At 41.1% G+C, this 144,179-nt stretch overlaps 2 protein-coding genes across 2 annotated transcripts; one reads left to right on the top strand and one right to left on the bottom strand.

Annotated features, from left to right (window-relative positions):
* The first annotated feature begins 32,246 nt into the window (after positions 1-32,246).
* On the top strand, positions 32,247-33,389 carry S1PR3 (sphingosine-1-phosphate receptor 3). The gene has a single exon (XM_077816375.1). The coding sequence runs from the start codon at positions 32,247-32,249 to the stop codon at positions 33,387-33,389; it is 1,143 nt and encodes a 380-aa protein (XP_077672501.1).
* A 16,710-nt stretch (positions 33,390-50,099) lies between these two features.
* On the bottom strand, positions 50,100-122,265 carry SHC3 (SHC adaptor protein 3). The gene is made up of 12 exons (XM_077816374.1): positions 121,726-122,265; positions 94,306-94,376; positions 77,786-77,849; positions 74,765-74,884; positions 72,229-72,282; positions 67,752-67,803; positions 63,158-63,284; positions 61,326-61,483; positions 58,321-58,404; positions 55,458-55,652; positions 54,419-54,714; positions 50,100-50,228 (listed from the first exon to the last, which is right to left on the bottom strand). The coding sequence occupies exons 1-12, from the start codon at positions 122,263-122,265 to the stop codon at positions 50,100-50,102; spliced, it is 1,890 nt and encodes a 629-aa protein (XP_077672500.1).
* Between the last annotated feature and the right edge of the window lie 21,914 nt (positions 122,266-144,179).

Genomic DNA, 144,179 nt, shown 5'->3' with positions numbered 1-144,179 from the left:
CTGCACTGTCAAAATTTTTACACCTTATTTCTAGTTTGAATTTGTCTAACTTCAACTTCCAGCCATCGGATTGTGTTATACCTCTCTTTGATAGATTGAAGAACCCATTATTAAATATTTGTTCCCCATGTAGATATTTATAGATTGTAATCAAGTCACCCCTTAACCTTCTCTTTGTTAAGTTAAATTGATTGATCTCTTTGACTCTATCACTATAAGGTATGTTTTCTAATCCTTTAATCATTCTTGTAGCTCTTCTCTGAACACTCTCCAATTTATCAACATCCTTCTTGAATTGTGGGCACCAGAATGGACATTGTATTCCAGGGGTAGTCACATCAGTGCCAAATATAGAGGTAAAGTAACTTCTCTACTCCTACTCAAGGTTCCCCTATTTATTCATCCCAGGATTGCATTAGCTCTTTTTGCCACAGTGTCGCATTGGGAGCTCATGTTCAGCTGATTCCCCAAATCTTTTTCAGAGTCTCTGCTTCCCAGGATAGAGTCCCTCATTCTGTAAGTATGCCCTATGCTCTTTTATTCCTAGATGAATACATTTACTTTTAGTTGTATTAAAACACACACTGTTTGCGTGGTTACTAGGACAGCGGCTGTTTGGTTGGGCCCTGTCTAAAATAGGTCATCTTTAAAAACATGTTAGCTAACTCATTTAAACTAATATGTTTTTAAACACTAGGGTAGACAGGCAGGAGTGGCGGAGGCTTCCTAAAAGTGGAGGGAGCCACCAGCACCTGAACTGTGACCCCCCACCCCCGCACGACCCATTTTTAAAAGTGATGAGGCCATGACCGTGGCTCCCCCTTTTCTGGTAGACAGGGTTCAGCAACTTAAAAATGTGAGAGTCTAAGGTAACTATGACCAGCTAACATGTGTTAAAAGTGTTAAAGAGAACTGCTGTTCTCTTCACTAGTAGTGAAAACATGTTAATTAAAATGCGTTAACCAGCACATTTTTAAACACGACCAATTTTCCTAGTCAAGACATGCCCTTTCTGTAGTATGATCCTGGTGAGTAAAACAAGAGGTGAATTATTTAGGAACTGTGCTGTTTAACATGATTGAAAATATGTCTGAAAGCTGGTGGATACTTGCAAGCTTAAATCCATAATACATTTTAAAATCCATAATACATTAAAAATGTAAAAGAAACTTTTCCATTTGCATTCTTTTACATGTTACTGATCACCACAATCATTTCTTTGTGTATCTCTGAAGACTGAGAGGCAACAGTCCCATCTGTATTTGTTTCAAATCAAATCAATTCCAAATTTTCCCAAATGAATCCCCAAATGGAAAGAAACCTGCTGTGGTTTCATTATATGAGAGCCAGGTCAGCTTACAAAAACATGGAAGGAAATTCTTCTTGCCAGGACTCCCTGGAAGGGGCTGTTGGTGCTTTCCATTAATTTTTTGCTTGCTCATAATGAAGCACATTGCAGTAAGTATTTGAAATGCATAAGGGATTTATATTCTTCTTTGCCATTTATTCCATAGTCCTCATCATACATGAAAACAGCTTTTGAGAGTTATTCAAACCTGTTAGTTCCCATCCAGCACTGAATCTAAGGCAAAGGGTAAATCTCTAACATCTGTGATTCATTGAGAGATCAAATTCCATAAATATTTAACACAAGCACATTCCCAGGAAGAAAGAGGCTCAGACGTAATTGCATTCTGTCTGAAATTTATTGTAGATTGGCATTTATGTAGACATTTGAATGCCTGAGTCCAGAGTTCAGATGAGAAGAGGCATTCTTCCAAACCACATTCCACACACCCTGCAAGAGGGCAAAATTTATCGCCCAAATAACAGAGTTTAAGACATGAAGACTACACCTACTGTTGAATCAAACCTCCCCTTCTTTTGTATTAAAATGAAATCAAGTTCAAAGGTCCATGATTTTGAGGAGTTGTTTCTCTTTATATCTAAGTGTATAAAAATGATCACCAATTCCACAAACAAAAAGTCAGAATTTACAGTTCCCAGGGCAAGACTCTCTCCTGCACCAGAGCTCTGTGCAGATCATTGTGATAAACAACATGGTGCCACCATGTGCCTATTCAGTCATCTCTGCTATTCCAAGGGCAGGTTATGAAGTACACAGAACTGAAGTGCAATTGTTACGCTGAGGAGAACTTTAAAATAACTCATACTTAATTTTATTTATCTTTCACACCTTTTACACATGATGCCACATTTGCTAACTTCTGAATATATTTGTGTTTGAACAAGGCTTTGCTTCCTCACAGTCCATTTCCACATCCTATCTGATCCTGCAGGGAAGTGAAGAGGGCTGGTTGGAAGGGATATCCACGTTAATGTAGATCACTCCTATTTTGGCCAGAAAGGTCGTTCATTGCATGTAGCACCATGCATTTCCTCTGCAAAGACTGAACAAGTTACCTTTATGGCAAGTTCACATCCCCAACAGTTTAAGGACCAGTAAACCAGATCCAAGAACTGAACAAAGGTCTCTCTCATATGGCAGTATGCAGCACTCACCACAGGGTACTAGGCCCACCCCAGAATTGCAATATGCCTAATTCCAATTATTTTTATGGGGCTTCTTGTAATTGTGAAAGATATTCAGACATAGATGTTTATCATTGATTGTGATGGTTTGACTTTGTTTGTATCACTTTTTAAAATCTATGCTATGAGAACTAATGTAAGTTAATTTTTCATGTCATATTATCTTGAAAATTTCTATCACCTCAGCCAACTTGCAAACCAGTATATAAGTCATTTGCTCTAAATAGACCTGAAAGCTCTCACCGGAACTGTCTTTGGCTTTTTTAGTACATAGTAGAAATCTAACAGGCCTATAGGAAACAACAGAAAGGAAATGAAACACTTTGTGACTTTCCAATTGTTTAGCACAAATAACAAAATAGACTGAGGGGAATAAAATCTTCAGACAGTTTTGGCTTTCAGATGAACAATTACGTTGGAACTACAGGTGAATTCAGCCCCCAGTATTCATACACTAACCAGAAGAACTTTAGTGTAAGATGCATTTCAAATCTCTCATGAGATAAAGTGAAATCCTCATCTGGTGTAAATGGCTATAGATTCCCTGAAATCAATTCAGCTACACTGATTTGCACTTGTTAGGATCTGGCTCATAGTGTCTATTTGTCTTGTCCTTTCTGATCTAGATGCTAAACATGCTAATAAACAATAATAATTGAAACTACACTCTATCTCTCTCATTTATACCCTACTTATCATATTATTTTTTATTCAGCATTAGTTTTTCTATTAGATTAGCACCACAAACTCTTCAGGGCAAGAACTGCCTTACTATGTGTATGTAGAATGCCTAACATGAAGGGGCTTTGCATTCAGTTAGAAGCATTCCAGAGCTTCAGCTACAGTACTAATGAATAAGGAAGATCCTAAACAAGAATGAAAGTTTGAACTGGAAAACCAACACAATTCCACAGAACCAGAATAGGTGCAGAGGATAGTGAACCATCTGGAAGGGAGATAAAATCAAAAGACAATTCCCACCAGCAAAGCCTGCTGAGCTTTTTCTGTAAAAGAGTATGCGAAAGGGACAGAAAACATAGGAAAAGACTGCTACAGAATCTCCTCCAAGCACCATGCTTTGAGGCACTCTACTGTCCACCAGACGTATAGAGAGAAAGACAGGTATACATGCCGGCTGGTAGCCCTCTGCAGCACAGTCTCTTTCACCCCATTGTCAACCACCTAAGCCATCCAGTTCCCTCACATCTGTAGTACTCGCAAAAAAAAAACAGCAAAAAGAAAAGGAGTACTTGTGGCACCTTAGAGACTAACCAATTTATTTGAGCATGAGCTTTCGTGAGCTACAGCTCACTTCATCGGATGCTGTAGCTCACGAAAGCTCATGCTCAAATAAATTGGTTAGTCTCTAAGGTGCCAAAAATACTCCTTTTCTTTTTGTGAATACAGACTAACACGGCTGTTACTTTGAAAAAAAAAACAGGAGTACTTGTAGCATCTTAGAGACTAACAAATTTATTAGAGCATAAGCTTTTGTGGGCTACAGCCCACTTCATCGGATGCATTGAATGGAACATAGTAAGAAGATATATATATACAAACAGAGAAGGTGGAATTTGCCATACAAACTGTAAGAGGCTAATTAATTAAGATGAACTATTATCAGTAGGAGAAAAAAAACTTTTGTAGTGATAATCAAGATGGCCCATTTAGACAGTTGACAGGAGGTGTGAGGATACTTAACATGGGGAAATAGATTCAATATATGTAATGACCCAGCCACTCCCAGACTCTATTCAAACCCAAGTTAATGGTATCTAGTTTGCATATTAATTCAAGCTCAGCAGTTTCTCGTTGCAGTCTGTTTTTGAAGCTTTTCTGGTGCAGAATTGCCACCCTTAAGTCTTTTACTGAATGGCCAGAGAGGTTGAAGTGTTCTCCTACCGGTTTTTGAATGTTATGATTCCTGATGTCAGATTTGTGTCCATTTATTCTTTTGCATAGAGACTGTCTGGTTTGGCCAATGTACATGGCAGAGGGGCATTGCTGGCACATGATGGCATATATCACATTGGTAGATGTGCAGGTGAATGAGCCCCTGATGGCGTGGCTAATGTGATCAGGTCTTATGATGGTGTTACTTGAATAAATATGTGGACAGAGTTGTCATCGGGCTTTGTTGCAAGGATAGGTTCCTGGGTTAGTGTTTTTGTTGTGTGGTGTGTGGCTGCTGGAGAGTATTTGCTTCAGCTTGGGGGGGTTTCTGTAAGCGAGGACTGGTCTGTCTCCCAAGATCTGTGACAGTGAGGGATCATTTTTCAGGATAGGTTGCAGATCTTTGATGATGCGCTGGAGATGTTTTAGTTGGGGGCTGAAGGTGACAGCTAGTGGCGTTCTGTTGTTTTCTTTGTTGGGCCTGTCTTGTAGTAGATGACTTCTGGGTACTCTTCTGGCTCTGTCAATCTGTTTCTTCACTTCAGCAGGTGGGTATTGTAGTTTTAAGAATGCTTGATAGAGATCTTGTAGGTGTTTGTCTCTGTCAGAGGGATTGGAGCAAATGCGGTTGTATCGTAGAGCTTGGCTGTAGACAATGGATCATGTGGTGTGTCCTGGATGGAAGGTGGAGGCATGTACGTAAGTATAGCGGTCAGTACGTTTCCGGTATAGGGTGGTGTTTATGTGACCATCGCTTATTAGCACAGTAGTGTCCAGGAAGTGGATCTCTTGTGTGGACTGGTCCAGGCTGAGGTTGATGGTGGGATGGAAATTGTTGAAATCAAGGTGGAATTCCTCAAGGGCCTCCTTCCCTTGGGTCCAGATGATGAAGATGTCATCAGTGTAATGCAAGTAGAGTAGGGGCATTAGGGGACGAGAGCAAAGGAAGCGTTATTCTAAGTCAGCCATAAAAATGTTGGCATACTGTGGGGCCATGCAGGTACCCATAGCAGTGCCACTGACTTGAAGGTATGTATTGTCCCCAAATGTGAAATAGTTGTGGGTGAGGACAAAGTCACAAAGTTCAGCCACCAGGTTTGCCATGACATTATCGGGGATACTGTTCCTGATAGCTTGTAGTCCATCTTTGTGTGGAATGTTGGTGTAGAGGGCTTCTACATCCATAGTGTCCAGGATGGTGTTTTCTGGAAGATCACCGATGGATTGTAGTTTCCTCAGGAAGTCAGTGGTGTCTGGAAGATAGCTAGGAGTTCTGGGAGCGTAGGACTTGAGGAGAGAGTCCACACAGCCAGACAATCCTGCTGTTAGGGTGCCAATGCCTGAGATGATGGGGCATTCAGGATTTCCAGCTTTATGGATATTGGGTAGCAAATAGAATACCCCTGGTTGGGGTTCTAGGCATGTGTCTGCACAGATCTGTTCCTATGCTTTTTCAGGGAGTTTCTTGAGCAGAAGGTGTAGTTTCTCTTGGTAATCCTCAGTGGGATCAGAGGATAAGGGCCTGTAGAATGTGGAGTTAGAGAGCTGCCTAGCAGCCTCTTGTTCATATTCCAACTTATTCATGATGACGACAGCACCTCCTTTGTCAGCCTTTTTGATTATGATGTCAGAGTTGTTCCTGATGTTGTTGATGGCGTTGTGCTCAGCACGGCTGAGGTTATGGGGCAAGTGATGCTGCTTTTCCACAATTTCAGCCCGTGCACATCGGCAGAAGCACTCTATGTAGAAGTCCAGTCTGTTGTTTTGACCTTCAGGAGGAGTCCACCCAGAATCCTTCTTTTTGTAGTGTTGGTAGAAAGGATTCTGTGGGTTAGTATGTTGTTCAGAGGTGTGTTGAAAATATTCTTTGAGTCGGAGACGTCGAAAGTAGGATTCTAGGTCACCACAGAACTGTATCATGTCCGTGAGCCTGGAGGGACCTGTTATTCAGATCATTCTTTTGAGTGATGGTCATTTGACAGATATTCCCTTGTGCATCTTGTAATTATTTCATGATACAGCTACAATTGCGCAGCTTACTGCCTCAGTCCTCCCTCCTCCCTCCTCAAATGGTTCTGTCCTCCCCATGGACACTCTTGTCCTCATTTTACATGCCGCAACAGCCCCATTAGGAGAACGGAGACATTGCATAGGATGGTTTGAAAGGGAATGCTTTGGTAAAATGAAATTGAGTAGGGGAGGTACATTTTCCTAAATCTCCTGGAGGGAAAAATATTTATACCTGAAGTGTAAAGGGATGATACTCCTGCATCTTCACAGCATCTACAGTTCAGCATTCACCTGAACAAAGGTTCAGGCTCATTTTCCTTTAAACAGCTGCTAAATGGATCTATCTGGAGTGGTGCCACATTAAACAGGAGCTTTTAAATCAGTGATCATTTCCTTTTCTTCAGCACTAGCAGATCATTTTTGGTTTTCCATTCAAATACCATGAGAAACTTGATTCAAACAGAACCTATTTTAAGATACACCAAACAAGCATTGCCTACACATTAGAGAGCTTTAACTGATATGATGAGGTCAAAAGTTTAACTGAATGTTCAAGAAATGAGCCTTTACAAACCTCTTATCACTGGGGGAATGTAGAAAGCTTCGCTGCTTGAGTGAACAATTAGCTAGTGGGGGAATAACAATTGTGATCATACAACTCAGCTTTTAAACTACAATAATGAAGGGTTTCAGGGCAGATAACATTAGGCAATTGTGTTGCCCCATCTCGTATATGTCTGTCATTCATTATTATGCATCACTTTCCACTACTTCTCATATGGTATGTCCATCAAGTAAGACCTAAAAGAATCTATTGTAACTTTCCTGGGCAAAGGTCACAAGAGCTGAGGGTGACAGATCCTAAGAAAAACAGTGTATTTTTCTTTTTTTTAAATAAAATATATGGTACAAATCTTCAGCTGATGTAGAAATCCATTGACGTGAATGATGCTAGAGTAAGGACCTACCTAAGTACATAGGCTTATATTTTTACCATGCTAGTTTGCTTTCACAGGAGCACGCACTGCTGCTAAATTCTTAGAGCACTGTTGAGACAGTGGGTTGCTTTTACAGTGTCATAAAAACAATGATCTCACATTTTTAGTGCTGTTCCTGAGTCAGGCAACAGTAGAGCAGTTAGAGTAGTGGGGCTTGGAGCCAGGAACTCCTAGTGCTGCACTCCACTCTTTGTTTGGAAAATCTAAATACCTGGTAGTTCAATCAATTTTAGCTTCCAAATAATTATGTAGCATTCAGAATTTCTTTGTTAGGCAAAAAGCTTTCATGTACAATTCTTTACTTTTACAAGATCTTTCAGAAAATGATTATAAAGGAGAAGTGGACAGGAAGATTTTGCACCATTTCAAACTGCTTTGAAATAACATTAGAGTTGTGACAAGAACCAACAAAGTCAGGAAACTCAAAGTTATGTTCATAGTGCTTGTTAGCTAACACTGATGTGAAGAAAGCAACTTTTGCTCTGATTTTTATGACTTATGCTGAAAAGACCATATAATAATTCAAGTTTCAACTCATAGCAAATTGTAAAACCCTGCAAAACCCTGAAAATTCAGATATGTAATATGAACATTGATGGAGTCTGGACTATAATGTAAAGAGGAAAGAATGTTTTTAATTTGAATCAGACTCATTCCATCCCTGCTCATGTGATATCCTTCTCTTCAAAATAGACTAGTTCCTGGCCACTTTCATTTTGTGTTCCTGGTCCAGTCACTCCTGGGAATAATATGAGAACAGGCTATGATACTATTTTGATGCCAGCCTGTCCATTAGCCAGTAGGAATAGCCACTGTATGAGGAAGGGAGATACAGAGAAGAGATGTACCAATAAAAACCAATATAGTGGCAATATTTCATTAAAAAAAAAATAACATGGACATTTGTAAAACTATGGCCAGAATTCCCATTTAACTAAATATCAGAAACACCAAACAGGGAGCTAAACAACACAGATCTTATAACATTTCCCCCTATGCATGAATGCACAGTGGAAGCTACTGAGGAGATTATATGTGAGAGGAAATGCTATTTTAGCAATATTATCACCTGCTCAGATTTCTTGGAAATCCACATGATCTTAAAGGAGCATGCAGCAGAGAGTATCTTATCTCCTGCCTCAAGCTTACCCACCCCAGGCCTGTCCCTCCAAGATCCATGAAGTCCTGAATATGCAGAGTACTACTACTAATGCTAACATTTAGCTTCCATACAGAACTTTTCATCTATAGCTTTCAAAGCATTTTACTATAGAAAACTCTTATCCCCATTTTACAGGTAGAGAAACTGATGCACACAGAAATTAAGGTCACATCACAGGTCAGCGACAGAGCTAGCTGTAGAACCCAGGTCTCCTGATTCCAAATAGAAATGAAGGTGCATTTGTTGGGCTGGGGGAAAAGGGAAGAATGCTGTCTTGACTATAATTTTGGTCCTTTCCAGGTCCCGAAACAGAGTGAACCTATAATTTGTACACTATAATCAAACCGGTTGGTGAAAAGGAAAACATATCGTGTTCTGTTTCTACAAAGAGAATTTGGAAATTAAACAAAAACCATATACTCATTTCACTGCACAAAACTGGCATTCCAATACATCTAAACAAATCTCCAAAGTACCCAAATACAAAGATCTGATGCAAATTGTTTTCCAGTGTAACTTTGTGCTCCTTTGCAGGAGAAGGAGAACTGTGTCTGGAGATCCACATGATATAATAATGTACGTGCTGAAGCAAAAGAATGGGTATAACCATTTTCTTGCATCTGAAGAGGTAGGGTACTTACCCCCCTCTATGTGCATGTGTAGTTCCCACCAGTAAGGGTAGATAGGTGCATGAACTAAGGATTGAATATACAAAAAAGGGGTGCATTATTGATTTTATTGCTATTTCTGTTTCTTATGAAGGTGGTTCTGTTCTTTTGTTGCTCCTGCCACCCATGGTGTAAGCAAATGCTCAGTAGGAGTTGGTTGGACAAAGATGTGCCATGTGCAAGATCACCAAATACTACTGTTAGGGTTGCAATCCACACCTAAAACTCATGCCAGAAGCACCAAGATTTACAGACCTTTCAGCAAGCCTGGGATGTGTTATTGAGGTCACCTATGCCAATGTAAGAATTCAGTGAAACATGACTTAACTGAGTTGGAGCTTAGGGTTCCGCTGTTTGAGAGATTGCCTCTATGTGTGTTTGTGTGTAGTAATGGGTAATTACAACAGCTGAGGTCATCTGAGCTACTTCAGCCAGCAATATTTTCCTGATGTAAATGTGAGAGAGCTGGTGGCAAGGTATTTTCAGTGAGGGGCCCTTTGCTGTGGCTTTTAATTTCTTCCCTGGTCCACCTGAATCTAAATATGATGGACAGCTGACTGGGAGATAAACATAAAATGTTTGGATTTTAAAACATACTTTTGGTATGTTTTACAGTATTTTGTTTTAGATAAACTGTAATAAAAATAATATCTTTCTTTTTACTGTCTCTTTCTCTCTGTGTCTCTCCAGGGCCCTCTCTGGCCAAGAAAAGAAACTAAGGAAATCACCTTGTAATTGTACCAGTTCCATGGCTACATGGGCTATGTGACTATCAGTGAAGAGACAACTGAAGAGTTTTTCTGTTCCAAAACCACAGATCTCTACATTTAAGCTCAGTTAAGCCTCGACGGGCCTTTTAGACACAGCCTGGAGCAAGGGGTGGGATATAAATTACACTACGCCAAAAGACATTGTGCCCAGAGACATACAATTTCCTCCCTTCTTCCCCTTTGCTTGGGGTAAGGAGCAATAACTTGCTATTTGTTTATGCCAGCAACATATAACACCACCCTTCACACTGGTCAGTGCATGCGGAGGTTGTCAATCTACTCTTTCCCCACTTAACCCCAACTTACTTTTCCCTTCATGCCTGACCCACACAACCCTCCAAGCAGGCCAGTGCTTAATTTATAATGAAAGAGGCCCCAGGGCTCAAGCAATTAGGTGCCAGGGCTCAAGCAATTATATTACACTCATAACTGAGGCAGCAAGCCCAGAGGTGCTAGAGCTATGAACTACCACGCCTAGAGGTGCCCGGGCTCAGCCCTGGCATATATTAAGCGCTGAGCCAGGCCAACAGGGCCACACGTTGAGGGTAAATGCTGCACCTGCCCAAGGCTTGCAGGGCTGGACCTCCTGTGAGGTCACAACTGGCCCATGGGGCCAGGTACCTGCCCCAGGGTTTGTTCAAGTCTCGCACAGAGACCCGGGGGAATTTAACCAGGGCATGGGGTGGCTAATGTGCAGGAGACCCCAGCCAGGGAGGCCTTCGAAGCCATAGCCAGAAATCACCCAGCCTCCAGGGACTCAGGGTGGGGCTTTTCCACACCCACATGTGAGTTTCCTGTTGACTAGCAGCCGGCCTTGCTCGGTCACATGATGTCTCCAGGCCCTCTCCCTGCACGGCAGCTGGCACAGATGAGCCAATCAAGTGACCTTGGAGGCTAGGCGAGCTGTACTGCGAGCTGTGCCCCTCAGGGAGAGGCAGGAGCAACAGCTGGGCACTGCAGAGAGGGGCTACTGCTTTCCGCAAGTGGAGACTGAGGGTAAGGGGGGAGGCTGCCCCTGGGTACGGGGCCAGGACTCAAGCTGTTCAGTGGGCGGCTGAATCTTTAAATTGTAACACCCTTGCTCTCCTTGATTAGTACCTTACCCCATAAGCAATCTCATTGGTTTTAATGGCACTAGTTAGGGAGTACGTTGTTACTAAATGTGGCTAAGGACATCAGAACCTGGCCCATATTATAAGCGGTGTGTTATTTACATGTATTTTTATCATTACATTTTGGCATTAATTTTCCTATAAAATAACAAACATTGCCTAAGTGCTTAGATGTTTTAAAAGATTGATGCACTGAATTGGCAGAAGTTGCTTCACATGAGCATCTTGTTTCTGTGTAATGACAATAAAGAATTTCATGTGTTATGGGAAGAATTTCTCTCTTATATAAAGAAAAACAGATGTGCAAGGTCTCTGGACATGAGTTCACTTAGGAAGTTGTGTAGCAGATCAGGGGGCTGTTTTTTGTACAATGTGTTGGGGTAAAAGTTGGGAAACTGAGTCATAAATCCAGCCAATTTAGGCTTAATCAATTTTGCCTTTATTTGTACAATTTCAGACAGTATTATTTGTCAGCTATAATGTCTGGACATACATTTAGGGCAGACAAATAATAACAGACAAGACAGAATTGGTAAAGGGCCCAAGTTACCATATTCCAAGGCACCTGGAAGTCCTCCTATACTTCTTGACGGTTGTTGTCTGCCCTGATCTCTTTGTCTGATCTTCAGTTCCATCCTTCAGTTTCTGGTCTGGTGTTTCTCCAATTTCTGGTGTTTCTCCAATTTAGGCCCACGTTAACTTAGATCTTTTATTCATTTCTACATTGCAGATTACTTAATTTTTATCCAATTGGATTTTAACTTATCAACCTTTGGGTTTTAGGTAACCCATACATTAGGCATGGGCAAGATTCAGTTATCCAACTTCTGCATTTTGTCTGCTGATTTTGCAGTTTCGGTGTCATGTTGTTTTTTTGTGTCATCCTGCCCTGGGTCTTCTCAGTAAAAAAGGATTCTTGTTACAGATTTGTTTATTTTCACCCATAAACTTCCAGGAAACCATTATCTTTGTTCCATCTGCAATAACACCACTTCAAGCAGATTAGCAATTCTACATAAAAGAAAAATTGGCAAAACCACACGTATGCCAGCAAGACCTTGATCTAAGTGTTACCTCGTCTGTACTCATTCACTATCCATAATTAAAAATATAGATATCAAATCTCTTAATTTTACTATTAACAATTCTTCATTTTATATTTCAGAGCTATAAATCAGTATATGTTATCCCCTTCTACTCTTTAATCTGTTAGAAAGTGAAGGAGAGTTATGAAGACCATGATGATTCTTTAATGTCAACACTTCTTAGCTTCTGTAAACATGGGTTTTTTGTTCAAAGTCCAGTTTTGTTTGTGAATCACTACAAAAAACTTCATTATACATTTTCCTGTGAATGCCTTTTGAGAGTGTGTCTCAGTTTTAGGACCTTGATATTTAGTTGTTTTTAATTGTACTCCAACAGGTGCTTGTTTTGTGTTACTCATGTATGATTTTGAATCAGTATTTTAAAAATCAATAAAGATGCCTAATTTTCAAAGCTGCTGAGCACCCACAACTCCCATTAACTTCACTGAGAATTAGAAAGGCTCAATAGCTCTGAAAATCAGGCCTATACACTTAAAAAAATGTCTTCCTTGATTTTGTTTTTCCTTCTCCTTCCTGTTTCCCTTCCTTCACTGACTTTTTCTTCCTTACACTGTGATTTGGCATAGGAACCACTCCACACAATGTGTCTGTTGGTGCTGCTGAGGAATCAGCAGTAACATATGGTCCTTCAGTCCATGCTAGTACCCATCTCAAAGGCAAATTTCTGGGTGACTGACAGTCTAGTCTAACCCCGATCGTAAATCATTCTGCTCTAAAGAATGAATGAATTCTAAAGAATTACTCTGAAAAATTGAAGTAAATTCCATATTTACTGTCTCAGTGGCTCAAAATCCAGAGCTCAATCATTTAAGGTTCTGAGCACCCTGAACTCTCATTGACTTCAGTGAGAGCTGAGAATGCTCAGCACCTCAAAGGACTGAGCCCCATATTTGCTCAAGTTACAAACAAAGGTATCTCCCCCTACCCTCCGATAACTATCACTAAAATCTTGACCTAGGATCTGAAAGTCAAGCTGTGACCTTTCTGGCTCATGATCATCACTAGTAACTTTATCCCAGCTGAAGATTACCCAGGGTGTAATTGAGTTGTACATCTACCATAACTGTTATGTGGATCACGGTTAATAAGCCCTGAAGAGCACAGCCTAAATTTCAGTTCCCAGGGTAAGCTTGCAATGATGTCAGCTGGAAAAAAAAACATGCTACTTATAAACTGAAAAATGTGTTATGGAGTCACTGAGACACAATAAACATAGACACTAGGATGCCATTGTTACAGCAGAATGTTTCAAAGTATAATGGTAGTAATTTAATACTGTGCTTGCTGGTTTAAACATCATGAGGAAAACATGGTTGTTTAATATTTCAATAAAACATTCATTGTTTAAATATTGCAATACCTTTAATCATTTGTTATGTCAGTATGAAAACAGGAAGGAAACTCTGGTTTCTTGCACCGTGCTTCCTCACTAGCACTAAAGGTTGTCCATTTTTAGCACGAGGGCTTCAAGTAACACTAGGCTCAAGAAATCGCTTGTAACTAAAGAGTGCTTTTCCAATATGGTTCCTGGTTGTTTATACAGAGAAGTGCTTCTTACCACTTGAACTTTCAGGCTACTGAGCTGAACAAAATGGGCCATATCACCTGGTGTAAATCAATGGAGCTTCAGTTAATGAACACTTCAGTGAAGCTATGCCAATTTACACCAGGTGAGGATCTGGTCCTATTTTTATTCTAGGGAAAGAAGTCATGCTTAACTATGATTGTGATGAAATAAAGCAACTGACTTATATAAACATATATTGTGGGATTTCCCCAGAGATCAGGTTTTGGGGAAAATATTAGAAACAAACACATTAATAACAAGAGTCTATCCCATCCATACAGTATGAGAAGTGAATCAAAAGCAAATCCTGGAATCCAAATCCCTTTGAATGTTAGGGGACTCCACTCACCCACAGACCCCAAAGTGAGAGCTCCTAAGGCACTTACCATGCTCCCTTCCCATCTCAGAGCCACATGGAACAGGACAGAGTCTTTACCCCCAGAGGCAAAATGTAGGGGTATGACAAGAATTCAGTGACAATGGGCTGCTGGGGGAGAAATGAAAATGAGAGAAAGGGGAAAAGAAAAGCTAAACATTAAATAGATGAGACTTTCTAGAATTTGTATTTATATTGTTCAACCACAGAACCACACACAAGAAACCTGAATAACCATGTGATGTCTCATTGTACCCTCATCTTTCCCTCTCCATTCCCTTCCCTTTGTTTGTTGCATTATTTTTTGCCTCACGTCTGCTGTGACTGTTGTAAGGTCTTCATGACACCAACTATCACTTAGTATACGTGTTATGGATCCTGTCCAGGCTGGCCAGTAAAAGTTGGAAAGGAGGCTGTGAGTGAGAAAAACCATCTTGAACAAAGACTGTGTCCAAAAGATATGTGTTTCCTCTTTCATTTGCTTGTAACCATCTCTACCTTTATCCCTTTTACTTGGTGTCACTTAATCCATGTTCTTTTGTCAGTAAACTTGTTTTGCTTTCATTGAATCATCAGTGCTGTGTAAATTCACTAACGTGTGTACTTCTAGTATGCTGACAGGTTGGAGTGTTTTACCATTTCTGTGAGGGTCCAGTGGGAGGAACTGGTCTCTGTAGCAGGATGATTTGGGGGACAATCTGGGGCTGGAAGGGTACTAAGTTTAGTCTACAAGGCGTAACTAGCCTGGGCAAAGCCATGGTGAGGGTTCTGGGCTGCTGGCAGTCATTTGGGAGTCAGAGCTCTGGACCAAAACTGCACAGCCACAAGATATCCAGAGTTACAAGGCAAACAGTGAACAAACCCCTTACTGGCCTGGGTGAACCCCAAAATGTCACAATGTGTTTGTACAGTACATAGTACAATGGGGTCTCTACCCTGATTTGACTCTGTGAGTGTTACGAATAATAATAAATACAAAATGCCTGTCTTCTTTAAGAGCACTGAAGGGAAGGGCCGCCGGCACCCTATGCCCCTCCCCAATGCACCTCTGCAGAAGCAGCCATACTTGGGCATAGCTAAGTATGTAACTGAGGTAGACAAATACATATTATGCATATCCTTGAAATGTCAGTACATTCACACAGAATAATAAAAAGGATAACAGAAGCCACAAAAGTCACATGATCTTGCATTTAGCTTTTAAGATAATAGCAGCCTGGCTTGGACATCCTAAATAACAATCTGAAGCACCAGTAATGGCAAAAGATGTAACTGTCATTGAATACTCTATATACAGATTGCTGTAAGAGTATTATCAAAACTTAGATCACTAAAGCAACATTCATATTTTTAAAGTTCTCTAAATCAAAGATATTTATTTCTTTAGAAATCACTAAATAAATACATTCATTGAAAATACATAGTCAGAATGTGAGTTGCTACTATTAATGTTAGCGTTAAGTGGATTTTTTTAAATAAATATGTAGGATTTTGTGGACCTAGGCTGCAATCCTACGTTATTTGCATACTCAAAAATCTCAGGTGAATTTAATGGGAATTTGGGGTATACAGGAATGGAGTTTGGGAGCTCCTGCAAGTAAACTATCAAAGTTAATTGCTTTGTGAAAGAAAAAAATAACACAAAATTTTACAGCAAATGAAGGCTGGCCAGAAGACAGTAAAATTGTGCAAGTGCAAAATAATTGGATACAGATGACAAATGTTAAGGGCTAATCATTTCTGCAATTTGCAAAACGGTCCTTTCTTAAACCTAACCTGTGACAAAAGTTGTTTGGGGCCTCATTGCCTCACTATATTAACCAAATTTATTTTGGTTGTCACACTTTAGGATCTAAAAGAAGTCCTTCATTGAAGCTTTCTGAATTAAACCATGTTGCAGACAGTGTAACATTAAAAGCAAACTGCAGACAATAAGTATAGGCGACATGTTAGAAAAGCATATATGCCACAATAATTCATTATTTAGACAAAACAATGCCTATTATTTATAGTTAAGATTTAAAAGAATAAAATCATTAGCAATGAAAAGTAGTAGAGCACTAAAATATTATTTAATATAGTTTGGTCAATTTCATTCTATTTTGAATTATAATTTAAAAATGACATTATTACTGTTTTGGTTTTCGACTGTTAGGAGTAAAGCCCTGCAGCTGGGCCTGTTAAGTCTTCCTGACAGCCTAATGCTGCCTGACGGACCGCCCTTCCCGATTGGCTGAGGAAAGCTATCAGGATGGTTCTTAAGCCCATCTGCAGCAGTAGTTTGCTCAATCCATGTGTCCAAAGATTCTCTACCTCTCTGTGCTTATCTCTCTTACTAAGCCCTGCTCCTCCACTGCTCCAGCCTAGACTCTGCCTGCACCCAGCGGGTTCCAGTCCTGCCCCAGCCTTGCCCCGGCCTTCCCTGACTCCTGGTAATCTGGTTCTGACCTTTGGCTCTGATTCCTATCTTGATCTTTGGCATTTGGACTCTGACTAGTAGGTCCGACCACCTACAAGCTGTCCCCTGTCATAGACAAGGCTAACCTACTTAAAATTTTTGAGAACACCTCGTGTGCACTGAAAAGTCAGTCAAGAACAAAGACCTATATAATCAATAGATGAAAAGAATCAATGTCAAACCTTTAGAAGCATTTGATTGAATATTGTTAGTCTGAGGAAAATATAACTGAGACACTATTAAGATGCTGATGGTATGAATTTTTAATGTTGGTAGAAGAAAATGAAAAATATGTCAGCATGCCCTAAACAGATTGTGGAAAGAAGGAGCTGTTAATGGATTTAAGGAGGACAGCCTCATATGTGATACATTAGACATAACTAATGTGTGGGGAGGTTAACTGATATCATTAGTCAGCAAGAGCTGTTCTATCTATCATAGGATGTTACTATAAATGTCATCTGAGGATAATTTCATATTAACTACAAACCAGGGCTCCAATTCAGGAAAGCATGTAAGCACTTGTTTAAGCATGTGCTGAAGTCTCATTTCCTTCAAAGGGATCTAAGCACATGCTTAAGTGCTTTGCTGAACAGAGATGCTTTCCTGAATTGTAGCCAAAACACACCTGAAATGAATGCAAGGAGTTCCACTGACTCCAGTGAACATTTTATCGGTCTCTGTATACTCATCCCATTGAAGTCAATGGAAGTTTTGCCGTCATGTATATTGTATATAATACATATTACAGGAAAAACAAAGTAAGGAATGATTTAGAGAGTTTTAAAAAAATGCATTGGGACTATTTTTGTATCCCACTCCATATAAAGTCAGGATCCTACGGTACTATGAGTCCGAGTGTTCAGGGCTCAGGGGAATGCAACAGAAACCTCTAAAAATGACCTGAAATAGCTTTTCTGAATATACAAATGTCCCCAGTCTAAAGTCCAAAATCTCAGGAATTTCCTGATCTAAAAGTGAATGCTGGCTCCTATTGGGAAGCTGGGAATGACCACTAAATGGGAGAAAGCGCCTGTTTCTAATCCTCCAAGGTCCTGAGATCAGTTTAAATTTGTGGTCTGCTTATATAGCAAACCTGCTATTGGTGCCAATGAGAGTTTTGCCTATCCTAGGCAACAAGCCAGTGTAATTCTGAGGAGTGAGACTAAGCCCTAGTCTACACTGCAGGGGTTAGGTCGAATTTAGCCATGTTAGGTCGATTTTAAAATGAATGCATCCACACAACCAACCCTGTTCTGTTGACCTAAAGGGCTTGTCATAAATATAAAGGGAAGGGTAACCACCTTTCTGTATACAGAACTATAAAATCCCTCCTGGCCAGAAGCAAAACCCTTTCACCTGTAAAGTGTTAAGAAGCTAGGATAACCTTGCTGGCACCTGACCAAAATGACCAATGAGGAGACAAGTTACTTTCAAAGCTGGAGGGGGTGGGGGGACAAAGGGTCTGTCTGTCTGTGTGATGCTTTTGCCGGGAACAGAACAGGAATCGCGTATTAGAACTTGTTAGTAAGTAATCTAGCTAGAAATGCGTTAGATTTCCTTTTGTTTAAATGACTGGTAAATCAGCTGTGCTGAATGGAATGTATATTCCTGGTTTTGTCTCTTTCTGTGACTTAAGGTTTTGCCTAGAGAGATTCTCTGTGTTTTGAATCTGATTACCCTGTAAGGTATTTACCATCCTGATTTTACAGAGGTGATTCTTTTACTTTTGCTTTAATTAAAATTCTTCTTTTAAGATCCTGATTGCTTTTTCATTGTTCTTAAGATCCAATGGTTTGGGTCTGTGTTCACCTATGCAAATGGGTGAGGATTTTTATCAAGCCTTCCCCAGGAAAGGGGGTGTAGGGCTTGGGGGGATATTCTGGGGGGGAGACATCTCCAAGTGGGCTCTTTCCCTGTTCTTTGTTTAACATGCTTGGTGGTGGCAGCACAGGGTCAAAGGACAAGGCAAAGTTTGTACCTTGGGGAAGTTTTTAACCTAGGCTGGTAAGAAAAAGCTTAGGGGGTCTTTCATGCAAGTCCCCACATCTGTACCCTAGAGTTCAGAGTGGGGAAGGAACCTTGACAGGGCTCTAAAATCAACTTCTGTAATCCTCCCTGACGAGGGAAGTAGGGCTAAAATCAACCTTGCTGGGTCGAATTTGGGGTAGTGCAGACGCAATTCGACTGTATTGGTCTCTGGGAGCTATCCCAGAGTGCTCCAATGTGACCACTCTGGACAGCACTTTGGACTCGGATGCACTAGCCAGGTGCACAGGAAAAGCCCCGAGAAATTTTGAATTTCATTTCCTGTTTGGTCAGCATGGCGAGCTCAGCAGCACAGGTGACCACGCAGTCCCCACAGAATCGCAAACAAGCTCGAGCATGGAATGAAAGGGAGACACTGGATCTGATTGCTGTATGGGGAGAAGAATCTGTGCAGGCCGAACTCCGATCAAAAAGAAGAAATACTAATATATATGCCCAAATCACACAAGGCATGGTGGAGAGAGGCTACAACAGGGACACACAGCAGTGCCATGTGAAAGTTAAGGAGCTCAGGCAGACCTACCAAAAGACAAAGGAGGCAAATGGTCGCTCCGGGTCACAGCCTCATACATGCCACTTCTATGATCAACTGCATGGCATTCTAGGGGGGGACCCTACCACTACCCCACCACTGTCTGTGGACACCTGCAAGGGGGGAGTCTCATGCAACAGGGAGGACGATTTTGTGGATGAGGAAGAGGAGGAGAAGGAGGAGGAGAATGCGCAGCAGGCAAGCAGTAAATCTGTTCTCCCCGGCAGCCAGGACCTTTTAATCAGCCTTGAGCCAATACCCTCCCAAGGTGAGATCCCCAACCCTGAAGCTGGAGAAGGCACTTCTGGTGAGTGCACATTTGTAAGTACAGTACAGGGTTTAAAAGCAATAGTGTTTAATGTTTGATTTGCCCTGATGATTTGGGATGCATTTGTGGCCAATACAGCTACTGGAAAAGTCTGTTAACGTGCCTGGGGATGGAGTGGGAATCCTCCAGGGACATCTCCATGAAGCTCTCCTGGAGGTGCTCTGAAAGCCTTTGCAGAAGGTTTCTGGGGAGGGCTGCCTTATTTCACCCTCCACTGTAGGACACTTTACCATGCCAAGCCAGTAGCAAGTAGTCTGGAATCACTGAAGCACAAAGCATGGCAGTGAATGGTCCTGGGTTTTGGTCACATTCAAGCAACATTTGGTCTATATCTTTCTGTGTTAGCCTCAGGAGAGTGATATCATTCATGGTCACCTGGTTGAAATAGGGAAATTTCTGTAAGGGAACAGTAAAAGGACACCGTTCATGCTGGGCTGTTTGCACTTGGCTAAAAGGAATCATCCTAGAGAATAGCCACACAGTGGGGTGGAAGGAGGTGTGTGCTGCACATCCACCCAAAAACCGCAGCCCCTCCTTTTAAATGTGAAACCCAACTGGCATTGCTTGCCATGGGAAAGGAGGGTGCTGCAGTTTGAAACCATTCCCACATGTTATGAAGGCATAAGAAGCCAAGCCCACGTACCATTTGGCTGCCTGGAAACTGAATTCTGTTGCCCAGCTGTGTGTGATGTGTCACCATACCAGCAGGCACTCAACATAAAAGGCAAAATGTGACCTTGTACCTAAAGCACATGTGCTGTCTGCTGTGATTGCTTGATTCACTTGATTGAATTGCTTGATTCACTGTGAAAGAGTCTCACTCTTGTTCTCAGAAATGTATCATCTTAAATTTTACTCTCCCTTTTTATCTCCCCCCAGGTGCAAATGTTTCTATGCTCCCCCTATCATCTCCATCCTTGAGGTTACCACAGATTAGAAGGCAAAAAAAAAACGCACTTGCGATGACATGTTTTCCGAGCTCATGCAGTCCTCCCACACTGATAGGGCACAGTTTAATGCATGGAGGCATTCAATGGCAGAGGCCAGGGAAGCATTAAGTGACTGCGATGAGCAGAGTCAGGAGGCGATGCTGTGGCTAATGGGGGAGCAAACTGACATGATGAGGCATCTGGTGGAGCTGCAGGAAAGACATCAAGAGCACAGACCCCCGCTGCTTCCATTGTATAACCTCCTGCTCTCCTCCCCAAGTTCCATATCCTCCTCACCCAGATGCCCAAGAATGCGTTGGGGGGGGAGGGAAGAGGCTCTGGGCACCCAGCCACTCCACTCCAGAGGATGGCCCAAGCAACAGAAAGCTGTCATTCAAACAGTTTTGATTTGTAGTGTGGCTACAATAAGCAATGTGCCTTGTCCTTCCCTCCTCCACCACCCCACCCAGGCTACCTTGTCAGTTATCTCACTTTTTTTTTAATTAATAGAGAAAAATGCATGCTTTCAAAACAATGGTTACTTTATTTCCTATTCCAGCTGCGATCGAAGGGGGGAGGGTGGTTGGCTTACAGGGAATTAAAATCAACAAAGGGGGTGGGTTTGCAGCAAGGAGAAACACACACAACTGTCATACCGTAGCCTGGCCAGTCATGAAACTGGTTTTCAAAGCTTCTCTGATGCATAGCATGCCTAGCTGTGCTCTTCTAATTGCCCTGCTCAAAATCATCCACCAGGCAATTTGCCTCAACATCCCACCCCACCATAAACATCTCCCCTTACTCTCACAGATATTATGGAGCACACAGCAAGCAGCAATAACAATGGCAATATTAGTTGCGCTGAGGTCTAACCTAGTCAGCAAACAGCACCAGCGAACTTTTAACCGTCCAAAGGCACATTCTACCTCCATTCTACAATTGCTCAGCCTACAGTTGAACTGCTCCTTACTACTGTCCAGGCTGCCTGTGTACAGTTTCATGAGCCATGGGAGCAAGGAGTAGGTTGGGTCCCCAAGGATAACTATTGGCATTTCAACATCCCCAATGGTAATTTTCTGGTCTGGGACGTAAGTCCCTTCTTGCAGCTGCTTGAACAGCGCAGAGTTCCTAAAGATGCGAGTGTCATGCACCTTTCCCGACCATCCCACGTTGATGCACCAGTGCTTGCAGCACCATTGAGAAGTACCCCTTGCGGTTTATGTACTGGTTGGCAAGGTGGTCCAGTGCCAAGACAGGGATATGCATTCCATCTATCCCCCCATCACAGTTAGGGAACCCCATTGCAGCAAAGCCATCCAGTATGACCTGCATATTTCCCAGAGTCACTACCCTTGATAACAGAATGTCAGTGATTGCATTGGCTACTTGGATCACAGCAGTCCCCACAGTAGATTTGCCCACTCTAAATTGATTCCCGACTAACAGGTAGCAGTCAGGCGTTGCACAGGGCTATCGCCACTCATGTCTCAACTGTCAGGGCAGCTCTCACCTTGGTATTCCTGTGCTTCAGGGCAGGGAAAACAACTCACAAAGTTCAAGGAAAGTGAAATTACGCATGCAAAAGTTTTGCAGCCACAGTGAATCATCCCATACTTGCAACACTGTGCGGACCCACTAGTCTGTGTTTGTTTGCCGGGCCCAGAATCGGCATTCCACTGTATCAGCCAGCCCCACTGCCACCATGATGGCCCAATAGCCACAGCCCGTGCTTTCAGGAACATCTGTGTCCATGTCCTCCTCACAATTGTCCTCGTGCTGGCTTCTCTTAGCCTGGTTCTGCACATGCTGCAAGATAATGCGCAAGGTGTTTACAATACTCACAACAGCAGTGGTGAGCTGAGTGGGCTCCATGCTTGCCATGCTATCGTGTCTGCACAGGTAATCCAGGACAAAAGGCATGAAACAATTGTCTGCCATTGCTTTAACAGAGGGAGGGAGGGGAGCCTGACGACATGTACCCAAAACCACGCACAACAATGCTTTTGCCCATCAGGCAATTTATTTTGCTCAATTTATTGAGAGGTCAGTCACTGACTGGCTGTGAGTGTGGGAGTGGCAAAAAGACGAAAATAAGAATGAACTACCATTGGCCCCATAAAAATGACCAAAAGATTGGTTGACAGAGAGGAAGGATAGGTAGGATTTTCACTGCAGCAATGAAATCCCCAGTCTAGCAAGTGACAATATGATGTGGACCCCTGCACCTCCACAGAGCCCTATGAAATCAGTGAGGCTCCACAAAAAGTATAAGGTGTTGCCCACATGAAGTCAGGTGCTGGATCAGAGCCTAAGTTTGTAATGTTCTGTTTGGAGGCAGGGTAAGGCCTTAAGAAACAATGACTAAGTAATAGGCCATCATGTGAGGAACAAATATTGTTTCAATTTTGTGTAATGTGAACAAATGAGCCCAAATATAAGTACAGCTGTATAGTCCCATTACCCCCAAAGGGTTATTATGCCTAGTGTTAGAGGAAAGTTATATTTGTCATATTTTTTTATGAATTTAGAAAATAAAAATCAGACTTTGAAAAGGCCATTTGTTCTGCCACTCCATCCCTGTTTGTGCTTCTAGCTTTCTCAATGCTTGAAAATTATTCTGTTTTCCAGGATTTGCTTTTCTACTTTCTCAGTAACAAAACTGCAGACAACACGACAGACCTAAGTATTGCATGGCTGAGCATGTGGCACAAATCCCAGCGTGGCTTTGCTCAACTCCAGGGAGGAGACTCCCAAGAAAATTACTGAGTTACTGTAGCTGAGACGAGTTGGCAACCTTACAGGACTGTCTGCACTTAGCAATGGACCTGTTACAGGGAAATTGATTGATGGAAGTGGTTTGTTGCATCACTCATTCTTACAAGTTCAGCACCTCTACCTAACAATGCTGTCTTTGGGAGAACAGTTTTGATGCATCCACAGACTCCTTACAAGCATGTTTGTACTTTTTGGAACTCCTGATACATTAAAGTACTCAGGACCTCTTGACCAGATGTTTGCATATTTTCAAAAGCAGCTGCTTCCACATATTGTAATAGAGCCATCTAGAAGTTATGTGGCTATGAATTGTTCTCCTTAACCCCTGAGGATAGGACAAAAAGTAATGGTCCTAAATTACAGCAAGGGAGATTTCAGTTGGACATTAGGAAAAACTTCTTAGCTGTAAGGGTAGTTAAGCACTAGAACAAATTACCTAGAGAGGTTGTGGAATCTCCATCATTGGAGATTTTTAAGAGCAGGTTAGACAAACACCTGTCAGGGATGGTCTAGATAATTCTTAATCCTGCCTCATTGCAGCGGACTGGACTAGATAACCTACTAAAGTCCCTTCCAGTCCTTCTTTTCTGTGATCCCAGAACTCCCTTTTCTCAGTCAGTATCCCTGCCATTGTCAGTGTGGCCTCGTGTAAGAACCTATTCTAGAGGAAGTTAGAGGTGGACAGTGTAGTAACCTTGCTGTGAGCCTCCTTAGAGAAGAGCAGTTCCTCACATTATGTTCGTGTTGCTCCTATTGGCTCCAGTAGGTGCTGCTCTAATACAAATAACATAGTGACATAGACAGGCTGAGCAAAGGAGAGTATGGCTCTGACTCAAGAATGCCAAAAGCTCCAATATCGTAAGGACTATCCAATATTTTTGGAAAATATTAGCATTTTTTTTGCTCCAAACTGTTTGATTCCAATGCAGTTCACTGCTTCAAGGCTCTCCTCTGCCACCCTCCTTTACACCTGTTTTTCCCATTCCTGTCACTACCTTTCCCTGGCAGGCATTGTCCCATCAGACACTGGTAGTGACAGCAGTAAGACCGTAGGGACAGCAGCCAGCCAGCCTCAGTCCTCACCACAAGAGCACAATATTGAGACAAACCTGAGAAAAGGTCTAGAAATGGGACTTGGAAGGAAACGGGGGAGGGGAAAGGTGAAGGAAAGAGGAGAGGAAGGGCAGGGGAGGAAAACTGAGAGGGAGAAAGGAGTGGAGGGCAGGGTGGGAGGAAATGGGAAATGAGAATGAAAAGACCCGCCTAGGAAGAAAGAGTCAAGGGACAAGGCTAGGCTCAGGGAATGAAGGGCTGGCAGAAAGAGAAAGAGGAGGGACAAGGTGGAGTGGAAAAGAGGAGAGGCAGGGATGGCGGGAGGATGGGGAATAGAATATTGGCAAGAGGTGGAAGGCCCAGGTAGGAGTGGGCCACAGGACGTAGAAGGAGCAGAGAGGAGGGGGATGGACAGCGGCTGAGAGAGACAAAGGGGAGTGGAAGGACCAGAGAGCTGGGAATGGGAGGAGGGCGACACAGAGGGGAGGCGCTGTGAAGCGGGGCGGTGTGCAGCGGCTCCTCCCAGGCAGCCCGAGAAGTTTGCTGAGCATCCCCGAGACACCGCAAAGCTCTGACTCGCTGCAGGGGAGAGTCACATGGGGCGGCTGGGGGGAAGTTCAGCTGGACTTGACGCGTTTGCTGGCTGGTCCCTGCTTGGCCCGGTACAGAGTCGGAGAGTGGAGAAAGCAGGAAGCCGGAAAGAAGCGGCTTCGGGGGCATTTGCCTGAGACCAGTGTAGTTACTGCCGCGCTAGACCCGTCATCCCCACCCAGAGGACTAGGAGGACACCCACGGAGACACCCCATCTTCTCCAGGATGCTGGGTACCCGAATGCCCCCAAGCGGCAGAGGCGATCTGGGAGCGTGCAGGCAATAGCTCGGGTGTAGAACGTGAGTACAAACAAAGCTAAACCGCGGATCTCCACACCTTTAAACTACAGGAAACTCTCTTTAGAAACCTGGCTACGCTCAACTGCCCGCTGCAGGGGCTGTGAGTCAGGAGGTGTCTATAATAATAACAACAGGACTCACAATCAGAGTCACGATCGTCTTTAATTGCCCGGCTATAGGTCCGTAGTGAAGTATCTGTTGGCTGGTTGGATTATTTGGCGCTGGTTCGGGGAGGGGTGTTTTTAAAAAGGGGGGGGGAGGGATGTCATGCTTGATTCCTGCCTGGAATTCAGCCCCGCACATCCCCGCACCCGGCTTTGTGAGTCCATTCAGTCCTCCCCTTGCGGAGAGCCGGCTGCAGAGTTTGGGAAAGTTTTGGAGTCTCCGATTGGCTTTTCCTGGAAACTCGCGGCTCGCCTGGCGCTTTTCTAACGGGTCTCACTTCTCCTTGCAAACCCTGCAGGCGGCGGGGTGCGAGCTGGCTGGTTTCTAGCCTGTGTCGGTTTCTAACGAATGCACAAGAGTGAGCTCTGGCGAGCGGTCCAGCTCCCGACCGCGGGACCCACCTCCCTCGCTGTCGCTCTCGAGTCACCTGGTCCCTCGCGTTCCGGAATCCGAACGTTCAGGTCTGTTGCTCCAGCTGGAGGCGGACGCGACGCGGGGTAGATTCTAGTCAGACAAAGGGCAGGGGATCCAGAGCGGGGGTTTAAAGCGGAGCGTGCTATTTTGACGGGTAGAAGCAGAAAACAGGACTCTGAGGAGGCACTTATGTATAAAGTGGTGCTTACAGAAATAAACACCTACCTAGACATTATAAAAAGAAAAGGAGGACTTGTGGCACCTTAGAGACTAACAAATTTATCTGAGCATAAGCTTTCGTGAGCTACAGCCGATGAAGTGAGCTGTAGCTCACGAAAGCTTATGCTCAAATAAAATGGTTAGTCTCTAAGGTGCCACAAGTCCTCCTTTTCTTTTTGCGAATACAGACTAACACGGCTGCTACTCTGAAACTAGACATTATAGACAATTACAGAGGTGGGGCCAACAACTACACATTGCATGCCACCTCTTCTTCACTGGAGTCTCACTCTTCTGAGCTAGCTGGAGTTAGCGGTGCAGAGGCGTACCAAGTACTTTATCCTGAACCTGAATGCCAGGGGCTGACCTTTACGCCATGGTGGGTGTACTGTGTCGGAAGGACATTGAGGTAGCGTTGCTATTTATGGGCTCAGGTCACTTGCACTAGTCTGATGGCTGCGATATGCTTTGCGAGGAAAGGATTTTGTGTGTGTGTGTGTGTGTGTGTGTGTGTGAGAGAGAGAGAGAGAGAGAGAGAGAGAGAGAGAGAGAGAGAGATCGGCTAATTTGGGCAGATCCAGACGTATTTGTTTAGTCTATTTGTTTAGTCTTGATTTTTAGACCAATTTGCATTTAAACGTTTCAACTAAAGTCAGAGGGCTGGAATTGTGGTACAACGAGTCCCTCACTTTTGCTAGTCCCAGTTATAAGACGTCATATTATTTGTCCTATTTCTATGTTGATTAATTATCACGAATTTCACCTGAAGAAGTAGTCAAGCCCCAGCCAGCCTTACCTCCATTGTGCTAAGAACACAATTTAAGAGGGCTGTGTGATAGGGCAGTTCCAGTGAACAGTCCTGAAGGAGCTAGTACAGTATCAAGGTTGGTGAGCAAGTTCTGAAACTGAAAATATCATTACAGCCCAAGAGCTTGTAATATTGGAGTCAATTACAAATGTGGATCTCCACCTACAGCTGGTTGTTACATTGGCTTGGGCAAAGTTATATGCTGCGGGAACGCTGCATTTCTCTGGTCATTTCATTAAAAGTTATTTAATTTTGTTCTTGCAAATTTTAGTACCTGTCATATTTCATTCCTCAATACTCTCATGTGGTGATCAGTCTTTGAGGCTTTTTTAAAGTTATAAAACTCCCTTGTCAGCTTTTATAATCAATTCTTTGTCCTATGTACTAAACTTAATGTAATTTCTAAGGTTTCCTTATACTGTACTAGATAACCTGGAAAAAAAGTATATGTTGGTGCCACTTGCTGCTTTTTTAGATTTATCTGTTGCCACTTTATTTGGAAAGATCCTTGAAAGGAAATTAGTTTGATATATAAAGTGAAGGCTCACTGTCACACTGATTGAATTTTCGGGAGAGTGGTTAAACAGGTAAAGTTATGAGAGTTGTTCCCGATTAGAAAATTACTTCCTGTTTAGAAAAGTGACTCCCTGCATACCTTTAGTTCTTTGTTTAGAAAAGAAAGATCTTTGACCCAAAGTGAGTGAAAGTCGGGGTCACTGCAACCTTTTAGAATCTGGAAACTGAACAGTGGATGCTTTCCAAGGAGGGAGGGCAGCTAGAGGGAGTGAGGAGGAGAAAAGAGTAAAGATAACTTCTGCCAATATGCTTAAAGCCAAGTTTCAAAACACCCAGAGCTCCTATATGAGAGTTGCACGCTTGCTACTTGGAAGAATTACTAATGCAAAATGCTGTTGTCTAAAAACTAGAAGCCAAGAAAAATAACTCTTTATTAAAGGTTTTGGCCAAAGCCATAAAACTGCCAGCACATTTATTTAAAAAAACTTTTAAATTTCTCATTTGTTTGTGCTTTCCAAGAAATATTGTTCTGACTGCTGATGTTTGTTGTCTAAATCCCATTTGCAGCTAGAGCCATTCAATTGCAAACTGGGAATGTAGATTAAAATTCACCTATGTTCCCAGAAAGCTTTTTGTATTCTTAAATTTAATGCCCCCAGGGCGTGCCTGACAAACTACACACATTTACTCATCATCTGGAAAAGCTTTAAAAATAAATAAAATAGAAGAAACTTTGGCGTCGTACACATATTCTTTTCTGTTCCTTCTCCTTTCTTAAAATTGTCATTTGTGGGTAAAGCAAATGGCTACATATGGAGAAGGATGGAGACCTGGAATGTGTGGAGTGTCTCTCCAGTCCCTTTATTCAAGAGGGTTTTTTGTTGCTGCTTGGAATGTAGGAAAAGGTCAATTCCAGTGGTGTACTGGATAGAGATATAATTCAGTTATCAATGTGACTGTGTAATATAATATGTCCTTGTATAGACAAAAGTAAGAGTGAGAACACAAAAACAATGAGCCAAACTCTTTTCTCCTTTATACCCATAAAACTTCTTTGCCTTCAGGGTGGGTGTAACAGAAAGCAAAGTCGTTCTGTTGTTGTTCCAGACAATATAACTCCTAGATGACTATTTCTTCAGTCTACTGCAAGTTGCTGAGTGTCTATTTTGTGGTGCTGAGAGCCCTCAGTTCCCAATGGGAGTCTTGCAGGTGTTGCTTAGCACTTTGCAAGATAGAACAACACATTACTTATGTGTAATGGACCAGCTCCTGCTCCATTGATTTCAGTGGTGCAAGACCGGAACCAACAGTGTTGGAGCAGATCTTTGGCTTCCATACAGTCCCATGAACCACTCCAGCAGCACACTGAGACCACAAAGTGTATTAATTGGGCAGTTAGGTATTTCCCTGACTTGGGAAAATCCCCAGCTACCACAGCCACATTACTGACTCTATGCTACTTCCTCTGTTCTCAACACAGAGAGTATATGGGCAACCCTGATGTGCTTTGGGATCCCAGGCCAATTTAGTGGGTGCTGGGGAGCCATTTCTGCTGGTGTGAGTTAGAGCAGCAAAGGAGGCTGCTATACTTTGTATATAGGGACAAACTGGCCCCCAGCAGCACTGGTGTTTGGGGGAGAAAGTGAGGTGTAAAGGTGGTATACATCCATCTTTGCCCCCTGCCTTGAGGTCTGTACTGAGAACAGCTGAATCAGACATGTAGATGAAGCTTTGATATTTAAGTGTTCTCAGTGAGACTTTCACATGAATCTCCAGACACAGTTTTTCAAGGTGAGTGGATATCACATTGTTGTGAATATGATGGGAGAGAGAGAAGTTTCACAGCTTTCCTGCTGTTATTGTTTAGCTGGAAACAAGTTTCTGCTAGGGCAATTTAAAGGAGACCTGGAAATATATTAGGGCTTTGTGATTTTTTTGTTTCTTTAATTTATGATGTATGAAGAAGACTTGAATGGCTTTTGTTTTATTTAGAGGAAGTGAGAGTGGGAAAGTCCTGTTTCTTTGTTACATTAGAAGTTGGTCTCATCTACCCTATTTTACTTGGAACATTCTATGGACAACAGGAGAAATAGAAGGATTAGTAAGCAGTGACCAGTCATTTGTATGTAACTGACATTAAGACATTTTGTAAAATGTCTATATCTGTAGTGCTATGTTGACAAAGAAGTGTCCTGTAAAATGTTCTATCTGACAATGTCTTCTTATAGTAATATTCAACTAACTATTAAAAAAAATTAGCAGGCCATATTATGCCATTGATTTTTAAGCAGAAAAACAGGAAGTTCCGCTTAAAAATCAATAGCATAATATGGTCCAAAACATTACTTTTAAATGTTGCTTCCAGATTAAATTTTAATTTTCAAGCATTTTCCTAAATTATTTATTGCATTATTATTAATATAAATATTGAAAAGGTTCATCAGTGAGATTTATTTTCTGTAGGTCCTAACTGGTAATACTGCTTACTTTAGATCATGTTGATAAAAGCCATCGTTCAGCAGGAAACTCTATTGTTGATTGTCCAATACACTGTCCAAAGCAAGCAAAGATTTACGTTGATTGTGATACTGCATATGATCATAATTTTAACAATAGGTAGTTAAGAACAATGGAAGATATCCTGTGTCTTTTTTGTTGATTAAATATATAGTCCATGTCCTCAGGTGGTGTAAATTGGTGTAGCTAATACTGGCTTTAATAGAGCTGTGCTGATTTACACCAGCTGAGGTTCTGGTTGATAAAGTTTAATATTTCATTGGTCACACAGGGGACAGAAAGCAACATATTTGTTCTTCTACATAACAAAATGATGGCTCTACTCACAAAATAGTTACTACTGAAATATTTATTTTGTTGCCTGTGATACTGTAAGTAGGTTTCCATTATATCATATATTTAAACATCAACTAATCATTTTGTTGTGTGCCCAGTGATGAATATCTTTGCTTGATCTAACTATCGAATTATGGCTAGCTGATTTCTTCTGTGGTCACACATAAAAATGTATTATAGTGGGAAGGCATTTACAGTGAATGTGGACAATGTGAAATGACTTTTATAGTGAAGGAGAAACATCCAAAAAGTTTCAGTGCAATACAGTGTGCAGATTGTAAATTATTTATGATAGTCAGCCTCTGCTAAGAATAAAGTTGTTTTGTTTAAAAGGTTCAGATTTATAGGGCCTCAGAAAAACTGTTGGCAACCTAATGGTCCAATCCTATTCCAGTGACATCAGTGGGAGTTTTGCCTCCCATCTTCAGTGGGAAAAGGATCAGGTCCAAGTTATAACAGTGTTATTGAACAATGTATGTATTTTTTATAGTACCTAATAACTAAGTGCTGGTACCAGTCTGACCATGCAGTATCTAAGTTCTAACAATTCCTGCAAAATCGTAAGGCTGAAGCACCACCATACTTACATCATCACATATTATTTTTGCATAGTCATGTAGTCCTTTTGCAGTATTTGTATGCCATAATAAAAAAATATGAGCCTCGGGTCCTCTATTGTGAATTTATATTATATCAAAGTTCATGGAAAAAACTAGTGATGATTCAAAGCCATGACAGAGAAAGAAAAATCAAAGCTGTTTTTAAAAGTATTAGTAAAATATTAAGTCTGATTAATCTTTCACGTATAATTAAATCGAGAAACTAATGTAGTTCTGAAGTTACATGCTATGAACTACTGATTTCTTTTCATTAGATGGCACAAATAAAGGTTGGACTTAATTTGTATATAAAGTAATGATACTGAAAAGTTACCTAATGCAACCAATTAGTAGAATTGTCTTTGAGCTCGTGGGTTTTCAGACACCAGCTTAACTATAAATAGTATAATTTTGCCATGTTAAGAGAGAGAAACTATTTTAGACATTTATAACACATCTATTACAGTAGCAGCTGGGGCCTGGGTACCTGACAAGTTGAGCACAAGTGGCTAAAATCCACCTTTATACCTTTTCTAATCCTAGGGCTGCCAGGGACCAAAACAGCTCCCACAGCCACTTTTAACAGTCACAGGGATGTTCCACTGGTTTGACAACAGCAGAGCACATAGCATTCAAGCACCGCTGCCTAGACCCTGTCACATTCCTGATCTGCCCCAGAATATCTCCACCCTATCCCAAACTGCCTCATCATCACCTCTGGATTCTCCCATGCTCATCAACACTTTAGAGATGGTGCAAAGTCACTTTGTACCTCTTCAGTGGCCCAGGGAGCATAACAGGAGCTGAGGATCTGATCTGTTATCTTAAAAACTGTGTTGGCTTTGGAGGATTTCAAGTAAAACTACTTACAATTATTCCTGTTTAGAGTCAAAATTAGGTAGTTACTAAACTCCCTGAGATTGGTTGGGTGTTTGTGCTAAACCTTCCTCCCTACTCCTCAGTTCCACGTAAAATACTTTGTTTACTCAGCAATAGTTATTTTGGATCCGACAACACAGGGAGTCAATACCCGCCATTTCCCTCTTTTTTCATCAGTAGAATTATAATCAAATTATATGACTAAAGTTTTAGTTAGTAGGTGGTTGGCTTTCAGATTCCAAATGATCAAACCCACTGTAACATCAATCCTTGGTATATATTTAATGTTCCCCACAAATTTAATGTTCCTTTAAATTATTATAAGGCATATACATAGGATTTGCTTTATATAAAGACAGTGATATTGACTCTACTTACTTTTTTTCTCCCCCAGGTTCTTGGTTTCACTGCCACTGCTGGATGTTGACATGCAACAACTACTGAAGCCTGGGGCATCCTCAAACGACTCAGAGAACTGCTTTGGGGAATGTGACTTGAGTTCCCTCTTGTGGAAAGATATTGGAATTAGACTTTCATGATTTTAAAAAACAAAACAAACAAATTATGGCGACAGTTACTATGCCATTTGTTGCTACGTTCACCACTCCAGGAAATGAAGAATCTGACTCTGTAATTGTGCTACATTATAATTATACAGGAAAACTTATTCTAAGAGAAAAGGCGACTGATCGCATAGGGTTAACAACTGTTTCATTTCTGATCATATGTAGTTTCATAGTCCTGGAAAACTTGATGGTGTTGATTGCCATATGGAAAAATAACAAATTTCACAACCGTATGTACTTTTTTATTGGCAATCTAGCTCTCTGTGATCTGTTGGCTGGAATTGTTTACAAAGTAAACATTCTTATGTCTGGAAAAAGAACTCTGAGCCTGTCCTACACAATTTGGTTTATTAGGGAAGGAAGTATGTTTGTTGCCCTAGGAGCTTCCACTTTAAGCTTATTAGCCATAGCCATTGAGAGACATTTAACTATGATCAAAATGAGGCCTTATGATGCAAATAAAAAGTACAGGGTCTTCCTTCTTATTGGAACATGTTGGCTTATCTCGGTTTCCCTCGGTGCCTTACCAATCCTTGGCTGGAACTGTATCAGCAATTTACCAGACTGCTCAACAATTTTGCCTCTTTATTCCAAGAAATATGTTGTATTTTGCATAAGTATCTTCATAGCCATTTTGGTGGCAATTGTTATCCTTTATGCACGTATTTACATACTGGTAAAATCCAGTAGCCGTAACGTCACTAATCATAGTAACTCAGAGAGATCTATGGCACTGCTTAGGACAGTTGTTATTGTAGTTGGTGTTTTCATTGCTTGTTGGTCTCCATTATTTATTCTGTTGCTTATAGATGTAGCCTGCAGAGTAAAAGAATGTGCCATTTTATACAAGGCTGACTGGTTCATTGCTTTGGCTGTCCTCAATTCTGCGATGAATCCCATCATCTACACTTTAGCCAGCAAGGAAATGCGTCGGGCTTTCTTTCGCCTTGTTTGTGGCTGTCTAGTGAAGACCAATGTGGCCAGATCTTTGCCTATTCAGCCCACTCCAGATCAAAGCAGAAGTAAGTCTAGCAGCAGCAATGCACAGAAACCAAAGGATGATTTCCCACAGATTAGTGTTCCCTCAAGTATAAATGAAAAAGATAAATCATCATTTCAGAATGGAAACTTGTGCAAATGAAGGACTCTGCAAGTCAAGGACTCATCTATGGCTTTGTAGGATTCAATTACAAGCTTTCCATTTTCATGCACTTAAATTGTAACTTAAATCAAGGGGAAGATACTAACCACTTAGTTAACTGAGTGTCTATTTATCACATGACTTGTTTTGCTTTGGGTTTTAATTCTGTAAAAGATCTGACTCAGGAAAGCTTTTTCTACTACCCAACAGTCTGCACAAAATCCTTGTGTCATGATGACATGTATGACATCAGTGTATTTGGTAAAGTCTGATCTTACAGTACATCTACATCACCTATAAGAAACATCAGCTATTATACGTATCCCACTATCCTGTTTATTGTTAATTGGGAGAAAGGTTACTTACATTATACAAAGTGCATTATATTTCTCTATACATATTTTGCTGTTATGTTAATAGCCTTACATGTATGTGGTATAAATAACTGTATATTTGTACATTTCTTTATTAAATAGTAATTGTATGGCAAAAGTTTGTATTATGCTATGCATAGTATTACAGTATATAATGCAATAATACAGATTATACAAGTATGTAGAAGTTTCAAATTGTATGTTTGAAAATGTATGAAGTAGTAATCCTGAACTGAGCAGATAAAGATGCTATGTCTACTCAGTAGTTTTTCTTGCAACCAGTAATCACAGATTGCTCATGTTTACATAGTAACAGTATGATCACTAGGGCCGTGGCCAAATTTTTTCAGTTTATTTTATGCAAACTGTATCGAATAACCACTAAAAGTAAGTATATATGTTTTTTATTCAAGGTAGTTAAAATATGATCTAACAATTCACACATATATCAAGGGTAGGTACTTTTCCAATGCATGTATTTTTACTTACATTTTTAAATATATTGCAAACAGTATGTCAAACCTGTGAAAGTCTCTACAAAGTGGCATTCTTCCACAGTTAAAACAGGCTTCCTTTAAAAAGGCAATGGACCATGACAAAATCCTTGCACAACTTCTGGAGTCCCATCCAGGAGCTAGTACAGCGTGGAGCTGTATTAACATCTTCTAGGGACAGATCCAGCTGATGCAGAACTGTTCATTTGGAGTCATGCTGCACAAGAGAAGGGATATTACAGTTTGTTCCTCTGGATGTGGAATGGCTCCCCGTGAGTCCACTGGGGACCTGGCCCTCTGCACCCATGTTGGCACCCCAAATCTATCCCCTGTGAGGACTTTGTGGACTTTTCCTGCCCCGCAATCCCCTTCCAAATGTGTTATCCCAAGAGGAGGTAGTCTGGTCCATTGTGATTAACAGCTCATAAATACATGGGGCCAGAGCCTCAGCTGGTCTAAAGCAGCATAGCTTGCTTGAAGTCAGTGCAGCATGCCTAATTTACACACAAGTATAAAGAAGTTGTGCTTTAAGGCTGGGATTTTTTCAAAAGGACCTATGTGAATCAGGTGCTCAAATTAGCTCTCATTGACTTTCAATAGCAGTTGAGCACCTAACTCCCTTGGACCCATTTGAAAAGACCAGCCTAAATGAATCAAACCAAGCATTAGAGTCATAGAGTTTAAGACCAGAAGGGACCACCAGATCATCTAGTCTCAGTGTATATCACAGTCCCCCACCCCACCTAGCACCCACACATTAAATCCAACAACCAAAATTAGACCAAAGTATTACAGCCCACAGGAGACTAGACTATTATGTGCCGTAGGGAAAAAAGGGGCACACCACTGCCTGAAGCCCCTGCAATGGCAGGGAAATCACTAAGTAAGGTATCGTAATCCTCAAAAAATCATAACTCTTCTTAATTCACAACTTACAAAAACTGGTGCTTAGTTTTCTTTCTCTTAATTAAAGCAGCTGTGTTTAAAGAATATGTCCAAATATGTACAGTGCATAAACCCTGTAATGTATGTAGCAAAAGCCTTTCGACATATACCGTTTTGCCTTTTCATTGTCAAGTGCAAGGTAAGAGTCTATGTGTAAAAATGTCAGTAGTCTTCTGACAGCTGTAAAAAGAAAGAGGCTGATTTTGCAGCAACTGTGAAGATACCAATAAATATGAAATGACTTGTATAAAACAGAGACTTCCCAATGCAGTGAGTTACAATTTATAAGCCACTTGAAAGAAAATCTTGGCAAAGAGTGGCAAGAAAACAAGTGTACTGACATAGGAAACTGAACTGTGGCTATGAAGTGAATCAAAGCTGTAGGATTTGTATGTGTATTTGTTATAAACTGAACTGTGGCTATATTGTAGTTTCATGGTTTATCTCTTTACATCTTGGAGTGATGTGTGGTTATACTCTCCAGTCTTGGACAGCTCTCTTGACAGGAGTGTCATTAAAAATGTTTGCTAAAGTCCTTCTGTTACCTGTTCTTCTAAATGTTTGATTTGTTTAAATGACCAGTCTTCCCCTAACCCAAAAGCTTCATTCTCAGCTATTGTAAACAGGAAGGGCTTGAGCAACTCAACTCCCATTAGTGTGAGGGAAAGCAGTGTGGCTGTTGTCTGGCTAGGCCGAAAGAATGACAGGAGACATTAGATATGGGTTTAATCAGGCCGCTACTTTATTAGTAGATGTCTGGGAGTAACCCAGCAGATAAAATGTGCAGTGCAGGAGAAAACCCCCACAATTCACTGGCGGGTGGTGTTAGCCGATGGCCAAGGATGTTTGGTGAGGTGCCAGCGATGCCCGTTTTATACCATCCGTGACTTTAACCGCTAGGACGCACTGTCCCTTCGCGGCGGGCAGCCCGGGCTAGGCTGACGGATGCCCCAAGGTCCTAAACACCCGTGACTTTAACTGCTAGAGCTCAGAGCTCCTTCGCAGTGGGCAGTCAACACTGACTGACAGGTGCCCCAATGGCAGCACTAAGAGCCTCTCCACACCCGTGACTTTAACTGCTAGAGCTCAGAGCTCCTTCGCAGTGGGCAGTCAGGATTGACTGACAGGCGCCCCAAGAGTTTGCCCCGTGGAGGCGGCACAACTTAACGCTAGGCTCTTAGTACTCTCACCTAATGGCCAGGCTTTATAGCCAAAACGGCTGAGGTTCTTTAATTGTGTTGGCTGCTTTACAGTAAACCAGAGAAACAAGTCAGGCTTATGCACAAATGGTTACCAAAATTTATTAAGCTAGATTCTAATCATGTGGTTACAAAATTGCTAGTGCCTACTTACTTAAATGTAGAGATGTTACACACACAAACAAGTTACAAAACTGAAGCCACAATCCCAAAGAAAGAAAATAAAGTATAGAGCTCTATTTCAAAATATGTGTACACTAAAGATAGGAGATCAGGTGTAGGTGCTTCTTACCCTCCTTGCATCTCTCGATTCCAGCGGTGCCAAGCCAGGATCGATCACTCAATTCTGCGGAAAGACGAATAAGGGACAAGGCTTAGGGACCCTCTTAGCTGCAGAAGCCTTGGGAGGCAGTCACTTATCTGACCAGCAGATAGATAGTGAAAAGCACTCAAAAATCATGGTGCTGTAGGTCCCATACTTATACCTCTGTACTCCTTTATTCTCTTTCTCCTTTCTTATGCCAAATTGGGGCTGGTCTGTCTGGGAGACGCCAGCTCTCGCAAAAGTAGTTTACACTTGCAAGGGAGAGAAACAATAAGTGTCGACTACTGGACATTCCTTTCATCAGGGTAAATATTTTCCCACCTAGGATGTTGGGGTGTGTGCATCACGCTATTTAGTAGGGGCTAAGAGCCATGTCTGTCACAGCTTCTCTGTCTGCTGTGAGCCTAATCGTTGTATATGTTCCCAGAGGCACATTGGAGCAGCACACCTGGGCTTCTCACAGCTTCAAAGGCTGTGCTGGAATTTATGTTAAGTGCCCTGTTGTTTTGGCTCCCTTGTGTTCCCAGCAATGCTTGTCTGAGAGGGGGGGCTGGCTGTCTGGCTACAGGTGGGGAGTGCTTTTTTCAAGCACTCCCCCCCCCCACAAACACACACACTTTTCTGTTCATGTCCCTCCAGCAGATCCACTGCGGGGAACCGCCAATACCGGGGCGGGGAGCTTCCACCAGCTCCCCCCTTCCCTTTTCATCCAGGTCCCTCCAGCAATTCCCTTGCTGGTACCTTTCCGACCACCACCACCCCCCCCCCGGTTAAGGTGGACGCTAATGATGGGGGGTTTGGCTCCCGGCTTTACCAATCAGAGGAGTCCCCAACTGCCCCCAGCTTGCTCAGTTACCAAGCACCTCTTCTTAATTCCTTTTCCAAGCCATTTATCCGTTCTTTTGTGCCTTAAATTATGGAGTTCCTGAACTGAAGATCCGCTATACACTTAAATAAAGAGTTGTGACATATGGCCTACCGCCCATCATGCTGTGCATGAACAGAGCCCACTGAACCTGCTGCGAGGAAGGCAAAAAATCCCCACTGTACCTGGCCATTATGTTGGTGAGGGAAAAATTCCTTCCCAGCCCCCCTTAACAGGGCAGCTAGCGTAATGCCCACAGCAGATATAGCTAATTACCTGGCATATTTCTGACCTAAATAGGGAGGGAGGATGGGTGCTACCTAGCCTGTTCGGAGTGATGAGGGGAGTCCAGGCCCAGGCTGACCTTTTTAAACCCCTCATTCCTAGGTGGTGAGTCATCCAGCACACGGACTGCTTTTCCAGCAGTTTTACATCTCCCCTCCTCCCCAGAAGCCAGAAAGCATTGCTCTCTTCTCACAGCCAGCCAGACATGCTCCCCCTTGCTTAAAGCGCAGGGCAGTGAAACTCACCCCATGCCTCAAGTTAAGAATGGTATGTGTGTGTCTCCATACTTAGATCTGAAATAAGAATGAAAATACGTGCAGTAGAACCTCAGTTACAAACACCTCGGGAATGGAGATTGTTAGTAAGTCTGAAATGTTTGTAACTCTGAACAAAACATTACGGTTGTTCTTTCAAAAGTTTACAACTGAACATTGACTTAATACAGCTTTGAAACTTTACCATGCAGAAGAAAAATGCTGCTTTCCCTTTATTTTTCTTAGTAGTTTACATTTAAACACAGAACTATACTGTATTTGCTTCTTCTTTTTTTTTTTGGCTCTGCTACTGCCTGATTGTGTACTTCAGGTTCCAAATGAGGTGTGTGGTTGACTGGTCAATTTGTAACCCTAGTATTCATAACTCTGAGGTTCTACTGTCATAGCCAAAGCCCACATACATGTCCATAAGCCTGAGCTTAAATGCCCCATTCCATTCTAAGAAACTATTTGAGTTAGCCCAATTTACAAGCTATGTGAGCCATTCAACTGTTTGGGGCCTCATGGTTCTGGGTTGACATGGCAACCTTCCACGCAACCCTGATCTCTCCGCTTCATTCTGGCAGTGGATTCCAATGAAGAGGAAACTCATCATTCGAATTCACTTCCTGCAGCTCAGCACTGTGCTCATTTTAAAGCTAGCTACTCAGCTTGTGCATGCCTATGCAATAGCCAATATTACAATATATGAGGCAGTTATACACAAATGGATAAATCTAGCTCTGTTCTTCATGGGAACTCAGAGCACTGCCCACTGCAGAACCAGCATGGCTCTACTGTAGAAAGGGGAGCCTGGATTTAGAAAGCCCACCTGGCAGTGCAAACACAATGGGGATTGAGGGGCAGGGAAACTAGGGGATTGACAGTGATGATGGGACTACAGGTGCTGTGGAGGGTATCCATCCTTGATTCTTTCACCACAAACACCAAAGAATATCTTAGAATGCAGCCCAAATAACTGGTTCTGCACTGGGCCAAAAGTTGCACTTATGTGGGATCAGAATCAGACCCTCAGTCTAGCTGATTTGTTGTACATAGAGGAAAAGCCACAAAAGAAATACACGCTTCACACTCATTATTTCAGAGCCTTTATTTTTGTTCCAGACTACAAAAGAAACCACCTAAGGAAAAGAGCTTTCACAAGAGTTTTTATTGCCAACAGTCTTACAGCGTTACAGTATTTTAAAATCATTAAGTACCATAAACTTTTTAGAAAACTTTTTTTGAAATCTCAAACCTTTGAACCAAAGTTATGATGTAGCAGTCACCTTTCAAAGAAATGGAACAAGCGTGTGTGTTTGTGTAGAAAACTTAGTTAAATTATAAAAGTCATGTCTGAAAGCACTGTATCTACACAAATACAATGTCAACCAAATATGACAGGCTCTGACTCTGTTGCAGTCAAAGGGAGTTTGGCCTCTGATTTCAGTGGGAACAAGCTCAGATCCTTAGTAATTAAGTTAAATGCTCTAAGGGTTTGCTACACAAGCAGAATTATGCTATTTCATAATAAAGGCACATTTCCCAGTAACCAATTGTAATTAGAAGTGAAGCATTGCCTGAAAGTTCATTATTTTCACCTGCCATAATAATAAAAATTAAAACAAATAATGTTCACGCAACTCCATCTGCTATCATAAAATCCACAAAGCTATGAAATCCTGAGAGGGGTTGATCAACTCTCACTGGACCATATTCTTTGGGCTGAATTCCACCAGTGCAAACCTGGTGTAGCATCACTTAATTTAATGGACTACATGGGATTTACACTGATGTAATCAGAGCACAATTTCATCCATTGACTTCAGCTGGAGCTGTAGGTTCAGCCTCTCTCAGGAGCCTGGACAGTCCTTTCCAGTGGTAAACCCCATGGAAGCAGGTTAAATTGGAAGAGAACTCAAAGGAGAGTTTTCTCTGAGTTTTGCCAGTACCGTTTGCCCAGTCACAGAATGAGCTGAGCTGTGGGGCCTGCCCACAAACCTAAGGATTCCCCTAGCATCTACATTAGTGCTGCCTCCACTGTTTGTAAAGCTCCAGTTCCCCATCCACACTCCTTAGTGGCTATGGCAGCAAGGAGCATCCCTGGCCACAGCTACTTCTGACCTCCCCTTAAAGAGGGAAATTCTACAAGGAAGCTAATACAAGGTACTGCCTTTCTCAAGTAATCTGTGGGATAAGAGGGAGGCTGGGTTGATGCGCATCAGCCCAGCCTCCCACTGATCCAACATGGGGCTGCCCACTCCCCACCCCACAAGCACACCCAATCAGTGCCCTTCCTCCTCCATGAATGCCAACCCTCAGAGTGCTGTCCACCGTGTCCAAGGACGGAACAGGATGTTACTGTAGAGTTGGCTAACCCACCAACTCCATCCTTTTGCAGACGAGAGAGGAAAATCTCGGCACACAGACCAGGATATTATCTGGCCCAGAATCAGGACATATAGCAGCAATTATTTGTGTTATGAAAATGGTAATTGGCAAAATCTTATTAATGGGGTTTGTTTCAGTTCTCACATGGATTCTTGTAGATCAACAATAACTCTGTTGGAGCAAATGGAACTACTCCAGTGTAACTGCGGCCAACTCATAACACATTATTTGGCCCTAACTGTCATTTTATTTCCCTAGCATGTTGTAATCTAAAATAATTGGGGTCAAACTCCACCTACTCTGCTGACATGAGCAGTTCATTGACATCACTCACCTCCTCAGTGAAATAAGCCCTGTAGAATTTGGCCATGGTTCACACTGGGTCTGATTCTGATCTCACTGTTTCTGCTCTAAATCAGGAATGACTTCAATGAAGTAAAAAATGACTTAAACTAGTGAGTGGAAAACCTGGATAAGGGGGATAAGAATCAGGCCCACTGCCTACATTTAGAGTTTGTCTGTATGCCGTGGCCAAGTTCTCCAGAGGGGTGTGATTTGTAGAGTGGTCTAATCGTCTGTGCTCTTACTACCCCATATAGGTTGTGCTGGCACAAACTGAAAGGCACCTAGTTAATCAGCTACCTTTTAGTTCATGCCAGAAGAGTCTACATGGGGCAGTTAGAGAGCCACATGTTACAGCACTCCACTATTCGCTGTTCCTCTCTAGAGTGCTTTGTTGTGCCATGTAGACAAGTCCTTAGATCTGATAAAAGTAGTGGTGAGTTCATTACTTCCTGCACAAGCTGGAAAATCAAAAATGGGCTAAGTGACTAAATTCCGTGGCTGAAGGATTTCCTAAGAGTCGATTCAGCTCTAAAAACAAAGTGGACACTAGCAGTGGACTAGCAAAAATCTTGGGACATAGTAGAACATTTCATAATAGATTTCATTTTGAACTCACAAAAGTTTCAGGGACAATAAACAACCACAGTATTTCCACACACCACTCATCTTCACAGAGAGACCAGTTTGTACAATTCTCAATCAAAAATGTTTCTAAAAAGTAATAAATTTTGAAAGTACTTTTGAAAAAAAAATTACTGCAGTAAGTTTTTTTTAAAAAAATTCATGACTGAAAGGAACATATTCATCTTCCAAAAAAACTCAGCTTGTGCCAGGGTTTAAGTTATGTTTGGACTAGAGAACTTCACTTGGAACAGAAGACATTACTACACAAATCTAGTCACACGGGAAAAAAATCTATTTCCCATACCAACTATATTCATTATTTTTTGTTAGTTTATAATGTATTTTCATTGGTTTATAATGAATATTTTCTGGGTGTTGTTTTTTTTTATAACCTCACTGAAGATAGAGGAGGAACTGGGGGAGAAAGTTGTAGAATAGATCTTCATGTTAGGCATGAACACATTTCAAATTTACCCATTGTATTTCTTAATTTTGAGGTATCACAAGTGTGAGAGTCAAATATATGATTTAGTGAACAGTTCCCCCTACTTTGATCAGCAGCAAGGTAAGTAACCTTCACAAAACTCTAACTGGAAAAATATGTGAAGTAAAAACTCAATATTGTTGGTAAGTGTTTGAGGTGAGCTCTTTTATTTTGTATTCCTGGTGTAGGATTTTCAAAAGCTTTGAGCATTGGCCTAACTCTGCTCCCAGTAAAATCAATGGGAGTTTGACTTTAGTGACAGCAGAGTTGGGTGAAGGCTGCACATGTTTGAAAATTCCACCTTAGTGTACAGCATTGTTTATATATATTTACACTTACTGTACATATTTGGTTCTATTCGCTGCATCAAGTAGACAGTGGAGTCCAGATCCTTAAAGGTATTTAAGTGTGTAACTAGTTGGACAGCTAAATACCTTTGAGGGTCTCTGCCTTGATGCCCTGGACAAAAGTTTGGAACATGGATTTGTAACTAAATGTTATTAAACAGTCACAAGTTGCAAAGTCCTGATATAAAGCTGCAAATTGCCTGGACGCTGCAAAAATGTGCCAGCTTTAAAATGGGGCATTTATTACTTACAAATATATAAATATGTATAAATTCCATTACGAATAAATTGAAGCTAGCATCTGGCATTTTGTCTGCCAGCAATAATTGTACAAGGGTATAAATATTTATTAATTCTCCTCTCCTAACTGCATAGCAGGGAACCTGGAGACTATCATGCTAAGAAATAGGAGACTACCATTCCATGAGGGGAATAAATAATAAACCCCAGACACAGAACATATAAAACTGGCAGGTCATACCTGCCAGATTTCTAGTACATACCTACATCTTCTTCGTGCACTGCTTTATTTTCTATTCATACCTTGTAGCCCTTGTTCAGTCCTAAATTGCAATCTCCCATAGAAAACCGATATGAGAGGGCCACGCAACCCCCTGATAGGACACTTATGGAGTTTCCTTCTAATACTCTCCTCAGAGAGGAAAGGTCTGGGGGCTGTAGAGAGGCAAAAGTCATGGGCCTCCAAACCTACAGGCTGATTCCATTGATTTCAATGGGCTTTGGCTCAGCCATCCCAGGAAAAATGGCACCATTGGCTGTTTCCCATGCAGCTCCTTAACACAAACCGTAGGACAGATGCTGTAGAAGTTAGTGCTGCTTGGGACAGCATTAACTCCCATTGGTGGTATCTGTGTGGTCTGCAGGACAGCATGCTGTGGAATTCTGATGGTCTCCGCCCCCTCCTGTGCCACACACCATCACCTGATCTACAAAGTTTCAGCTCTGCTGAGGGTCTTCCCCAGGCAAGGAGACAGAATGCCGTGGAAGCTGGGTCTCCCTCTGTGCTCTCCACCCAGATATGGCCAGCCTAGCTCTCCCATGCTTCCATTATTGAAGATGAGCACAGGAGTACTTTTTTGGGCAGAACACCCATTGAAGTCAGGAGCTAATGGTATTTTTTTCTTTGTGCCATCTACATGATTGAAATTTCTGCAGCAACCAAAATGTCTGATTGAAACTTCGGAAACAAGGCTGAAATTCAGCTGCCAGAACTAATAAGGGCAACTTCACTGAAAATTTTGCATTGATTTCAACCAAATAACGACTCTTGCACACCTACAGTAAAATTAATGTGAAACATTTGGTTTACTTAAGAGTTAGTAACGTGGCCCTAAGGCATGTCTATTGCACATGGTTCGCACAATTGTAACATAAATGAAAACCAAACTGATGGGCAGATTCTAGCTGTCCTCACACATAATTTGGAATGCGTCTAGACAATAGGCCTGCTACTGCAAGGTACCCGTAGCTTCCTACATAGTTCTGAACATCCTCAACTACCCCTTAGGAAGAAACTGAGGACACTCCAGTGTTGCAATACTCATGGTTTTGTCATGTGTCTCACAAATTTGGCTCTCTTTTGTTTGTTTGTTTTTGTTTTTGTAAAATCCCAGCTCCTTGAATCATGGGATGATGTGCTAATCTCATCTTTCATTCTAAAAAGTTGCCTTTTTAGAGGGGGGGGGGGGAGCTTGAAAACATAAAACCTAAAGCCTGAGACACCAGAAAGAAAATAAAACCCCACAATTATGATTTTTTAAAAATCTCATAATTTTAAGCCCATATCCTGATTTTTTGGGCCTGACTCATAATTTTTGAATGTTTGGGGTTGGAAACACTTCACAGGATTGAACTCTCCCCATCATGAAGGGTTTAATCGTGCCTCCCTCCACAGAAGTCATGAGCAAACTGCTCGCTGATTTTAATGAGAGCAGGACTGGGCCCTGCATTCATCTATTTATATCCTTATTCTGTTATTTTCACATACAGGACCAAATCCAATGAGCAGCAACAAGAGCAGGTGATGGATCACACAAGGATCCATTCCAGCAGCTGGGAATCACCATAGCTCAGGCCCCCCTTTTCTCTAGTAATTCTCCCTACCCCAGTACTACCTCACCAAGGGAAATTGTGAGCTGCGCAGATTTGCCAAGTTTCCAGCTTCTTCATGCCACTAAAGCTGCTCAAAGTAGCTTAATTATAGTGGAAGATGTAGCCCATGAAACATTCTTGAGAATTCAGTAAAAGCACCCCATCATTCTGTGTCTCCTTGCCACCTATCTGAAGGCTGATTTTCAAAGCATGTGTTAAAGCTTTCAGAGGGCCTATTTACAATTTCAGAAAATAAAGTAAAGGTTGTGTTCGTGTGCAATTACAATTACATGGTTACAATATTCCTGCAAATCTCTCATGTTTTCACTGTACCCATTTGATCTAAAAAACGGTAAGTTAGGAAAAGGGTCTGTTACATACAGCTGATTGATTGCCAGTTTATGAAGACTACAACTGGGACAACGCAAAAGATTCTTTTACAAGTTTATTTTAATACGTTTAAAATGCTTTCATTCATGCACCATCTCCTGTCACTTTATTCTGTGGGCCAAATTTCCAAAGGTATTTAGGTAGCTAAGGATGCAGATAGACACCTAATGGGATTTTCAAAATCACCTAAGCAGGTGCCTAGCTCTGCAATCATGCATGCTTTTAAGTACCACGGAAGCCACTCTTCTCCCTGTGTTGTAGCACGCTAAAAGTCTCCTGTGAGATGGCTGGAAGTAGGTGGGGCCTGATTCTCCTTAGCCTTACAACTTTTGCAATCATCTTACACTTGTGCAAAGTACCAAGTGCAAAGTGTTGCGGTTTCATGCAAAGTCCTTAAGACCTAAAGAAGGAAGTGTTGAGACACCGGTGCATTTTAAATAAAGTGAAATAAATGTGTAAAAATCTTTTAGTGTCCCAGCTGTAGTAATAATAAACAAACATGTAAAAATGGATTGCTATTCAGTTGTTTTGAGGGAAAAGACTGTTTTTAAAAAAGCTAAATAAACTAGAAATCTGAACTTCAAACATTTACTCAGATGATTAGTGTTCGTTTATGCAAGTAGTCTCCATGCATTATCTCCTGTGTGCTACTGACATAACTAAGGGCAAGTCTACACTACAGTGCTACATCAGTGCGGCTGCACTGATGCTGTAGTGTGTCTGGTGAAGATGCACTATGCTGACAGTAGAGCGCTCTCCCGTCAGCATAATTACTGCACCTCGGCAAGAAGCTATGTCGGCAGGAGAGCATCTCCCGCTGACATAGTGCTGCTGTGGACAGTGCAAAACTTGCATCGCTTGGGGGTGAGAGGGCTTTTTCACACCCCTGAGCGATGTAAATTAGATCAACTTAAGCCAGGGGTTCTCAATCTTCATTGCACCCTTCTGACAACAGAAATTACTCACGACCCCAGGACCAAAGCCTGAGCCCAAACAAGCCCCACCGCCCTGGTGGGGAGGGGGGCTGCAACCTGAACTCTGCTGCCCAGGACTGAAGTCCTAGGGCTTTGGCTTCAGCCCTGGGCAGTGGGCTTGGGCTTCAGCAAGTCTAAGCCAGCCCTGGCGATCCCATTCAAAGGGAATGACAACCCACTTTGGGGTCCCGACCTGCAGTTTGGGAACCGCTGACTTAAGTGGTATTGTAGACCTGCCCTAAAAGTTTGCAGGATTGGGGTCCATGTTTTTCCTTTCAAATTGTGTACAAACAACTTTAGTTTTGATAGTTAGTTACACTCTGTTATAGCAGAATAAGCCAAACAGAATTGCTAGCTAAATTCTAACTAAATCCCTCAGGAAATTTTGACATTTCACAATAAGTTTCCATTCTGCATCAAACGGAAAGTCAAAATAGCAAAAAGTGTCATGGAACAAAAATTTTTGAAAAGATTTGAATTGGAAATGTTGAAACAGAGAATTTCGACACTTTAATATAAATGAAACAAATCAACATTTGAAATGGCATTTTTAGTTTCAAACCAACATTTCATTCTGACACGTCAACTCAAAGTGAATTTTTTTCCCTTTGATTCCTCCAATCATAAATTCAAAAAAACTGTCTAAATCTACATTTTTCTGCAGAAATTTAGACAAAACCACATTTTCTGACAGGAGAATTTTCATCGAGAAAGTTTCAACCATTCTCACTGTTGAATCTTTCCTACGCACGGTGATGCACAGACCAGAAAGAATCCAGTTTGACTTTCAATCTCAGTTAGAGATTTCAGGGCCACAAATTAGAGACAACATTGTTTTACTAATGAACTCATAAATGTGATATGGAATTATTGAAAGATGATAAAAATAGAACCACAGGCTGTGCCAGATTAAAGCATAGGTACTATCAGGGTCATGTCCCACCTCCTAGAGTGACACAAGGAAGTCAGAATCTCAGCTTTCATTTGATTTTAAAAATAGCCCTCATGAACACTAAGAAAAGCTTGAAATTGTGACCCAAAGGTAACCAGTGCCTGTCTGAGTCTATACAGAGCCTGAAACAATAACTCTCAGAGGTGTGCTTGTTCCATACGTCTTCACTCTGACACTTGCTGCTACCCCAAAGAGGGAACCCATTGGAGGGTGTGTGCGTGGGGCCTTGGATTGCCTTAATTTAGCCCTAACCACAAGATGCAAATTTTACAGAGTCACTTTGCACAGTATAATCACAGAAAAAGCAAAACAAGACTTTTCTTTCCTAAAATCATGGTCACGGCTACCAGATAGGGTGCTACTTAAGTACCTCCATATTTCAGCATTCCGTGTTCCTGCATGGAATAGGGCAGACCTAAGCTGAAGATCTCCATCCATGCCAGTGGGGAGTGTTCTGATGCATCTGACTCCTTTCCTGTGCTCTCTGCTCTCACCCAAACCTACTGTTCTGTGCAGAGGAGATGGGAACTGAAGCAAACAGCTATATCATCACAGCAAGGAGGAGAAGGAAAAGATGCTGCCATAATTCCCTGCCTACTACGAGGCATAAAGAAGAACTGATTCCTCCCACAGATAGGGAAGGGGTGAGGAAAGAAAATTTGGGTGTGGTCTGATGCAGAGAAGCTGCAACAACAGCTGCACGGGGAAGTGCTTGTGATAATCAGCCTCTGCGGCCTAGATGTAAAGATGTGTCAGGAAGTGATTAGTGGGGATCCAAGAGAGAAGCCAGATGAGTAACTTAGTGTGAGACACCAGCTAGGGTGCGTCTTGAATGGCTGAAAGAGTTCCAGGAAGGGATCAACATAGGCTGGGAAGTTTCAGGTAGACAGCATGGGTGAAAGTAACTAAAAGGACTTACCGGTACTCCGGATTCCTGAGCAGGGGGGCGTGGCCTCAACTGGAAGAGGCATGGCCTCAACCGGAAGAGGCAGGGCCTTTAAATACCCGGGCCCTTTAAATCAAGATTTAAAGGCCCCAGGGCTCCAGCTGCGGCTGGAAGCCCCCAGGCCTTTAAATCACCCCCGGAGCTCCCAGCTGCAGAAGCAGCTGGGAGCCCCAGGGCTCAGGGGCGATTTAAAGGGCCCCGGGCTCCGGCCACCACTACCGCAGCAGAGCTCCGGGCCCTTTAAATCACCACTGGAGCCCTGCTGCTGCTACCCTGGGGCTCCAGCAGCAGGGTTCAGGCAGTGCTCTAAAGGGCCCAGGGCTCCAGTCACTGCGGGGAGCCCTGGGCCCTTTAAAGAGCCAGCCTGGTGAAGCCGGTCCAGTCCGGCACGGCGTACTGGCTCTTGCCAGTATGTCATACTGGACCGTACGGGATTATTTTCACCTCTGGTAGACAGGGAAATAGGGGCTAGTTGTGGGAATGCATTGGGAAGTGAAACATGCTGAGATGGGGAGATTAGAGGTGAAAATGTAATTTTAAATTCTCAAAAATCTTTGAAAGTCAGTTCTTCCTCTGATAGCTCTTTTCAGGTAGTGAGCTCTAAACCAGCTGTGGGATTCCTTTTCGAAATTAGAGATTAATCCTAAACAAACTTGCAAAGTAATGTCCTTTGCGTAGTCCATGGCACAAGGAGGACATTATTTGGGAGTTTTAAAACAGCCATCCTAGGAATGGATTCTAAAGCAAATCCTGAAGTCAACTTGGCCCCATTTCAGCAAAATACTTAGGCACATGTCTAACTTTAAGGACATGACAGGTCCTATTGACTTCAACTGAACTAATATACTTGAGGGTAGACATACGTGTAAGTACCTTCCTTAATCAGGGCCTTTATTAATCAAATCCTGAAACTTGGTTTGAATTTCTGACTTAGAAATACTGAAGTTTAAATTTTGCTCTCAGTTACAGCGGTGCAACCTTCACTGAAGTCTATGGGAGTTGCATCCATTAAACAGAGAGCTGAATTTGGCCCTCAGTTAGATATGTATAACTGAAAGACAAAGTCCATTCCAAAAGAAAGGCAAATTAATGAAGTGTGTGTGTGTTGGACAGAATGCACTTTTCAATGTACACACCCCAATACCAAATGTTAATGAAATACCTGCTAAAAAAGCAACTTAATGTATATCAGTTTTTTTCCACACTGCTCATTAGAGACAACCAATACATCTATAAAAACAATCACTTGCTAAAGGTTAACTTGAAGCTGTACCTTAGGGAGAGACACACAAAAACTAAGTGAATCCAAGTTAGATCATTTAAATGGACTAACATTCTAGGTATTCATTTTTGTCATTGTTCTATGAGAAAAATTTTTTTTCAGCCGTGTCTTTGACCAAAGCATCTTGCACCAAATATATTTAAAAAAGCAACCAGTTTGAACCCTTTTAGTCAATGTATACATCTCATTGGTGACTGGCAGTCAAAAACAATTAATTCTTTAGCACAAGAAGTGAACTATTTGTAAATAATCTTAGTGTTGAATTTAATAAATCAAAGCTGCAGAATATTAGTGCAATAATATTATGGTTAGAAAAATCAAATGCATACACCTTGTACACAGAGATCACACCAAATCATTGTCAAAGCAAGTTACAAATATCTTGAGTAGCATCATATAAGAATTCAAACTGGACATCAGAAAGAGAAAATGCTTTTGAACTCAGTGACACTGAATAATACTTTTAAAAATTGTTTCAAGCTAAATTTCCTATGTTAGAATACTAGCTGCTGAATTTAATCCCCTCGACTGGTATTTAACCAATGTAATCCGCCTGTGTTCTCACCATAATTGTGCTTATTAGATAAAACTACAAATAAGACTTCTAATATTGTATTCTCAAGGAAATGAGACTGTTGAATTCTATTTTTATCTGAACAATCACAATGGGCATCTTTTTCAGTTAAAAACACATGGCACAGAACATTAGTTCCATACCTTCAACAGACTGACTTGAAAAATATAAATATATTACTGTATTTATATATAATGTATGTATATACAGGGTCAATATTCACATTACAGAATCAGAATAATTTTATTGAAATTATATTTTAAGAAATCTGTCTGTGTTTTTAATCAGACTTCATGTCTGCATATAGCAGTAAGAAATTTCAAATGGTACTGTATGGGATGGGGCTTTTTAAAGCTCAAGAAAACATATTGGTGATAGATAGATAGATAGATAGATAGATAGATAGATAGATAGATAGATAGATAGATAGATAGATAGATAGATAGATAGATAGATAGATGTGTGTATTTTTTAATGTACATGTTTCCAGGTTTGCAGTGTCCACTGCAGTGGTTATAGCTTACAAATGCTGAACATGTCACCATGGGTCACTGTTTCCTCTCAGCTGGCTGCTGGAGGCAGAGTTCACTTCCAGCAGAAACTATTGGCAAATTGTTCTCAAGATGATGGTTGATGAGATGGCTTATGCTGTCAAATACACGATCCTTTGTACGAACCTTAAAAGAAGAGCATGGAAAAGTAAAAGCTAAATACAGACCAATCTTTCCTTTACCATTAAATGAAAGTTAACTGAAAATAAGACAAAATATTTTCCTTTTATATCTGTTTACACACACACACACACACACACACATTTTTAAGGGTCTGAGCCTCCTCCCATTAGAGTCAATGGAGGTTTTTCATCTACAAATTAGTTGTTTTGTCTCCTGCTCCCTCACTTCTCTCCAAACTTCTGTTTTGTCTGCTCTCTTATTGGTCACATTTCCTCACACTGAATAGGCCTTGTTGAAGATTTTCCATCACAACTTACAACATTGACTTTCTGATCAAATTAAACAGTTTGGAGATAGTGTCTGCTCTCTGCAAACATTTTCAATTTTTTGTTGAAAAATTGAAACCAAAACATTTCAAACAAAATCCAAACCTCCTGGGGATAGGCAATTTTTGGCCCAAATTTTTTCATTTGGTGTTGCCAAAAATCTGAAAAATATTTGGGGTTTGGTTTTTCATCAAAAAGTTAAACATGTCTGCTGAAAATGTAGGCAATATTAATGAAATATTTTGGTGTTTGTCAACCAAAAAAAATATTTTTCTGACCAACTGCATTCTGAGTAGACCCCAAGTTGTCTATTACCACATGAGAAGTCTCACTGATTTAAATGAGGTTAATCCCAAAGTAAGGTGTCCCGAGCCCCGCTGCTGGAGCCCCTGGCAGCCAGGACCCCCCCGGGGGCTCCATCGGCGATTTAAAGGGCCTGGAGCTCTGCTGTGGTAGCAGCGGCCAGAGCCCCGGGTCCTTTAAATCGCCGTCGGAGCCCCGGGGTAGCAACAGTGGCCGGGAGCCCCGGGGCTCCCAACTGCCTTCGCAGCTGGTAGCTCTGGCAATGATTTAAAGGGCCTGGGGCTCCCAGATGCCACTACCACAGCTGCAGCCCTGGGCCCTTTAAATCTCGATTTAAAGGGCCCGGGGATTTAAAGGCCTCGCCCCTTCCGGTTGAGGCCTCGCCCCCTACTCAGGCATACCAGTAAGTCCTTTAAATTACTTTCACCCCTGAAGTAGCCACTTCAGCCCCTTCTAGCTAGAGTCTGTCTCTTGCTCTTCCCAGAAGGAAGCTTCCAGTCTTCCTATCTGTAGTCCTTTCTTCCCCAGGAGAGGGTCCAGCACTCTCTCAGCACGCTCTATTCTCCAGCTTGGGAGGTCAGCAGGCAAACCCCTCTACTACTCCCCTGGTCCTCAACTTTCTTCAGCCCTCTGCCTCTGGCTTCTAGGCTCAAGCCCTCCCCCATGGTCAAGGTTCTGCTGCAGGAACCTCCTGCTCACTGCCACTCTCTTACCACCTGCAACTCTGCAGTTGCCTCTCACTTTCTATCAAGCAACAATTCCAGGGCCTCCCACTTGGGGAGTCAAGTTTGAAAAGACCCATCTCTGGCTCAGGGAATCTCCTCCCCAGCCAGCAAGCAGCCACTGGCTTTCCTCCTTTTAAACCTCACACTCAGCATAAGTACAACGGAGTGGGGCTAACTGAACAGAGCTGGCTGACCCAAGCCCTCCTGGCCCTTAAAGAGGCAGGCTACCCTGTTACAGAAATCAGAACCTCCTTCCATCCCTGCACAGGTTACATGGATCTTGAACCCAAATGGGTAGCAGATACCAGGTAAGACATCTCAACTACTCCTCACCTGCAGGAGGTATCTTGGGAAGGGATCCTTGGATCTTCCATCACTTCTTGCTGGCTGGCACTAAGCACAGGGGTGGGACTGGGGGTGAGTGCTGTAATTTGCTAAGTATTCATATAGACCACCAGTAAATTACTACTCCCCCCAGCCCCAGAGCAAGGAGGAAGCAGCATAGCCATTGTGACTCAGAGATGTATTACAAATGGACTCAAGTGAGAGAGGTGATGCAAGGAGATCTTCATGCAGGGAGGGGAGCAGACTCATGTTGCCTTAAGAGGAAGGAGTGGAGGGATGTGAGGCCAATATCCTGGTCATGCACAGAAGGGAATATATGGTGCACCCCTGTGTAGCAATGGCCCCATGCTCCCTGCCTACCAGAACTCCAACCAGGACACTGCGTCTCTGCACCAGCCATATTGCAGGCTTGTGCATTAAAGGTATGATAGGACCCTACTACTTAATCCTCATGGCATCCCACTTGAAAGGTAGCTATTTGTATGATAAACCAAAAGGCCCTTCTGCAGGAGTCACAAAACACTGGTAAACTTTCAGTCAGTGAGTCAAAGAGGTTCATATCTCAGAGATTCAGCACTCATTTCCGCTGGCTTGTCGAGGCTGACACAAGCACATGTAACCTCAGGAGTAATCCAGTTATAATGGAAAACATCTTAATAATATTCTTTGACTGCCCTCCTGTGGCAAATACAATGACAGCACGTACAGCAGCCTTCTCTAGTCAAAGCTTTTGTGAATCAAACCCTGCTGGCCTTATGCAAGTTTCTCTGTTGAAGTCAGTAGAAGTAAGGCCCAGTAGGATTGGTCCTTCTGTATGTATACCATATACACTATTTTGTCAGGAACCTGTTGCTCTGATTCTTATTATTTAAACTAGCATTTTACACAGGAATAGAAAGTATTGTATTAAGTGCCAGACGGGTAAGCCACTCAGAACAGGGAACTGAAATATGTTGCTTTCCACCCTCCCATATCAGGTGGAGCCCCTTCACAAACTCACAGATGCATAGATTCCAAAGCCAGAAAGGACCATTGTGATCATCTGTCTGACCTCCTGTGGAACACAGGCCAGAGAACTTCCCCAAAATAATTCCTAGAGCAGATTTTTTAGAAAAACATCCAATCTTGATCTAAAAATTGTCAGTGATGGAGAATCCACCATGACCTTTGGTAAATTGTTCCATTGGTTAATAACTCTCACCTGTTAAAAATGTGCACCTTACTTCCCAGTGAATTTGTCTAGCTTCAACTTCCAGACACTGGATCATGTTATATTTTTCTCTGCCAGACTGAGGAACTCATTATTAAATATTTGCTCCCCATGAAGAGAGTTTTAGCCTGCACCCATGTCACCCCTTAACTGTCTTTTTGTTAAGCTAAATAGATTTTGCTCCTTAAGTCTATCATTGTAAGGCATGTTTTCTAATCCTTTAATCATTCTTGAATCTGTTCGCTGAACCCTCTCTTATTTACCAACATCCTTCTTGAATTGTGGACAGCAGAACTGGACACAGTATTCCAGCAGCAGTCGCACCAGTGCCAAATATAACCTTTCTACTCCTTTTTGAGATTCCCTGGTTTATGCATCCAACGATAGCATTAGATCTTTTGCCCCTAGCATTACGTTAGGAGTTCATGTTCAGTTGATTATCCACCACAACCCCAAAATCTTTTTCAGAGTCACTGCTTCCCAGAATATAGTCCCCCATTTTATAGGTATGGCCTTCATTCTTTGTTCCTAGATAGATATAGAAATAGATATAGATTTAAGTTTAGCTGTATTAAAACATATTATTTCCTTGCACCCAGTTTACCAAGTGATCCAGATCTCTGAATCAATGACCTGTCCTCTTCATTATTTTCCACTCCCCCTATTTTTGTGTCATCTGCTTACTTTTTCAGTGATGGGCAGCTACAAAAATACCAAGGACCAGTTTTCATACCCAGCTCTGGCTACTTTATATTGCTCTGCTGCTAGAAAGCCAATTTAACCTGCTAAGGGAATCCTCAGGTAGCAGAGAGACAGAGTATGCCATTTCTCTCCCAAGCCTGCGTCAGAACCTAGTCCCAGAGAAGGAAGTCACGCCCCTACTCTCTGGAGATCACTTTTATCAGAACAACTGATTGGGGCCTCAGGCAGCTGGGTGGAAATAAGAGCAGTGCAAAGGCTGTTCTAACTAATGCAAGGGACCAGACTGCTCCCCAGACAGCCAAGGGATCTGGGGGCCACAAAAGGAACTTAATACCTTTGACCGCCCCTGTACTGCACTGAGGACTAGACTAGAGGAAGTGGTGTCAGAGCTACCTATCCATGTAGAAATGCTGCAGCAGTTCTTCAGCTAAGCATCGTGAGTTGAGATTTAAGTTAGGTGATGGGAACCTTACAAATGCCTGTAATAACAAATAAGTGTTATAAATAGGGTTCATTTTCTGGCTTACGGAAAATATATAGAGTCGGACACTTTTTTACTGTCATCCAGGAGTCAATACTTACAGTTCCTTCCGGATCCACTAAAAGAAGGTGTTTGGCTTGTCTATTGTGCATACCAGTCAGCACATAGGAGCCTGGATTTGTGGTGCTTTTCCTGACCAGGAAGTCTCCACATTTCTTTAACAGCTGTTCTGCTTCTTTCCTACTCATCTCTCCTTGATACCAAGGCTCTGTATGCAGTTCATCCATTATAGCGCAGTTAGCTGCTCTGGGTAACGGAGGACTAGTACACTCGACCGAGGTAGCCTTATTCAGCGCAGGCCCAGTGGCCTGGTTCTTGAGAGCATCTTCAAAAGGTTCTGGTTACAGGTACAGAAACAAGTGCAAGATCAGTCACAGGTAAACTGCATTACAAAAAAATACAATTCCAGTCTTTTTAACCCTGGTTTATTTTCTTGTAATAGCTACTTCCATTTATCCTTAAGAAGAACAAACACAGTATGGTGTATTACTAGTTTATATAATATATTAAGAACTTAGAGAACGTTGTTTGTAAACAAATATATTAAAATCAGAGACAATTTTGACATTTTTGGAGTAATTGCTAATGGTCATATATTTGTAGGTAGCTGGTATTTGTATGTTCTGGACAGGACCAGATCTCTCTTATTGTCTGGCCAGTTAGTTAGGAGGAATTCATTTTAAATGAACTGCATAATCTGCATAGTCACTTATATTACACAGATATCTGCTCTCTTTTCAAAACAGAGTATTAATTTAACAAAGATCCCTGATGTTTAATTACATACTATGATAAGACCATGAGTCTACATCCTAAATTAGGAAAAGAGGTCTAGGTTAGATCAGTGTGATCTAGGTTAGAGCCCAGCCTTCTTCCTAGGGTAGATGCAGGTTAACACCTTTTACCTTGGTTTAGCTTCAAAACTATAAGAACCCATCATTTCAAACTCAGAAAGATATGGATCATGTTCATTAATTCAACCCGTTTTAGGAATGAATAAATGGCAATTCTATTGGTCCAAAATAAAAGACTAATTATGTAAGATCTGTTATTAGAGGTGAGAGTTAAAAGGGAACTCACTCATATCAAACAGATCTTTTCTTGGACTGCTGTCTTTGGTACACTCTTTTGTTCCACTGAATGCACTTTCAGCATCTGCCTGAAGTGCAAGTAGAGCTTCCATGTTTATATGTTGGGTGTTCACATAAGCTGGCACCTCTCCCGTTGGGGTTACCTGAGGCTTCCCTTCTGGCACGCTGTAAATGTCCAAGGACCCTGGAAAATTCAAAAGACTTATTTCCCCTCCCTCTCTTTAACATCGCATTTGGAAGGATAAAGCAGCATTGTTTAGAACAAACATAGGAGGTGCCACTAACCAAAGTGCAGACTCAACAGTCTCTGGAAAGAGAGATGAAAAGACAAACAACAAACAACATGCCTGTCTATTAGAGCTTGGCACATTGGAAAAATCGTTCTCGAATAGTCATTCAAATTCAAAACTGATTTTGATTTGACTGCGTTCATGGTCCTTTTGTCTTCACTTTCTGCCTATTGTTTACTAGCACAAATACAGGAGGAAAGTGAATTTTAAGCCTGACTACTGGCTGTATTTGATTGGAATATTCAAAACTGGGACAGCATTGGTTAGTTACTCATGTCATGCAATCAGAGAACCAACCAACACAGCATCAGTTTTGAAATTTAAATATCAAATATCTGAAACAATACTGCAAACTAGTCAAATGAGGGGAAAATTTCATGAAGACGTGCATAAAAATTCTGAATAATGAATATATTTCAGAATATTATGATTTGTTCATGACATTCACAAAAAGCAAAACAGGAAAATTTTAGAAATCAATTATTTGTTACAAATAATTTGCTCAACTCAGCTCATACATGCACATATGTGCAAGCACAGACACTGTGATGGTCTGTACCCCTGTATTCACCCTTTGACCATTATTGTAATAATCTTTGTACAAAGTATGCCTTGTAAGGTATAATTTAAAAACTCATAATTTACTGGCCAATAATTGTCCTGAACAACATTGTACATAAAGTTATAAAATTCCACTGTACAGTTCCATGTTCCAAACCACAGCCCTGCCCAAACAGAAAATGGCAAACAGGTCTGTCTAAAACAAAAGAATGTGTGCTCTGCTTAATCTGCATTTAAGCGGAAAACAAAGGGAGTTCCAACGGGTGGGAAAACCAGCAGGAGATATAATACCCTTAGAGTTTTTGTCTCCTGACTCTCAGCTGGAAACATTTCTAAGAGGGGGACTGACTATAAAAATGACACCCCTCCTCCTCCTCTCTTACTCTCTGTCCATTGATTGACTGTGAAGGAACAAAGGAAGCAGCCATTACACAGAAGATGAGAGCCCTGGTCTAGAAATTTGGCCAGCAAGACTACTGAGAGCATGTGATGACAGAAACTTTGCTTTGAATATAACATAGTTTGTTAAGTTAGGCATTTTATCTTTATTTCTCTTGTAACCATTTTATGCCTCATTACTTGAATTCACTTAAAATCCTATATCTTTGTAGTTAATAAACTTGTTTGATTGTTTTATATAGACCAGTGTGTTTGAATTGAAGTGTTTGGGAAACTCCATTTGAGATAACAGGATATGTGTATATCATTTCTATTAATAAAATAGCAGACTTTATATTAGCTTGTATTGTCCAGGAGAGGAGTGAGCAGTAGAAGATGTACAGTTCTGGGGAAAAGTCTGGGACCAGAGGTGTGCTGTGGTCACCTTCCAGTGTAAATCAGGTTAGTGAAAGCCTGTGACCAGCAGGTTGCAAGTGCACACAGACATAGCTGGGAGTGACTTACATGCTAGAGCAGTGGTTCTCAAGCTTTTTTTACTGGTGAACCCTTTCACATAGCTAGCCTCTGAGTGCAACCCCCCTTATAAATTAAAAACACTTTTTTATATATCTAACACCATTATAAATGCTGGATGCAAAGCGGGGTTTAGGGTGGAGGCTGGCTGTTTGTGAGCAGTCCAGGAGTGGAGGCAACAGCAAAGTAGTGTAAAGGTTAGAAAGCATGGGTGTCACAGCTATTCACCAGTCCAGAGTGTATCCTGGGTATAAACACACACACACACACCCCTACATTGTCAGAAGTAACTACTGATTTTGGTTGCCTGATTTGATTTGTAGGACACGACTGGAGACACCTTCAAAAGGTCAGATTTTCAGAAAGTGCTGACCACCCACCTCCTGAAAATGAGGCCCCTTAAAGGTGTGTCAAGTTGGGCAGCCAAAGATTAAGGCATCCAAAATCACTGATTAAATAAACAGCTCTGGGAACTGAAATCCAATGTATATTCTGAAACACACACACACAGGCGTGTGTGTGTGTTTGTTTTTCAGGATATACATTGGATTTCAGTTCCCAGAGCTGTTTATCCAATACCTATCACAAACACTGACGCTAAAATTCACTTTAAGGGAGGAGAGAAACTATCAATTAACTATAGTGTCTTGCTGCAATATTTTCATGTATCAGACTTTCACCTTATGGCCCCAATCCACCCAATCAAGTCAAACTCTATGATTGGGGCCTACATAATGTCTACACTAAAAAATAAAACAAAACACCTCAGTGAGTTTCAGAGCCTGTGTCAACTGACTTGGGCTCACGGGCTTGCACTGTGGGATTAAAGACAGCAGTATCGACAGTTCCTGCTCGGGATGGAGTCCAGGCTCTGAAATCCTCCCCACTTGCCAGATTTCAGAGCCCAGGCTCCAGCCCTGGCAGGAACATCTACACTGCCATTTTTAGCCCTGTAGTGCAAGCCCCATAATCCTGAGTCAGTTGACCCAGCCTGTGATACTCTCAAAAAAAAAACAACAAAAAAAAACAACGCAGCAGCAGTGCAGACATACCCTTTGAGAAGTATAATTACTTTAAAGTTTAACTCACCTTGTTTAACAGGAGCAGGCTGCCAATCTTCGCTGAATTTGTCTCCAAAGTGTCGACTCTGGTAGTATGTTTGTTCTCTTCCTGCTGCTGTTGCAGACTACAGTGGACATACAAACAACAATTCTTCAACTACTCCTTCCTTTAAAACACTGTGATGCAGTGTGCATCTTTGAGGCTTTTTTTGGTTCTGTTCTACTTAAACCTAGTCTTCTTTTCATTCCTTATGCATGACACTATGATTGAGTATTCTGTCTTGACTGTAAAAAGAACAGGAGGACTTGTGGTACCTTAGAGACTAACAAATTTATTTGAGCATAAGCTTTCGTGAGCTAGAGCTCATGATAGTGTGAGTGACCTTCATGAAAATCTCACTCCTTCCTGCTTTTATTCACCCTTGTAAACCTCAATGACAACATCAGGTGTGTCTATAAAATATTCTCATCCAGTGCAGCCTTCTTTATTGGCAAACCCTGACCACCTATTGAGGATGCTCTGCAGGAAACAGATGCTGGAATACAAGAATGAGTAAGCGTCTTCAAAAGGATTAACAGAAAGATTCACTCTCTGGAAACTACTGACTGTATGGTGGGAGGGGGTTCTCATCAGACAAGGCATCTCTGGGAATTAAATACAGATGTGCCACCAACATTATGATCTTTGGCTCAGATGTTGAGTGCTGTTCCACTCAGACCGGCAGAGCCACACTGATTTCAGTAGGGTCAATATGGGCAGCGTCTTATAGTTGCTCATCCCCACTGAAGTCAGTGGGACTCCATATAGGTGCAGGGACCTGCCTTCATGAATCAGCTTGAAGGAGCACACACTTTGAGCCCAATCCTTGTATTTTTGCCTGAATGAGAACAGTAGGATTGGCCTGTAAGAATCATAGAGTATCAGGGTTGGAAGGGACCTCAGGAGGTCATCTAGTCCAACCCGCTCTCAAAGCAGGACCAATCCCCAACTAAATCATCCCAGCCAGGGCTTTGCCAAGCCTGACCTTAAAAACCTCAAAGGAAGGAGATTCTACCACCTCCCTAGATAACGCATTCCAGTGCTTCATTACCCTTCTAGTGAAAAAGTTTTTACTAACATCCAACCTAAACCTCTCCCACTGCAACTTGAGACCATTACTCCTTGTTCTGTCATCTGGTACCACTGAAAAGAGGTCTAGATCCATCCTCTTTGGAACCCCCCCTTCAGGTAGTTGAAAGCAGCCCTGTTGAAGTGCCCTGTTCTTAACCCAGCACACAAACAACTGGATGGCATCCAAATTACCCTTTCCTGGGGTTTCCTTTACTGTTAACTTAAGGGGGCACCACCAGGTTGAAATATTAGTCAATTAAAAAACTAGCTAAAAGTAGTTTCAGGTGCTACCCCTGCCCATGAGTCCCTCTGCCAATTGATTCGGTTAGAATCAAAGTATCCTGTTTCAAAAAATGTTTCTCTCCCCTATTGTGGCGGGAAAGAGTCATACATACAGCAGGGGATAGTGACTATACAGGAGAAATAGCCAAGTTTGTCTATACGAAAAATAAGTTGCACAAAGCAAGCAAATGGAAGAATGTGTAAAAAAGTCCCCTCCCTAGACATGTTCAGTTATAGCATTCTCAGGTGTTCCATGTAATAATAACGGGGGGGATGGGGGGTGGAATGTGATTTATAAGGCAATGGTACCTCTTTAAATAAACTTTCTATCAGGACATGTACTTGAGCTCGGCTATTTCTGGATTTGCTGCTGCCGGCGCCTCATACAGAGGTTCAACCTTTTTTATGTCCTGGGTTAGAGCTAACAGGATCCACCTGATCCAGCTGCCTAGGTCAGCCAAGAGAATAGCTCTGCAGGCTGCCAGGCCCAGATCCACAAAGCGACGTAGGAACTGTGACACTGAGCATCACAACACCTAACTGTTAGGTGCCTAGAAAAATCACAGGAACAACACTACAACCCACAAAGCTGAGTTAGGCACCTCGGCTCCTATTCAATGAATGGGGAGAGATAGGCAGCTTAGAATGCAACACACAAAGCCACCTAATCTAGCTAATAGGAGAGGCTGATAAAATGGATGGGTATTAAGCCTCGCCCCCTCACAGAGATAGGTGCCTAAACCCAGGCTGCAGGGAGGCACCTAGCTCTGCTAGTGATACACGAACCAGGGGAAGATAGGCACTACTCCACCTAACTAACAGGAAGGGCCCAATCCACTAGGTGTACTCAGAGGCCACCAACTCCACACAAAACAACAGGGAAGGGACGTGGAGGAGAAGGACTTCCCTTATAACCATTAGCCCAGTGGTTAGGGTACTTACATGGGATGTGGGAGACCCCTGGTTCAAGTCACCTCTGCCTGATGAAGAGAAGGGATTTGAACAGGGATTTGCCACTTCTTAGGTGAGTTCCTCTAACCATTGAGCAGGGGATATCCTGATGAGGAGCTCTTAGTGAAGTTGTTCCACTGAAATTATATAATTGAATAATTAAATGTTAATGGGGCCAGAGAAAGAGGGAAAATGACTCTATAGTACAATAGGGCTTTCAGAAAGCTCCATAGGGCTGGTCCAAAAGGAAACAGTGTACACTATCTTTCCTTCTGTGTATTAACGGGGAGTGGGGACCTTATAATTTCTCCCTAGTTACTTAGCCATGTCCTACTGAGAACAATAAATGTTGGCCTCCCACCTAGCATTCTGTGATCTGGAAGCCTATGATTTTACCTGTCTACTGAGCAGGTGTGATGGGTAAGAGGTCATCTTTAGCTTCTTCTCCCCCAGCACAACCATTGCAGGACAAGCCAGAATTTAATAATAAACAATACAGAGTCATGTTTCATTTCTTATTTAAATACATGAATGAACATGAAGCAATAATAAATAAGTTGCCAAAGAACAATTCAGTTATATATGAAAAGCTACAAGGTATTTAATATTGTCAGTGCATTGATCTGGAAATAAAATGCTGCTTTCAAATTTTTTGATTGAATAAGAAAGCTAAGCAGGTAACATTTCACTGACCTGAGCAGTATCTGCGGCATTTGGGATCCTAGTTTTGAATCTAGCATCAATAAAGCCACCAGTAGGAGGCATTTTATTAGGAATGCTGTTGTAATAGGGATGTTCTGCTGGCTCTCCATTTTCCTCCATCCAAGGTTCATCAAAACTCTGCATCCTGTAGAAAGGGATTACGTTATTCATCTTGCAGCACTCGAAGCACTGTAGTACTAGCTACATGGGCCATATACTACCCAGCCCTTTGACAATTAAGTGACATTTACAAAGTAAAATAGGATGAACCAAGCAGCACTCCATCCCTGTAATGAGGCTGATCCAAAGCCCACTGAAGTTGATGGGAGCCTTCTCATTGACTTCAGTGAGCTTTGGATCAGGTCCTATATATATATCCCTATTAATGACATCCATTAAAAACTTCTTTACAATACCTTTCCTAGTTACATTTACCATGTTATTTGTAGTATTATTTGTGTGATTGATTGATTAACTGATGATAAAAAAAAAAAGGATCCTTCATAATGTCTTGGGGCCTAATTCTGATCTAAATAACCCTGGTGTGAATCAGGAATGACTTTGGTGAATTCAATAGGCCTGATTCTCTGTTTCATTGCACATCAAGCTATCATTTGCATCAGTGCAAAGGGAAGGTAAAATTCTTCCAAATCAGAATGGTAGCAACCCACACTCACTATGCGTAGGGTTGCCAAAATTCCAAGATTGTCCTGGAGTCTCCCGGAATTAAAGATTAATCTTTCATTAAAGATTATGTCATGTGATGAAAACTTCAGGAATACATCCAACCAAAATGTTGCTCACACCAAGGGAGCTGATATGGTGCTAGCATTGGTGGGAAAGTTTCTAAAAATGTTACTGTAGACAGAGACTGAGGTGGGGGAAAGAGATGTGAAAATCAGTATGAAGGCAGAACCATAGGCTAATTTGGTAGGGGGTAAACCCACTTCCCCTTTTTAGAACAATCTCACATAGGGTTTCCTCCCACTCTGCCCTTCAATGTGCACTTTTTTCATGGGAGGGGCAGCCTAACCTCTATTTATGTGTTTTTAGAAAGCCTGTTTCTTTGACTTTAAATAAGGGTTATGATGATCTTTATGACTTGCAGAAAAAAGAAAAATCTCTAAAATGAGCAGACCAAAATCTGTCATGAACATTCATAACTTTACAAAGAAACCCTGCAGGATAGATTCCAACCTCCCTGGGAAGTTCCTCCACTTGCATTACTTCAAGGCTCCATCAACACTGGGTATAAAGCTGGATTTAAAAACAAATTTTAAACAGATTTAGGCTAATAGAGCTTAAAGACCTTCAGTGTGGACATGGGCCAGGGCATAACCATTTAAAACCCATGCTTAAAATAGTGCTTTGATGTGGGGCCAAATAGATGACTCTTAGCTGGTGTAATTTACAACTTGTTCTGGTCACTCATTATGTAAATTATACCAATTTAGTGTCCCTTAGTTTCACTCAGCAATGTGCCATATACCTCCTATAGCATACATCACCTCTGAATTGGCCGCCTGTCTCTATCTCTAACAAGCGTTTGACTAGCCAGTATGGGCAGGACGTTATAATTTTAAAACCGTTTAGCCTAGAGGCCATGTTTAAACGTGATTTTAAAATGATTGTGGCCAATCCACATTGATCAGGCAAACCATGTTTCACTCATTTATCAGAACCTGTTTTAAAGTGTGTTTAAAATCCAGTTCTTCTAAGACAGTTTCATCCACAGCACAGCCATAGATTCACCCCTCACTTTACCAGCTGGTGAAGGAAACTGCAGAACTAGAAAAGATTCTACTGCAATGTTACTCACCTATCATGGAGAGCAGGTATATTAGAGGGACACCGTAAATATTGCTTAAATCGTAGTTCAAAAGCTTGCCCTATGGTGCTGATAATATCCTGGGCCAGGTCATCACAGCATTCCAGTATATGGCACGCTAGAGGAAAGAAGGAGAGATGCTGACATTTACACACCATTATTTATACAGTCTTCATTGTGATGCAGTAATGAATGGCACAAGGACCTCCAGGCCAAGAACAGTTGTTCTTTTCATGATGTATAGATTTTATTAAAATCTGAATGAACAAAAATAGCAATTAGCTACAGCTAACTTAAGACATTGGCTTGATACTCCTCGCACTCACACCATCTGAAATCAGGAGTGATTCCACTCCAATCCAATGGAATTATCGTACAACAGTGTAAAACTGGTGTAAGTGAGACCAGAATCAGGGCCCATAATTTGAAAAGCTCGTTCAAGAAGAGAAACCTTAATGAATGTCATTCATTATCACCTGACTGTAACTGTGTGCAGCAAGTTACAGGAGAATTTTGAGCTTTCTATTAAAATAAGGAGATAGACACTAGAGAACATTTTCAGATCATTCCAAATTAAATTTACCTTTATTTCTCTTTAATCTGTTTTCCATAATTTTATCGCCATCTTAGTTGATTTTCTAATCTACTTATCTTGACGTGTGCCTGTGCGATAAAGTTTCCAACTGGGGGTTCTGAACTTCCCCAAAATGAGGCGTGAGGGAGGTATTCAGATGCAGGATACCAACCAGATCTTTGGCCCTGCTATGGCTCCAGTGACACAAAGGTGTGGTGTATTGGCGTAACTGGCTAGCTGGGAAATCCCTGGGTGGCATACAGCCAATACAGAAGCTCAACACTGATCCCCTCTATGCACTCTTCCAGGCTGATACTCTGGAACTGTGTGGAGGGAGGCTGGTGGTACCACCTCTACACCTGCTGGGGCCGAGAAACCCACTCCCTTTCCACGGAGCAATACGAATCTGTGCCTGAAATATAGCTGGATCAAAGGTGGCTTGAGTATGCCTACACACGCTGCAATCACACTTCCTCATTGCAATGTAGACAATTGCATGTCCAGTGCCTACCACAAGGGGATTGGAGCCTCTAGGGACTAATGTAATACAAATTAGGAATGATGCTGACATTTGTGTGTGGTTGTACAATTATGTTAGTAACAGTCACACAGCACTTGAAGAGCATCTACACAGTGGCCCCACACAGGCTGGCATGCAGGAAGAATTTGTGCATAGACCAGGGTAGGACATCATGAGATCCGCAATTACGCAGATACAGTGGCTGCTATTCCTGCCCACAGAGTTGTGTGATGTCATGCAGGGCAAATGTTCCTGGCCCTGGGTTGCAGATGGATTTTTCCCCCAGCCCAGCACACTTCACCTGCATAAACACTGAGACTGAGGCCACTGGCTTATGAAGTGAATTTGCCATACATGAATAAACCATACGAACAGCTGTGTTAGGCATTCAGCATCATTGTGCAGACATCTCCAAACGTGTGGACTGAAAGAAGCGAAGCTGAACGAAGGACTACAGTATGTATGCATGCAATAGTGGAAGTGGGTATTTAAAGAGAATATGTTGCCTGCTGCTAAACAATTTGGGAGCTGAAAAGAAACTTAAGTCATTTTAAAAATAACGTAATGGATAAACTGTCTCCTTGGATACACGGATGATTGCTGGGCAGGTGAGAAGTAGAGGCAAGATCCACAAAGGGACTTAGGTGTTGCAACCCTCAGCATCGCAGTGCTTAATTTTTAGGTACCTAGAAAATCACAGGAATAACACTGTGATCCACAAAGCCAAGTTAGGCCCTTGGGCTCCCTATACAATGAATAGGGAGAGATAGGAGCCTAAGAATGGGAACCACAAAAACCATTATGCTAGGTAGGAAGCCACCTATGCTAGTCAATGGGTGATGCTGACAACAGGGATGTGTGCTAAGCCCCACCCCTCTCTCAAAGGTAGGTGCCTATCTCCACTAGGGATCCAGAAACAGGTACCAGCCACCTGGAGTCAGTGATAAAGAGGTGTTGTGGTAATGAGCTAGGTGTCTGCCTTGCTCCATACAAAATGGCTGGAAAAGGGGGCAGCCCACTTTACTTACAACTTACAATGTGTAGCCCACTGATTGAGCACTCACCTGGAGGTGGGCAATCTAGGTCAGGCTTTGCATGGGACTTAGGCAGCTGAATGCCTGTCTTCCCCTGATTCATGAATCACTTTGGGGCTTACACAGTATAGGTACCTGGGCACCTAAAGGGAGGCAGCAGTGCATATGCCCCAGGGTCTAATACTTGGGCGCCTAGGGAACTTTTACAGCAGAAAGTTAGGTGACGAGTGAGTTGAGGCACCCACAGGGTTAGGTGGCAGCCAAGCAGGAGTTTCATGAATCACGGGCATGGAGACATAGGCACCTAACTCTGGAGTTTAAGCATCTAAGTTGCTTCATGGATCACACCCTTAGGTTTCTTATAAAAGGAACGAGAAGTTTGGCTCACACAGAGATATTTCTTTAGGGTTTGTTATAGACTGGGTGACTGGAAGACAGACAACCGCTATGCTACAAGAGCGAGAGCATTAGGCTGTGAGAGGAAAAGTACCATTTAATCTTTGTAGGGAAAGAATAAGTCTTCTTATATGTGTGTATAATGTGGAGCATGCTGTGGGTGCTACTTTAAATAACAAAAAACATTTTCATCAGTGATGTAGAAGTACATATAAAATCACTGCTGATAAATTTTGTGAGTGACACAAAGACTGGGGGAGTGGTAAATAAGGAGAACAGAACAGTCATACAGAGCGCTCTAGATCACTTGTTAAACTGGGTCCAATTCAAACAACATGTCTTTCAGTACAGCCAAATGCAAAGCTATACATCTAGAATCAAGGAATGCAAGTCATACCTACAGAATGGGGGACTGTAACCTGGGAAGACGTGATTCAAAAAAGGATTTAAGGGTCACAGTGGGCAAACACCTGAACATGAGCTCCTAAAGCAAAGGTGTGTCAATTGGATATTGTGAGGGGGTGAACCCCATCACGGGCAAGAAAGGATTAAAGACCAGTTAGGCACATTCACTCCACCTGACAGAGGCTGTTGGAAGCTAGAGGCCTCAGGAAGACTTAGGACAGGACTTGACACCAGAGCTGGGGAAAGGCAGTGAAACCACTGGAGCACAGGACCCAGAAGATAGCTGGATACTTTGGACTCCGCTTGGATATTTTGTTACCCTAGAATGGGTTTGGACTAGCTGCTTCTCAGCCAGAGAGCTGGGTGGTGATTGCCTGAAGGGGATGCTGGATATGAAAACTCCTGCTATATTGCCTCCTCACACAAGGGGGCACTCTTGAGGTGAGACCGCACCATTACAGATGTATAATAAAAGGAGTAGCGAGGAGGTGGTTTTACACCTGTACATGGTATTGGTGAAGCCAATACTGGAATTCAGTGTCAAGTTCTAATGTCTACATTTTAAAAAGATTATTGAAAAATTGCAGAGAGTGTAGAAAAGAGCCACAAAATGATTTGAGAGCTGGAGAAAATGCCTGAAAGTGAGAGACTTACAGAGTTCAGTCTGTTTAGTTTATCAAAAAGAAGATTGAGAGGTGACTTGATTACAGTGCATAAGTACCTTCGTGGGGAGAAAATGCCAAGCTGTAAAGGGCTCTTTAATCTAGTGGAGAAAGGCAGAACAAGGACCAATGACTGGAAACTGAAGCGAGAGAAATTCAAATTAGAAATTAGGCATATATTTTAAATAATGAGGGTGATTAACAACTGGATCAAACTACCCTGGGAACTTGGAAAGTAGAGGATTCTCCATCTCCTGATGTCTTCAAATCTAGGCTGGATGCTTTTCTGAAAGATATTCTATAGCCAAGCACAAGTTACTGGACTTACACAGGGGTAACTGAGTGAAGTTTAGTCACCTGTGATATGCAGGAAGACAGATTAGATCATCTAATGGTCCTTCTGGCCTTAAACTACCTGAGAATCTATGTATTATTAATATATTATATAATATTTTGTAACTTAAACTTAAGACCTCACAAAGCTTTCTGTAATACAAGCAGATGGGAGCCTTTTGTACCTATCCTTCTAGATTATGATTTCTTCGCTCTCTTTCTATAATTTGCTTTTATGTATGAGAATCATAACTGGATCATAAATCCTGTTTGTTGGAGGCACTCACTAACAGGTGCCTTAGAGAGAAACCAATGTCTGATCTCAGGGAAAGTAGAAGGAGAACTAGGTAACAGCTTGAATACAAGATCAAAGACAAAGAGGGTTATGATCTCCTTCCTCACAACATTCAGCAAAGACGCTAGGAAGGTCCAGTCCAGGCATGAGGAGCATCCACATGATCTGAAATATATTAATCATGGCAAAAAATCTGCTGGAGTAACATGTGTGGCTGCTGATTATTGCTGTGCTGATTGTTCCAGTGATCATCCCTAATGTCAACTTTTTTTGTGTTGCATTTACTTTTTCTGGAAAAATCCAATAAAATGAAAACATGAATTTATATTTTTAAATGGAAGGCACCAAATATAAAAAATACCTTACCTCTGCGATTAACAGGGTCCTTAGCTACATATGCAACATAGTCTGTTGTATCCTGTAAAAGATGGAGATATATATATATATATATATATATGATATGCTCTGCTCTTTTGTTACAGTGCAAAAGCAAATTCATATATTCATTCTGAATGAATATATGAATTTGCTCTTACGCTGTAACAAAAAAGCAGAGCATATCACATAAGTATTTCCCATGAAGTGATAGCCTGGTGGTGAGGGTCGGACAGATAGCTAACCCACCATTTTACACACAGCAATATGACTGAGTACATCGTCTGTATGGAATCACGCCGAAGACCATGTTCACAATATAGTTAACACGATGCCATAAATATCCATGTTTAAGCATGCTAGTCTGTAGCAGGCTTCCAGCATGGTTTTCCTGACCAGTGTGGACAGTTTTTGCAGTCCTTTCTTATATGAGAGTTTACCCATGACATAAAACCATGCTACAGACTAACTCTCAGGCAAACCTAACACAAGTATGCAAATAAAACAGGAATAAATTTTTATTTCACATGTCTTCCAGGCTACATTTTTATGTTTTGTGACTACCTTTAACTGATAAATAAGGCTAGGGAATGCTGGCCAGGTAAGCAAATTCCTTTTTAAAAAGCTCTTCCATCTTGCCCTTAAGCATAGCTAATGCTGGCATCTGTTCAATTTTAACATGGACAGGGCCTACCTATGCCCTGTTGAGCACCGTATTAATATCCTGTTTGAACACCTGCCACTCAGACACCTGACAAGCATGTGCAAAAGCAACTGTTGTTTTATTGCAAAAACATTTACAGGATTGGTTCTGATCTCACTCTGGTTTCACACTAGTGTGACTCCACTGACTTCCAAACCATTACCCTTAATTTACACTAGTGCAAGGACCTCTTCCAAAGCCCTTTGAAATCAATTAAAAAACTTACATTGACATCAGTGGGCTTTGGATGAGGCCCAGATTGACAAAAGAATCAGGGTCTTGTCCAAGATACTCAATGGCTTGGGCCCAGCATATCTAAAAGATTTCCTGAAGCCATGGGCAGCAAGTAATGTAGACAGGGGAAGGTTGTGCCTCCCCAAACAGCCTTGTGTGGCCCCACCCACGCTCCACCCTGAAGCTCCCTCCTGCCTGCTTCCAGTTCCCTTCCCACTCTTTTGTGGCTGAGAGGCTGGGGCCGGTGTGCACAAGGCCCGGAGCTGGGGGCACTGGGGCTAGGGGCGCTCCGGCTCTGCTGCTCACATGCCGGGTGTGCTGGGGCTGCTCTGGCCTTGCCTCCCACCTGTCCAGTGCTGGAGCTGGGGCCGGGGACACTCCGGGGCTGAGGGCACTCTGACCACGCCGTCTGGCCGCCTGGTGTGCTGGGTCTGTGGACTCTCCGTCTGCACTGCCTGTCCACCCAGCACGCTGGGGCTGGCAGAGCACGAGGGGTTGTCAACCACAGAGGGGGTGCTCCTGGCTCCGGTGGGGGAGAGGGAGCAAAAAGGGAGGGGGAGGGGCTGGAGGCTAGCCTCCCCCAACAGCATGTTCACCCACCACCCATGCCTGAAGTTCTGGCATGAAGACCATAGTTGACAACTCCAGTCCTCAGGAACAATGGAACTTCCCACCACAAGAGTGAAGGTTGTCTGTATGGGAGACAGAGCCTTCTTGAGGGCCAGTCTTAGACTGTGGAACAAAATCCCACAGAAGTAAAGATCTCACAGACTTCAACACCTTCCGCTCCAAATGCAAGTCACACTTCTTCAACTTCGCCTACCAAAACAAAACATTATATTGCATACACAGTTCTTCTCCTGGGGAGAGGATGAGAGCAAGAACAAACCACTTGTGGCAGATGTTAGTCACAGTGACAGATATGGCAATTTCCTACAATATCCTTGAAAAAAACCTTAATGGATTAAGTTTAAGCGTCTTTTGAGTCCACTGTATTAAATGCAAACGTTATGAATTACCATGGGCCGGGATTGTATGTAACCTCTCTAGGGGGGAGATATGATTTGAACCTTGGGAAGTGTTATGAACTTCAAAGAACTCTGCTGAACAATGTGTAAGAATGGGCTTTTGGGGACAAACATTGTCAAGTGATTTACCTGTGGAATCTCTAAGGGGAGATGAATGCAAATTCCCCACCTCCAGTTATACAAAAAAACAGCCTTTTGAAGTTCCACCCTGAGGAGAGGGGCCATTATCTGCAGATTACCTGTTCTTGGAGTCTCAAGATCAAAGGCCCAAGCTGCATACAGGAAAGACTAACCTGCTTGTGGAGGTGGTAGTTCTGAGCTAAGGCTGTTATGAATTTGTGACCACAGAAAAGCTCCATTGTGGGGTTTGAAGCACTGACTCTTAACAGAGCCATGAGGAGTTGGGAGGGGTGATCTCTGGCAAACTTATTAGAATGTGTGTAGGTTCTTTTGTTATTTTAAAGTTTTCTCTGTAATGCTTCCACCTTAAGAATAAATGTGCTTGCTTAGAAATATCACAGTGTAGGCAGGGAACTGTGCAGCCAGCAATAATCACTGTCAGGAGGGAGAGAGATGTGGGTCTCTTCCCAAGAGAGGTGACGGCTGAGGAGCTGAGAGTTTAGAGTGAGTGCCCTCAAGGGGCCACCATGGGGGAATACCGGTGCAATTGCCCTAAACTGTGACACTCACATCACTTAATGCACTACTGGAGTGCACTCAGATACCACGGTGATGAAGGTAGTAAAAGAAGGTGTATAGAACAGAACAGAATAGCTCTGTCTCTCTGTTCATGCATATCTAATACTCTCAGTGACCTGATGTATGGGGAATGACTTTGGTGCGAGTGGTGATGGATTTCATCCCTGAAGAGGAAAGAAAACAATGAGTACATTTATGTTGGGATATATGCTAGGCTGGTTTGGTATGTTTGGTGTATCAAGCAGTAATTAAGTTTAGTTCTGAGAGACAGGAACCACATGAGCAAGCTCTTTCTTTTATTTAAAGTTCTCCCAACGAGGTGTCTACTGTGACAAACCTGCTGAATGTCAAAGGATGCTCACACCTACCCTCCTCTCCACCCCCAGGATGAGATCATCATACAGTGGTCTTGTTGTGCTACTTTACAGTTTCACCAGCTCTTGTTGGCTCCTGTACTTGGTAAGATTTGATTTCTCAGTGACTCAGTGGCATGACTTTCATCTCACTAAAACATTTGATAGACCTTATTTATTTCAATTCAAATCTCTTACTGCTGCTGGTGGTGGTAATGCTGTCACTTGGTAAATCACTCGCCAATGGGTGGTGGTGTTTCTAGGACTTAGCATGTGGGATGGCAGATGGAGTGGCAAAGAACTTTCTTATGGAGGCAGGCAACTGTACTCAGTCCTCTGCCCGCTGCAGGAATTGTTCATTTCCAGCATCTGTTGCAATCTGTGGTATTTCAGAAGTGTTGCTGATCAATTTTTTACTCCCAGAATTACTATTTTACAATGGCCCAAATACATCCCTGCTGTATCCCCATTGAGTTTAGCAGAGTTACATCATGGATGAATTTGACCCATTTAGCATATGGATAACAGTAAGATTGCAAACATGTCAAGGATATTTTGCCCTGAAGAGCTGGTGCAGTTAACTCATCTTGCAGTTGAGGTGGGAGAGTTAGTTCGTAGAGAGGGCCATATGTGCCATGTAAGTGGACCTATCCCTGGCAACAGGGACTGGGTTGATCAATCTAGAGTAAAGGCTTTCAAGACTCAGGAAGGACTTTTACTATTTTGAGATTCTTTCAATTCTTCATGTATAGGACATATTCTGAAGCGTATTTAGTATGAAATTGGGAGGACAGCTGAAACAAATATGTAGATAAGTAAAAAACCCCAGATCTGCCCTCTGATATGCATGAATTGAATGTGAGTTGCACAGAGGCACCTGAGAGCAAAACTAAACATGGCAAGTATAAAAATGCAGAACTGGGCTTCTCCTAAAAGCCACATCCTCTCCTCAAACATATGAGTGGAATGGACATATCTGAGGGCAGTATTTGGCTCTCCGTTTTCATAAGATAGAGTTGAGGGAAAAGAAAGGAAAGAAAAATTACCTGGGGCTACCATGCTAGAAATACAGCCGCATCCTCAGTCCTTTTCTGCAGGAAGGGCAAAATGGATAACAATCCAGATGAAAAGTGAAAGGATATCCATATGAAAATACTGTGCTTCCTTTGAAAACCACGGGGCCCTACTTACAGGATTTATAAGATTTATATGAAATGCTCCAGGCCCTTTGACACTTTTCCTGACACTCATTCACAGAGGAGGATTTGTGACTGCCTGTCAGTGGTTTCCCTCAAAAAGAGCTTGATGGCAACGGTCAAGAAGAGCTTATGAAATAAGAAATAGAAGCTATCATGCTTATATTTTCCTTTGAGTAAGACATGAGATAAATCCTGGTATAAGGTCCTCCTATAGCAATATGTATGGAAGAAAATTACTAAAGAAATGCTTACCGGATCACCTCCAGAGGCAAAGGAAATAGACTGCATATGATGATTTGCTATTATCTGTTTGGATCAGAAAAAAAACAAAAGTATGAGTCAGACGATTCTCTTTTGCAGATTACCCGCTTTGGTTTTCTTTTTTTTTTTTTTTTTTTTTTTTTGTGAGAGTGAAGTAAAAACCGAAAACAAGATCAGAATTAATTCTTGCCTTTCGTCTATGAGGAGTTAGTCACAGAGAATATGCTGCTGATGTAAACAAGCTCAAGAATATTGGATATCCCTAATTCAGGTTTTCCTTAAGTTGAAGGACAATGACATTTTAGAATAGCAATGAATGAACATAAAAATGTGCCCAGCATTCAAGTAAATTATATAGCCCTGCCATACAGTATCTTATCTGAAAATATAATTTCCTAAAGATATTTTGGAGAAACTTTAATCTGTTGAAGTGAGTTTTTGTCACCTGTGGTGATGAATATAGCAAAAAGGTACACTTCACCCAAAATACATAGCTGCCACAGCCTACATGGCTATAAAAGGCAAATGTTAGGGGCTTCCATAACCTCCTGTGGATTTGAACAGTGTGGACACCAGATAGACTCTCTAGCTCAATGGAGTTAACTGTCAGAGCAGTGGAAAGAGAGTTGGAGTCATAGAGAGAAGCATTCCCTGAGCCAACTCATTTTCCTTTCCTCTTTTTCCCTTGCACCTGAAAGACCTGTACCTGCCCTCTTGAGGCTGAATGTGAGTGTCTCTTGGAGTTCCTTCACTGAGTTAGAAAGGGTCACTAGAGAATAAGATGAAGTGTTTTCTCCATCGCAGGCATGCTGCCTTCATAATACTTTTAGCCCCTGCTGCTCACCCAACTGTAACCTTTAAATAGATCTTTAATTTTTTTTATTCTCAAAGGAGGATTGGATTCCTCTTTATCCCCAAAGGAGGGTTTCTCTCCCCACTACCACTCAAAGACCTGCATCATGGTGGTCTTTGTACCAGGAGGACTGAACAGTAATTCACTCCATGTCTCAGTGTCACTCTTAACTAACATAGTCAACTCAATGGAGCAACTCAATTGGTCCCTTACCTTCCTACTCCAAACTAAGAATGCTGTTTTTCCATTGTTTCCAGTCCAAAGCTGATCCAGGAACAAGAGATGAGGAACAAGAATCAAGACTGTCTTTCTTGGATAGCACCATAAAGAACTAATCACAAAGCCATTTGGCCAGCCTTGTTTTCAGTATTCTGAAAGGTATGCCACAGAAAGCAGACCACATTTTTATCCGTTCCAGGAATGCACTCTGGGGTAATCCAACACTCCTAGTATAAACCAGAAATGAAGGAGACCTCCACCGGAGTGCTGGTTTGTCAAAGACCCCTTCGTTTCGCAGCCCTCCGTCATCATAGCCAGTGTAATGAATATAGATACATATGATATCAGCCATCTCTTCTAGTTCCAGTTAACGAGACTATATTGTGGAGAGAAGCCAAAACATTTGGGGCTGATGTGAATCAGCAGAGCTCCATTGACATCCCCCAACCTCTGCTGCTTTACCCAGAGCTGAGGCTCTGGCCCTTTATTTAAAATGACTCTTCTTACCTTTAAAATGCCTTCAGTTTTTTGTATGTTTTGCAGATGGGTCATACTAAGGGAAGGCTCCCTGTGCCAGTAGTGAAAGCTGGGACAAATGCCCTTATAAAAAGTACTGTCAGATTCTTTAATAATGGTCCAAAACACTACAGCATGCCATAGTGCTGCTATTACAGTGCTTGAGTTAGTACTGTAGAAGACGACAGCATCTTATATGAAGAGGGTGGGGAACAGACAAATAAGTAAGAAACCTTTCAGGTGTGTGTGTTTCTAGTTTATTTTTTATCTTGTGGCACAGCAAGTTTTTTCCCCTCGCTGTATCTAGGCCCATCTAGGTACGTAGCTCACAGCAAACAGCACAGCAGTGATTATGCAACACTATCAGCTTTCTCTATATGCATAGCGAGCAAGATTTTTTCTCATCTCATACATCATTCACAACCCACTGCAGTGATTCCCCAAAGTCAGTATATACCTTCAGCGCAAAGGAGAAGAATAAAGTGATTGGTTGACTTCTTCTGAAAGGCAGACATTTCACTGAAGTGCAAAACCCCCAAAGCAGGATTTTTAACATCACCTTATGAATAGAATGCCCTCTAAACAATATATAGAAAAAGAAAGAAAAACCACTGGGAATAGGCATTCATCTCTGTAGATGGGTCAGAACCAAACACAGCCAGAGTTTGGAACTGGACCTTTTTCTGCCAGAAAAGGCCATTTCACATTGTAAAGTGAACCTTTTGAGAGGTAATGGCAGAATTACTGTGAGAACACTATTTTCACCAATCTATGTTAAATGTGTAAACAAACTAATTAATCTATTGCACTTCATATTTTCATTTCTTTTTTATTTGATAAAGAAATAATACTTTAAGCACAGGAGCATTTTATCAAGTAGCAAACCTTACATGGTATACTCTTCATCCATGGACTTATTAGGGATTTTTATACACAAACCTGCTTTGAATCAGGAGTCATTAGATTTAAGCTGGTGGTGGATATATTCAGAGTTATGTTCATTCCTGCAAACTGAAGATTGCTCTTTCCCAAGATGCTAGAGAGAACTTTGCTTGGTGGCTGTGAAGTAATGGAATGCATTTTAGTTGATTTGCAATAACAACTCACTGTTACGCATGCATGCATCTGACGAAGTGGGTATTCACCCACTTATGCTCCAATACGAAAGCTTATGCTCCAATACGTCTGTTAGTCTATAAGGTGCCACAGGACTCTTTGCTGCTGTATTATACTGTTCAGCCACATGGGGACACTGTGTGTAACAAATCCCATTTAAGCTAACCTCAGCCACTCCTGGCAGTTCATTAAAGGATCTTTATGGAAGGTTCATATCTGGTGTACCTCTGAGAAGGAAGCTCTGTAGCCAGTCTATATCCAGTAGAGGAGCCCGACTTGCTAATAGCAGCCCTCCAACCTCCCCTGTACAAGGGGTACATGACACACTTCGTGCAGGCTCAGCTGACATCTTAAGGGCTGCTATTCAAGAATGACAACTTTTGCTCTACACTAGTGATCACTTCATTTGGGCAGCTACTTTTCTCTGTAGGTCATTCCTCATAACACGATTAACAAAATGGTTAAAGCTAAAGTGTGGAATATAGCAACAAACCATAGGTTACAAAACGTTATTACTGTACAATAGTCAGTGGGGATCAAACCCTGGACTTGCAACACCAAAAGCACATATTCTTACTACTTGAGATGAAGGAATAACTTTGTTATCTATAAGTAAGAAGCAGAGTCTTATTCTCATTAGAGATAGAAGGAGATATAACTGCATACACTAAGCCAGTGTACTTCACATAGGAGAATTTTTTTATTAATATGTAATAAATCCATATTACAGACTAGAGACGAGAATTTGCCCTAGCCATGTAAATTAAGATACATGAGAGGAAACTGACAAAAATATTAGAGTCACCATGAAGACAGGGTGGAGCACAGACCTGCAAAAGTTCATATGTTTTTTGTTGCTGTTGTTAAGATTTACCAGCACCATTTCCCTTCCCAAAGGGTTGGTTTATTTTAAAAGTAGTACGAGCGAGTGCTGAGAAAATGCAAAATCAGTCAACGCTACGCTCGGCTGAGGCGGCAACTAATGGTGTTGGACGCCATCAGGTGGTGGAGGGACATCTAAATAGAACATCACCGGACATCGGCAATACCAGGAGGGATAAGCCAGAGTGCAGATGAGAAGCGCAGTCAGTAAAGTAACAAATACTTTCCTCATGGATTGTATTTTCTAAATGGACAACCTACCCTAAATTCTCAATTACTGTGGGACAATTTACACTCGTTGATATATTTTGCTTTCCACAACCAAATCTCTGTCCAATTTTTCAAGACTGATGTACCTGAGTATTCGGATTCTAATATTTAAAAAAGAGACACTGTTCTTAGACGCACTGATTCAGCAAGATGGCTCTTTGGCACTAGGAACTTCCTTTCATCCATTTTCCCAGTGTTATTTTGTGGCATTTTGTTTTTCAAGAAAAAAAGACATTTGCCTTTCTTTTACTTCCTGATTAAAAGCCCCCATTAAAAAGGCTGAATATGGAAGAAATTCTTTGAAAAAACAAATCTGTTCTGAAGCAGATTCCACTGTCACTGTGGTATTTGTTGTTTGAGTGTTTGCATATGTCTCACTGGGAGTTAAATACAGTACCCCCTTGTGACCATGAGAGCTAAATATATATGACATGGCTCTCAGCTACAAGAAAAAGCTACATTCAGCAAAGACGGTATGTGGGTTCTTGTTCTGAACCCTCCCTCATACATTCTATTTCTGTTGGTAGTACAACAGCTATCCATTTTAGATACAAGCTCATGTCACTGCAAACTAGACTTCCTAAGAGCTAAACTTGGCTTTACCACAAGCCCTGAGTTGGGGCAGTTCATAGTTGTGCTGCTCCAGAGGTAGAGCCGGGATCGTACTGGCACTCAGAGTCACAGTCTCCTTGCTCCAGGAGGGCAACAGTTTGTGTAGCTGGAAACCTCGCACAGTGTACTTCCCCCTTTACTGTGGCCAGTAACGTGGGGGCAGAGCCAAGACTTCACCCACTCCCCAGCTACTTCCCTACCCAGCTATGCTACTCGCCATGATGTGGATATCCCAGGTAGGGGAGGAAGGAGTATCTTTACACTCCCTTACTTTGAACTCCTATGAACGATGCTGACTGGAAACAGATTTCAGAGTAACAGCCGTGTTAGTCTGTATTCGCAAAAAGAAAAGGAGTACTTGTGGCACCTTAGAGACTAACCAATTTATTTGAGCATGAGCTTTCGTGAGCTACAGCTCACTTCATCAGATGCATACCGTGGGAACTGCAGCAGACTTTATATATACACAGAGAATATGAAACAATACCTCCTCCCACCCCACTGTCCTGCTGGTAATAGCTTATCTAAAGTAATCTTCAGGTTAGGCCATTTCCAGCACAAATCCAGGTTTTCTCACCCTCCACCCCCCCCACACAAATTCACTCTCCTGCTGGTGATTGTGTAAAGAGTTGTCACTTTGGATGGGCTATCACCAGCAGGAGAGTGAATTTGTGTGGGGGGGTGGAGGGTGAGAAAACCTGGATTTGTGCTGGAAATGGCCTAACCTGAAGATTACTTTAGATAAGCTATTACCAGCAGGACAGTGGGGTGGGAGGAGGTATTGTTTCATATTCTCTGTGTATATATAAAGTCTGCTGCAGTTTCCACGGTATGCATCTGATGAAGTGAGCTGTAGCTCACGAAAGCTCATGCTCAAATAAATTGGTTAGTCTCTAACGTGCCACAAGTACTCCTTTTCTTTTTGCTGACTGGAAAGGCAGTAAGTGCAATCAACAGTGGCTGCACACAGACAAAACTTTGGAAGATTCTGCACCTGCAGTTCTCAGGCTGGCTTAAAACACACCTGCCCACTGTGTCCTAAGGAAATATGGGTCTCTGACAAGAAAGAAAGAAAAATACCTTTCTTTTTTTGAAGGCTGCTTTGGCTCCAGGTACTGCTTCACAAACACGGCTGATTGCTTCCCTGTGGAGACAGAAAATAAGCTTTAGAGCAAATGGATGTGCTGGTTTCTTCATTATATGTTCAAATTGCACTGAAGGGGAATATTTGACAACTTAGTTCTTTATGGCATTCAGTCACAAGTGAAGACCTGATAACTAGTGAGTCAATTAGTTCTTTTCTCACCACTAAAGATATCGTCTCTGATCAGCTTTAAAACAGACTCCATTTTTTAAAAAAATACAGCCAGCCAAAAACATTTCCCTTCTACCTTCCTTCCCAAATGTGGAATTTTCTCCAAATTTAGACTACTCTGCTCTGAAGTACAACACTCAGTTTTGGTTCAAGGTGCAATAACTTGAGAACCATTAAGGATAAAAATTGGTTCTTTATACCATTGGAGAGCTGGTATGTGCTGCACAATTCTCTTTTTTTTTTTTATCCTAGTGAGATATCAGGTCTTAAAACAATGCAGCTCTTAATTATTAGACACCATTTGAGACCATTTTTAACATATGTATTTATTTTGGGGGGTTTTTTCCTAAATTTAGAACATAGAGATGATTATTTTCCTCCCCCTCTGAGGCTTGTGCAGAGCCAAGCCAGCCTGGTTTCACATAGTATCAGAACTCTCTAAAATATTTCTGCTATCATTTTGATGTAAAATGTATGTTGTAAAGAAAATATATGACGTGTGTTGTGGTGTAAGGATTTTACTGGTATTTGTTCATTATGACCCACATAACTTGTGGCCTGACCTCATCACTACAAATATCTTTATACCACAAACGTTATGTTTTTGTTTTCTAATCACACTTGTGTCATTGGTAAATTAATGCTGACCGGCTAAGTGAAAGAAACATACACTCAGGAGGAATTTGAATGAAGAATAGGATTGCATTTCAAAATGAAATTTTGCTGAACACGCAGCGACAGGTGAATGTCTTTAAGCCCTTTAGGTTTTAAACAATAGGTCAAATGCAACAACCAAATTGTTAATTCTTGAAAATCCAAAACCGTGCATGCACACAGTCCTTCTTAGTCATGTTAATATCAATGCTGCAATGGATCTAGCCTTGAACAGAATAGTCTGTGTATGCTTCCAAGTGGACAAATTACTTTTGTACAACCAAATATTTTTAAAAATAACAAAATTGGAGGGAACCCACCGCAAACTCAAAAGCCCACACAGCCAGAAATGACCAAAATCGCAAAGCCAACCTAAAGCATCGTTAAAAACCAAAATATTACTTTAATTCTACTCTGACACAGTATCCGTGTTACTGTTTCAACCCATAGTCTATGTGAAGGTATGTGACCAGTGTGCATATGGGAGGGGGTGCACACGTATGTGCAAGTGCACACACGGACAATGGCCTAACGAATGAAGTTATTGATTTATTATGGAGGAATCAGTAGTGACTCCATAGTTAAGATTGGGGCATGTACAGAAATAAAAATTTGGCCACTTTTGGAGGGGCACTTTCTGTGCCCCCCGTGGCCTGCGGTGCTGGCTCCCCTCCACCCCCATAACCCTGGGGCCTGTGGCGCTTGCTCTCCCCTGGTGGCTGGAGGAGCTGGCTCCCCCGTCCTCCCCCATAGCCCCGTGGGAGCCAGATCTCCCACGCGGCCTGGGGCAGGAGGAGCTCACTCTCCCCGCCATGGAGGAGTTCTGTGCCTCGGTTTTGTTGACTTGGGAGTCGTGCCCCTGCTTGCCCCTCTTGCACATGCCCCTGGTTCAGATTGTGTGGCACTTCTGACCTAGGGCCCAAACCAACGCACCTGAAGTCAGTGGAAAGACTCCCATTAACTTCAACAGATTTTGGATCAGGCCCTTAAAGCAAGACTAAATCCCTCCATTTCACTGTCCAGTGATTGAATTTAGTCTCCAAATCTACCTCAGTTCAGAAGCCCAATGAATTTTCTGCAATGTGTTTTCCATAAAATTGTTACTAACACTCCCAGATACAGCAGTTAACAATCAGGCCAGCTGGCAAATATTCCCCTTGCTCATAAGAACTGTTTTCATTAACCCTAGGAAAAGCCAACACATATGTCTATGATCCAGTGCTGCCTCCTTAGCCATGCTGCCCAGCCATGAGCACCTCTGGCTCCTCAGACAGGCTCCCAGCAAGCCCTGGGTCTTGCAAAAACAGTGAGGAGAACTGGGCAGCAGCTGGGAGACCTTCTCCCCAGCCCATGGCTGGCTCCCCAGACTTACTCCCTATCCCTTCCCAGTGTGCTTCAGAGCTGGTCTGGGCCGTTCTTCAGCTACTCATCTACTCTGACTGCAGAGATACAACCTGCGCTTATCAGGTACATTTCCCTGCACCTCTCCCTGCCTGCTCCTACAATCTCCCAGCAACTATCAGCAACAGAAGGCATGGAGGGGCAGGGAGAGTTTGCAGGCAAATTTCCTGCCAAGCATAGATTGCATCTTTGCATTGGAGACATCTCCATCTTGGATGCTGAGCTAGGGTAGGTACTTCTTTGGTTGCCTGGCCTCTCTGCCAACAGGCAACTGAATGTCAAGAGAGGAGCCCTACACTGAGGGAACTCAGTCAATCCATCAGATTGGGACTCCTGCTGGCTACCCTTATCAGGTCTGAGGTTGGGGAAGCGAATGTACTGGAATGAGAGGAAGAAACCTAGCTTGAAGGATTGGCTGGTCGTATCACCAGCCTCCTGTTGGAATAGCCAGCCAATCGAAACACTGCACACTTTAGCTGGGAAGTGGAATGGAGGACAGATGGGGAGCCAGAATTCATATCAGCTTAGGCAGTAATAACACACTGCAGACTTCCAACTGCAGGTACATTTGTTCATAAAACACCTTAACCTTGCTGAGCTTGGAGTTCAGGTTGTGTGTCTGAGTGTGTGAAATGAAAAACAGTGTGCTGTGGATCTCAGGAGGACGAGAGTGCATTAGGGTGTTATGATATTGAGCTGATAAGACATTTTGAAACTAGTCTGGACTGTAGTATTGCTTTAACTAGCAAGTTCCCTGTTTTTCAGTAACTACATGAGAGCAACCTCAGCTCTAAAATGAACAATGGTTTTGGTGGTGATATTAGGAGCCTTGAATGTCATACTAGCTTATTTTTGAAGCATGCTGGTGAATATAGTGGAGCTAGAGAAGAAGTTCTCCAAGCAATTTTTCCTGTGCAAGACAGGATAGCCCAGAGAAGTCTGGGGTCAGCTGCTCACCAGCGATCCTTAGAGCTGCTGCAAAAAGGTGCAGCATTTACTCGGTCAGTAGGCATGAAAGCGCTCACGTACGGAGGTGCTCATATAGACCCTTGATTAGATAAACAGATGGAAAGAAAACAGCTGGCTGGTCATCCCCACTTTGGGCCTAGGAAGAGGTAGGGGGGGCAGTAAGAAGCAGGTCAGGGGTGGGGCATTGGAGGAAGCGGTGGAGTGAGGGCAGGGCCTGGCTGGAGCTTGGGGGTGGGGGGAACACCCCCCGGCAGGTTAGAAATTAAGCTCCTGTGCCCCAAGGTCTCTGCCAGTCTGACCTGGAGAAAAATTCCTTCCTGACCCCAAATATGGGAAATCAGTTAGACTCCGAGTGTGTGAGTGAGAACCACCAGCTAGACACCTGGGAAATAATTCTCTGTAGTAACTCAGAGCCCTTCTCATCTAGTGTCTCATTTCCAGCCATTGGAGATATTTGCTAACAGCAGTCACAGATGGGCCATATGCCATTGCAACCTCATAGCATCCACTCCATAAACTTATCAAGCTCAGTCTTGAAACAAATTAGGTTTTTTGAACCCACTTCTCCCCTTGGGAAGGTATTCCAGAATTTCTCTCCTCTAATGGTTAGAAACCTTCACCTACTTTGAAGCCTAAACTCACTGCTGGACAGTTTATAGCCATTTGTTTTTGTGCCAGTGTTGCCATTAACTTAAATAACTCCTCTCCCTCCCTGGTGTTTGTCCCTCTGATATATTTAGAGAGAAATTATATCTCCGCTCAGCCTTCATTTTGTTACGCTGAACAAGTCAAGCTCCTTAGGTCTCCTCTCATAAGAAAGGTTATTCATTCCTCTGATCATCCTAGTGGCCCTTCTCTGCATCTGTTCCAGTTTGAATTAGTCTTTCTTAAACATGGGAGACCAGAATTGCACACAGTATTCCTCATCTGGATGAGGTCTCACTGGTGCCTTGTGCAATGGTAATAACACTTCCTAGCTACTGGAAACATCTCACCTGATGCATGATTGTATTGACTTTTTTCACAGCTACATCACATTGGGGGCTCATGGTCATACTGTGATCTACCAATACACCCAGGTCTTCTCTTCTGTCACTTCCAACTGATAAGTCCGCAGTTTACAGCAAAAATTCTTGTTAGTCCCTAAGTTCATGATCTTGCACTATTAAATTCCATCCCATTTTTATTACGCCAAAATTCCTTGTATGATATTCCGGTCCTCCTCCATATTGGCAATACCTCCCAACTTTGTGTCATCCACAAATTTTATTAGCACACTTCCACTTTTTGCACCAAGGGCATTAATTAAAATATTAAGTAAGATTGGTCCCAAGACCAGTCCCTGAGGAATTCCACCAGTAACCTCCTTCCACCCTGACAGTGCTCTTTTCAGCATGGCTCATTGTAGTTTCCCCTTTAACTAGTTCCTTACTCACCTTTTGATTCTCATATTAATCATCCTCTCCAATTTTGCACCCACCATTCCCTGTATAGGCACACATCAAACCAGATTAACTGTGCATACAGCTGCTAGTTTGAGCATGCACTTATCTGACTTGTGCATACAAACACTCATCTGAACAGGAAAATAGAGGTTTATGGCATATTTGCATGACTAATCAATTGCACAGACTTTGAAAAATTTGACATAAATGTAATTTCTTGCTTGATGTGGAAAAGTGGTTTTCAATAATATGTTTAAATCTTTCTGCACCCCATGCCCTTATGGTAACTAGGCACTGATCTCAGGTATGTACCACATAGTGCGGTACTATCTTGATATCTTGTAAAATTGGTTTCTGTGCAGACTTGCAATTAAGGACCACATACTGAGTTCCAAATCTGGCCCTAAATATTTTCTGCTTTGCAGATGGTCATATCTGAAGTCATTTTCTCAGCACAACACACTCTATGCTTTCAGTATAGATTTTAGATGGCAAGTGTACTGAGTGAAATGTTGTCTATACGCAATACTGAATTTCTCCAGTCTTACCTACAGTGCTCCATGATGATCGGACATTATTGTGAAAAAGAAAAGCATGCCTTTCATATTGGCTTCATGTTCCATGTAAAAGGCCATAGTCCTGTTTTTCATAACTTTAAACCATCATACTTTGTGAGCACTTCTAGCCCTAAGGAAGCTGAAATCTGTTTCTTTAATAAACATTGTTTTCACAATCACATGAATGTACACTTGCTTGTTTTGTTTTGGATTTTTAAAAATTTAATTCATGTAAATTTATTACTTTTTATGAAAAGAGTACTGAAGCTATTGTTTTGTAGAAAAAGACAGACATGGAAAGGTTGCATCGACTTTTCAATTGAATTAAAAAAAACCTGGTAGGTCAATTTTGAGACTAGAAACCCTGACCAATTTGCACACAAAAGACTTGCATGCCACAGCCATAAAACTTGCTGTTTTTCCTCTTGTCTATCCATGTTACCCCACACTTCCATCTGTATCTTTGCCAGCCTGAATCTCACACCTGGGGCTCCACAGACTAAAAAAGGAAACAAAGAAACTACTGTATGCAACAAACATTCAATGAATTTACTTAGAAAAAGAACTGCACATTTCTGGACAAATTGTGCAGTCTGCCCCTATTTATTTCTGAACACTATCTTTGCCAATCTTTTTAACAAACATGTTATATAGCTACCACCTGCCAAGGAGAAAAATGGCCTATATTAAAATATTAACACCTTAATTCTGAATAAATCCCACAGAGGCCAAAAGTAAACTTTCAGAAATATATTTAATAATCAGAATATTTGTTCATTTACAAAACAGGCACAGTAAATTTGAAGTGTTTGAAGTGGTTAAGGGAGGATTAAGAAGCCTTAAGGGCTGGTGCTCACATATGATAGTTAGTGGTGCTTTAAAGGCAGAGAGGCAAATGGGTGGGGTCTGATAGAGGTGGGAATAAAAAAGTAGCTAATGAACATAGAACTGAGAGTATGGAAGAGAATGAGGAAAGAATAGTGGACAGGTTTCGTGATATAAATGGTGTAAAGAATAATCCTGGAGCAGAGCTGCTTGTACAAGGGGTGAAAGGACCTAATGATGTGAAATGGTTACAGTGAACTCACAGAAGAGGAATGTGAACTAGCCAACTTGTTCCAGGTCACGGAAAGCATGGAGCAGAGGGGAGGATTTATAGAATAAGTTGGTGGTGATGAATATGGCAGACAAATGGTGGTGAACTTATACAGGAAGATATAAAACCATTCTTCTTTCTTCCCTTCAGCTTCTCAGTTTGTTTCTTGCAATGTGGGATTCTCTATGTGTGACAGATCTGTAAGGGGGAAAACAAAAACAAGCTGGCCATTCTATCCTTAACACATTTTATAAACTATACACAATCAGGACTTTGTAATCAACTCTAATGAGAAATACATCTTTGGAAATGATTAGCTACAGAACATAACATATGGTTAGATGTATGTTGAACTACACAATAGTAATTCAAGGGCATTGGCACAATACTCTTGCACTCAGTTTTCTATATTCATTTGAAAAGTGTTTTCTAAATCAATGACAAAAGTCAGTGTACTCAAGCCTCAGTGCTATTTCAGAGCACCCTGCGTCAACAATTCTTAGATGCTTTTTTAATCCCTTCACTGCCAAAGATTTTTTACCACCCATTGATTTGGTTTAGTGGTGTTCACTTATTTTTGAACTTCCATAGATGCATATTTATTAAGCAATACACCAGGCAGAAGATCTTAGCACAACCAGTACCTTTCACTCCTATCAAGCCTTTGTGGGAATCTAGTCACATATTTACTAAATTCCACATAAAATGTGAATAAAATGCAGATTTATAAAACCGAAGTCTTTAGGCTAATATGAGCTCCAGAACATCCTACTGTTTTATACACCAGCAGCACAGAGAATTACATATTGTTAAAACCTACTTCTAATAAGCTAGTTAAAAAGTCTGACTGTTCTGATTTTCGGAATTGTGCATGCAATTACACACCTAATTTGTATTTATAACCACAAAATTGCATACACACAGGGTCAGTTTTGCACCTAACTGGCATCTTAGGAGCCTATATATATATATTGGATTCTGTGCACAGCTATGGCAACTGTACATGCCAATTAGACAACTTCATTTTTGTGCACACAGTTGTGAGCATATTTCTGAAAACACCCATTATGTTTAAGCATCACACAGACTCTAAACGCTCTGCCATTAGAAGGGGTACATTTTCAAAACAAGCTTCTAAAACCCACTTTTAGTGTACATAAATAGTGTGTGCAAAACCCTGTATTTAGGGATTGTTTTTGGAAGATAAGTTCAGTGATGCCAACAAACTAAAGCAGGGGTGGCCAGCCTGAGCCTGAGAAGGAACCAGAATTGACCAATGTACCTTGCTAAGGTGCCACAGTAATATGTCAGCAGCCCCACCCACTCCCAGCACCTCCCAATCAGCTGTTTTGTGGCATGCAGGAGGCTGTGGGGGGAGGGGTGGAAGAAGCAAGGGCACGGCAGGCTCAGGTAGGGGGCGGGAAGGGGTGGAGTGGGGGCAGGGCCTGTGGCAGAGCCGGGGTTGAGCAGTGAGCACCCCCCCGGCACACTGGAAAGTTGGCGCCTGTAGCTTCAGCCCTGAAGTCGGTGCCTGTACGAGGAGCCGCATATTAACCTCTGAAGAGCTGCACGTGGCTCTTCAGCCACAGGTTGGCCTCCCCTGAACTAAAGGAAGAACCTAAGTCTGGATCAGTTTAGTGAAGAAGCCATAATTCTCGAGCCTCCTTTGCAGGCCATCATTCTCTATTCCAGCATGGCCTCTGGAAGTGTAGACCAGTGGGCAGGACAATGGACTGAGACACAGAAGACAAACTCTATTCCTAGCTCAGCCATCGGCTCACAGTAGCCACAGGAACATAGGAATTGTCATATTAGATCAGATCTAAAGTTCTTCTAGTCTAGTACCCTGTCTCTAAGAGCAGACACCTGTCACTTCAGAGCGCTTGCTAGACAGATACGGGATAATCTTTGCCCCAAGTGACTCTCCCACTAATTGCTAGAGATTATCTTAAATCCTGAAGCATGAGCTTTTACAACTCTTCCAAAATCTCTTGGGTTTGGATTAGTGATTATAAAACTGGCTAGCCTTATTATTCATATAAGTGTCCAATCCCTTCTTTACTGCCTGATAAGTTCTTGGCCTCAACAATATCCTGTGGCAATGAGTTCCACAGACTAATTATGCATGGTGTAAAAAAGAGTCACTCAGCTTCCCTGCACCTTGGTTTTCTCCATGTGTTTGCAGTCCCATGGCCCATCTGCTGTTAAAAATTTGACACATTCTCCTAATTGTCAAGTAATGACTCCACAGTTAACTTTGCACTGAGATTTGCCTTTAAAAGCAGGAATAAAACCCCTCTGCTTCACACTAACTACTGAAATGAGTCCCCAGATGTTCTCTTATAGCCCTGAGAAGTCTCACTTATTTTGCTTCCCTCTGGCTAAATCCACAGTTGCCACAAACTCCAAACTTTACACACACACTCAATATTTCAGACAGGACACATTTTGCATTTTATACTTCAGTACAAAGACAGTTATTCTTGAACTGAATTTATTTATCTCGGCTAAGAAAACCCAACAGAACTGCTCAGGTTCATCAACCTCTTGTCTGATAATACAGGGTGCAGCTACATCCACAGGAGTTGCCAAAGACATGAAGCTGGCAATTTTGTCTTCAACTCTCTCCCAACCCAGTCCTCTCTGTAGCTCTTTCTTACTCACAGAGGCTAGCAAAAAGGAGACAGGGAAGGCTGCCCAGGCTTAATAAGTTATTATTGTCCTCTTTTGTTCATTATTGTTGAACTACCATAGATCAAATTAATCCAACATTATTGAAAATGTTTCCATTAATAATAATAAATTAAAATTAAAGATACTTACAATGTAAAGCACATTAAAAAGCCCGTTTGTTCCAACACATTTGCATGCTACTTTATGGGAGCTAAGTGGGCAGATGTAAATTATTCCCCCATCGGTATTTGTTATTCTGTTAAGCATGAGTGTCAGGTATTATAAATTAGTTATCCAGGTATTATTCATAATTCTGGTGCATATGAGTAGCAGTTATTCACCTACTGGGCACATTTCCTGGTATGAAACTCATTAACAATAAATTACTACTTCTACTACTACTAATCTGCTATCCGTTGAAGGTTCTCAGAGTATGTAAAGCATGGGCTAGACAGTAACTTTTGAGTCACAGACCTGAGGAGGGGGCAGTCTGTCTGGAGCTCCACTGCCCCAAGAGGAGAACCAAAGCTCCTCCTTGCATAAAAATGGGGCAGATGCTCTCCTACTCAGCTTGCTGTTACAGGTTACGAGCACAGCCCTGTCTCCTCCCTGCCCTGAAAAGGGGAGTAATAGCAAGCAGTCCCTGTGCTCCCCAGAGCTCGCCCCTGTGTAGATTTTCTCCCTTTGCACAGCTTCTTGATCACCCTCTGTCCATGCACAGGTGTGCTGGGGTTACTTACAATCCGAGTCTATGTATTACACACCCCTACAGTACCATCCAGATGGCAAAATCCATGGTCCATTAACCACAGGTAAACTATAGAACACTGGTGCTTTCCAAGCAAAAGTAATATTTTCCAAATAGCTGAGGGATGGGGGGGAATTCAGTGACTACATAAGACTTATTGTTTGAAATAAATACATGTTACCTAAATTTCTTCATACGCTATAGTGGAGCCATTTTTCCCTCCCAATGTCTTCCTTCCGGGTGATCTTTGCTGGCAATAAGTTTCTGTAAAGAATACAAAATATGTAAAGAAATACTATATGAATTGAAACGTCATCAATACAATTTAGTGGTGGGCCTGAACCTAGTTCTGTACCTTGGATTTGGATTTTGAACACCTCCTTTCCAAAAGTCGGGGCAGGGGGAATGGATGGAAAAGTGTGTATTTATGGTTTTGGTTCAGCCCCTTACGAAGGGAGGGTCCAACCACAAGATCTGGGCTGTGAGCAGGGTTTGAGCACCTTATCCCCACAAAGTTCATGGGGGACTAGGATCTGGATTGTATTCAGGCCCATCGCTAATATAAGTTATTCCGCTATGGGGATCTACTTATTAACGGAACATGCAACATAATGTTTCACTCAGTATGGTGAGATGGCTTTCAGACGCTGCATGCACTAAAGTAATTGCACTCAATTAGCTAACAACAACACAGAACATGCAGGCTTGTAATCCAGATACCTGTAGTATGACAAACTGTACATGCAATATAATTATAATTCGGTCCATGCATGCAACATGGTAGCTAAAGCTCATTATAATGTAACAAATTTAACAGTAAGCACACAGATGTAGACACTTGTGTATTAGATGAACTGTAAACATTGCACGTGTTGCAATAATATTTTACCTGAATATTTTTTTAATAAAAAGTTTGAGGACACAAATGGGCTGGCCAAAAAAACTTTAAAGGTGGTCCCTTTCAGTGGCGATGGTGGAAGGAGTCATGGTGAATTTAAGACGAGTTGCCAGCTGCAGTTAGTTCAGTTGTCTGGCTCCTCCTCTACGTTGAGAATGAAACGCTTCTGTTCTTTCCTTTGCCCAAGCAAGTTAGCATTACTTCAGGTGTGTGCCAAGAATTGCCAATGCACAGTTAATTATACAATTTGTGGATTCAGATGGCTTTTATTTTACCATTATCTATACCTACTGACACTTCTGCGTGCACTTCCATTTAAAAATTCAAAGATTCACGTGGAGATTACAAAAGAATAGGTTCACAAGTGACAATACAATAGCACTCTAATTGTCACATTTGTTCTGTAGTAAAAGCCTCTGGCAACTTCAAATTTCACAATGATCAAGGAAAAATCTCATACAATTTATACTTACCTTTTCATTTCTCCATAAGCCATAGCCACAGACTAATATACCACCACGTTTTTCTGGGCAACACTGAAACTGTTGATACCCTTCTACTAACAGCATGGTAAAGGGAAGCATCTGTTCATTGATTTCACTTACGTAGAAAGTATATTAACTATTAAAATATTTAACATTTTAATTTTTAAGAATGATAAACAATTCAAGTTAAGTGTTAGACACACAAAGCGCCAAGCAAAACAGTGAAAATACCTTATATTTTTTACGAGTGACCTTAAGAGAAGACCCCTAAGCAAATCGTATTTATTTTGGGCCTTCAAAAGTTGCCAGTTTTTCATGTGTTTGGTTTTGCCCAAGCATACACTTGGATTTGTGTATCTAAATAACTGATTAAATAATAACAGGTGGGATGATTTTCAATACTTTCTAGGGAGTTTGGACACCTAAGTCCCCTTAATTTCTAATGGGTCTTGGGCATCTAAATCCATTAGGCAGCTTTGAAAATCTCAGCCAGTATTAATTGTTTGCACTTCTACAGTCCTTTCCATCCAAAGATTTTAGTGCACTTTACAAACATTTAGTCTCACAACCCTGTGAGGTCAAAACAGATTAAGTGGTGTGTCCCAGGAGACAAGAAGCCAGAACCTATAGAACCCAGGAGTCTGACTCTCAGTTCTGCAGTTTGGCTAAAAAAGCTTTCTTCCTCTCCGCAAGCATGCATCAATGTAGCAGGTATGCACAAATATATATAATTTTGCATATACAAAAACTTAGATGTGTCACATCGTGGGCACAATTTTAAAAGCTGCTTTAGAAATTTTTGCCCTTGAGATCAACAGAACCTCCCAGTGAACTACAACTTTGTTTTCCTTTGATTACAAGCAAGACTGTGGAGTCTTTACAACCATCATAATGAGCACTTATTCAAACAAGCCATAGACTTCAATAGGACTATTCAGGTGAGCAAAAGTTTGCCAATAGAACGAGTCACAATCTGGCCCAAAGATAAATTCTAGACACCTGAACAATATACATCAAATATGACATTTACACAATCTTTTAACCTGATGGCTTGTCCAGGAACTTTATCTCCCCCCCACTCCCCATTCTGCATTCCACCCCATTGTGTTATTTTAAATGTGCAATAACTGAGTTACATATTTAATTTAAATGTTTTGAGCTCTTGGTTATTGTGCCTCAGATAAAGCTACTCCTTGGCCCCTTAATCTTGTGATCAGGTCCTCGGGAATCTCTTCTCTCCTTACTCATTATTGATCTTGGCAAAAGTCAGGGGGAAGGAATTACATGGTCAACGAGCTCATCTCTTTTGAATGTGTCGCCACTTACGGTGATGCCTAAATGGGAGCGGAGCTCCTAAGAAATCTGGCCCCAATTGTAAGAGCTGAAATCTTTTGAAAATCTGCCCACAGAGAAGAGGAGTGTGCAATGACAGATATGGTACTGCTGTGGGAGCAACTGTTGATGTAATGTTAGAAAGGGAGTGACTATGCTACTGTCCATGCACACCAAGCCTTCAGCATGGCCCCGGGAAATAGAGGTTTCCAGAATCCTGTAGACTCTGACTGGGCTCATATTCGCAAACTGGCCTCTAGAGTGCTTACTAAACATTACCTGATGTCAGAAGTTATGTCAGGCCAAAGGTGGAGCCATTTCTTCTTTCAAGTCTATAGGATTTGCAAGGACACCTCACACCAAAATGGCATCAACTAAAGCAAGAGCAATCCATGCTTACAGCCAGCCAGGAAGGTTGCATTATAACTAGCGATCCAAACATGGATTTGAACTGCTTAGACATCTGAAGCTCAGGGTATCTTCTCCAGCCAAGAGGAGTGGTGCAGCCACGCTTACACAGTGTGACTCTGTCCCCTTCCAGTGGCTAGTCCTAGAGCAATTTATGGAACCTGGGCTCTTTCGCTCAGGCAGTAAAGGCACCACAGGTCCCAGCTTCAATCCCTGCTGCCGATGATCCACTACACAAGGATTTTCAAATTTTAAAATGATTCTCATTGGTGAAAGAGCTGCAGAGAAATCAGCTAACAAGCAAGCAATGATAATGCCTCACTTGTATACCTGCTGCGCTACTGGGTCTGCCAACATTTATACAAGAATCAAGGACAATGATACAGAGCATTTGGCACAGATTATGAATAAACTATAGAATTACTACAATCCTAGAATAAATATGACTTAGAGACTTCTGTTTGTTACTTGTAAGTGAGGTCAGCAGGAATCAGTTGGTGCATGTGTGACATTTTACCATGAAGGTTAAAGCTCAAAAGTGAGTTTGGGGAAATGTGACTTCTTAATCAAACATAAGCTTGTATGTGAAATACGAAATTACAAAGTGAGGCAGAGACTGCTTGTGGTGGTTTCTTTAACCGTAACCCAAGCCATAGGCATTTCTAATGTCCGTGATTATTTCTAATGTTAGTGAAATGCAGATTCAGGTTCTAGCATCTGATTCAAAGCTCATCCAAAGCTCCCACTGACATCAGTGGACTTTGGATTACACCTTGTGAATGAATCCGAGGAGTGAGTCTGTGTGGCATCATTTTAAAAAAAGAAAAAAAAAGGAAAAGAAAAGAAACCCCAAGCAACATAAGGTTTTCTGCCTGCGACTTTTCTTACATTTTAGATGTGGTCAAAAGATTATGAGCCAAGGAAGTGCCCAGTATGTGATCAGCTATGCTACAACTTCATCAGAAAAACGTCACTTTCCAAATGTATGTTTCACAGTTAAAGCCAAAAATAACCATGCACTCAGAGAACACTGGAGCAGTGACATTTTGCATGTAAAAATGACCACAGATTATACTGCTTTCTGATTGGCAAATGTGGTTGAGTTTTACTGACAGAGCGGATCTTTAAACTAGTTACTGGAGAAAAAAGCAATGCTAAGCCAAGGAAAGTGTACACCAACCAACAAGTGGCTCGTATTCAGATATAAAACAAAGTAAGTAACTATTACAAATTGTTTTATAAGCCAGTATCACTTAACTTTCCAAGTGGTAAGTACAAATGTGCCATGTGTGTCAGCACTAAAATTCTGTCTGGCATGAAGTCGCTTAAAAAGGCCATTATTGTGAATACTGTAGAAACACAGACAGAGACCACGAAGACAGCTTATAAGAAATATTCTCAAGTGTCTTCTAAGGCCTAGAATGTTTGACAGGAAAATATAATGTTCTGTCATCTATCTCTATTCCACTCACCCTCATAGTATCTGAGCACCCAGTTAAAGGACTCAGAAGGTATGCCTACACTGCAGCTGGACTGGGAGCAAGCCTCCCAGTCCAGGTAGATGGACTCATGCTAGTTCAGCTCAAGCTAGCATGCTAAAAATAGCAGTGCCGAAGTTGTGGCTCTGGCGAAGACTCTGACTAGCCACCTAAGCTCAGACCCAGGGGGTTGGGTAGGCTTGAGAGCTCGAGTCACAACAGCCATGGTGCTACTTTTAGTGAGCTTCCAACTGCAGCGTAGTCTTACTCATGGCGGCAAACTTGAAGTTGGTGCGTGCAGGTGCAACTCTTGTAAGTCACTGAAATTACACCCATGTGCAAGAGCTCTGAATCTGGTCCATGGAGTCTACAAGAACATCCAAGCACGAGAGGTATTAGTTTCATAACAGATATATCATGAATTCTTTGATTGAGATAGGTTTCAGAGTAACAGCCGTGTTAGTCTGTATTCGCAAAAAGAAAAGGAGTACTTGTGGCACCTTAGAGACTAACCAATTTATTTGAGCATCAGCTTTTGTGAGCTACAGCTCACTTCATCGGATGCATACTGTGGAAACTGCAGAAGATATTATCTACACAGAGACCATGAAACAAGTCTGGATTTGAAGTTTTTTTGTTTTAAGATAGACATGAAGGTCGCTATCTTAAAACAAAAAAAACTTCAAATCCAGACTCCAGCGAGAAACTGCTGAATTGGAATTCATTTGCAAATTGGATACTATTAATTTAGGCTTAAATAGAGACTGGGAGTGGCTAAGTCATTATGCAAGGTAGCCTATTTCCCCTTGTTTTTTCCTACCCCCCCCCCCCCCAGACGTTCTGGTTAAACTTGGATTTATGCTAGAAATGGCCCACCTTGATTATCATACACATTGTAAGGAGAGTGGTCAGTTTGGATGAGCTATTGCCAGCAGGAGAGTGAGTTTGTGGGGGGGGGGGAGTGAGAAAACCTGGATTTGTGCTGGAAATGGCCCACCTTGATTTTCATACACATTGTAAGGAGAGTGATCACTTTAGATAAGCTATTACCAGCAGGAGAGTGGGGTGGGAGGAGGTATTGTTTCATGGTCTCTGTGTATATAATGTCTTCTGCAGTTTCCACAGTATGCATCTGATGAAGTGAGCTGTAGCTCACGAAAGCTTATGCTCAAATAAATTGGTTAGTCTCTAAGGTGCCACAAGTACTCCTTTTCTTTTTGATTGAGATAGACCACTAGAAACTGGGAGGTGTTTTCCAGAACACCATTCACAACCCAACAGCCTTCTCCACTAATCCCATTTTATATTTTTCCTTTTCAAACAAACAGAATGGTTTACTGCCTGATTTGGCTACGGTTTTTGGAAGCTGTACTATCAAATGCTAGAAGACACCGGCATCTTGCCACATTGGGGGGCCTGATTCAAAGTGAATGGGATCAGGCCCTAAAACTAGAATGTATAAAAAATAAACATTTGCTGTATTTCTCCCTAAAGAATTTCTTTATAAATAGAATTATTCATGGATAATGTTTTAAAAGCAGTATCATCTTTTAGTGATGAATTTAAAAAAAGCTATGCTTAGAAATTCTAATGTCAATCCAGTATATATATGTGTACATATGTACTATTTATTATGGATTCTCTGGAAAGAATAATAGGCTTGTATTTGTTTCTATTACCATTCTACTGATTTCTTTCTATCTATATTTTCTGTACTATAGATTTTTAATTTTTAAAAATATTAACCCTTCTTTTCTGTAGTTTCACAAGGAACAATTAAAATTACACACACACAAAATTCCTTAAGGCTTTTTAGAATTTCAAGCCTTGAGGCCCCAATTCAGCAGTCTGTCCCTATTCAGTGAAGTATTAATATTTGTTTAATGGTAATGTACTTAAGCACATGCTTAAATGCTTTGCTGAATTGCAGCCTGAAAGGGCAGAAGAACAGGCAGAAAAAGACTCTAAGTCCCTTTGGAGCTACACTAATGTAAGATGCCCACCTTTAAATGCAAAATATAAGAATGGGACCAAAGAGTCTAAACATTCAGTTACATATTTGCTCTTCTCCAGTCATATGCTTGACTGTTTGGAGATAATACAAGAGTTAACTATGTGAATTTATTTGCAAGAAGTCTTACCTTGTAATCTGTGTTCTTGTATTGAAGTCAAGAGATCTCATTGAGCGTAAGACCTCTATACATCCCAAGTACTGCAGGAAGAAAGAAAAGTTATAAAGTATGTATTACACACATTACTGAGCTCAAGGAGAAGAAACAATCAAAGTTACTGTGCAATCTTTGTTTTACATCTGATTTATCGTTTGTAAGCTAGCTTTTCATAACTAGGTTCTTTGGATCAAAGGGTTGCTCTATAAATACTGCATTCATTTACAATTTAGTCAACATATCTTTTTATGCCTAATCTCATCATAATACACAGAACATAATGTACTACTTAGTAGTTCACTCACATTCATATTCTTTACTAAGCTTGAAGATATGCAAAGAAGTACAAATAAAAAAATATAAAAAGGGGTTAAATTGAAAAATATGCCAAGATATTGTCATGTTTATCATCAATTTGTTATAAACAAATCCATATATTATGGGCCAGATTATCAAAAAGTCAGGCATACAACTTCACGTAACTATACCCCAAATCAGATATTTGGAAGAGTAAATGGTCAGTGAGAAAGACAATTGAGTATTGCATGTGCAAACATCTGATCTGCACATGCCATTGCAATAAGTGGATGTACACATTATCTGCCTTTCCCAAACTCCTAACTATTTTATGGTCACAGATATGGGGTTCTTTATAAACCAGATGATGTGAAAAGCAACATGTTCATCCTTTAATCAGCTGATTGCAAATTCAGCTCAGAAAACCCCTGAAAAGACATATGGACAGCCGTCTATCTATTGTTCTAAAGATAATCCTGCAAAATTAGAAATATCTTACTCAAGCAGATTCTAGCACATGGCTGTCTGAATACAATCTGCCTTGCTATCATGTTTTAAAAAAAAAATCTAACTGAAAAAAATAAAACAGGTGGAATTCAAAACTGTTATAGGAAATGGTCATGCTAAGCCAATCACTTTCAGACAAATGCAAAAAAGTATTACGGTCCTGATTGAAAGCAAAGCATATAATTGTACATGAAAAACTCTCCAAATTATTCTAAACCCACATCAGGTATTTCCACGTGGAAGTGACCAGTTAGACATAGATGCTCTGATTCTCCATTAGATCCAACCTGTATCCCACCAGTGGAAGACTGAGCATGACAGAACTCAGTTCTACCACAGCTCCACCTTGCCCCAGCCCAATACGCCACCTCCTCCCTCTTACGCTAGGAATGCAAAGGAAGCAGGGGTGGGAGGTGGCTATAAATTCCCCCTACGCAGGGGGAATTATACACTGCAAATCTCTGGCCAGTTTAAAGCTACTTTGCACAAGCAGTAAAGTGGCCTTAGCAGACTGGAGAATCCACTTCTATAATTAGTTATTTGCATGAACAAACACCTGCTCAGCACATGGACATTAAGTGCACAATTATCCACTGGATTTTTTGAAAAAAATACATAGTTAAAGAGAGATCTATAGATAACAGGCCTGCCCCTTTGCTCTAGTACACTGTTTTTACACCAGTGTAATTTCAGTAAAGTCAATTGAGGTATGCTGGTGTTAAACTGGTGTAACAAAGTAGAGAATTAGGCCCGCATTCTTTGGAATAATGGATAGATGGGTGTCCCAAAGTCTAATCAAGAATTTTGTATGAATGTCTGATTAAAGGATTATGTTGTAGGGCTGTCGATTAATTGCAGTGAACTCATGCCATTAACTCAAAAACATTAATCGCAATAAAAAAACCAATCATGATTAATCGCACTGTTAAACGATAGAATATTTAATAAATTTCAATTGGTATTTTTGGATGTTTTTCTACATTTTCAAATAGATTGATTTCTATTACAACACAGAATACAAAGTTTACAGTGCTCACTATTATTTTTTATTACAAATATTAGCACTGTAAAAATGATAAACAAAAGAAATAGTATTTTTCAATTCACCTCATACTAGTACTGTAGTGCAATCTCTATCATGGAAGTGTAACTTACAAATATAGATTTTTTTTTTTTTGTTACTGTGACAGGGCAAGGCCAGATGGCTATAGAAAAGTAGTGGGAGACAGATATATTAGCTCCAGGCTAAACAAATCCCTGGTACCAGGTTAAGTGAAATGGAAGCTGCTCCAGGTCAATGAGGACACCTGGGGCCAATTAAGAACTTTCCAGAAGGCAGGGAGAATGCTAGGTTGATTGGGACACCTGAAGCCAACCAGGGACTGGCTGAAACTAGTTAAAAGCCTCTCAGCCAGTCAGGTGGGTGTGCATGTCAGGAGCTGTGAGAGGAGGTTGTGCTGTTGGAGAGGCTGAGTAGTACACACCATATCAGGCACAAGGAAGGAGGCTCTGAGGTAAGGGTGAAGTGGAGCTTGAGGAAGTGAGGGCTGCTGTGGGGGAACTAGCCCAGGGAATTGTACATGTCATGTTTCTAAAAGGTCAGCTACCATAGCTGATACTATTAGGGTCCCTGGGCTGGAGCCCGGAGTAGAGGGTGGGCCTGGGCTTGCCACCCCACCTTTGCCCCCTGATTAATCACTGAGACTCGGAGACAACAGAGACCGTGCAAGGAAGGATAACTTCCTCACCTCCCTTGCTGGCTTATGATGAAAATGGCTCAGTAGACTGTGACCCTTGTCTCTAGAGAAAGAAGGGTTACATGGAGGGTCACTGTGAGCCTCTAAGGCTAGCGAAATCCACCAGGAAACGTGGGACCCATGGAAGCAAGGACAGAGCTTTGTCACAGTTACATAACTGCACTCAAAACCAAAACAATGTAAAACTTTAATGCCTACAAGTCCACTCAGTCCTACTTCTTGTTCAGCCAATCGCTAAGACAAACAAGTTTGTTTACATTTATGGAAGATACTTCTGCCTGTTTCTTATTTACAATGTCACCTGAAAGCGAAAACAGGTGTTCGCATGGCAGTTTTGTAGTAGGTGTTGCAAGGTATTGCAAACATTCATATGCCCCCTTATGCTTTGACCACCGTTCCAGAGGACATGCTTCCATGCTGATGCTTGTTAAAAAAAATGGTGTTAATTAAATTTGACTGAACTCCTTGGGGGAGAACTGAAGGCCTCCTGCTCTGTTTTACCTGCATTCTGCTACATATTTCATGTTATAGTGGTCTCAGATGATGACGTAGCACATGTTCGTTTTAAGAATACTTTCAGAGCAGATTTGACAAAACACAAAGAAGGTACCAATGTGAGATTTCTAAAAATAGCTACAGCACTTGACCCAGTGTTTAAAAATATGCAGTGCCTTTCAAAATCTGAGAGGGATGAGGTGTGGAGCATGCTTTCAGAAGTCTAAAAAGAGCAACACCCCAATGCAGAAGCTACAGAACCTGAACCACCAAAAAAGAAAATCAACTTTCTGCTGGTGGCATCTGACTTAGATGATGAAAATGAACATGCGTTAGTCCACTCTGCTTTCGATCGTTATCTAGCAGAACCCATCATCAGTATGGATGCATGATCTCTGGAATGGTGGTTTAAGGACAAAAGGACATATGAATCTTTAGCGCATCTGGCACGTAAATATCTTGCGATGCCAGCTATAATAGTGCCATGCGAATGCCCATTCTCACTTACAGGTGACATTGTAAAAAAAGTGGGCAGCATTCTCTCCTGCAAATTGTAACCAAACATTTTTGTCTGAGGATTGGCTGAACAAGAAGTAGGACTGAGTGGACTTGTAGGCTCTAAAGTTTTAGATTGTTTTGTTTTTGAGTGCAGTTATGTAACAAAAAAATCTACATTTGTAAGTTCAACATTCATGACAAAGAGATTGCACTACAGTACTTGTAGGTGAATTGAAAAATACTATTTTGTTTTTTACAGTGCAAATATTTATAATCAAAAATATAAAGTGAGCACTGTACACTTTGTATTCTGTGTTGTAACTGAAATCAATATATTTGAGAATGCAGAAAACATCCAAAAATATTTAAATAAATGGTATTCTATTTAACAGCGCAATTAATTGCATGATTAATTGCGATTAATTTTTTTAATCGCTTGACAGCCCTATTATGTTGCTATTAACATTATCTGGAATCTTGACAAAGTGTCTTATAAAGGAGCATACAAGTATAGAGAGTTTGTTTGTTTTCATATGCCAGCATAGATTGTCTTTTAATTTCTCTATAAAATGTTATTGGCGTCATTGTAGCTTGGAGTAAAATGAAAGACTGAGTGACTACTGTGAGCTGGTTGATTCTGTTGTTGTAGTATAAAACTACAGTTTGGAGGATAGATTTGTTTCAATATCTTTTTATTTTTTTAACCTTTCACTTCACTTGTATCTCACCTTCTGGGTTTTGAAGTTTCTAAAATCTTGATGCAAAAGGTGTCAGCAAATATGAAGCCAAACTTTAAAGGTCAGATCCTCAGCTGTTCTAAATGAGCAGGCTCTACAGAACTAAGTGGAGTTACACTGACTTACACGAACTGAGGATCTGGCCTAACCACCTAAAATTAAAAATGCAAAATATATTTGAGACCCCAACTTCATGTTTCTACCATGACCTGTTTGTATCCACATATTTTGCATGTGCAACCCAGACACCTACAACAACATTTTCACGCTTTAGAGCATAAAGTTAAGGTGCTAAATTTATATTCAGATACCTCTGTAGGTGGCTTGATTTTCCTGGGGGCCAAACACCTAAAACCCATTCAAGTAATCAGCTGATCTCAATGAAGCTATGCTAATATACATCAGCTAAAGATCTTTGGTGCAGCATATTGAGGAGTGTCTGGAATTATTTAGAACCAAACTCTGAGGTGTAAATTAACAAGCACATGGCACTGTAGGAACAAACGATAAAGTAGCGTATCTTACGTCAATGGAATTGTTTTTCTATTTTCTACAAATTATGCCTGATTCTACAATACACTGATGCTTATCTATTTATAAACTACCTAAAAGGGAAAAATCGAGAAAGATGACTGGACGTTTCCTGAATCACAGAAAACCAGCATGGTAATAGAAAATCATGGGGACTACTAAAAGCAAAATGGTAAGACTTGCAGTATTCCCTATGTATCTAAGCTAAGATGGCAACCCAACTTTTTTTTTTTTAAAATCAGAAGATGCCAACCCTTAAACATCACGTTTGCAAACAACAAGATGGCTGTAAATACTAACTAACTGCCACCAGAAAGTACAGATAAAGTCCCCAAAGCCAACAGCAGGATTTATGTATCTCTCATATGTGGTCATCCTCAAACCACTCCAACACTAATATTGACCTCTGAGAAATATCCACTTGAAATATACATACAAACATCCACCAAAAGATATAGTCAACAAAAAAAACCAAAGACAAAAAAAAATTTTCATTTGTACTCTTTCACTGAAAAGAAGAGCCTATCATTTGCTCCCAGCACTCAATGAAACACTTAAAAAATACAGTTATAAAAAGCAGACTATCCTGTAACCTCCATCCTTCACCCAATACTTAGCAGCTAAAACATACGGATAACCTTAACAAGCTTCCACCAGAGTCTTCCCAATACTTTACAACTCAGGAAAGCTCATGAGTCTTGCAGCACATACTGGAGTAAGATTATTTCTGAACTAGCAAAGAGCATGTTCCAATGCTATGGGACTCTTGTGAACAATGTGATGCTGGCTGGCCCCTCTGTCAAGCAACTGTGGCAGTTTGGCCTGGAGAAAGAAGCATCCTTTCAAATAGATAGGTCCCAACCCACTTAGGGCTTTGTAAATCAAAATCAACACCTTAAATTCTACCCAGTACCTAGAAGGTAGCTAGTACAGATCCCAAAACATGACATCTCATGTTGCTGGAAAGATGTATCCATTAGCAAGCAAGCTGTTGAATTCTAAACAAGCTGTAATTTCTCGATAGATTTTAAAGAGTGGCCATGTGTCTCAGAACTTCTTTCAGGCCACCTGAAGTATCTCTTTTTTTACATCAATGTTTTTTAACTAACTAGAAAATGTTTAGTCAAGACTTATTGCTAGACAGGGTAGAGTTTTCTGTGTTTACGGGGAAAAAACGGTTCCATGGAATGAATGTTCAGTGTAATCAAGTGTTTGGAGTGAAGAGAAAAGAGTGTAAGCACTATCAGCCAGTTTTTGCTCAAAGTGAATGTTAAAAATTATTATTCCGTGTTTCATAGGCTTAATCACACTACATTTCTGGAAGAAATCCTCTACTCCAAGAAATATGCACGTTACTGTTGAGTCAGAATCTGGCATTAGAAATACCAGTATTGTTAATAAAAATATACAAAGATGTAGCCCCACGTAGAGTGGATTGCAACAGTCTAGTCTGGCAGTGACAAAGACATGGACGACAAGTGCAACATCTGAACCTGAAAAATACCCAGAGCCTCCTGGCCATACATAGATGGATAAAGCTTGCCTGCCCATAGCTGCTACCAGATTTTCGAATAGCAGGTGGCAGACTATATATTGCATACCTGTCTCACAAATGTTGAGCAACCCCCTTCAATCAGTCCGAAACAGGGTTAGAACTCCCAACCTCTGCAGCTGAACTACTGGGACATCAATACCTAGCTCACCAGTACCATACAGGTCTTCCTAATGAGCTAAAATGGACTAGCAACATTTGCTTAAGAAGAGGATTGTCCTCAATGAAGTCCCATAGCTCATGACATTACAGATTGCACCAACAGTACACAACACCATGTACAAACTATGTCCGAGATAGCATGGTTGTGTTAGCAAATAATACGTGCACCTGCCATATATAGCCTTTAAGCACCCCAGTGTCTTCAGATCCTAACACATGTAGAGGCTGCTATAGTTGCGTAAACTACTGACGATAGCTCTGTGGTGATGTGAAGTAGCCTCAATGTTCTTGGGTTCTGGGTTGAACTACATCTAATATTTGAAAGAAGAAAGGTCTAAAATATATTGGAACAGATTCTGTAATAAGCCCACTAGAAGCACAAGTTCTTGATGCTCAGGCTTAAAGCATATTTCTATTTTGGAAAATACTGTAAAAATGGCACATACATACTCACCACATCTGTTCCTTGTGTGTAGTCAAAGTGATATCACTTGACTTTCATTATTAAATTGAGCTTGTGCTGCATTTTATTCTTATTAGCACTACACAATATGACTAAGTGAATGAAAAGGATTTGCTTCCTTTTTGTGCATCAACAAGATTGTTCACTAAATTCGAGCTGCAGGGACCATCATGAATAGTTAAAAGGCAACGGGGTTGTGAAAATGTCACAAAGGGGGCAGTGCATAATCTGAAAAAAGGCTTATAAGTGTGTAACTCAGGGCATAATTTAAAGGCTACAGGGTTGACCAGGTGTAACTGAGAGCCTAATTTGGGAAAAAAGAAAAGGAGTACTTGTGGCATCTTAGAGACTAACCAATTTATTTGAGCATAAGCTTTCGTGAGCTACAGCTCACTTCATCAGAGCTGTAGCTCACGAAAGCTTATGCTCAAATAAATTGGTTAGTCTCTAAGGTGCCACAAGTACTCCTTTTCTTTTTGCGGATACAGACTAACACAGCTGTTACTCTGAAACCTGTTAATTTGGGCAGTATGCATTTTACAGCTGGTGTTGATACACGAGAATAAGCGAATCCAGACTAATTCTCAGGTCCCAGGTTGAGCAGTTACAAACATCTTATATAATGAGCATATTTCTCCTTGATGTCATTGAGAAACAATAAGCTTACTGCCATGCAATGCCATTTTTACAGACCCTTTTCATAGTACAACTGCGCTTAAAGTGCGTCCTGCCTAGACCACCACCCTGGAAGCATAGTCAACAGGTTGCCACCCTTTTTGTACTCAAGCCACAAAACTATTTTGGTAATTAATGTTTTTAAATTGTTGTTTTAACTTAACATTTATTATGTTGAACATCTCACTAATTTGTACTGATGGCAATTGGGAAATACATTGCAAGTGACTGAATTTAGCCAATTAGTAAGAATACATAAAAAAAGTAGAGCTAATGGATCACAAAATACATTTGGTCATTCACTTCACAAGAAGATCATTGCTTAGTTTCAAATATTCATGATACTTCATAGCATATCTTTCTAGTAAAACTCTGCAACGTATTTGTAAAACTAATGATGTCTCAGTAACATAACCCTTCTATAGCCATTGCAATTAAACTTGTGGAGAATTAGGGGGAAAACCACTGATTTCTGTAAAAACACTCCAACGAGAGACTGCTGAATTGGAATTAATTTGCAAACTGGATACAATTAACTTAGGCTTGAATAGAGACTGGGAGTGGATGGGTCATTACACAAAGTAAAACTATTTCCCCATGTTTATGCCTACCCCTCCCCCATTCCTCAGACATCCTTGTCAACTGCTGGAAATGGCCCACCTTGATTATCACTACAAAAGGTCCCCCCCAACCCCACTCTCCTGCTGATAATAGCTCACCTTAAGTGATCTCTCTGCTTAGTGTGTATGGTAACACCCATTGTTTCATGTTCTCTATGTATATAAATCTCCCCACTGTATTTTCCACTGAATGCATCCGATGAAGTGAGCTGTAGCTCACGAAAGCTTATGCTCAAATAAATTGGTTAGTCTCTCAGGTGCCACAAGTCCTCCTTTTCTTTCTTTGAAGTCTGTTTCTGAAGGTTTTTTGGTTCAAGTACAACTACTTTTAAATCTGTTATAGAATGTCCAGGAAGATTGAAGTTTTTTCCTACTGGCTTTTGTATGTTACCATTCCTGATGTCTGATTTGTTTCCATTTATTCTTTTACATAGAGACTGTCTGGTTTGGCCAATGTACATGGCAGAGGGGCATTCTTGGCACATGATGGCATATCACATTAGTAGATGTGCAGGTGAATGAGTCCCTGATGGACTGGCTGATGTGGTTGGGTCTGCTGATGGTGTCGCTAGAGTAGATATGGGGACAGAGTAGGCAACGAAGTTTGTTACAGGGGTTGGTTCCTGGGTTAGTATTTCTGTGGTGTGTAGTTGTTGGTGACTATTTGCTTCAGGTTGGGGGAGGCAGGCCAGTCCTCGCTTACAGACAGCCCCAAGGCCTGTGAGAGTGGGGGGTTAGTTTTCCAGGATACATTGTAGATTGCTGATGTGCTAGAGAGGTTTTAGCTGGGGGCTGTATGTGATGGTCAGTGGTGTTCTGTTATTTTTCTTGTTGGGCCTGTCCTGTAGTAGGTGACTACTGGGTACCAGTCTTGCTCTGTCAATCTGTTTCCTCACTTCCCCAGGTGGGTAGTGTAGTTTTAAGAATGCTTGATAAAGATCTTGTAGGTATTTGTCTCTGTCTGAGGGATTGTGACAGAGCCAATATATCCTTTGACAGTTTTGATGGCAATAATATTGGAAATGGATTTCTAAAATTTCAAATAATTAGCAAAGAGGTGACCGTTTTATTCCCTCCAGGGTATTTTGCTCTACTTATGAAAATAGATACCTCTTTCACTCCAGATTGAAAGAGCTTTGGGAGTACACCATTGTCTCAAGGAAGAATGTGTCATTGCTTTAAGTTCTTACGTGGCCAAGTCTGCATCCTTACTTGAGTAATAACTTATTCTGGCATTAGTCCCATTTAAATCAATGGGATGACACATGAATTAAAGCATTACTCACTGTGACGGGGGGGGGGGGGGGGTGCACAAATCAGGCCCAAATGATTATCCAAAACCATTTAATTTATTTGAGACACATTTTTCTTGGATGATTCCTCATAGATATGCCTTAAAGCACTGGTTCCCCACATTTTCCATCCTGTGACCCTATGTTATAAGAAAAGAACATTTTTAGGACTCCCTCCTCCACAGTTGTGGGACCCTACTTCCATCCAGCCAGTGTAAAAAGAGAGATTGGTCATGACCCCTAGAATGAGAACTCGTGCTTTACAGGCACTCCAGATAAAGCAGAATAGGAGAATCTCTGATCGGTTTTGTGGGAAATAATCTTTAACAGGTAAATTGTGAAGTTCTTACTTAGGCAACCTCCCATGGAAGTCAGTTTGTCCCCTCACTCCTCAGAGCTAAATTGAGCCTTAAAAGGCATGTCTGAGTTGGATGAGATGTGGAGGAGCTATGGAACCCCAGGAAGAATTCTGGCTAATTCATTCAGTCTCCCTCCTGAGGTTCTTAGGGAACGTATGATGCAACAACACTTTGTCACACTTTAAATGGATAGCGTTCATTCCCCTGCATCTGGCTAGCACCTCCTCTGGTGAAGAAGTAGGTGACATGGCCTCACCTTCACCCTGTCCCTTGCCATTAGACTCCATGATGGCTAGTACCACTAGCAGCATGGAACAGTGACTCTGCATCACACTCTAGCCCACGCACAAGGCGTAAGGGGAAGAAAGCTCCCTGCACTCTTCTTTACCTCCCACGTTTGTGAACCCACACACAACCTGGTGCTACATTTGGAACAGAAACAAATGTCCTATAACAATTAGGAGGAATTTGTATCTGGGATGTTTTAAAGTGGGCGGAATATGGGCCTAGACCCAGATTGTGACTGGACCTATTGAGACTGATTACGTGATGTATGCTAAATGATGCAACAACACTAGAAAGTACTGCAGGTAGAAGTAAGAGTGGAGGTTTGAGAGTAGGAAGTAAATGCAGGTGAGTAATAGCCAGACTTTTTTAGGTCAGCACTTAGAATTTAGTTTTTCTGGTGCTTTAAGATGTAAATATTTGGCTTTAAATGTTCTATTTAGGTTCTAAGTGAGATGGCTATTGAAGTCTCCCCTATTTTGAGTCCAAATATATATATATATTTTATCACACTGTACATTATATAGTAACACAAAGTATTCATGCAGTCAGATTCCTTGACTTCTAATGGTCCCTCTTCACAAAGATGCACTCTGCCTCATGTAAAGGAATATATAAATTTGAAGAGAGCTGATTAGTTACGACTTTTTTTAACTTGACTTTTTTTGTATTCACATCAAGACTTCAGCATATTTTCTAAGGGTTCAGCCATGCATTATATTCACATTGTGCTCTGGGGGGGCAATGCAGAGGGGCACCTAATCCAGGGGAGCTCCAGGCAGAATTCCTCCTGCAACTACAGAGGGTACCGGGAGAGGGAGCTGGCTGCTACATTCCTTCAGGCAATGCAGCATACTCCAGGGGCTTTGCAGTATCCCACTTCCTCCCTGTTTGGTGAATAGGGTGCCACAGAGTACACTGGGGGAAGCATAGGGACTGCACTGTGACAGGCTCTTGCACAGGAAGGGGGAGATTTCTTGTGCATTCCCATTCCCTCCCTGTGCACCTCATTGAGCCATGCACTCACTAATATTGTGTTAATTAATAGATGTTCACAGCCTCACTCTGGGTGAGATAAAATCATTTATCTTGGCCTTGCTTAATAGTAAAACAAGTGTCAACATATATATTTACACTATAAAAATAGCAGCATGGAACACACTGTAGTTGAAAATGCAAAAAAGTACTATTTAGTGTTGCCATACGTTTGCAGTTTTTGGTAAATTTTAGAGCAATATGTAATCATACACAAAAGTTTACAATGAGTCAATTTCTCATTTTCTTTTTCTCATTAAGAACTGTACAGAATGCATGTTCTATCCCAGACACAAAACTCTAAGTAAATATTGATTGAATAGAAATGGAACAGAAAATCTGAAAACAAGTAGCCTTTAAAGTTCAACAACAAATAAGACTTGACCCCTTCAGCTGTGAATTTATGGTCACAAATCGCTCTAAACAAATAATGCAATATTGCAGTACTTCTACACTAGTTTAAACCACCATTAAATATTATGGTCAATAGTTTTTCATGCCTCTTAAATGGAGAAAACTATCACAAAAATGCAGTCAGCTAACAGATGGAAAAGGGGAACTGGAAAAGGTCTGGAAAAGGGGAACTAGTTTTTGATTACTAACTAAAGTTGTACATAATACAGTTACTAGCTTGTGCTAACTACAGCTAGAAAGAATGTAATCTATATGGCACATGCTTTATTAATCCTTAATTGGTGAAGGACAGTCTATTGTTTGACTGCTACATTCTATTTGAATGCCAGGGTAGTTCTGCACAACTGTAATAGCAAATGGATTTCGGGGACTGTAAAGGTTCAGACTCACCCCTGCAGCGCCTCCTGCTGATAATCATCAGGAATTAGCTCGTCCAGCCACCGGAGCTCCCTCTGCAGGCTGGTGATCTGCCTTACTGCTGGCCCCCATGTCCCTCCCAGGACCCGGTGCCCCTTTCTCTGGGGTGCTGCCCCCCTGGCAGTACTCCCACACTCTCAGGTTCTGGGTCTCCCCACCCAGGGGAACCCTCACCCTCTAACCCCACCTCACCTCAGCCTTGGCTACTGCCATTCCCCACTTAGCCCCTTGTATCGGGGGTAGACTGCAGTGCGTACACCACTCATCACAGGCAAGGGGGTTTTGGACCTGCTGCCTCTGCCTACTCGTGGGCTGCCCCTCTGCAACCCTGCACCTATTCGGCCTATAGTCAAGCTTGCAGCTTGAGGCTTTCCAGGCCAGAGCTCCCAGCTCCTCTGGCCCTTCCCCAGTCCTGCTCCAATCTGGGTGTTCTGCTCCGCACCTTGCAGCCAGCCCCTTCTCCTTCTACAGGCAGAGGGAGACTGAGGGGGGACTCCTGGCTCACAGCCTCTTATAGGGGCAGCTGGGCCTGATTGAGCTGGCCACAGCTGAGGCTGCTCCCTTAATCAGCCTGGGCTTTTCACCACAGCCCCAGCCCTGTCAGGGCCACTGTGGGTAACGACCCCGCTACAGGGACATAGATGCATGTCCTGTGGATGAGTTCAATGCCTCCCAGAAATCACTTTTTAAAAAATCAATTGCTGCAAACGTTCCATAGTGTATGTATGCTTTTTTTTTTTTAATGGTACCTCATTAATTTCATTTGGGTTTTCTGTGAAGTCTACAATTCAACACTTTCTCCATTTTGTTCTCTGAACTATTTGCTTCGTTTTCTGATAATGAGGTCATTGCTAAAATTATATTGTTAAAATTGTTATGGATAAGAGGTATGCTTCATAAGCTCTAGATTTAATTAGCACAGTAGAAACAGACAGCCTTTTCATAATGGACTGCAGAGAAAAAAGAGAGATTCCAAATTTTTTTTGAATCAGTCCAAAATATTTTTTAAATTCACTTTATAAAACAGTGGATCTAGACAACAGCACTAGGAACTTTAGTATTTGTTTAATACTCAATGTGCAAATTCTTTAAAAAAAAAAATCAGGGCCAGTTTTAAAATTTTCTCTGCATGACTGTGAGTCACTGTATATTATTTGAGGCTGTGCTTTAAATAGCTTAAAAGCTTCTACAATTAATTTCCTGTGAACTCTTTTGGATGGGAACCTTGTCTTCATATGCGTTTGTTCAGGTACCATAGGGCTCTGATCCTGACTTGGATCTCCGGACTCTACTAGAATATAAATATTCAATAAGAATGATATCAATAATAATAGATACTGAATGACTAGACAATGGTTTTGTCGAGATAAATCTACCTTATGACTAATCTACTGAAACAGCTTCTGACCAAAGAATGACAACCATTTTGTCCTATCTTACATACAAACCCTGCAGGTTTAGTTGCTTAAATGATAAAAAGATTCAGCCTCCTATGACAATGCAAAAAGTTATCATAAATAAACTATAAGTTCCTTCAATTAATATATGGACTTCCACACACACACACAAACAAATGATGTCAGGTATCTTAAAAAATTGTCATGGATCCTAAAAAAGCTTAAGAATAATTTTGTGAGTAACAGAACTATTTTTTGTCCTTCTAAAACAGACATATATAACTATCTTACTATTTGAGAGAAAGCTATGTCTTGGTACTAATAAGTGAGATATCCACTTATTAAGAAATCAAGATTTACTAAAACCCTAAAGAGGATCAAAATAAGCAAATAAACTGTCATGGGAAAAGAGGGAAGGTCTTCTCGTGGATCAGTAACTGGTTAAAAGATAGGAAACGAAGGGGAGGTATAAATGGTCAGTTTTCAGAATGGAGAGAGGTCAATAGTGGTATCCCCCAGGGGTCTGTACTGGGACCAGTCCTATTCAACATAGTCATAAATGACCTGGAAAAAGGGGTAAACAGTAAGGTGGCAAAATTTGCAGATGATACAAAACTACTCAAGATAGTTAATTCCAAAGCAGACTGCAAACAGTTACAAAGGGATCTCACAAAACTGGGTGACTGGGCAACAAAATGGCGGATGAAATTCAATGCTGATAAATGCAAAGTAATGCACATTGGAAAACATAATCCTAACTATACATATAAAATGATGGGGGTCCAAATTAGCTTTTATCACTCAAGAAAGAGATCTTCTCTGAAAACATTCATTCAATGTGCAGCGGCAGTCAAAAAAGCTAACAGAATGTTGGGACTCATTAGGAAAGGGATAGATAAAACAGAAAATACCATATTGCCTCTATATAAATCCATGGTATGCCCACATCTTGAATACTGTGTGCAGATCTGGTGGCCCAATCTCAAGAAACGTATATAGGACTTGGAAAAGGTACAGAAAAGGGCAACAAAATGATTAGGGGTATGGAACAACTTCCATATGAGGACAGATTAATAAGACTGGGACTTTTCAGTTTGGAAAAGAGACGACTAAGGGGGGATATGATAGAGGTCTATAAAATCATGACTGGTGTCGAGAAAGTAAATAAGGAAGTGTTATTTACTCCTTCTCATAACACAAGAACTAGGGATCACCAAATGAAATTAATAGGCAGCAGGTTTAAAACAAACTAAAGGAAGTATTTCTTCACACAACGCACAGTCAACCTGTGGAACTCATTGCCAGGGGATGTTGTGAACGCCAAGACTATAACAGGGTTCAAAAAAGAACTAGATAAGCTCATGGAGGATAGGTCCATCAGTGGCTATTAGCCAGGGTGGGCCAGGATGCAAAACCATGCTCAAAATTGCTATTTTGTTCCATGGAATTTAGCTAATCTGTACAATCCTTCCGCTATACATGATAATTCATATAAAATTGTGTGCACCGGAGAAAGTGAGCACCTCTTGCAAGGTACTGAGTGACTCTAACTCTCACTGACTTCACTGGGAGAAGAGAGTGCAAAGCCCCTAAAAGGAAATACAGCACACCTCACAGAACTGGGCACTGGATAATAAAGAGGTAGGTACAGCACATAGTTCAATGTCAACAGGACATGCCAGTGGCAGTTTTGTATGCTTAATAAATAATACTTTTCATGTCTGGTAATATGGTTCATGAATAATCAGGCATAAAGGATTTTATTCAGTAGAACCTTTCCATTTACTGGGGGAAAAGTTCCCATAAGAATTGTTGCGCAGTGATGTAGAATATTTTCACCATACATTTGAATACATTTTCCCCCATGTTGTCAGGCTGTTTACTCATTTCTTCCACACCTGGCTGTGCTCTTAACTGCTGAAATTTAAATCCTGTCCTTCATTTCTTGTGTCAGCAGATGCAGACAGGGGAGAACAGACTGGTTAAGGAAGTCACTACATCGCACACGAGCAGAGGCTTATCAGGGTACAAAAGGGCTATCCAGTAAACCTCAAGAACTGCGGAGACCCTTTACCAACTGGTATATCTCTGCAACTCTAATTACAACCTCAGGTCTTTATAATGAGTTAGTGGTTTTAGATTTGTCCCCCGTGAAAAGTTCTAACACCATCTCAAAACCAACACATATAATGATAATTCAGTACCACTTAAAAGAGCAAGGCCATGGAGTCGGTTAATGGATGGAGAGTACATTTTGTCTCATCCCAAAAGGGCAATTCCTCTAAGTCAACACTAAGGTTTCATTTCTGGCATGTTAGAGATGAAGTACTGCTAAGAAGCAAATTTCAGCTCCCAGTTCTGAAAAATTTCTAATCTTCATTAGTGTGGATAAATACATGTTAAAAAAAATTTGGCAGGAACGCTTCAGAACCAGATTCTAATCTTTTTGTATTTCCTATGCTTGTGTCCATGAATTAAAAACACTATCACTCAAAAATACACATGCAGTACAAAAAGTAATGGGTCACAATTTCACTAGCTGCTTCTATAACTGCACTCACGATTTTGCATGTGCAAACTTTTGTTTGTGCATTTTTTCACCCGTTTTTGCATGGAAAAACTTAGTGTAGAGTTTGACATGCATACATTGGACAGCTATAGATCTACCTATTTTATTTTATGTAAGCAAATGCATTTTGCATCCTGCATCCAAGTTTTTCTGCACAAATATCACCTGTGGAAAACTGCACATGCAAAAAACTTTAATGTACCAAGTTACTGATGCAATTTTCACGTCACTCTGATTATCAATGAGTGTAAATGAAAATATATGCCCTATGCAATACTGTATCGCAGTGCATTGTTTATTCTTCATTAATGCATACTTAAATAAGATGAACTACTCTGCCACAGTTGTCAGAGTATTTTGTTGCCCACCAACCATCTCTGACAAGATATATTTTCTTAAAAGCACTGTGTAGATTAGTTCTAGCAGCTTGTCACGCATCAGAAATCCTTTAATATGAACATGCAAAAGCTTGTGCAACCAAAACATTTTGCTACAATAGAAGATCCTAATGACATATGTCAAACCACAAATAGTGTACAGTATATCTAGATGTATTTAGTATTAGTATTGCCGTAGTACCGGGCAGCCCTATTCATGGACCTGGACCCTATTGTGCTAGGCGATGTACAAGACAAAACAAAGTTGGTATTGCTCTAATATAAACTTGTTATTCTGAACATCATCAGACAATACAGTGGCAAAAATGCCTGAGTCCTATCTGTGCTACAATCTTTCCCACTCTTACTTTCAAGGTAGCTTCAAAGGTCATCATTAATTTTGGATCCTGAAAGTGCCAGCATAGATGCAGCTCAAATGTAGATATGTAAATCCAGCCTGTACTCATACTTCAGATGGTTTGCAAAATTCTTGTCAGTTTTCTTCATTTGCCAAAAACAAAAATTGTTAGAGAGCACGCCTTTTTAATGTGTTACGCATGTAGGGCAGTCAAAAATTTTAGTTCCACATCACAACAACTTGGCTGTATACCTTCGGCCAAATTCACTGCTCTAGTGTAAGCTGTTGAAACCCTATTAAATTCAATGGCATTAAACCAATTTACGCTGGGTCATGGTTGGATAAAAATCAATGGTTTTAAAAAAAAAATTAGAAATGGATTTTTTTTATAAAATGCTTTTTGAGGAAAAAATCTATCTAAAGATAGTTTTAATTAAGATACATTATAGCTCAAATATATCTCATTATGGAATAGGGATTATAAATTCTAATTCTATAGTATGAGACAATATATTCATGTAAATGTTTAAGAAAAGTCTTGTAAATGAGTGCCAATAGTTCATGGATTAGGGACCCAATCTTATGGGGCTCCAAAGGCTTCTGTATAGACTATTTAGGTTAATCTTTCTATTTACCTAATGGGACTCAGTGCTCAGTCTAGAAGATACCATCAGAGATGCTTAGTTTTACAGTTCTCCAGAGATCACATTCTTATTAACAGAAAACTTGTTTTTAAATAAATTAATATATAGATGTGAGAAATAATGGACCTCAACTCTATTGTCCCTCTGCAAATTTGTGTACACAGAGTCAATCCCTTACCTCTCTCTAAAAGTGCCAAGTTTCAAAAAGTAGATTGTTGGGGGCAGAATAGACCTGGTCTGGAGATAAATGTGAGAAGGGAGGGACAGGCAGTAGAAACAAAAGTGAAACTGTTTGAGCAGCATATTCCAGAAGTCTTGAGGTCTTTCTGAGTGTAGCCTTCATTGATTTGTTATCTACCATACCATTCTCTCACTAGAAGGGAAAACCTATAATGGCAGCAGGTCGTAAAAGAGACTCAGTTTGGGAATATTTTAATGAAGTTCCTCTGCCTGTGGGTAAGACAGGCATGCGTGCAAAATGCAAACAGTGCAACAAAGAAATGCAACGCCTGGTTGCCCGAATTAAATAACATCATGAAAAGTGTTCCTTCTCAGGAGGAAGCTGTGTTGAAGATGGTGAAAGGAACATGTCTGAACATGCAGGATCTTCAGGTTGGTAAACTTTTTTATTTCATACCTTTTTCTTAAGGACTGCCTGTCTTCCTTCTGGACTATTCTTGAATTCTCATGTTTAAGCAAAAAATATAGTTGTTATGCTATGTTACTATCATTTTAGATGCAGTTGTGATAAAAAATAAATAGCTGAAATAGGCAGATCTTCCTTTCACAATTTCACCTTTAAAGTAGTACTGAGTGTCAGTGAATGCAGTGAGTACTACTAAATGAGCAGTATGGTAATAATAATTAAATAACTGCATTGACTTATTTTGTTTAGGAGAATCCATCCTCAACATACAGGATTTTGAAGACTATCTACCTTCAAGATCACCATCATTTTCTATAGTTTCAGAGTTATCTGCCACATCATGTATGTCACATAGCCATAGTATATCACCTGTAGCAAAAAGAAAAAAAACATCTCTATCATCCAGAAACAACCACAGATAAATTTGTGATAAGAACCAGCAGATTACAAAAAGAGGTAATTGATGAAAAAATTGCCTGGTTTGTTTATGAAACAAACTCTCCTTTCCATATGATTGAGACCCACACTTCATTAACATGGTTCAGTCATTAAGACCACGATACAGTCCACCCAACAGAGCAGATGTCGCAGGCAAATTGTTGGATAAAGTGTATGAAAGAGAAATTGAGCAGTGTGCAAAAGATCTAGAGGGTGAAATTGTTAATCTGAGTCTTGATGGGTGGAGCAATGTCCACAATGATCCTGTTTTATGTGCTTGTGTGACAACAGAAGAAGGGAATGTCTTCCTTACAGAAACAATTGGTACAACAGGAAATGCACACCCAGCAGAATAGTTACAAGAAGTAGCAGTAAAAGATATAACAAACTGTGGAAAAAAAATTTAAATGTCTTAAATGTTCCAGATTATGAACAAACAGGAAAATGAAGGTGAAGACGACTGAGTTAGCGGCAGAAGCCAATATTTTAAGTTTCTCATGTTGACCTGGCTGATATAGTCGATTTTTGATTTTTTAAATATTTTATTTAACTATTTTAGTTAAAAACAATTCTAACAAAAACAAACCTGATTTTAAAAAACTTGAATGTTTAACTACATTCAAAAATTCATATGCTTGTTTTGTTAAAATATTATGTTTGCTGTTGAAGAAAAAAAATCTAAAATACATAACATTGTTTTAGTTAAATAAAACAATTTAAATGTCTGTCTGGTGATGTTCTCCTCCTAATACAGCATGGCAAGAAAATCCTCCAAATATTAATGATTAACCTGTTGAACAGGAGATAGTTCACCTCCCAATGACTTCATAGATATCTGCTTCAATTACCTTTCGTAAATGAAATAACCAAACAATCATTCATTTTCTGATATAGCTGTAAAACTAATCTGAAAAATTTTCAAAATACATCACTTTAAAAATGTATAGTGTGTACCTTCTAAAAATGAAACCCATATCCATCTCTGAGTTGTGAAGAATGTGTCTTAAGGTTATAACAACCAGCAGGAATGCACTTTTATGTAGAAATCCATGATTAAATTGAGTCTTCCTGACTAATGATTTAAATCATGATTTAAATCAAATCCACCCTGGCTGGGTGAACTTGCCTTTTTGTCTTTTTCGATGTGTTAGAACCAGTCACCAGTTCTTACACCAACGTCAGTCTGATATGCTAACAATCAAGTGCTTTCAGTACACGTAAGCGCACACACACACACACAGATGTGCAAATAAAACTGATCTTAACATGAATTAAATAAATTAAAATAAATAACATTTAGGAGAAGTTATCTATCCTGGGCCCAAATCTAATTCAGACTTCAGTGAAACACTAGAAGTATTTAGCTTTTCCTTCTCTGCCATGAGAATATCTTTGAGCCTGATTCTCATTTACAATAAAACCACTCTTCTCTATTCTGGCAGTATAAGAAAACTTAGAGAGCACTGTGGCCTAGTGGATAGAGCACTGTGAATTAAGTCTCAGAAGACTGGGTTCTGCTACTCAACACAACATCAAGCTGCTACTGTTTTAACTACATTGTATAGTGCTTGCAACACAATTCTTCATTTAATAACTTTTTTTAGAAGGAGACTCACAGACGTGCAGTTTAATTGTTTGATCTTTTTCTCCTGACTGCTGCTTAGATTTTAGATAGTATTAAGTTAAAATGGCTGATGTCTTATTTTACTATAAAACATGGCATCTGCCCTCAGTATGAATCATTCAGGTTTCTGAGGCGGTAAAGAGAAAAGGATCTATTCAAAATGCTTGGACTACAGTACTTGTGCTGCTTACAAGGTTCCCATGCAAGTCAACAAAAAGAGTTTTGCTTTTTACAATTACCTTACTGTGGTGATATGGTGTCGGAGATAGTGAAGATATTAACTTTACAAACAATAAAGGCATTTCTTGGAATATAATTCTGTACTAACAAATAAAAGGGTAATAAAAGCAGATCAGCATCGAGATACATGCAGCATGCATACTATACAGTGTCTGGCATTTAGAAGTCCTTCAGAGAACAGATAGGATTTATTTTCTTTTTTGTTCTTGTTTTTCTTACTTCCTGGATTTGTATAATTTAATGTATTTCCTAGATTTGATTTAAAATAAAAAAAACAAACAAAAACCCCTAACTTCTGTGCAAATATAAATGTGATGATGTCAAGGGAAAGAGATTTTTAATGATTTTCTTTTCTCTTACATTATCTTTAAATCTGCTCTTTGTCTTTGTCTGCCCTTTATCTTAATGTATCTTGTTTGCTGCAAGGTAGCGATCTTTAAATCTTTACGCTGATTTCACTATATACATTTCAGTGCTGGCTGGGATTCTTAAAGCAGGCTGATGAAGTTAGGCACCTAACTCCTATTGACTTTCAGTGGGATTTGGGGGGCCTAATTCCTTTAGGCCCCTTTTAAAGCACACTTTCCAAATAGTTAGTCAGATATTAAGCCATAGCAAAATGATACGTGCCATGTGGTTATACTGGGACAGATCAGATCTTCAATCGCACAGAATGAATGGAATCAACACTAGATCTGGCTGGAATAGGTGGAGGTAGGAGCAGTGCCAACCTACTCTCCTTCAGACCTCTGAAATTCATTTCCTGGTAGCATCATGCAGTTGAGTCTCCATGGACAGGGTCGGCTGTGTCAGTTTTGAAAAAACGTAAGAGTTGGTAAGATATCTGCACTGTGTGATAACATCTTCTGGCAAACCTGCAGCATTTCCAGTGGAAACATCAGAAGGATTTAACACTGACATTTTCAGCATTAGCTTCCACTCTATGCCTTAAAATGGAGTGAGAATAAGGTATAGGTAGTCTGCCAATCTAAGTGGGCTCCTCAATGGGGTATGTTGCCAGGGGACAAGGGCATGGGTCCTTCAGTGGTACTGAGGAAAGGAAGGGACTCTGCATGAAAGCCCCATGGTCCATATCCCTAAAGATCTTGGTTCATTCATATAAGTGGAGGGCTGTGCCTCTTTTAATTTTTAGCAACAGATATTTAAATAACCTGCACAGAATTACTCTTGTGATTGTGATGTTATCTGAATGTAGTGAAAGTAGTCAAAAGTCTAATTTCCAAAGGGGGGGGAAAGGGCAGCTGAGTGCCGATTTGCCACCTAAACTAGTTAGTAAATTTGGGTAGTTTATATTGTAAATAATCAGCAGGATTTTCTACTGACCTTTCTTTAAACATATATAATTGAGACTTCACTAATCAAATAAATATTAACACCACCTGTAAAAAGAATCATAAATATGAAGAAACATGCTGAAACTTCTACAGCATTTTGTGAATCAAAAGTTCTCACCGGAGACCTGATCCTGCACTAATGAAGTCTCTGCGTGCTTTGCTATTGACCTAAATGGCTGTTAGCAAAGGTCCCTAGTGTGTAATAATATCTGATTGATGGAATAAAAACAACCCTACCATTATGGGCTATCATCTATGATTTCTGCCCATAGGGCCTGATCCAAACTCAGTGGTCATCTTTCCATTGACTTCAATAATCTTCATATCAGGTCCATAGACACTAGATCAGAACCAATAAACTCAATGGGAATTTGGACTGAGCAAGAAACACAGGGTTTACTTAACTGTAGACAGTCTTGCCATTCCAGCAAAAGTGAAGGCTACAGACTGACCACAAAAGGGTTGTAGAACATTAGAAAAATTAATCTCTGAGATCAAAGTAGTTCTTTTTTAATTCTGCCTTATCCCCCACCCAAGTTTTTGAATTCAGAAAACAAACTGAGTTGCCACCCTTCTGATGTTTTTCATAAAGCTCCAGCACCTGGAGTCATGTGATAAAGTTTTTCTTTAAGTGAAAGCTGAGATTCTCATGTAAGTTTCTAGTTCTCATGGTTGCTGAGAAAAACTTGAAAACATGAACCCTAAAGACTCAAAAACCAGAAGACAAAAAGCACCCAAAACATATTTTAATGTCATGATTTTAAAGTCAAACTCACAATTTTTTTTTTGAGTCCTGACTCACAATTTTTCAAAGCTTAGGGGGTGGCAATAGTGGAATTTAAATATAAGGAATTCACTTTCATCCCTGTTATTATCATAAGGACACATTTAAAACTTGGCCTGTAAACATGCACACAAACCCCACATTTGGATTTGCAAATTGGATATTTGGGAATTGTGTGCTTAATTACTTGAATTACATGTACAAATGCCTATTGAATACACAAATAAACAAATCTGGCTTGTAATAATTTAGAGGCCACCACTGAAAACTGGATCTATAGTTAACATGCTTAGTACTAGTTATTCTGTAGTTAGTACAGGTGCATCATGATGGACGTAAGGAGCAATGAAAAGCTGACCAAAAAAAAAAAAAAACAAAACCACCCCAAACAATACTGTTATAAAGGAGGGAAACAAATTTATCATCAGCCATATACAGCAGGCTGCAACAAACAAAAGCAAACCAAAAAGTCATGTTTTAATTTTACTACTCTACAAATAAAACTAAGGGCTAGATTGTAACTTTGATTATATGCCCCAGCAAGGGAGAGTAAGAATACCCCTTCCCTTGCTGCATGAGCTTCCTAATGGGCAAAGACTCACCAGAACAACTAAATGGCTACAGAAGCTGTTATAATCTGCTGCTGGTGTAGGCCATTGGCAAATTATTGCCCACTATAGCATAGGGGAAGAAGAGAGGGAATTGTGCCTCAGAAGTGAGCCCTTAAGTACAACGCCTCCCATGGAAATGCAATGGGTGGTGCAGTTTACACATCAATCCCTTTTCAGAGCTGTGCTTAAAGCTATGATTTAGTCCCAAAAGACGGAAATAATTCCTTAAATTCAACAACTGCCTGCAGAATGCTGTTAAAATCTCATATAACCTGCCTGTGGTCTGACATGGATGCTCCAATAACATCTAAATGGATGATGATGTATAAGCATTACCCATCCTCTAAACACATACACATAGCTTTAATTTTACGTATGAGAGTAGTCACGTTGATTTCACTGGGACCCACTCCTGTAAGTAAAGTTAAGCATGTGTGTAATAGTGTGCGTAGGATTGGGACCTAAATTTGGTTACACTCTCAAATTGCTACACAAAAAAGTATCCACCAGTTTCCTTATCAGATTTAAAAATTTTCTCCCACTCAAGACTGCAGTGTGAGAGTGATGACCAAATTTATTAGATATCCTTGCCAATTAGGTATTGCACGTACGTATTTTTGCAATATGATTTTAATGTACTTTACAACGTTTTATCATTCAAATTTTTGTTTGTGGTGTCATGCTCTTTATATCTGGAATTCTTGTCCCTTGATCTGAAAGACTGATTGTATATTTGTTTTTTTTAAAGACCTGGTTTACGTACTGCTTTTTCTATGGTTTATCCACATTAACTGGCTTGTTTTTATGCCTAGCAAAGCACTTTTGCGTGCACTGCATGAAATGTTTTGAATATAAGAATGGATTATATTGCAATATAATAGCATTTTTTGTTTTGTTTTACTTTAAAACTGCTGAAGGTCACTATTTTAATCTCATCGGTACTTATTACAAGACTGAACCACAGGTTATTTAAAGGCTAATGTCTATTTACTTCCTATCATGATTGTTGACTGTGTTGTCAGTTAAATCTACAAATAAACAAAACACCGATGCCATTATCACAGTTAAGATAATCAGTAGACTTCTATAATTTGAAACAAATGAGTTTCATTGAAACACTTAACTGCTGTTAGTTGTTAGATTATGCAGTTTTACACTGTTTTATTGCATGGATTTATTTTTCTAACAACACGAACATTTATAATCACTCTATATTAAATGTAGGCTCTGTAACAAACAATTGAGATCTTCAAGGACATCTATTACTACAAGCCATTTTCGCTTTCATTGTTTTCATTAATCCACAAGTTGTCAAATTGTTCACCAATGGTGTAAGTAGAATACCAGCACCCTTCAGTATTCTGTCTCCATACACGTCTGATGTCAAGCAAATGAACTAAAAAGTCAAATATAGTTTGAACAACTATAATTTGTTACACAACCTTTTCACTGTGTTTGTGATGAAATTTTACCATAAAAAATCCATAATCCACATGAAATTCACAGGAAAAACAGATTATAGATAGCACCTTTAGTTTTAGGTCCAAAAAAATTCCACCGCAACAGAAGATTGTATCACAGCTCCTGTGCAATATATATCCTACCCACTTTTAAATATTGCATTTACGTAGTCCATCTCAAAATGGACAATGTGCTCAAGCTTAAAAAACTGAGATAGCAATAAACTCTGGCAAAAAAATGACCACTGTCATAACTGAGAAAAATATTTGCCCATTTTTCTTTTGCAAATTATATGTTGTTTATAATTGTGGACTTGAAAAAAAGGAAATTGAGGAAAGGGCATATATTTTATATTGTATATAATACACATGTACAGTTCAAGTCAACATAGGAATATTGCTCAGTCTACTTGGAGATGTTCCAACATGGTTTACATCAAACTGTCCACTGGTGACATTTTGCCCTCCTCCGTGAATAATTTCCACATTTCTGATGTGAGTTAATGAAAAATACTAACCCTATGCCAGTACACACATACAATGATAAAAGCTTTTCTGGTTAACAGCAAATCAAATTTTTGTTTCATTTAACAAATGACATATGGAATGCTCAGCAAGGCATATGGTACTAATTAAACACTGTACAAGTCCCCCAGACATTCAATATAGCCATGAGGTATCCAAAGACTGTTTCCCTTCAATGTACATTATCTATGTATTGATTTGATGTTTTGAATGCACAAAAGCCCGGGGAACTAACAGTGTTTAATGATGTGGGAACTGCACTTCTGTTCTTATTTATGTGAATACTGCAGTTGCTGAGGAAAAAATTCAGAGAGACTTAATGAACAGGCAAATTATTAACTAACTATGATGGGTTTTAATTTCATTCATACGTTATCCTTTGTTATTTATACCATTTTTAAACTTTGTTTTGACATTTACAATACATTTGTATCTATAAGTGAGTATTCCAGACAGCAAAAAGTTAAAGATCTCATCATCCTATTTTTAAAATAAATGCTAAACATCATAATGTTATACATTCTGATTACATGTAAAACCCAATTGAAATATAGGCTGTTTAATGCTAAAGCTATTTTTTTTAAATATCCCAATAGACTGGTTAAAGCATGTGATACTCATTGCATAGAAAGAAATCTTTGCATAGTTCCAACATTAAATATTGGTTAGTTTTTTAGAGTTCACTTTTATTTTAAAAAATCATTTCTTTCATCTCTTTTCAATCAAACTCAAACTTTTCAGGTTCTTCTAGCATGTTTGTGGTCAATCAATCAACATATTAGCTCAAGAAAATAAGTATTTGTTCTGCTTCATAATTGTTACTTTTGATTGCACTGAATTCCAAAAGCCAGTAACTGCATGCTTCTGATGATGTCTTAAGCAGAAAAAAAATGGAATAAGTTTCATGAGCAAAAGTGAGGACAGTATATGACCTTTTGTTAACCAGAATATTGTAATGCAAGAGAACAACAGAGGCCCGCTACTTTAACACCCAACATCCAGGTGTCAATTTTACCAAGAGACTTCTTGTATAGTAACAGAAAAGCAGTGTGCATTCAAAAAGCTGATACTAATTCATTTTCCTTTATGTCTCATGATAAGTTTGAGACTGACAAAGAATGACAGTACTTTTAAAAAAGGGTTTTGAACTGTTAAATCTCTTGTTAAATCTATCATCAATCAAAAACCTACTTCTCAAAACTCCAATTGTTAAAAAGGTGCTCTGTTTTTAATATTGTTTACCTCACATTACTCTAAATTTAGTGTTGCTTTAACTCATTTAAAACACTGTGGATTAAATTTTATGCTGTAATTTTTTACACGCTGAAGAAACTGAGATAAAAATAGATCTACCTTCTGCTTAACACTGTTACATAGTAATTTAACTCTTAAGCATCAGAGCTGTTACATATGTAAGAATTTGTGATTTAAGAGGGAATTTTGAACAGTATAATTATTTTTATACCTACTATATGCTATATTTGAAAACATCAACTGGAATCTTCCATGACAGAGAAACTGCATGCACCCCCTTCTTACCAAAGGTACCATCCTTTTTACTGTACATTTTAAATGCTTTCAAAAATACAACAGTATTAGCCTGGACATCTATGGTTCACTGCTCTCGACATAAAGCATCAATGAACTGAAAAGAGAAACAATGTTTAAGGTAGCCAAATCCCTGTTACGTAAAACAAGTCTGCATTTTGTCTGCACTACTGAGATAAACAATATTCCTATTTATGGAATGAGACAAAACGGTAATCTGTGGTTTTCTCACCATGAGATTGCAAATACAACTTCACTCAAAAATGCACTTTTCTTTGAAGTAATTTTTAGTTTGAAATGTGGTGCATGATAAACAGGTCTCACGTAAAGGTGTTTCTCATTCCTCCTGTATTACAGATTGCACCAGACATATTGAAAATCTATGTATCGGAGACATACACAATATGGCAGATAAAATCAAAAATCTGAATTAAGAAAAATACCGAATGTAAGAAAAACAGCTTTTTATCTTGAGAAAAAAAATCTTCTACATAGCTGTAAAACATGCTAACTGATAGAGCCAAGGTGCCTGTTTCCTCTTCTCTAATATAACAAATTAACACTGCTTTCTAATCCTGCCTTTCTACATTTACATTCCATGCATTCCACAGAAAAAAGAACATACACATAGAGATCCTTTCAGCTTCACTAGTCTGTCATCAAAACCTGCAGAGAAATTTTCATTGATTAAAAAAAGAGAATGGAAGGAAAGCAGACCAACCTTCACAATGTACGTCACACCAGGTCCCAGGATCTTCTCATTCGAGTGCAGCCACCCTCGGGAGGGTTTATTGACAAAGCTGCTACTTTGATTCCAGTCTTCACCTCCCAGGTGCATTTCCTCTGACCGTGTTTTTTTTCCTGTACTCATCTTGCTCATGTCCTGCTGAGAACACGGAGTGGCAGAGACAAGGTTACATGTGTTGTCTGAAGCCCCTGCTGCTGAGCTAGAAGCACTCGAGCTTCCCTGCAATTTGGAGACAGCAAGCTCCTTCACTGCAGAGGAGAGATTTTTGATACCCAAAAGGCTGCCTGTGTTGGAGAGTTTCAAGTGGGACACCTTATGGATGAGGGTACAAAAGGTGGTGGGTCCATCTTCTTGGTCTTTGCGGAGAACTTCAGGCGAGACCAGGTATGAAGGTGCTGTTGAGGTCGTAGCAACTGCTGAGACTTTGCTGTTCATGGACAAATTGTGAATAAGATCATCAACTGATGTCACGGAATCATTCCTGAAGCGGTTATACTTGGTACGCTGAAGCATGCCCTTCTATCTGGTTTCCTGCATATGTTCTGGCAAATCTGATGCCAGTGCAGGAGATGCCTGTGCTAACATAGCAGGCGATTCATAATAATGAGGATAGAGAGTAAATTTTGGCTTAAAAAGAATAAAGAGTATAAGGAAGTGCAAAATAATTTTGAAATAAATGTATGGTTCCACGTTAAGGTTGGGTGAAGTAATAGTTTTCTATGACAGAGATCCCAGTCCTGCTTAGAGCTGCCAAGTCGCTCACAGCAAAAGCATGACTCACACAAATGAGAAGGACCCTTTTCAACAAAAGGCTCAGTGAACACTGCAAATCACTTCCTGTAGCAAAAAAAAAAAAAAAAAATCCACCCACTTACAGCACACTAGCACCAATCAATTCTCAAATTTCCTTTTCCTGTCTTCTCAAACAGATATTTCCTTCCAATCTTTAATTTTTCCCCTTTTTGTTACCAAAAACAAATACCTCTGAATATCTGGACTAACTTTAAAAGAAAACCACTCCACTCTATTCTTCTGTTAAAACATTCTTCCATATCACATATTCGTCAATCTGTTAAAAAAAAAAAAAAGGTCACAGTTAGGTATCAGATATTATAACAATGCTTCAACATATACAAACAAAACAGGATTCATATATCTTGAAGGCTTTCAGAAAATCTTGACATACAACAGCATTCAAAAAATTGGGTGGACATACTACACTAAAGACTATACTCATTTTCTTTCACAAAAGCAGCCTAACAGCCTTAACAAATGCCTTTGTGCCAATGCCGTTTCTCACAAAAACTGTTACATCACAGTTTTTGTACGGAAACAAATCCTTCTGCCCTATATTATTCAAGGGCAAGCTTTTTCTGTTTTTTAATGCAGTTACATGTAATACCTGTGTCTGAAGAAAAAAAAATTCTGATGTACGGCAGCAGGCTTACGAAATATGCCTTCGTTCACCACTGATCTTCACTCTAAAGCAAAAACTGTAAAATGGATCTTCAGTAGAGCTGAATATTTGGCTTAACTCTGAAAAATTAAATACCAGAGAAATATTCAAAAGTCCTTATATCAGCATACTGATGCCCTGCAGTAAAGAATATAAAATGCACTAGCTCCTGTGAAGCATAAATGCCAGTCAAAAACACCTAGGAGGAATAAGAAAATAGGTATAAATACTGAAAATTTGAATCTCTTTTCCCTTTTATTGTAAAAATCCAAAATGTACAGTATAATGAAAATACAATGCAGATTATAAACCATATGGCTCTTTTTTGTCAGTCGGTCTGCTTTGCAAATTATGGATTTTGGACATTATACTGCACTGTAAAAAAGGAATTCAGACAAAAGAAGTTTAACGGTGCAAGTTCTCTTAAAAGAATCAGTATAGCTGCAGCATATCTTTGAAGGAATTATCTTGAGGGATTCCCTCCCTTCCCCCATGACTAAGGCTGCAGTGCATGAAGTACAAATACACTAAAACAGCTTTAAATACAGGTATTTAATTAGTATAATTTATGACACATTAAGTTAAGTCAGCACCTCTTATCCCAGCAGTGATGAATAATGGAAATGTCCTATTCAGTGTAAAAACAGATTTCTAGTGATCTGCGGAATAGCCTTTCATCACCCACTGCAAACCTGCTACAGTATCCACACAGCATTCATTTTTCTCTCCATCCTGCTAGCATAGCAACAGCAAATATACACATCATAGATTATTTCTACTGTTCTCTAATACACAGAAAACCCTGTCATTTCCAAATGGCTCTCTTCATTAGAAGCAGATAAAAAAAAACCTGCAAAATGTGAATGAAATTCTGTGTATGTGAATGAAAGGACTGGCTAGCATACCAACATTTCTGTGAATGAAGCAAGGCCTTGCAGCCTCTGCCAGGCAATCCCTTGGGTGCTAACCATCCCAGCCAATAAGAAACAGCTTGGATGACTCATTCAACAAAGACTTGCTAAATAGTGGAAGATTCCATTTCAAACACAGGCGGGATCTTTCATACAACAACCTGAGAAAAAAAGCCTGCTTACAGTGATCTAAAGATGACTAGCACAATTGTTTTGCAGTAAAGATATTTCACAATTAAATGTAAGGGATTTTTATTAGAAAGGGGGTGTGAGCAAAACTGTTTTCTTGAATGTGTATTTCACCCCAAGACATTCATTCAGCTGTTTCTTTTACATCTAGGACAGCAACATGAATGCACACATTTTGTTTGATTTTTTTTGATTGCTACAAATGTACATTGGCAGATTCCAATTTTTACAGGTTTGCCTTCAGAGATTCTCTGGTTCTTATTAGCCCTTTGAAAAAATGGAGCTAAATATTTAACCCTTTTGCAAACTGGGTATTTTAAAATAGTGTCATCTGTAGTCCAGTGAAAGAGAGAGGCAGGGGAAGGGGTAGAGAGGGAGAGTTTATGGACTTTTAATGCAGTGACCAAAGATCCTTTTCTGAAACTGACCCAGAAGGTATAGAAATGCTACCAAAGCAACTAATGGAGGCCTAGCTCTTTTGAAAATCTGGTCCTGGGTGCTGCATTGAGAGCTGCTGAGTGCTGAATACTTGGAAGTCTGGCCCTTATTTCAGTGTTGAATGGGAACTGAGCCTTTTTGAAAATCTGGCCTCAATTATAAGTAGTGAGCACTTTGAAAATCTGTCCCCACTTAGCTCCTGGGACTGATAATTGTATAAATCTTTCAACCACACAATTGATTCTAATCCAGTTCAGGTGAATAGTGATCTAAAGTCACTCCTGAAGGATGGTCTGATTCTCATTTACACCAAGAATCCTGTATACTGCCCTGGCAGTGCTATAAAGAGGCCTTCAAGTGGGCATAAATTACAATTACAATTAAAGTAAGACCACTTTACAGAGCAGTGTAATGGAGTTTTATTGTAAATGAGACTTAAGTCTTAATAACTGTTTAATGGTTTAACTGGTTTAAACTATTCTCTCTCCAGGAAGCAGTAATTTGTTACCCTCATCTTCATAACCTGCCACATTTTATGGTGTTCCATGTGTGATAATTTACCTATGCCCATAAACATCAGTTTGGGAAACACTGTGTGGCTTTAGTGCCAGTGAAAGGAGTTGGACTGAGAGTACATTTCCATTTATAGGGCTCCCTGACAGTGGGTGGTAGGACCTTATTCCATGCACCCCTCAAAAGGAGGAGGCAAGGACTTGGCAGGAAGCAGAAGCACCCTGGGGGAAGCTCGGGGTAACCTATGGAGATTGAGGGGGTGTAGATGTCGGACAGAAGGGAACCTGAGAGGTGGCTGCTAAAGGATGGCATTAGGCCCTTTAGCACTGGTCCTCTCTATTAGCTACTATCCCTCTCCTGTCTCCCCTACTATTCCTCATTTACCTCTGCTCCACATAATGGCTCCTGCTCCTCACTTACCTCCCACCAGTGGCAGTAGCTCCTGCCCCACCTTCCTTCCTCTCAATAACCCTTGTCTCTCCTTTCTCCCCCGTAACTCCTCACCTCCCCTGCTGGGGCACGGGGGAGGCTCCACCTGGTTGGGAACCAGCCGAAAAAGTGGGGAACAGACAAGAGAGAGACATCTGGCTGCTTGCTCTTCAGGCACCACAGTGACTCCTTGCTTCAACCAGGATAAATTACAGCCATGGCCCTTCCGCATACTCACAGCACCACTGAATGGTGACTTTAAATGTATAAGTGCGTGTCACACAAGATGCATGACAGTTGGTATGTCTGCACACTCTGACATTTTAATTGGTTTCTTATTCATCTTTGAATTCATTTCTAAATTGCCCTCCTAGTTTCCAGAATTCTCCGTAGATTTGCTCCAACTCACTTGTGACAGTGAGCTACCCTCTAATGTGAATCATACCTGATATCAGAGGCGACACATGGGAAGGAACCTGGGGGGGTGTCACATCCCCCCCCCCCCAATTTGCTACTTGGCTTGTACTGAGCATGCTCAGTAACACTGCTGAAGCCAGATGCCCTCCCTCTGCCCCCGCTTCCGTCCCCCCATCAGCAGGCACGGGTCATCTCTGTCTGATAAACAAACAGCAATGAATAATTTAATTCATGTGTGTATAAAAATCAGGATGCCTGAGATTTCTGACTGAATAAACATAGGGACCACTTGGGGTGAGAACATAATTAATATTCAAAAAGAAAAGGAGTACTTGTGGCACCTTAAAGACTAACAAATTTATGTTTTTGAATGCATTCACTGAATGCATCCGATGAAGTGAGCTGTAGCTCACGAAAGCTTATGCTCAAACAAATGTGTTAGTCTCTAAGGTGCCACAAGTACTTCTTTTCTTTTTGCGAATACAGACTAACACGGCTGCTACTCTGAAATCTGTAATATTCAAAAAACACTCTTCACAAAGGGCGAATGTTTGTGCAAAAGTCATCCAGAAGGAGAGGGTCTTATGGAAAGATGACAATATATAGAATCAAAAGAACTCTGCAAGTAAATATTGATATGCTAATTTCACCCCAAAAATCAAACTGGAAGACTAACTTTCTCCACTAAATTACACTTATTCCCCCTTTAATTCTGCCATCTTCTTAGGCAAAGTATTCTACTTCTCCTTCGTAGAATCACACACCTACAACCCCAACCAACTCTTCACATGTTTGACTCTCCCTTCGTGCCCTACCCACATCTTATTCCCTCCTCCCTTTCTGCAAAGGATCCTGCTGATTTCTTAAAGAAAAAATTAATATGATCCAGCATGACCTCCCCCTCCACTTTTCCCCTTCTATCCTTTCCCCCAGTACATGCCCTTCCTTTTCTCCTTTCAATGACTAAGAATTTATCCACTATTTTCCTCCATCCCCTCTTCTGCCCAGGTGGCCCCATCCCCTCTCATCTTCTAACCTCCCTTACCCCTGCTATCACCGAATCTCTTACTTTTCTCCTCAACCTCTCATGGTGTTGGGAACTGTACCTTAAAGTGGTTTAGCTTCCCAGACAGGAAGTCTGTGGGAGTGCGCTACAGAAGCCTGCATTCTACAATGCAGAGGCAGTTGGGAAACTGCATCACAGAATAAAGAGATTCTCTTTCAAGCACCTTAGTCCCAATGTGATTACTAAACACCACATGCTATTGGGAGTAAACAGAAATTAAAGAAAAAAATGTGAGTGGAAGAAAGGAGCAGCTAAAAGCTCCAGGGCTGAAACTCTCTGGCAATATGAAAAATAACTGGAAGAGATTTAAAACAATGCTTCACTGCAAATAATGCAAATAAAAGGTGCCAGCACAAAGACAGAAGGTAGCCTTATTGCTGACAATAGCAGATTTAACAATTTTCATGTAACTCAGGCAGAGGAGGCTAACCATGAAACTGTATTACAAAAATTTGAGGAGTACTCCTTGACATGTAAAAAAAAAAAAAATGGAGTTTTTTTTTTAATCTGAGGGTACAAAAAGAAATGTGAAACGATAGAAGTCTTTCTTACTGATTTAAGGATTAAGAACCAATCTTGAATTTTTTGTAGAGGGAAGGGGATACCTGAGTGCATGATAAGTAGTCTGGCAGAATTCCAATTTCATTTGGAATTGGGATCAGATAATTATTTAATGACGCTAGACATTAGGATTCAAAAAATTAAAGCTTTGTAACAGTTGAAAACAAATGATCAACCTCATATGTCAAAATATTCAAAGAAAACAACCTTAAATCACCCTCTAATAACTCCTCAAGCAGATTTTTTTTTCTTACTTTGCCTATCTGTAAAATTCAATTATTATCTACAAAAATAATTTTTTCATCAGTTTGTGTGTGGTTGGTGAAATCAACATTTATCAACGTTTACCAATAAAAATCTAACCTTTTGATAAGAGCCTAATGATAAGAGACTGGATTCTGATTGGAATCCTCAAAACCTCAGAGAAGCTACTGGGAGACCCAGAATTAAACCTTGACAAGGCAATTAGAATTTGCCAACCAATGCAAGTCACCCAGTCCAGAATGAAATTTATTGAGGGTGGACAGTGCTCTGACCATAAACCCAGTGGCATGCCAGGACAATTTTAGTAAGGCATGCAACAATTCTCTTGCATATCTTAGGTGGTCCAAAATGGCATCCTCCAGGCATCATGATCATGCTGCATAGAGGACACCATTTTTTCCTACAGAATGGCACCTTGCATGGGAGTCAGCCAGAATCATCCTGTGGGCCAGATCCAGCCCATAAGCCACTGCATAAACCACTTATTATCATTGCCAAAACGGGCCTAACAAACATCTCTCTGAGAATATAGATATTCTTTCGGTGACAAATTTATGATTTGCAAATTGAATGCAAATCTGGTAGAGATTTGGTGGCTGCAGACACACACTGTAAAGCATTTGACAAAAGAGCAGTGGAGCAATGTTCAGAGTTAGACAGTGAATATATGAATTTGATTTAAAAAACCTATCCACTCAGAAAAAACGTTGACTGTGATTGCAACAGCTCAGGATGAGACCATTCAGAAAGGGAGTAAGGTCATTAGCACAGAGTAGGTGGAACAGCATGTTCTCAGCCCCTATCACCAACTAAAGGGGGAGCTCTCAGTCTTAGATGGGATTTTGTTTAGAGACATCAGATGGTGAGCCCTAAAGGTTAAGACAAAATATGTTAAAGAGCATAAATAGATGGCACTTAAGATAGAAAATCTACAAGAAGGACAAGTGATGTTTTATACTGGCCTCAAATGAACAGCACCATTGAGGAAATTATTAAGGCTTGTCACACATACCAAAAATACAGGCCAAGTGAAGCAAAAGAGCCCATGTTGGTGACATAGGAAAAATTGGCCCTGTGGAGCAAAGTAGGTGTAGATTTGTTTATGTTGTTTGGAAAAAAATATGTACTCATTCTAGACTAATATTCTTACTTTCCTGGGATAGTTTTACTAGAAGATACTATGGCTAAATAGGTGATCAAGCATATCATATCTGTTTTTGCAAGACATATTCCTGACATAGTAATGTGTGACAATGGGACACAGTTTAGTGAGCATGATTTTAAGCAGTTTACAGTTAAGATTTTGTTTAGACATGTAACCATAAGACCCCATTATCCCCAGTTCAATGGATTGGTGGAAAATGATATTAAAATAACAAAGTGCTACTAAAAATGGCTGCAGAGTCAAACTCTGATCAATACTTAGCATTGTGAAATTACAGGATAGCACCAATGAAATGTGGTTGGTCACCTACAGACATTTTGTTTAACAGAAAACTGAGAATGAGAATAACTGTAAAGATAGAAACTGACATCAGAAGAACTGGGGATGTGCAGAAGTATTAGAGACAGATACAGCTAAACAAAAAAACAACATGATTTAGAATCCCGGAAGCTGGTACTTCATGATCAGAATGCAGTGGAAATCAGTGGTCACAAACAGCAGTGGTTTCATATGAGGTTGCCCCAGTGTCTTACAAGATTGTCATTCCAGATAGACATATACTGAGGAAGAATAGGCAATGCCTTCTCCAGCTTCCTGAAGGGAGAAAAATAAGGGGCACTGAGTTTGCCCCTTAGCCTGAGAAGGTCTCAGTTAGGCAACAACCACAACAGTTCAAAACAACCAAGCCTTAGGACATGACAGCACCAGAACAAATGGACTTACGGGCTCCTGACAACAGTAATACCAATATTTCAAGGACAACCTGAAAGTCCAAGCGACAGCGCAAGGCACTTCAAAAGTTAATCAAACTTTGGTAGTAAGTTTAGTTAGGGCTTGTCTACATTACCCGCTGGATCGGCAGACAGCGATTGATCCAGCAGGGGTCGATTTATCACATCTAGTCTAGTATAGACACGATAAATCGACCGCTGAGCACTCTCCCATTGACTCCAGTACTCCACCAGAACGAGAAGCACAAGCGGAGTCGACGGGAGAGGGTCAGCTGTCAACTTACTGCAGTGATGTGATATGATGAAATCATCTGTTGCACACACACACACACACCAGAAATATTTATTGAACACTTCCGCCTGATTAACGATAATTCTACCATTATGCATATAGACACTATTACAAACAAAAATCTACATTAAAACGAATAAAAATATTGCATAGTGAAATGTCAAAAAATGGTACTTTTGTCAAAAAATTTCAGAATTAAAACTGGCCTTAGTTGCACCTCACACAGGAAGTCTGTGGTACAGCCAGGAATAGAACTTACCTTTCCTGGGGCCCAGTCCAGTGCCCTAAGTAACATCTGTTCTCTTCTTAGTGCTCTCGACTTCATTTGTTGTCCATCCTGTGCACTGAAAGACAGGGGTCCCTGTAGAACCAATAGGATGTGATCATGTAATTAGAGATTATCATAATACATCTCCACAAGAGAAACCAAATTAATGTTGCATGGACAACTTTAATTCTAGCATTTCATAACTTTTGAGTGCCTGACTTTGCAATCTTAACATTCTTTTATGAATAACGTTTTTCTAGTAAATTCCTATGTATTTTTAAAAGAAAACTGATCAAACAAATTCTATAATATGAAACTATGGAACTAGAGATGAAGGTGAAACACATTTCACCAGTATTTGCTACACAGCAGTAGTATGCTGAGAATCAAAAAGGATTCTTGATTTCTATTCTGGGTTCTCTAAGGGAATCTGATCTAGTGGTTACAAAGAGAAGCCAAGTACATAGAGACTTGGCACATTCATTCTGAAAGGCACTGTGGCTGTAGATGAAACTTCCATCTGCTATATTAGAGAGAGCGTTCTATTCCCATCTCAATCAAATGTGACTTTGTACACCTTGGGGAATAATACTTAACTTTCTCATAAATGAAGGATATGAGGTCTTGCTCAATAAGGGATGTGAAGTGCACAGAATTATTAATATCAGACAGTGGAAGAGCTGGTCTCCTTCTGCCACCCAGCACAGCACTCGATCCCCTAGGCCAAAAGAGTGGTAGCTGCTGTTGTTTCCCTGTTCATTCTGGAGCTAAAGCTCCACGAGGCATGTTCAGTGCAAATGATGGATCAGTGATGCCTGGGAGTATGTTCAATGCAGATAGAAAGTAAGAGAGGCCACGGGCATGCTCAGTGCAGATGGAATATTCAGAGAGATTATCAGCAAACCTTTGAGGGTGGGAGTGAACCTCTCAGGCCAGGTCAACTTGGGGTAGTGGGGCTTAACCAGTGCTTTGAAGTTGCAACATCCAGATAACTAGGCTTCAGAGCCGGAGCTCCAGCCTGAACCACAACTTCCAAGCACTGTTTTGTACAGCTATTTTTAGAGCACTAGCACAAGCCCAACTAGCCCAAGTGTGTTGACCCAGGTTGGGAGGCTCACTCTAAAATGCTGTGTAGAAATACCCTCAGAGGCTCTACTGAGCATGTGAAAGAGGTGATTTTCAGGGACTTATAACTAGCCAAATCTGAGTTATTATCCTGGGTCAGTAAAAGATACTTCTCTGACCCCAGTACCATTTCTGCTAAATTTCAAGTCCCTGCTCCAAACAATGGAGTGCTAGAGCTCTTATACGAAACTGTTGCAAAATATTTTTACCATTAGTTAAACTACCTATTTTTCCATAGCTTCATTCTTGTAGGGAGCAGTTTTTGCTGATACCTGGCATTTCAGGAAAGTATGACTGCAGAGTATTTAAGTAGACAGAATGTTATTTTCAAATTGTAATCTGACAAGGACATTAAGGTTAACACACTACTCTTGCAAAATGTCTCATGGGACTTTTAATGACCACAAATGATTGCTCAATGCCTCGGTTTCACTTCTCAAATAAAAGACAGCACTTCCAGTGCTACCGAGCCCTCTGGCACCCTATGGGGACATTGGTTCACAACAAGAAGGAAAAATGCCACTTACTGAATCCATTTTCTACCCTACCTAGAGTTGATCAGCTATCTCTTATCCAAGTACAAACCAGATACAGTCCTACTTAATTTATGAGATCACAACTTCAGGTAGCATGGCTATAACCAAGAAAAAGAATGTTATGATCTCATCTTCTTGGGAAGAGAAGTGGCTTTTTTAATAAAGTAAAAACCCCACAACAACTTCAATGTATCTATTCTAAGGGTATATCTCTGAAATAGCATATTCTTTCTCTCTCACGCAGAAACACACAACCCTATGAAATTTCAAAGGCAAATCAGATAGCTGATGTAAATATTCAGAGGAATCACAGTCCGCATCAGTGTTGTAAGCAATAACTGGTGACTGTACTCTATTTCAATTCTTTTTGCAGGAAACAAACATGGTGTGGGTTCACATCATTTAGATTTTCCATACTGAGCATTTGGTGGTTGCAGAGCTAATACAGTATCACGTTTATATTACCCTATGCCAAAAGGAAATGAGAGCAAAAAATATCCTTTTGCATTTTCTCTTTCACAAATTCAAACTCAATTGCTTCAATGAAAAATTCCTGCAAACTCCCCCCACCCCTCCCAGAGTTTCATTGTGTTTCCATGGTAACCTGGTTGCTAAGGTTGGGCCCTGTGAATACATCAGAGTACTGTGTAGAGCTTTGTAAGTTGATCCTGTGGAAGGCCAGGTTGGTGGAAATATTGTTTTTTAAGGGCCAACTTCTGATCTCAGTCACACCAGTGTAATTTGAAATACCTCCACTGGCTTCAGTGGAGTTACTCAAATTTTAAACTAGTCTGAGATCAGAAGTTGGCCCTAAATTAGTATCGCTTTCCTTCCTATGCAGAGTATTTCCTCAAAAAGTTTGTATTTTACATGATAATGCTCTTGTTGCAAGATATTGAAATACTTTTACTCTTAAGACAAGTAATTCTGTGAGACGACTTATGAAAATTGGTAAGCAAATTAAAGCTGTAACTCATTGTTCTCCACTAGTGGATCCTCTCTTATTGTCCTATTGTTAAAAGCCATTATTATGTAAAAAGGTAATAGTAGAGATGGGCCAGAACTAGCTCTAAATATGCATTTTGTGGCACAGGACCATCTCTGATAAAGAATTACTTTCTTTTCTTAACTCTTACGTGCTCCATCACAAACCATTGAGGGGAGAAAAAAGAATCAACAATATAGGGAGACCATATTTTCAAAAATCAAACCACAAGATGCAACACATTTTCCTCAGTCTTCTTCCATCCCTCAAAACTACTTAACAGAGTCTCTCCCTCCTTCCCCTAGTCCAAATTCCATTAGGAGATATTTTCCTCCCTACCTTCCCCATAGGTCCTACTCCTGCTCTATTACTGGTCTTAAATCCCTATTAGTTTTTTTATTCTTGAGTTCTGACCTTTATACTGTGTCTTCCTGTTTTTATGAGTTTTCAAATTCTCTTCCTTTCTTTTCCAAGTGCAGGCCCAGTCAAGACTTCATAGACTTCAGGAAGTCTCCTGCTCCAGGCTCCAAGTTGATATCTAAGACTAGACGGGAGCTCTGTTGGTTGCAACACAGATTTTCGAGTCTCTCCTTCCACCTTGCCTCCCATTATACTCATAACTTAAGGTCATGAAGATCACAGTCGGTGCTGCACCCTACAACCTCATAATGACCCCATATTCTGTGTCCTGCTCTTACAGAGCCTCTCACCCTGCTGGAAATTGTAGTTCCATGTGGGCAGATATGTATTCATGTGCTAAATATCAGCCACTGTCAAAATCATCAAAGAGACAGGACATGTACTGCCCACACTGCCTGACTTGCATTGAAATTTAGAAGCCAAAAAGATGCAAGATAGCAACTGAGACAAAACATTAGATTTTTGTAAAATTCTGCCTTGGAGCTAAAACATGTCTGCAGCAGGATGATTACCCCACTCCTGCCCTGAAGGGATTAAAGCAGCCTGGGAGAGGGCTGTGAATAGGGAAAGCAGGCTGATTGGGAAAGCAGCCACAGCTGTGGCCAGCTTAATCAGGGTCCAGCTGGCCCTTATAAGAGGGCTGTGGGCTAGAAGCAAGGACAGACTCTCTCTTTAGTTTCTGAGAGAGAGAGAGAGAGAGAGAGAGAGAGAGAGAGAGAGAGAGAGAGAGAGAGAGAGAGAGAGAGAGAGAGAGAGAGAGAGAGAGCACGCACCACCACCACCACCACCACCACCACCTGGCTACCTAGGAAGCTAAGAAGGGTACTTAAGATGGAACAGTGCTGGGGAGCTCCAGCTGAGCAAACCCCCAGGCTGCAGGCTTAGTTAAGGACACACAAAAGGTACTAGCAGGGTACCTGAAGTAGAGTAGTGCTGGGGAAGGGCAGAGGGAACTAGGGAGCTCCAGCCTAGCAAAGCCCCAGGCTGAAGGCCTATGAAAGGGTACTGGGGCTGCAGAGGGGCAAACCAGAGATAAGCAGAGGGTAGCTGGTCCAACCCCCCAATTGCTGATGAGTGGTTCATATTCTACAGTCTGCCCCAGGGAGCGGAGGCTAGATGGTGACTGGCAGTGGCCACTGAGACAAGGTGGGGCTAGAGGGTTTGGGGACACCCTGGGTGGGGAGACTTGGATTGTGGGTTACTGCTGGGGTGGAACTCTGACGAGGAGGGCACCGAGGTCTGGGAGGGACATGGGGGCAGGCGAGACACAGGCCTGCAGAGGGCGCTCCTGGCTGGAAGAGCTAATTCCTAGGATGACCAACAGGAGGCGCTGCACTGGTAAGTCGTTGCCCCATGACAATGTCCCTGAAACCAAGCTACTTCTGGAAACCTAGTGCAGAGGCTTACTCTACTCCAATATGACCATTTTGGTGTAAAACCACTTGAGATGTCCTAGATTTAGAAAAACTAGCTTTAGTGAGAAAAGCAACTATTAGGTGATTATATTTGCAGTCTGGTTATTGTTTAAGTGTAGTGAAAAAAAATAACTCTCTCTAGTAGTTAAGTCCACACCATTCAATTCCTTTTTATTTATTAAATATATTAAATAATTCAGTAATTCCCTGTTCAGCTTCATTGTTCTATTCCTGTTTACTTTCTTTATCCTCTGTGTTTATAGCCTGTTTTTGTTTGAAAAGTAGTCTGACATATTTACAAACTAGTCCAGTTCTATTTGCTCTCTTTTAAAACTGGGAGTAAAATCCTGGCCCCACTCAAGTCAATGGGAGTTTTGCCATTTACTTCAGTGGGGCCAGGATTTCACCCTGGTTCTTTTTACACCAACCAATATTAGTGCTGTAATAATGTACCAACTACAGAAATGTTAAATGTTTCTGAATTTGCATTCAGAGACCAGTTTTGGAGCTTTCACAGGTACTCTGAGTACCTTTCCCAGACCTGAAGAAGAGCTCTGTGTAAGCTCAAAAGCTCATCTTTCACCAACAGAAGTTGGTCCAATAAAAGATATTACCTCGCTCACCTTGTCTTCAAGACTCATCAAGCCCTCGGATCGCTACCCCTTCCTGCTTCTCCACGTGGGCACCAATGATACTGCCAAGAATGACCTTGAGCGGATCACTGCGGACTACGTGGCTCTGGGAAGAAGGATAAAGGAGTTTGAGGCGCAAGTGGTGTTCTCGTCCATCCTCCCCGTGGAAGGAAAAGGCCTGGGTAGGGACCGTCGAATCGTGGAAGTCAACGATTGGCTACGCAGGTGGTGTCGGAGAGAAGGCTTTAGATTCTTTGACCATGGGATGGTGTTCCATGAAGGAGGAGTGCTGGGCAGAGACGGGCTTCATCTTACGAAGAGAGGGAAGAGCATCTTTGCCAGCAGGCTGGCTAACCTAGTGAGGAGGGCTTTAAACTAGGTTCACCGGGGGAAGGAGACCAAAGCCCTGAGGTAAGTGGGAAAGCGGGATACCGGGAGGAAGCACAGGCAGAAATGTCTGTGAGGGGAGGGCTCCTGCCTCATACTGGGAATGAGGGGCGATCAACAGGTTATCTCAAGTGCTTATATACGAATGCACAAAGCCTTGGAAACAAGCAGGGAGAACTGGAGGTCCTGGTGATGTCAAGGAACTATGATGTGATTGGAATCACAGAGACTTGGTGGGATAACTCACATGACTGGAGTACTGTCATGGATGGTTATAAACTGTTCAGGAAGGACAGGCAGGGCAGAAAAGGTGGGGGAGTAGCACTGTATGTAAGGGAGCAGTATGACTGTTCAGAGCTCCGGTACGAAACTGCAGAAAAACCTGAGTGTCTCTGGATTAAGTTTAGAAGTGTGAGCAACAAGAGTGATGTAGTGGTGGGAGTCTGCTATAGACCACCGGACCAGGGGCATGAGGTAGATGAGGCTTTCTTCCGGCAGCTCGCGGAAGCTACTAGATCGCATGCCCTGATTCTCATGGGTGACTTTAATTTTCCTGATATCTGCTGGGAGAGCAATACTGCGGTGCATAGACAATCCAGGAAGTTTTTGGAAAGCGTAGGGGACAATTTCCTGGCGCAAGTGCTAGAGGAGCCAACTAGGGGGGGTGCTTTTCTTGACCTGCTGCTCACAAACTGGGTAGAATTAGTGGGGGAAGCAAAAGTGGATGGGAATCTGGGAGGCAGTGACCATGAGTTGGTTGAGTTCAGGATCCTGACGCAGGGAAGAAAGGTAAGCAGCAGGATACGGACCCTGGACTTCAGGAAAGCAGACTTCGACTCCCTCAGGGAACAGATGGCCAGGATCCCCTGGGGGACTAACTTGAAGGGGAAAGGAGTCCAGGAGAGCTGGCTGTATTTCAAGGAATCCCTGTTGAGGTTACAGGGACAAACCATCCCGATGAGTCGAAAGAATAGTAAATATGGCAGGCAACCAGCTTGGCTTAACGGTGAAATCCTAGCGGATCTTAAACATAAAAAAGAAGCTTACAAGAAGTGGAAGGTTGGACATATGACCAGGGAAGAGTATAAAAATATAGCTCGGGCATGTAGGAATGAAATCAGGAGGGCCAAATCGCACCTGGAGCTGCAGCTAGCGAGAGATGTCAAGAGTAACAAGAAGGGTTTCTTCAGGTATGTTGGCAACAAGAAGAAAGCCAAGGAAAGTGTGGGCCCCTTACTGAATGAGGGAGGCAACCTAGTGACAGAGGATGTGGAAAAAGCTAATGTACTCAATGCTTTTTTTGCCTCTGTTTTCACTAACAAGGTCAGCTCCCAGACTGCTGCGCTGGGCATCACAAAATGGGGAAGAGATGGCCAGCCCTCTGTGGAGATAGAGGTGGTTAGGGACTATTTAGAAAAGCTGGACGTGCACAAGTCCATGGGGCCGGACGAGTTGCATCCGAGAGTACTGAAGGAATTGGCGGCTGTGATTGCAGAGCCATTGGCCATTATCTTTGAAAACTCGTGGCGAACCGGGGAAGTCCCGGATGACTGGAAAAAGGCTAATGTAGTGCCAATCTTTAAAAAAGGGAAGAAGGAGGATCCTGGGAACTACAGGCCAGTCAGCCTCACCTCAGTCCCTGGAAAAATCATGGAGCAGGTCCTCAAAGAATCAATCCTGAAGTACTTGCATGAGAGGAAAGTGATCAGGAACAGTCAGCATGGATTCACCAAGGGAAGGTCATGCCTGACTAATCTAATCGCCTTTTATCATGAGATTACTGGTTCTTTGGATGAAGGGAAAGCAGTGGATGTATTGTTTCTTGACTTTAGCAAAGCTTTTGACACGGTCTCCCACAGTATTCTTGTCAGCAAGTTAAGGAAGTATGGGCTGGATGAATGCACTATAAGGTGGGTAGAAAGCTGGCTAGATTGTCGGGCTCAACGGGTAGTGATCAATGGCTCCATGTCTAGCTGGCAGCCGGTGTCAAGTGGAGTGCCCCAGGGGTTGGTCCTGGGGCCGGTTTTGTTCAATATCTTCATAAATGATCTGGAGGATGGTGTGGATTGCACTCTCAGCAAATTTGCGGACGATACTAAACTGGGAGGTGTGGTAGATACGCTGGAGGGGAGGGATAGGATACAGAAGGACCTAGACAAATTGGAGGATTGGGCCAAAAGAAATCTGATGAGGTTCAATAAGGATAAGTGCAGGGTCCTGCACTTAGGACGGAAGAATCCAATGCACCGCTATAGACTAGGGACCGAATGGTTAGGCAGCAGTTCTGCGGAAAAGGACCTAGGGGTGACAGTGGACGAGAAGCTGGATATGAGTCAGCAGTGTGCCCTTGTTGCCAAGAAGGCCAATGGCATTTTGGGATGTATAAGTAGGGGCATAGCGAGCAGATCGAGGGACGTGATCGTCCCCCTCTATTCGACATTGGTGAGGCCTCATCTGGAGTACTGTGTCCAGTTTTGGGCCCCACACTACAAGAAGGATGTGGATAAATTGGAGAGAGTCCAGTGAAGGGCAACAAAAATGATTAGGGGTCTAGAACACATGACTTATGAGGAGAGGCTGAGGGAGCTGGGATTGTTTAGCCTGCAGAAGAGAAGAATGAGGGGGGATTTGATAGCTACTTTCAACTACCTGAAAGGGGGTTCCAAAGAGGATGGCTCTAGACTGTTCTCAATGGTAGCAGATGACAGAACGAGGAGTAATGGCCTCAAGTTGCAGTGGGGGAGGTTTAGATTGGATATTAGGAAAAACTTTTTCACTAAGAGGGTGGTGAAACACTGGAATGCGTTGCCTAGGGAGGTGGTGGAATCTCCTTCCTTGGAAGTTTTTAAGGTCAGGCTTGACAAAGCCCTGGCTGGGATGATTTAACTGGGAATTGGTCCTGCTTCGAGCAGGGGGTTGGACTAGATGACCTTCAGGGGTCCCTTCCAACCCTGATATTCTATGATTCTATGATTCTTTCTAATATCCTGGGACCATCACAGCTACAACACTTTTCTAGAATTCTGAAAATACTTCACAATATGAAAATATTAACAGTGCACATCTACAATGTAGTAGAGATATTCTTCCTGGTGTATGCCTAGCCAGTGTAAAACTATGGGAGGTTGGCTGAGGCTCATGAGACTGGGGCTGACGTTCCTTTAAGTTGGAAGGACAGACAGTGAGCAGGAGGAATCTGCTGTGTTACGAGGAATGTTTGTGACAAGGAAGGAAGAGGTGCTCAAAGCTCCTAAGCGGATCTGTGAGCAAAGAACAGGAAGGGATACTAAAGAAGCAAGAGCACTAGTGAACCAGGATGGAGAAGGGGAGGCTTAGCATGTGGAAAAAAAACCACTATGCAGAGTTAAGACTCCCAGGAGAGAAGTACTATTCCAGTGCAGTGTGAGCAGTGTAGGAGCTTCACATGATTGCAGTGATTTCTATTCCTTCCCAGAACCTAAATTGCATGAGAACAGAGATCCGCCGCTCCCCCACCCCTGCATAGGAGCTGTGTAGAAGGGGAAAGCAATAGTCACGTGGACCTCAAACTGTGCAGGAGCAAAAACAGCATTAATTCTTAGTGTTCCTTCTGGTGCTGCTACTGAGTGGCCAATAGCAGCACAGCTCTTGGACAGGAGGAGGTAATCCACCAGAGTAACAAGTGCTTTGTCTGTCTGATGCCCTCTCCAAAAGTCTGACAGAGATCCAGGATAGTGGCAGCTGATGGGTGGTTATTGTCCTCCCAAATCCTTTGTGTCAATAAAAATAAAAGGTATAAAGGGTTTATAGCATTTATGGACTACATTTGATTATTCCTATGTGCTTGCCTAAGGTATAAAATTATGCTCCAAGGCTCAGTTCATTGAGAAATAACCTATGACTGGTGATAAATGCATTTTGATGGTATCCGAGCAATAATGACATTTAACACATTAATTAACAAAATGTCAGTTTGGAGATACGAGAGCCTATCTCCTGCCTGACTATAATCAACATGATTGCTCACATTTTAATACGTGTAAATAGGCTGAGTCCCTATCTATCCTCAGCAGACCACCTGGACCCTGATTGAGCATCTAAAACTCACCTCCTAAGCTCCTTTTTTCAAAAAGTTTAGCTTAGTGTCATTTTTAATGTTCTAATGTGTGCGATTTTGCCCACAACCATCATTCTCCTTTCATCAGAAAGTTCTGATAATGCATTCTCCCCTTTGGATTTATGAAATTATGTCTTTTCATTCCTACTCTAAGTTCCTCTTAGACTCAAAAGTGCCTCAGTTACTCATTTCAGCCTGAATCCTTTATGGAAGGCAGCTTTATTTTTACTTGAAACAGCAGGGAAAACAACAATGTTAAAATTAGTATTTATCATGGTTGCTGTCAGATATACAATGGTTGGGTGCACAAGACTGTGTAATGCATGCACAGAGACAGGACACTCAAATAACCTTGGGAATGTACATTGTGCACACCACAATCATCTAATGGAAAGGAAACCTATTAAAAGGGGCTAGGGCTGTGATGTGTGGGTGGACTGGCAACACTTACAATCACTGTTCCTTCTATCCTTGCTAATAAAATTTGTTTTAATGTTTTCTGACCAAAAATGTCTCTTTCAAAAGAAACACGAAGAGTTTAGTACCCCAAGAATTATTTTACTATGATGGCAATGGTGACTGCAAAAAAAAAAGTGCAGATTGTATTTAACTGGTTTCATCCTACAGAAGTCACAAAAATAGAAAAGTGCTTTCATCTTCCCTTTCATGGATAAAAGATGACATTCCATATTCCAATAAACTTATACAAACATAGAAGACTTACTTGCTCTCTCTGCTGTGTAAAAGGAGGAAGAAAGCATAGGGATTGGGTGTGTCTACACTGCAACTGGGAGGTGCGATTCTCAGCACAGATGGACAGACTTGTGCTAATTAAACTCAGACTAGAGTGCTAAAAGTCTTAGGGCTTATCTACATTACCCTCTGGATTGATGGGCAGCAATAGATTCAGCAGGGGTCGATGCATCGCTTCTAGTCTAGATGCGATAAATCGAGTGCTCTGTCAAATCCGGTACTCCACCAGAGCGAGAGGCATAGTCGGCGGGGGAGCATCAGCCGTCTACTTACCACAGTGAGGACACTATGGTAAGTCGATCTAAGTATGTTGACTTGAGCTACGTTATTCATGTAGCTGAAGTTGGGTAACTTAGTTAGACTTTTTTTTTCCCCTGCCCTCTCAGTGTAGACCAGGCCTTAGTCTGGATGTTACAGCACTGGTGGTGGATGGGGCTAGCTGCCCAAGCTTGGATCCAGACAGCTAGCTATACCATGTAAGCTACAGAGTAGGTTAACTCCTTCTAGCCTGCTAGGAGCAAAGGCCAGCTCAAATGCCACCCTGAACGTACCTTAAGAGAGAAATGGTCTGTTGGTTAAAGGTTTATTAGTATTATCAATTATTTGTATTACTCTAGTACCTAGGAGCCCTAGTCATGGACCAAGATCCCATTGTGCTATGCTCTGGACAAACAAAACAAAAAGACAGTCACTGCCCTAAGGAGTTTACAATCCAAGCATAAAGAGACAGCTGGATACAGAGATGGTTGTCTCCTTGTATTCCCCCATCAGTGAGACAATACTAGTCAACATGATAGGCAGTGGTCTTAGCACAATAATAGCCTAATTGTGGTCAAGTATTCTGTAGGTATCCTGGCAAAAAAACGAGCATTTTCAGGAAGGATTTGAAGATAGAAAATGAGTTAATTTTGCAAAAATTTCCTGGGAGCTCCTTCCAAATGTGGGGGGGGGGTAACACTGGAGGAAGCACAAAGGTACTTGTTTGGAAATTTAACAAGTGGGTGATGGAAGCTGGTATTGTGGGCCAGTCAGAGGCAGGGGAGCAAATAGGTAGAGTGGGGTTAGTTTTGAAGGGCCTCAAAACTGAAGATAAGTAGCTTATGTTTGGTGTGATAGAGGAGAGGGAGCCCATGGAGGGACTCAGACTGAGTGGATGACAGGTTGAGCTGCGTGAATGGATAGGAAAGGCCATGTCTTAGAGATCTTATGCTGAAAGAATCTAAAATATTTAGATGCAGCCTGGATGTGAGCACCTAGAGAGGTCTGAGTCAAAGATGACACCAAAGTTACAGGCCTGAATCACAGGCAGAATGGTGGTGTTGTCCACAGTGACCAAGAAAGGAGGGAAGAGCTTGGGGAGAAAGTTCTGTTTTATCTGTTACCTGAATAAGTGCTTTAGTTTGAGAACCCTCAACTCCTACTGTCTTAAATTCAACCTAGCCAATGTACTAAGGAAAGGCATGCCCTCTTTGCATACCTCCACAGACTCCTCCAAACAAACTGTTTCACTTTCAAGGACCTCCACAACCTATCCCCACCCAACCTATCCTCTCTCATTCGCTCTCAAACTGTTGGACCCCTCCCTCCGATCAGCCCATAATGCCAGCTTCCACCAACCACTTGTTACGTTTTCAAACTAACTCCTTCATGCTTTCTCCCATGCTGCCCCTCACACTTAGGACAAGCTCCCAGTAAATGTCTGCAAAGCTACTTCATTATGCAGCTTCTAATTCCTCCTCAAACTCTTCTTTGCCATGTTGCTTACAAAATCTTGACAATGGTTAGGCTGCTGGTGTGTTGTGGCCACTGCCTATCACCAGTAATGTTGCATTGTTTCTGTCATCTCTTGTCTTGAACTGTAAGCTCCTCGGGGCAGGGACCATCTTCTGTTCCCTATTTGTATAGTACCTAGCACAATAGGCTAGTCCTGATCCATTACTAGGGTTCCTAGGCACCAGGGTAATACAAATAATAAATAACAAAAGTTGTTTACCAAAAGTAGTCCAGCCCTAATGTTGTCAGTAGTTTTACTAAAGTAATGACCCAATAAAAGAATATTGTTTAAATAGTTGCTCAGGTCCTTAATGTGACCTGCACTACTTCTATAGATTATCAGATTTTTTTCCCCTGAAACAAGTGTGTTCAAAATAAATAAATGTTCCTGTCCTGAAGTTAGTCATAGGGACAATTTCATCATTTCCTTGACTCAAATCTTAATGAATGGTCTTGCGATAACATTCAACCTCCTTCTCTGATCCTTTTTTATGCAGAAAATAATTATTCTTCCTAATGTCTTAGCCACCATGCCCTCCTCTTGCATTTTCGCTTTGACTGTTCTTACATTACCATCTTTCTTCCTTCCTCTTGTGCTGCCATTTTTTATGAAGATGTTTCTTTTCTATTATTGTGGGTGGTCCAACCTCTACCGCAAAACTCTCAGCCATGGAGGTACCCAGCTGAGATACATGATAGGGGAGAAGTGATAGATGTGTTACATCTTGACTTAAGTAAGGCTTTTGATATTGTCTCGTGACCATCTCATAAACAAACTAGGGAAATACAGCCTAGATAGAGCTACTACAAGGTGGGTGCATTACTCATTCAAAAACTGTTCCCAGAGTAGTTATCAGTGGTTCACAGTCAAGCTGGAATGGCATATCAAATGGGGTCCTGCAGGGATCAGATATGGGTCCATTTCTGTTCAATGTCTTCATCAATGATTTAGATAATGGCATAGAGTGTACACTTAAAGTTTGTGCATGATACCAAGTTGGGAGGGGCTGCAAGTCCTTTGGAGGATAGGATTAAAATTTAAAATGAACTGGAGAAATGGTCTGAAGTAAATAGGATGAAATTCAATAAGGACAAATGCAAAGCACTCCACTTGGGAAGGAACAATCAGTTGCACACATACAAAATGGGAAATGACTGCCTAGGAAGGAGTACTGCAGAAGGGATCTGGGGGTCATAAGCTATATATGAGTCAATGGTGTAACACTATTGCAAAAATAGCGAACATCCTTCTGGGATGTATTAGCAGGAGTGTTGTAAGCAACACACAAGAAGTAATTCTTCTGCTCTACTCCATGCTGATTAGCCTTCAACTAGAGTATTGTGTCCAGTTCTGGATGCCACATTTCATGAAAGATGTGGACAAACTGGAGAAAGTCCAGAGAAGAGCAACAACAATGATTAAAGGTCTAGAAAACATGACCTTTGAGGGATTGAAAAAACTGGGTTTGTTTAGTCTGGAGAAGACAGAGGGGACATGACAATTTTCAAGTACATGAAAAGTTGTAACAAGGAGGAGGGAGAAAAATTGTTCTCCTTAACCTCTAAGGATAGGACAAGAAGCAATAGGCTTAAATTGCAGCAAGA

This window comes from Eretmochelys imbricata, chromosome 5, assembly GCF_965152235.1.
Source record: "Eretmochelys imbricata isolate rEreImb1 chromosome 5, rEreImb1.hap1, whole genome shotgun sequence".
Lineage (NCBI taxonomy): Eukaryota > Metazoa > Chordata > Testudines > Cheloniidae > Eretmochelys > Eretmochelys imbricata.
The sequence above is the reverse complement of the archived record's forward strand: the minus strand, read 5'-3'. Positions and strand labels throughout refer to the sequence as shown.

Coding starts and splice junctions, on each gene's coding strand:
- S1PR3 (XM_077816375.1), top strand. CDS start 32,247: ATGGCGACAGTTACTATGCCATTTGTTGCTACGTTCACCACTCCAGGA.
- SHC3 (XM_077816374.1), bottom strand. CDS start 122,265: ATGCTTCAGCGTACCAAGTATAACCGCTTCAGGAATGATTCCGTGACA. Junction 67,804..72,228: donor TTGCCTCTGGAGGTGATCCG/GTAAGCATTTCT, acceptor CATCTTTTACAG/GATACAACAGACTATGTTGC. Junction 63,285..67,751: donor GGACCCTGTTAATCGCAGAG/GTAAGGTATTTT, acceptor TCTTTCCTCTAG/CGTGCCATATACTGGAATGC.